We start from the raw sequence: 104,258 nt of genomic DNA, 5'->3' as shown, positions 1-104,258 counted from the left end.
GGAGGGGGTGGGAGATGCGGGCAACTCGCGACAACCAAGCGGGCCGGTAAATGTGGAAACCCGTGCCCTTACGGCACCTGGAGAGGAGCGCTGCACCGCTGCAGGGAATTTCTTCCGGAGCCTCCTTCGGCAGAGGCAGGGTGTGGAATGACGAACAGCTATTCCAGTTGAGCTGCAGAGCGCAGGAGATGTTATCCGGCTCCGCAGCTAGCCCGCCAGAGCAGGCTTCCTCTGATGAAACGCGCTCATCAAAGGGAAAGCTGCACCTAGGAGTGGCGGGTTTCAAAAAGACCACACCTTTGTGCTCGTGGGAGGCTGGAGCAAAACGGGTGGTGCACGTTTCGGCAATCCCCGCTCTGTTTAATTAGGTGCCCCAGCCTAATCCTCCGCGTTTCAGGTAACGAGCTGTGTTTGCTCCCAAGACACGCCATTCCTGCAGGGAGGGGAATGTGGGAAAGCGAAGGCAAAATTCATCCCTGAACACAAACAATGGAGGAGCGCCCAAGAAGCAAGGCACGGATGCAAAAAAACCATGCTGCAACTGCCATCCTTCCCTCCGTAATATGTTACGTGTTGAAGAAAGATGATGTCCCTGCTCTGAGCTCGTGTCAGCTTCCCGCGTTCCCCACACCAAGGCGCGTGCGAGGAGTCACACCGTGCAGCTGCCTGTCGTGGGAAGAGCAGCCCTTTCAACCTGGATCTGCCTCTTGCTGCATTCACTGATGGCCCCTCTTCTTGGACGTCAGGAGAGGCAGCACTGCTCACTTTGCCACCCACTATTTTATACTTTCTACCCTATTCAGCCTTTTTTTCCAGAACAGAGTCCTACTCTTTACTCTTTTCTTCCTGAGAAGCTTTTCCATACCTCTCATCACCTTTGTCACCTTTTCCCATGTTTTCCCCATTTTTCTGGTCCCTCGGCATGTCTCCTGTAGCTGGGAATTGCAAGAGGGCAAGGGTAGGTGCTCTTTTTAGAGGCCAGTGAGAAATGCAGGCTCTCTGGCAGTGGAAAGAAGGCATCATGTGGCTTGGGAAAAGTCCCAACCAAAATTTAATCATAGCCTGGGATCCAAATGGGCAGTTGTCACTGGCTTTGCTAAAGATCCCTGAAGCTTTTGCCACTCCCTCTCCACAGCCTGTCCAGAGCTGCCTGATGGCAGAGGAGGCACAGCCACAGGGAAGAGCAGGATGCTCGTAGTTGCAGCCAGGGTTTTGGTTTCACACAAGTATGGAGAAAAGCCAATACCAAACCGCTGAAACTTTTATGAATCTCTAACATTTTTGAAGACAAAGAAACTCTGAAGACTCTGAGCACAGATACGTAACAAATTAACCCCTCCTAAAATGATCAATAACAGACTTTCATGCATGGGCATGCCCTGACCTGCCTCAGATGCACTTAAACTGTGGTATCTCAGCACCTACTCAGGGATCAGGCAGGGTGCACTCATGTCCTGTTAGGACATCTGCCTAATCTGCCAGGGATTGATTAGCATGAGACTTACTCCTGCTGAGAGAGGAATCTGCATTAAATGGGTTTGAAACGGTGTCCTTACCTACCCCCAAAATTTTGTTAGCTACTGAAGACCAAATTAAAAAATAAATAAAAGCTGAACCATAAGTGTTTCTTGACAACAACTGTCTAAATTCTCAACACCTGAACTGTTTTTGGATGATTTTTCCCTTCCCTGCTCCCATAGTCTCACCCCTCTTTGCATCAGCTTCCCTTGCTTCCTGTCCCTTTGCCTCTGGGACAGCAGTGGCAGCTTTTGGGGGGGGCTGTTGGGACACAGCTCATTGCTGGGTTGTGGCAGTGGTAGGGCTCCAGCTTCTCCACCAGATTAAAGCCCTTGCACCCCCTCAGAGGGATGCTCTGAGGCTGAGTATGCAGAGGAAGGGGTCCCACCCGCAGACCATGGCTGATTCCTGGCTCCCCACCAGCCCCGTGGCCACAGGTTGTGCCGCTCGGGCTCCCAGCTGCACAGGGCATGGGCTCCGAGCCCACATCTGGAGATGGGAAGAGAAAGACCCAGTTCCTGCAGTCTCAGGTTTCTCATTTATAAGATCTGCAATCTCTTTAAAAATAAAAGAGGTAAGAGAGCTGAGGGGGCACAGCATTTGGGACACATTCTGGGGCACACAGAACAGCCCGAGTGGGTCCTGGGGTGCGTGTTGGAGACAGAGGGCTCATCCCACTGGCACTGGGCACTTCTGAGGGCACATGACAGAGGCACAGGGTGCATCCCGAGGGAGCATCCCAGGGATACGGGGCACATCTAGGGGCACATCCCAGAGGTGCATGCATGTTCTGTGTGCATCAGAACTGCTCTATATTCTACCAGCTTTCTGCTACTTACAAAGATGAGCATTCCCACAAAATCATGTTCACATCTTTCAAAAAACCACACCATTTCTTTTTTGCGGTGTAGCAGTTTCCCAGCCCTAACCTCATTCGGGCAGATTTGCCGGAGTACTCTAGGAAAAGAAGAAAAAGTCTCTCATCTCGAGCAGTCTGACTCCAAACCAAACTGTCCTCGGCAGGGAAGAGAAATTACACAATTTCCATGAAAATACTTATTTAGCGGGCACAGCAAGACATAAACTCATGGAAACAGTTTCATCACGTTTGTCTCTGAGCTCTAAGACTATTTTCCAAGCCTGCAATTTCTCTTATGAGAGAAACCTTGAGGATTGTGGCATATTGAGATAACATTAAGTATCTGTCTCACTGAAGAGTTTTGACTGATGGCATGAACGTTAGCCAAGTGAGGGAGGGTTCGGATTTGGGTGGTAAATTGCTGCCCTTCTTTCACGTGGAAATCAGCTCCCTGGCTATGAGATTTGTCAGAGTGCATTATCAGCTTGAGCATATGTAGACTGCTGTAAGTGGATGCATTGTATGTAAATGCCCTATCAACACTGAGGAGTTGTGAGGGTGAGCATCAGAATATCATCTTTACAGATGTGCAAGTCAGGAAAGAGAGACAGGCCGGTGTTACTACCTCAAAGCCTGTAATTCATCGCTGCCTTGCACACTGGAATGCTTCAGCATAGATTAATAAAACACCTATTATTTGATTTGAGAGCTGCCTTGCAGTCTTAGGTTTGAAAATGACCCTGTTATATATAAACCAGTCTCTTAACTAGTAACAACATGGGTGCCAAATAGTTTCTAGGCAAGGAATCAATTGTATCACCTGCAATCTTAATTTTTGGGTTTCTTTGGTTTTTGTTAAACTGGGAGTTAGCGACCATCAAAACCTTCCACGTCTCACACATCCCTGCAGGCTTTGCATTTGGCCTTACCTTAACAAATGATGCCGTACTTTAAAAGACACATTTTACATATTTGGTTCTAATATTTGGATTCCATATAGGAGTGTTTCTCAACTGTGCGTTGCCGCCTGCTGCAGCGGGATATGGCAGTAGTTGCTGCTCTATTAACGAACACTGTTACGCATCAACGTTCCAGTCAGCTGAAACAATACAGTATTCTGAGCAGTACAATAGCTTACGAGAGTTATTTGTAAAACACAGGTGTAGGGTAAGAACACTATCAGTTCGCAACTGCAGCGATGGGAACACCATGACAGGCTGAAAACAAACCAAAAGCCTCAATGCATGAATTAAACAAGAGCTGCACACAATGAACTTGGCTAAATAGCTTCCACACCTTACTGCTCACACGCTATAAAAATTAGAAGTAAATACATGGAATCACGGAATGGTTTTGGTTGGAAGGGACCTTAAAGACCATCCAGTTCCAACCCCCCTACCATGGGCAGGGACACCTTGCACTAGACCAGGTTGCTCAAAGCCTCGTCCAGCCTGGCCTTGAACACTTCCAGGGATGGGGCATCCACAGCTTCTCTGGGCAACCTGTCCCAGTGCCTCACCACACATCACTAGGGAGGAAGAAAAGAGAGATGAACTAAAGCAGCACAAGAAAATTGAGCCCAGTCACTTGTTTTCCTACTAGAGAAGAAAAAACTGCAGCTCTAGGGCAACTGAATTGGGACACACAAAAAAGCCTTAAGGACGTTGTTGTCCTCTTCATCAACTCAAGACCTTCCTGTTTCTGAATGTCACCTGGGAACCTGATCCCACTCTGACCTCTGGAAACCTGCAGTTCCTGGTGCAACTCGCACGTACTCCTGCACATTCAGACCAGGAGAGGTCTGACCTAACAGGGGATACTGGTATAGGGGTGGGAAATAGTTGCCAAAGGAGTTTTAAATACCTGGGGACAACTGAAGCCATGTCAAGCCTGCCCAGCCCCAAGGAGAGAGCTGGGACTAAAAACAAGGGGCTTTATTGCCACTCTCACAGTTTTCACGCCACTTTGCAGGATGATAGAGATGAAATCTCAGCCACAAAGTACTTCCTTAATCCTAACAAACATCAACATGCTGAGTCCAGTGCAGCATCCTCTTTAGTCAGGACAAACGCAGCCTGATGTGGCATTTACTAAATGCCATGACTGAAATATTACATGTTAAAAATAAAAAAATCCAACCAAAAACAAACCAAAAAAGCCACCCTGAACATACTTATTTTCCCAGGTTAAGGGTCCATTATCAATCAACTGTTTCAGAGCTTAAGCTACATCAGAATTGAAAACAACAACAACAACAAAAATTTCTGCCACTTAATTTCACTGTCGGTTATTTCTTCCAAAGTGTTTTGATACTTGACCTTTTTGCCTAATATTTTATGTTTCAGTTACAATAATAAAACGTTTCTCTACTTTATACAAGCACCAGCAAATGGATTATTCCAGGAAACTGGAGGTAATTTGATTAAAAAAATTGGGATTAAGAGATGCAGAAAAAATTAGAGGATTATCAGCAATAGCTCAAAGAATTTTTGAAAGCGTTCTAATTGTAAAGCAGAAATTACTGTTAGCAGAATAGTAAGAAAATTATCTGAAAGGATTAATTTTCAGACAGATGAAATAAAAGCAATAGGCTTAAGTTAAGTATCACTGCAATACAAAAATGCACAAATACCTTCTTCAACATCTGACAAATATTCAGCATCGCTGAGTATTTCAGGGGCATTGGCTTTACGAACTGCATGATTTAAATAAACAAAATAATTAAATAAAAGCATAGACTATCAAGGTGTCAACAAAACAAAGTAAAACAATCAATGCAAAACAATAACGAATGTGAAAAGACTGTATCCAACTACTACTGGTTGATGCTTCTTGTTTTTAAAGAAACATTTACAACAACAAAAGACTGAAAAATAAGCAGGAACGTTTTTTATTTTTTAATACCTTCATCGTCAGACATATCAAGAACTTCATTCATGGTTTCGGGTACATTCATTTTGTGCTTTTCTGTAACAGTCTGTCAAGGGAAAAAAAATCATTTCAGAGCGCAGACACAATTTTTCTTAAAGCCACAGTTATTTTAAAAGTTAAATGCAAGATAGGATATATTTTTATCTGCAGTTAGTAAACCAAGATTCATTTTTTAGCTTGTTATTCACTTTCCTTTTTATAGATACATATAGATACATTAAAAAAGGCTACAGAAATAGGCAGTATTATATCTGTGTTGTAAACTATATTCACATTTTCACAGCAGAAAAAGCATGAGCTGAAAACCTAGAAGAGGATGATATCAAAAGAAGAAACAAGTACACTGAAAAGAGTTTCACGTTATGGGAACTTTAGAGTTGTTAATAACAACTCTAAATAGTCATCTACATTTTGAGCAGGAATATGTCATCTCTCTTTAAACTAAACTTTCTGAGGGAAGTATTTTTCCGTTGTCATTAGAAAAATGCTGCAATCTGGGAGCAGACTTAATCTATGTGATTTTTTTCAGAGGTGCCTCAGCATGAATTTTATGTTTTTCCCACAAATGAGAACAATTGTAACCGCATGCAGGCTAAATGGTACCACTTAAGGAATTTGTGCATGAAAGACACTCAGAAGCGGTTGGTTGATTTTGATGTTTATATTGATTCAGACTCAAAGACCAATATTAAAAAAAAAATATGTAGAAGCAGAAAAAATAAATGTTATGAATGCCTGAAATCTGCTCCCAGAATACCTGTGTGTCCCATGAATGACACACAGAGGCACATTTTACTGTCCAGCACAACAAGCACTGGTAAGGTTTTAGGTCACTCAAGAGACCCAGCAAAGTTACCATTCAAGGAATAACACAGAGTTACCTTCCTGCCACCAAAAAACCAGAAACCCAAACAAAAAACCAAACCCAACACCAAAAGCCACTCCCATCTTTATGGTTTTTTTTAATATTATATTGTTTTTCACCACCCTTACTTCTCATCTTTCATATACAAATAAGAAATCATTAATAAGTTCAGGAGGAGAAAATAGCTTTTATTTACTTTAAAATATTTCAGTTTTTCTGGGGCCTCATGAATACTCATTTGGCAGTTCACGTTTCTTGGGCTACTGCCATCACCTGATATAGGCAGAAGAGCTCCTGCATGCTCAAACATCACAAAACTTATAAAAAGCCTGACACATTTCATTTTGTCAGAATTACTTGCAAAGCTCTTTAGCACATTGCTATTAAACTAGCAAAATCACAGGAGGGTTGTTTGTTGGGTTTTTTTTTTTCAGGCACTACTGGATATTTTTATTGGTGTTTGAGTATAAATTATAGTAAAATTAGCTATCTTCATCCCTCATTTCAATAAATTTACCTTTGGGAGTTGTTTAGCCACAAGCCTCAAAAAATGAGCCAGCAGTGTGAGCAGAAATTAGCCAAAATGAGCCAAAAAATGTGTCAGCAGTCAAACTGAGTTTTTAAGACTCTGGGTTGTAAATCAGTTTTCATGTCTAGACTTCCAAAGTCTGACAATTGCACACTCATGACTGATAGCAGCATATTCTGAGTTTAATGGGAATTATTTCTGGGCTTCTCTTGAGAGTGGGTATTTGGGGTAGTATAGGCCTATCAGCATCCAACACTTCTCACAACACAATTCACAGCCTGACCCACTCGCTCTGCTTTTCTTCATCTACAGGACAGACAGAGTATAAATGGTCTTACAGAGCACAAACTCCCCCAGCATCTTTGTTCTACAGGCTAAGAATGACCTTGTGAGAGGGGGAGTTTTTAGCAGGAATATGTGGGGTTGCTTTTCTTGTAGCTCTCTAGTTATATCCTAGGCAATCATGCAAGTTTGTGCTACCCCATATAATCCTCTCTGTCAAATTTTTCAGGTTGTGGAAGATATTTTGGGATCTTTCTAGAGGAAAATGCATTCCTAAGAAAACCTAGAGACAGGCTGTAAGAAAAAAATTGTCTGGCTTATTCCTTTTTATTTTCTGGCATATTCCTTTATATTTTATTGTTCTGAAATTTGTCTTTTGTTTTGTGGTGGCTCTTCTGTAAGATACTGAATTATGGACCACAGCCAGGAAAGACAGAGGAAGAAGAGGCACAGGCAGTAGCAGAGCTAAAATCTGTCTGTCATCCCAAATCCTCATCGTACTGCAACCACCTGCTTGCACTGGCAGACCACACAAATAGGTGATGACAAAACATGGAACACACAGTAATTCTTTTCCATCTCTGAGATGCCTAAAAATACATATGTGCACATACTCCTCCTTCTTTTTAATCTGAAAAAAATGTTGCAGAAAGGAAAAAGCAGATTTGGAGCCAACGCTATGAACTTAGGTTCTTAAGACCCAGTGTTGGCTTTACTACTACAGTGGTGGCACGGAAGCTCCTCACCTCACGAAACTGGTTTTTTCATAGAGCAATTTGGCAAAAGGTTGGTGAACCAAAGATCTTTCCAAGAAATATTTTGGATTCTGTGAACCACCCTTTTTCTGACAGCAGGGGATACTTGACCACTGCTTGTCCCTTTGATCTCCTCTGGCTAATGCTGCAATAAGCCTTCCTGAGAGGCAAGACCGACAGCTGGAGCTGCTGCATGTGTCAGTGGATGGATATCTGGGGCTGCAGGAGCTGAGCGGGGCTGCATACAGAAGACAGCCTTTCACCATCCAGAAGACAACAGAAACTATGCAATGAGGTGCTTTTTAAGCCAATTCCAGCAACCTTTTAGGTTGGAATAGGTTCTCTTAGGGCAAACACAAGCCATTATACATCAGTCCCTTGGCAAACCCTCTCAAAAGGCAGAAGCAGCTTGTGTTTACAGAATTCTGTAGGAGTGTCTTTTCATCTACAAACCAGCCCGTAATTCATGTGGTTTGTACCCTAAACAAGATGATGTGCAGAAAAACCTGGCAGCAGTGACCAGTCATTCACACTGCTCCTTGGTATTCTTTCTGCATACATCCTATCACTGTCTACTAACTTAAAATTAAATTGCCCATATTTGACAATGTTGCTAATAGGAAATAGGTGGAAATTAAACTGGAATCCCAGTAACTCAACAAAGCCAAACGCACTGGTTTAGGAAAAATCCTTCCGTTCGCTGCTGAAGTAAGCTGTACTCACAATTGTAGTCATGGTCTCTTCTGTCACCACCTTCAGCGTGTCAACGACTGAAATGTAGCCAAGTCGCTTAGCGATGGCGAGGGCAGTGTTTCCATTCTAGCAATTGAAACGTTCGTTAAGAAAAGTTGAATGTTAGCAAGGAAAAGCGTAGCAGCTGCTAATTAACTGCAGAAGAATGCACAATAAGGGCCAAATAAATGTTCACATATTGGTGACTGAAATAAATGTATTTTGGGTAATAGGACATATAACCGTAAGTTTTTAACACTTCACAGAAATGGGATGCAAACGAAAATATTTCCAGATGTTTGCTGTTCTAGTTTTGGAAGAGGTGATGGCACAGAGGATGCGGGGGTGATGGGAACAGGCTTCCTCTGCTCTTTTCCTCTCCCACCAGACATTTTTTCCACATTTCCCTTGCTCCAGTGCTTTAGGCGGGGAGGGGAGAAGCGAGCGGAAGGGGAAAGCGGTGTCCCCTCTGCACTTACCACAGTGAGCTCGTTGGGCGCCGCGCCGTGCTGGAGCAGGACGTTGATGATGTGGGTGTGCCCCTGCTGCGCAGCCTGGTGCAGCGGCGTGTACCCGTTCTGCGGGGACAGGGAAAGGGGACGGCTGCGGCGGGCACGGCGCACGAGCCGCCTCCACAGAACCAGCCAGGCAGAGGTGGAAAACTCACCTTCGTTTTGGCATTAACTTTCGCAGAATGTTGCAGAAGGAAGTTAACAATTTTTATGTTTCCGTAGTGGCAGCCAACATGCAAAGGAGTGTATCCCATCTAGAACAAACGTGAGCAATTAGTACATGTGAATATCCTGCACCTCCCCAGAAAAAAAAACCAGACGTGAGACAGCAAAAATCCTGTTAAGCTTTAGTGCTGTGGCCTATTGTGAAAAATCCTCCAACCTTGGAAAAAACCCACACTTCATACAAATGTCGACGCAAGCCCCACTCTTTGTGAACCTCTGTGAATGCCTCGTATCTGAACTCTTCCACACGTGCCATCTTGATTAAAGGTTTGCCTTCCTCTCCAAAAGTCACACTGCCCAGTCTTCAGGGCAGAGCCCAGCTTTGTAAATAAACGTGTGTATAATGCCTTGCACAGTAAGGTTCACATGCTTGGTGCTCCTGCAGCGTGATAATAAACAAGCAAGCACCTAAGTAAGTATTAACAACTTTCTAAAAACCAGGCGTGCTGCGGGCTGCCTCAGCTACAGTGCAATTTGCAGCCCACCCATTCTGACTGAAACACCCAGAAGGTAAATCTAAAACAATGCAACTAATTTGCCATTTCTGCCAGGACAATCTAGACCTACAGAGACTGGAATGCCAGCTGGTGAACTGAGGCTGTAAGACAGAAAGGTCTAATTTTTCACATGTCTGGCCTTGTGTTCTGCAAACGGGAAGAAATTGCTTTTTCTTGGCAACTGCAAAGATGAGAAAGTTGAATATATCCTTTTTGTTGCTATTACTTATTTTTCATTACTAGGGGAAGGACTAAAAACGTTTGTCAACATTAGGATTCCCCCTCGCAATGCTCTAAACACAACTAAATGGCTTTTTATAGTGAAATGTACACATTTTGGAAATTTTTCTGTAACCATTTAGTACAAGAAGAGTATCACTTAAGATTTTTAAAAACTACTCCTGTTTTTTAAAAACTACTCCTGGTAGCAAAGCAGGAGTCACTAGGCTGACTCTGAACTTGCTCACCTTAAACCCCCACATATTTAAAGTAAGGCAAACAGCACGCTGAAACCTGTTAATTGTAACAGACACTTTAATCAACATTTAACATTTAACACACAATGCAACAAAACAAAGAGGACCAAAGCTTGCAAGAAGCTCTTTTTCTAATCTCTTATTCCATGAGAACACTCTTAGCAGTTTTCAGAAAGTTGGGCTTACTTGAGATGCTTAACCTATTAGAAATGATTAGATTCTCTTTCTTGAAGTAATTATCTTTTCCTGCCTTATCTTCCCTCTAAAACAATGCTCTCTTCTTCCTTAACAAACACAATCAATCTAGAGATGCCCACAGGATAGTTCAGGAGATGGATACCTCTAAACTGGACATGTGCTATTTTTCTCCATAGCATGGAGAGAGGCCACTTTTCCCCAAACCTCTCTCCCCAGTCACACTAATAGCGTGATGGCTTTCCAAGCAGTTGCTTTGCTTGGCTTACAGAGATGCATTAATGGGCTTTCCCCTCTCTGGAGGTTAGTCATCGGGATTCCTTTCCCCTTTAAAGGTCAGGTTTCATGGGCCCACGTGGAGGGCTCTGAGATGCCAGGAGGGTTATCTTAGCCAGTGCTCACATGGGTCTTCACCATTTTGCAAGCAGGGTGAAACTACACTGCCAGTGCAGTATGCCCTTTCACTACACCGTGGGACTTTGAATGCGGTATTGGCCCCGTGCTCCATTATGAGTTTTTATAGAAAAATCAATTGCTAGGCTGTAAAAATCATACCTGATATGAGAAATACAAATACACTAAAGACATAGTAAAATACACTGCAGTTGTTCACTGCTGTTAATCTACAAGAATTCTGCTTTCGGAAAAAGGATGGGAGGCGAGGCTGTCTAAGCCCATTCATTTTGGTGGCAGCAAGGTCAGTTATAACATGTATGGGGAAACATGGCCATGACGCCTTGGCTGCTGGCAGAGCCCAACGTAGCCACACAACCAGAAGGAAAAGACACTACTTGGGATTGAACGATCTGCAACTAGATCCAAACGCCAACCCTGTAGGTAGAAACACTGAAAGGTGGGCTGGTCTTGCATTAACCAGGCTCCTGCTGCTCTCATCGGTGTTTAAAGGGGAAAAGGTGCCTTCGCTTTCCCGCTCTGAGAAGGAAAGCCTGGTGCCCAAGAGACACATAGGGAGTTAAAAGCTGCAGCTTGTCATCTGCATGTCCATGTCAGTGAGGTGTGGCCCCAAAAGCCCTGGGGAGGCAACTCCAAGGTCAGCCCAGGGTTCAGGACCCAGCACACCACCACATGTTCAAGCCAGGAGGTCAAAGCTGCTCAGAAGAAAGGAAGAAAAAACTTCACATGTGAACTATTTCTGCTGGAGGGAAGTTTCAAGTGTCCATGGGTTCAGAAAGACCATTTTCTCCATGTCCCTTTTGCTCTGCTACTACTTCACATGAGGTTACCTAATTCCACTCACATTAACACATGCTAGGAGATGGTAGCTGTGCCAGTTACTTTAAATTAGGGTGTGTATTTTTTCCTCAGTTAATTATATACCCTTTACCATCTAAAAAACCTAATAGCTCTGACAACCAGGACAAGTTAATCATTGCAAGAAACAGCACTGGATCCAAATTCCATTAACATCAGCAGAATGAAACTTTCCATTGACTTATGTGAACACTGGATCAGATGCGAATGGCTACAAGGAACTTCTCCCACAGAATAGTTGCATGCAGTGGTAAGAGCCTGAGTACTAGCTAAAATGTGATCATCGTGAATTGAACACTGGGACCTCGTCTTACAGTTACAGTTAGTTCAGGGTTGGTCTAACAGCTTCCTACCAGTGCCCAGGGTCTGAATCTGACAGGGCACCCTAAGCTGGCCAGACTCTTGAGTCTTCAGCAGAACGCTGAGCGTACTCACAGACCTGTACCTCAAACTCAGCTTCTGTGACCCCTGCTCCTACACATCCAAAGATGAACTCCGATTAAAACATGACCAAACTATCAAAAATCCAGTTTAAAAAAAAAAAAAAAAAAGGTGGTGGAATCTCCTCATATAGGAACTTGATTCCCTTCTCCCCCTTGAAAATACAGGTCTCTCTTAACATGACCTGCAAGGTCAACAAAAATCAGACATTGTAAAACCAACTGGGGAGATGAAATCCAAAGTCAAGGGCCACCTGCTGGGAACCCCCTGCTAATAACCCTGAAACACTGAAATCTGGAGAATATCAGAGAGCCAAGACCAGCTGATCTCAACTTTCCCTTTGAAGTGATCCGTAAAGCTTCTGCTCCCCAACCTGTGACAATGCATGTTGAAGAAGGAGCTATCAAACCCCTGATATTTACTGCCGTACAACATCATTTTCCTTCTACAGATGGTGCATACAAAGACTCACACGTGGTACCTGCGTAAATGGCTACGGGAGTAATTACTGATGCTCTTTGTAACCCCTGACCAGCCTGCTGTTTGAATCAGAGACTAAGAGAAAACTTTTCCTCTTGCCCCTCTAAATGCATGGTAGAAGTCATGACATTCCCATGGTGACAGGGTCACTATTCTCCCTGCTACAGTTCTTGGTGTCCCAGAGCTGAAGGAGGCTCCCTCTGAAGCTCTTGGTGCTGCTGGCCTGGTCAGGTATAGCTGGAGGCACGTGCCCTGAAGGGCAGCTTCTCTGCTACGGGCATCACGCATGCCCTGCGGAGCGATGAGGGCACCTGCTAGCCGGGTGGCAAAGTACCGGTCTCCTCTCTGGACTCCCTGGAGGGGCCTGGGAGCTTTCTTTGAAGTTTGCCATATCCTGTGGTCATCTCACGTCGTGTCATGTTTGATGAGGCTGTGCCTCATGCAGCATACAGTCACTGACAGCAGTGACAGAGGTCTGATGTGGCAGGTCACATCTCACTGGGCATGTTAGACCTCCCCAGGCAGCAGAGGACATCTTCCATGGTGCTGGCCAGCAACCACTGTAGTTAAGGCACTGGCCAAACCAAAGCTAATTAGCAAAATGGCCTTTTAATGCCCAAGACCCAGGAAGGATATCCTTTGCTTCTCAGCTACAGTGCAGATTCTGGCATTCAACTGTTTCTAGCTCAGGAAGGTATAAAATTTATACTTAGATCCCAACATCCTCATTGAAAACAAATACACTGTTAACTGTTCTGAAAAGCTCTGATTGGCAGATTCTGCAACTACACAACTAAATTGACTATAAAAGTAGTAATTCTCATGGTTACTTGAGCTTGCTGATTTCATTCCCTATAGGAACATGTCCCGGAGGCTAAAATATTTTGCTTCAATAGCTATTAATAATTGCAATAAAACCTCCCAAAACAAAACAAATCCCAGCCCCTCAATTATGCACATTTGTGCACAGCAGTTTAGGTTCAGAATTCTATTTCCTGGTATAAGCACTAAGGGACTTAGTAGACATCCTCATATTAAAAAAGTTACTTTCAAGAAAATCGGGCCTTTTGTTTAACAAAGCCGTGACGTGCGTCACCTTCTGGCAGTCCGTTGCCATGCTGCTTCTAGCTCTTTTAAAGAATGAGCAGCAATATGGGAATTAGCAGCTGGGAAGGGCTAATCAAAAGCCACAGGAATGAGTGCCAAAAAAAAAAATCAAATCAGAAATATTGAAATTTTCAGTTCTAATGAAACACACAAACACAAAGCATTCCTTATTCTCTTGTTCTTCAGTATTTTGAGGGAAATAATCCCAAGTCTTGTATATCATGTCAGTGAATTACTTTAATATCCTCCACTTGCAATAACCATAAATCTTAACAGCATGAATTACTGCATCTTTCTAGTCATGCTGACTCTCAAGCTGTTCTGTTTTTGCTGTGGGGTTTGGGTTCTTTTTTTCTGCTGTAAGTGTCAGACAATGGAGCCACAGCATTACTGTTGATAAGGCTAGAAAATGCTCTAGCTCCAAAGATCACAAAGGCATCCAGCCTCGATCAAATGGAACAGGCAAACCTATGCGTACATGGCGCACTTCACTGCTTTGCTGAATCAGGGCCTACCATGTTGCAGTACCTTGCAAAGGTTCGTTATTGCATATTATTAAGTTGGAAATTTCCCCTGAAATGTCTTGATAAGAACTGAGCACGTACCAAGAGCCAAGGAGAGAGAGATAACGTACCATGAAGATACACTGAAGATACCTGGTTTTGAGAGTTCGTTCTGTATGAAAGCAATTCTTCTGATAGCATTTCCTACCCTCCCTGCCTCCTCTCTATTTCTTTCTGCTTTTGAAAATGAGGTATTCCAAAGGAAGAACTGGATTGCTGTTATGAACCACTGCAGTGCTCAGGCTGGTACGGGGCTCCTGTCAGAACAAGGCAAGCAGACCTGAATAAATCTCCCTGAATAAATCTGAAATAAAAGGCCCAGCTCAACCTGCAAAAGAATGCCATGACCTCTCAAATCACCATTATTTCCTACCAATACTACAGTTTTAGGAACAAAAGACAGTTTAATACTGTCTTTGTTATCCAGAGAGTTGTCAGCCAGGGACAGTGAGACCATCAATTCCCCTGTCAGAGGCCCAAAGCCAAGTGCGGTGTAGCAAGTGTTTGACTAAAATGACCTGCACTGAGATGAAAGTTCCAATATCCTGCTCTTCATCCTTGGCTGAACCAGCAGTTCAGTCTCTCTTGCCAGTCTTCCTTTGCCAGTCCACCACGGTAATGCTTTTTCCTGCAATAACACTATCCACTGGGATAAACAGTTGAAAAAATGACATGTGGAGACCTGCTGAGCCATGAAACAATATTTACTCGTGCCAACTCCCAGCACAAAAGCTGTGCAACAAAAGCAACATCACATGTACCACTGTAGCTTTTCCACACTCATCATTCCTTCTCAACCAGAGGAGGACTATCTGCTTGCAGCCACGGCTTCAGGTTGATTTTTAACTCCCAATATTACATGTAAGATGAGCATTCCTTGCATTAAGCATGACACTGCATAAGAGTTTCAGCATCAAAAGCTCTTGAACATACCTAAATTCAGACACACAGATGTGATGGTGGAAGGGACAGAAACAGCTGCCTCTGCAGCAGGGCACTGACGTGCCTTTTGTGAACACTAAACTCGGTTATTAAAGCTTTCTAAATGTGAAGCACTTGGAAGCAGCTCTGAAGCTTCACCACCTGAAGTGTGTTTTAGGGTTGCTGCTTTTCCACCAGTCTATTATTTGCTTCTTGCATATTAAGATCATGTGTTCCCTGTGGCTTATCCATTGGAGCTCAACCTAACGTGGCTAGGCTTAAAACCACGTAACAAAATCCCATCTTCAAGTAGCAGGAGCAGCCTTGTGGCCTCTCGAGCACTCGTTCTGGCAGCAGTGTTGTTTACTCTTCAGCACTGACTGCGACAGGCTCCTGCAGCCCTGGGATTAGAGGCTATTTAGTTAATTGATGCAGCAGAACCAGAGGGATCCCATAACACCATCAATAAATGGACTTCAAACCCAGCAGCTATTCTTCCTTTCATGCCTTTTTCTACAGCAAAGTTCAGGACAAAAGTTTCTTGGGAGGGAAACCACCCCAAGAGAGAACAACAGTTGCAATGGTTCAGATCTGAGAGAAACTCTGAAAATGCTCCTAAGTCTTAGAGCCAGAAGAGAACTTCTTCACACAGACCAATCTCCCACATAAGAGATTTTCTGTAGTATTACATTTTTTTTCTTCCCTGTTATAGCTTCAAGATACAAAATATGTTTCTGCCCAATCTTCTTCTCTAATCACCTGAAAAAAACCAATCGTGTGTGTGGCCCTTGGAACCTGAACAGCAATAAGAACTCCTGTTTGTCAGAACTGCAAACTAGATGTTTTCACAGGGAGTGTAAGTTATATATAAATGGTGATTAAAGAACATGTGCCAGAGGTGGAAGATGATAGCTCATTGGTCCCTACCCAAGAAGTTGAATGACCTGCTAGGATATTAAGTGTTCTCCCTCTATTGTGAGATGTGTGCTGGAGCGACATAACGGGTGCTTACTGAACCTGGGAAAATGAGAAATAACGGGAGAATCTAAACAAAATAAAAAACCAAGAGAAAAAGACTATTGCGTAGGCATCTAGACTACAATAACTGTGGTAACAGAAGCTTATGGATGTGAAATGGAGGGAAGAAAACAGAAGGTTCATGGTGACGCTGCTGGTAGCAGAACTCCCCGATATAATGTCACTCAAAGCAGTGTGGCTTCACTGACTTTTAAGGCATGGATGCCCACATCTCTGCCACCGCACATCTGAAGTAGTGACTCTGAACTGGACATGCTGGATGGTATCGTGCAAACACGGAAGCATAGCAGCAGTGCTTCTGAAGCCAACCCAGCTGTTGCTGGATCTTGCTTCCCAGTGCTTCTAGTTTTAGAGGCAGCATGCACAGACCTTTTATTCCCACGGAGCAGTGAATCTGTCTAAAGAGCAGAGCTTCTAACTACAGGTGGGCTATTTTACAAGCCAATCATGTAAACTTCACCTGCATAGAACGAGGTCAAGGTATGATAGCTCTTACAGCATAACACTTGTCTTTCACTGTAGAAGTTCAGACCCTGTCAGCTCTTTCCTTCGGAAGCCAAGATGATCATCAGTTTATCTAGAAACTATTCCATGCTAAAATACATGGCACTGCATTGGCATTTCTCGTATGTCACAGGCAACAGCGAGTGGATATCTGGCAGGCGACGTCCACGTGGCTGGCTGTGTGGAGCCTGGAGCACTCGCTGCTGCACAAACCCAGCAGATGGGACTCTGCGGAAGCCAGTGAATAAGCATCAACCTCACTCCGCTCTAACGCAATCCTGCAAGGCACGTGGGCACTCTCTCCCTAAGGAGCAGACAGTCCCCTACAGCAGAGAGGGCAAATTAGCATGGTGGCCAGGAGGACAAGCCATTCTTCACCAGAGGCCTACAGAATTAATAATGCACATTTGCCCAGACGGGTGATTTGTTGCACCACAAAGTCATTCTGCTTAAATACACCCTGACTTTGCCTGACCTATGAGCTCCTGCCCCACTTTCTGACAACTACGGGGCAGCCCCATGGAAGCAAATGTATACTGGGAAACTATTCTTTGCTTGCAGTAGTTACATATATAACCAAGGAATGAGTGTGAACAACAAGGGACTTAATGTTGGCTTCTTTAAACTCTATGACTGCTACTGGTGGCAGGATGTATGCTGCAGGCAGTCAAATATGACTGCATTTTTTCCCCGTGTATGGTTTTACCTACTGATTTGTTCAGTTTTCAGAGATGCAGTTAAGAAGTTCAGCTCCACCCAGAGAGATCTCTGAATGGTGAACTGAAGCCCCTTTTCTGTGTGTGTGTAGAGTCACGTGCTCACTCCACCACACCGCCAGGCTTGAAGTTCAGTAGAGAGCTTGTGCAACTGCGCCAGGCTGGCCCCGAGACCCAACGAAATGCCCTGCCTCCCAGCTGTGACACTATCTCAGGCATTTCCACCATGCCAAGGGAACTAAAAGGCCAGTAGTCCAGAACTGGATCCTATTTGGACACTGGAGAGCAGGCAAAGGGGACACATGACTGCCTGCACCTGTCAATGTCAATGTCTCCTTAGAGTACGTGCTATTTGTGGGACAGGAAGAGTGGAAGAAAGGCAAGCACTCACAGACAAGTTGTACAGGCTAGGAGGCGATTCAGCTCTGACCAAGTTAAAAGAGCAGGTTCTGCAGCGTCTTGCTACGGAGGCCAAAACCAGGTAGGAATTAACTCCAGAAAGGCAACGGCATTGATCTGAGGAAATCATGCAAAGAATGAACTGGGGAAGATCTCATCTGCTGCTGGATGATTTAGCAGATGATAAGAACCCAGGCTGATTCATCTGTAAGATACAGGCTGAGGACAGAAAGCTGGAGAAGCTCCTGCGATTTTCAGCAGAACTACTTCAGTTTCTTGTCAGAATAATGTCACTGATTTCAGTAGCTGGTACACTTGGCATTACACAGTCGACAAATCACAAAACAAGGACTTTTCCCTCTGCCACGGATTATAATGAGCTGAGCTGCAGCCAGAGATGATGGATTCAGCCCTTTCTGAGATGTTAGTGTGATGACAGAATGATAATATTGCTGGACAGTCTGACATACCTGGACATTTCTGGGATGCAAACACAGCTCCTAACTTGTGGCACACACCTAGCAGAGAGTTGTGAAAGCTGCTACTCTGCACAAAGGGTGCAGGTTAGACTGTGAGATGATTAATTTAGCTGATTTGATCAGCTATGGTCCACGTATTTGATTGCAACTGGTTTCTTATCCAGCTAAAGGAATGACCCTGAGATCTAAACAATGCATGAAGAATGGAAACGTAATCAACTCCGAGATCATCATCGTTAAATTCTGAACACCATACACACCATTAGTGAGCGTAAAACCATTTGTACACAGGCTCCTGGAATCTACTCGCTACATCACCCTTAAAACCAACACCATGAAGTGGGAGGCATCATTGCCTGGGGTCTCAAAAAGCCACCCCCAAGCACCTTGGAAAGTCAGGTCTCTTATTTAGGAGTCAAAATATTTACTTTAGGCAAAACTGTTTTTAGGCAAGTAAATCTGAAATAGAGCACCACTGCAAATACGTATTTTCTATTAGATAGCGCTAACAAAGAATTTCAAACTTGTCCTCAAGAGTTAAATGTTTCGTCTCTAAAATACTATTTTTGAATGTAGAGTAGAAGAATATTTACTGACAACTTGTCAATGTTTACCATCAGGAGAACAATGGTCTAGTCTGAACTTGGGACTGCAGAAAGAGTCAGTTCCCTAGCACATACCCGTATGATGAAACAGCTCACCTCACTATGCTTTGCGAAACAAAGGGGCTTGGAAATTCAGAGGCATCTAGTCATGAAGGCTGAGTCAGGCTGTAGGAGTAGGGGGTAATCTCTACAACTGAAAAATGGGTTTACTTGTAGAATCATGTTTATGGGTGGCTATTTAGTATCAACTCAGGGAAGGGAGACTATTTCGTTTCATAAAGTCTCTTAAGTCATGGGGAAAAGTATTAACTGCTGAATAGACAGGAATGACCACCTGCATACACAATGTTTCCCTTGCTGTAAATACAGATGTTTTAAGTAACAGTTCTCCTGCATTTTGTTTCTACTGTCAGCTGAATGGAAAGCACGTGCGACGTGTAAAAAATACCAAAAGCAGATGAGAGTACGCCTATGGCAGAAGATTATATGACTCGCTGTAGAGAGAGCTCTAGCTTTTCTGAAAGTTTCCTTACGTAGAAACCAGATCAGTCCCACTCACCTTCGGTGGCACTCAATAGTAGGATACGATCCAAATCTATATTGCTCTAAATATTTGGCAAGAAATAAGCTTATTGCTCAAAAGCTGAGCATAACACTCAACATTCAAGTTTACATACAAGTTTACAGATTCAAGTTTTCAGAATATATGCTATAATCATTTGTGACAAGGAATGTTACTCTGCTGTTGTTTCAGTGTCACCCTGAAATCGATGACTAGTGCAGTCTGTAGGCTCATGCCCCCCTGCAGGGAAACAATACATGCTGACAGTGGGGTTCGTACCTTGGTCTGTGCATCAACAGCAGCTCCTTGGTTGACAAGAACCTCTGCTACGTTGACGCGATCCTCTTGAGCGGCCAGGTGGAGTGGGGTCAGTCCACTCTAAACGAGAAGCAACAAGTGACAAGCTTCAGAGGAGGCAGACAAATACCAAAATGCAAATTCAGGTTCTCGTAAGACTCAAAACAACCTACTGGATTTAAAGAAAAGGTAAATTCCACTGTCGCTGTGTAACGTGATTCCTAATCACATGTGTTGATTTGCAAGAGAGCACAGTTTGAAAGCTGGGGAGATAACGCATGGAATTCACGCGTGGAACATTTCTGCATGCAGCGTTCAATAGCAAATTACAGCACTTGAAGAAAAAGTCACACGGTATTTTTTAACTCTGACTAACTGACTGCCTTAGAACGAGTAAGACCTTAAATATTGAATTATTATTTACACTTCTGTAAGTTTTCCAGCAGTAACATTTACCTGGATTTAGCCTTACCTTTTACTCCTCTACTTAATAATTTTCAGACACAAACAGAAAAGATAAAACTACATTTCTCTGAAATGGGGGTCCATTTCTCTCCTCCCAGGGAGTATACAGACTTGCTAGATGACATGTACTGACACCCTAACTTTTTGGATAGCTCATTATTTTTCTCATCTGAAACTTGAGATCTAAGATCCTTACAACCTCAGAAAGCTACGCAACTTTCTGTCACATAAAAGATCTCAGGTAAAGGGGTAGAAGAGAGAATCTGCTGAGGGGATGTCAGGAATAGGAAAGAATATCCTTTACTTGCAAAATACAGTTCTTTTTCTCTCCCTCTGTTCTAGTGCCTTTAGCAGCGGTGACAAGAGTGGGTGGCAGCAGTTGGCACATCAGACAGAAACACTTGCCAAGTTTCCTACCCTTGAACCGAAATTTATATCCACAGCGGACTCACTACCGAAGGCAGTAACTGCTGAGAGTATCCTCCTGTACTGCACTCGACCATGCAGTCCTGGTGACAGTGCAGCTTAGCTGGGTCACATTACACAAATATATGAGTAACCAACCGTAAATTACCTAATGGAGCCTGGATATCATGGGCCAAACCTTCTAAAAAGATTTAATAAGTGCTCAGTGCCCACACTGGGGGTCTGAGTATCCAGCTCCCAACCATTCCGCGTATCCTGAAGAAAACAAATAAACAAAGGCACTTCCCCCCCCCGCCCCTGCAAAACTCAAAAGTTAGTGTGCTTTAAATATCTGGCTTCAAATATAGGTGCTGAGCTCAGAGGAAACGTGCATCCCTAAGGGAGCACAGGGGAACTATTTTCAAAAGGTGGTGCTATCAGTATAATGAGAAACTAGAGATTACAACTGAACAGTAACAGATCGAAGGATGTTGCAGGTAATTAACCTCTGATGGGACTGAATCAAAATGCCAAGCAGCTGCAATCCTGCTCTCTGTATCAGCCTTAGCAGCAAAACCGTGATAGCCAATGTGATGCAGAATGTGTACATGGCAAATTGCCCTGTGGGGATATACAAAGTACATTCTGCACTGCATAAGCCCACACACTTGATTGAGACTGAGCAGGGGAAAAAAAAAAAAAAATCAACATCTGCAGGAGAATCTTCCTGAAGGAGGGCCCAAAAATAACCAGACTGTAGAGTCAGAAACAGGATAACACAGCAGCCCTGTACAGGATCACCCTCAGCCTCAGAGGACACCGAGTCTTTCTACCTGCTGAGAATAAGAAATACTTTCAATGAAAACTCTGCCTCTTGCCTTCCTACTTTAGCCACATAAATCTATACTAAAACTGCACTTTACAACATTTCTGATGTCTAGCGGGGCATTTAAAGAATTAAGCCTCCACATTTGCTAGAAATATTACTATAGAGAGACTTAATAGCCTATAAATTCATACATATAGAAACTAAAATCCACCAACTTCCCTTTCCTGCTCCCAGGAGAAATTACACCGCAAGTCACTGTGCCCTGAGGAACACCCCCTGGGAGGAAGAATCACTTATATTAATGAAGAAAATCTCAGACAACCTTGCTGGTGTTACCCCATTAAAAAAAAATCACCTTCCCTTAACAAGTTAGTTGTTACCTTTGCTTACTGGGCAGGCATGTATCTAGAGGCTCATAAAGGACACGCGCCAGCCCCACTAAGCGCTGAAAGGAGACACACATGTTCTCTCTGGGCGTGTTTTGTCAGACTAGCATTACATGGGAGAAAGGGAGATGGATTGATATGTTCCTCTGCAGCGTGTGCTGTCATCAAAACTCGGGCACTACAAACTGCAGTTCATTCAATGTGACCTGACGTGCTGCAAGCTGCTCTCTTTGCTGGAAGAAATGAAGATGTGTATTCAAATACCCACAGCGGTTTTCAAACCCTGCAAGTCACAGCGGACAAAATCTACTTTCAGGCCCCTGTCCTTCTCACCACCATGTTTGTTTATTGCCTCAGGACCAAGCAGGGGGAATGCTCACCTTGTTGCTGAGATTCACATTGGCGTTTCTAGTAAGAAGCAACGACACCATGTCCACGTGGCCGTCCTGAGAGGCAAGATGTACAGGGGTGATACCCTGTCTGGTCACAGCATTGGCATCAGCACCGTATTCCAGCAGCGTAGTTGCTATGTCCATCTGATTTTTCTTGGCAGCTATGTGCAGTGGCGTATAGCCGTTCTGTCAACAGAAAGCACTTCATTGCACCCTACTCGTTAAACAATGTGATAAATCACTTTCCCATACCTAATCAGTTCTATGAAAGTAAGTCATTAGTTGTAAAAGTTCTGTCAAACTCAGTCAAGTACAATATCAACTAGTTGTACAAATGAATGTATCAGACCTTTAAGCAATCTGGTTTTGAAAGTACTGCTACAGATAGGAGGATTCTGAAAGAAACTTCAAAATTTAGGAAAAAAATAGCTGATCAGAAAAGCACAACCTATAGCTGTAGGAATTTGAGTTTCATTTCACAGACATCTACTACTTCTCCTTAAATGTGCATAAAATCTTTAACAAACAGAAGAGCAGGATGTGTGTTCATAACTCACAACAGCTGTTTTGGGGTTTTTTTTCCCCATTTCCCAGTGTGAATGAAAGCATTACGTACATGAAATATGGCCTTTCTTGCAGCATTTACCCTAACCTTACTTGCAGACTCTTTTTGTTCAGATCAAGGGAAAATTAAAGCATATAACTTCAGAATCTTGCATTCTTCATTTTTTGTTCCTTCCAATACATATACCCAACAAGCTCAGTACTAAAAATAAAAATGCAGTTATCTATTGCATGGTAAAACTTTATGATTCTAAAAAAGAATAGATTTGGCAGAAAATAGATAGAAATAATTGCTGATGAGCATGCAAATACCAAAACACTAAGGTATGACCAACTTTTGGTACAGATGGTGATGTCTGTTTAATCAAGAACTTTGTCTTTCCGAGACGTATGAGCCCTCACTTTAAAGCAAATGGAAAATGTAGGCATGTGACCGAGGAATAATGTCAAGTCAGGGGGAGACCCTAGCTGCATAAACCTTTCGTATGCTATCACAAGTACCACGTACATCTCAGATTACACAGCCCAATAAAATCTAAGGGCATAAAGCGTTCACCTGGCTCAGCTCCTCCCTGCACCCCACCGGGCAGCAGAGCTGGACTGTAAGGGGAGGCAGGTCACAACAGAGAGATGCAGGGTGATGCAGGCAGGAGCAAAGAATACATCCACAGGGGCACAGAAATGATTACAAGAGAGCTTTAATAGTAATCTGGAAGCGAGAGAGATGGACCGCACTAAATCCATGTGGAAAAGGTTCTGTAACCTTCAAAATGCAATTCAGATTCAGTTCAGGCCTTATATACTAAGATAGTTCAAAATGACACCCAGGAAACACAGTGCCACAACTAATAAGGGACATATAAGGCCACTGAATTCTCACTTTGAAGATCAAAAACTTCAGGAAATACAAACACAATCCTCTCCCTGAGACTTCTTGCATGAGCCTGGTGTGTAAAACAATCATCACCACATGAGTACCTATGAAATCCTAAATACTATGTGCTAAATCCTGCATATGTGCTAAACTGTGTATTTCACATGGAGCTCACGTATATTTTGTAAAATAACAAATGCAGTTTTCAAGGGTTTTCCTCAGAACTGGGTATACATTGCTTTCAGTGGAAAGGAAAGCAGCAGGTGGCCAAGAGAAGGCAAACAGAGCTGAAAAATAAAAGCTGAAAATCAGCTCAGTCTCAGTCTGCATCTCCTCATAAGGGCTGTGCTGTGTCACTACGCAGAGATGTGGAAGGGAATGGAGAAGTTTGGAAGGAAGTGTACTGAGTTATTCAGGCTGCTAGGGAAAAGAGGTAAAAGGGAAAAACGCTTAAAAATGAAGGGACAAGGGAAAACTGAAGCTTTGGGAGTGGGGTGAGAGGAAGAGAAGCATTATGAAGTGGATGCCAAATTAAAACTAGGCAAAAGCCTTATTTTCGCCTATAAAAAAAAGAAGAATGGTTCATCAGAATAACTGTATGGCAATGCTGTACTCTGACATGGCCAGTTCCTACACCCTTTCATCAATCACTCTGCAAAGCAAACGCTGCCGGGCCAGGCTAATGAGCCACTCTCAAGATCAGTGTTGAAGAAAGGAGTGTCACCAAAGAAACAACTGCTGCTGAAACTAACCGTGGAGTCAGTGATGAGATATGACATAACACGTTCATTTATTAGACCACATTTACAGAAGAAATGGGAAATCATCTGCTGTTACCAACATCACCTTTCAGATGACTGCACAGCGGGTGCCTAAAGCAACAAACATGCTACCATTAATTTTATGTAGTGCTGACGCTCTACTGAGTGTTGCTGTGGCTCACTTGCTGCAGAATACTAACAAATGCTTTCTTTCAGGAAGACTTACAGCCGGCACTTGAAGGCCTGAAGTGGCAGCTGCAAAACTGTGCTGCTACAGATGGGGAGGCTAAGGTGACCTGGCAGAGGAGTTTGTGTAATATTATACCATAGTCTGTAGTGCTTCCACCTTGGTTTGGGCTTCCCAAGCCCTTGGCAGTGGCTGCTGCAATCCCTGTCCCTACAGGATGCACAGCTTCCACTGGCAGTTTCTTTCCATGAAAACTGGGTCAGTGTCTTCTCATCGCCTTCAGGAGGCCCCTTCTTCCTCGCAGTGGCATTTAAGAGTGCTGTGTTGCAGTAGTAAAGGATCAGAGATCACTCCAGTTCACCTCCCAGGGCACTGCTCTGGCAGATTGCCACTATCGACATTATTGATTTTAGACTGTGCCGTTGCTCCTGGCCATCCGTGTTTATTTAACTTTCCTCTCTTTTGCACTATCAGCTCCGGGACCTACCATGTATGACGGATTCCATCCTCTTCTTTAGCCGTGCAGAAGGCCCCTAGTGTTATGGCTGTATTCAGTCATGTGAGAGGAAGGCAGTCACGGAGAGATGTCTGTCTATCTACGACACTGCCTTTTCCACTAGCTATCCCTTTTCCAGTGTTTTGCTGGGAGTTTTTTACAGTGATTTTAGGAATGTATCTGCATTGTTTCAGATGAGGTATTTACACTGCACTTACCCAACTTGACCCTACCTATGATTCCACCCTGTTTTCCTTACTGTAGCTGTCCAACCACTGATTATAGATCCACAGTTAAAACTGGGATCCACAAAAGGTATAGACACTTTAAGCTTCTCTAAATTCTTTATTCTACTCAGAACTAGAATACATTTAAATGTTCATTCTTTCACATCCCCTGAAATCTTACACTATGTGTTGTCTTGCCTACAGTAAACTGCAACCAAAGCAGGGCTGTGACTACTTTTATTTTCTCGCCAGTCCATTTACGCTGCAGTAGGAGGATTGTGAAGCACATTAAGTAGTTATGTACATTGTACCGAGAAACATATCACACCTCGGAAGTCATCCTGTGGCACAATACAGAAGAACTAGCTGTGTGTAGCAAGGCGTTAGCTCCACGCGTGCCCTGCACAGATGTTAAGATGCAATGATATCAAGTTGGCTGGCTTGGAGAAGGTACTAAGGAGGCCAGACAAATGAAAGCATTGCTGAGGATTTTCCAGGACAGAACTTTATTTAAACTAGAGATTTTAAATGTTTCTACAGCTATATTTGCTTTTTACTGCTATTTTATTCACCTGCAGAGTTATTCTAACAGCTTTATGTGGTTGTAAGACATTAATAAACAAGGTCACTGGTCCCCCCTGTAATTGCAGACATATACAGCCTAGAAAGAACAGAGAGAAGCAGGAAATAAAGTGACAGAAAAAGCCTGGGTATTATTCCCCCAGAGTGATCGGTACTTGTACCTTGGCAGAGGCGTGAGGTGAAGCTCCCTGGTCCAACAGTAGGAGTGCCACTTTTTGATTATCGTAGTGTGCAGCTACATGCAGTGGTGTTAAACCGCTCTAAAAACACATGCAGAACAAACAAGTGCTGTTACAGACCCTCTCCAGGGAAAACTTAAGAGTTTGGAAAATGGGAGTAGATAAGGTGAAAAAACACATTTGTTATTCATTCGTGTATCTAGAGTCTCTGATAACTACAGAAAACAAAACCAAAACAGATACTTGAAAATCCTTACTGAGCTGTGAAAGCCCTTTTCACTTTTCCCAGGAAAGACTAACAGAGAAGCACATATCTGTGCTGCCCCCAGGATGGAGCAGGTAAGGAATTTTGACCCTGAGGTCAAACCCTTGGCAATGTTTTTCTTTTACTGCAGTGGATAAGTAAACTGTCCCTTGGATCTGTAAAAATCCAAGATGGGCTGGTTTAAAAAGCTTTGAGGTCCTACTGGGCTTTGGCCCCTGTCATGAGACCTGGGGGAGCAGAGGCAGCCGCCTGAATTCTCTGATAAGGACTGTAAACAGTCTGGGCAGGAAGGTGGGGGAATTGTTTGTCTCCATTCCCCTGGCTGAGTACAGAGAGGACAGAATTTTGTTTCAATTAATGACAATAAAAGTCACTTTTGTCGAGAGTTTGCTGGCTCTTGGCAGCCCCTAGAGGGACTGGAATATTACATAATACCCATCCCAGTCACTCCCAGGCTGTGGATACTAGTGTGATGGTAAGTAGGTAGAAGGATATTATTAGAATATAATGTGCATTTAGATATTTGCTGTGAAAGTGGCAGTGGCTTCTTCTGTCCTACCTTTCCGGAAGCATCAGGAGATGCACTCTTCTGAAGCAGGAGGTTGGCTACCTCAATCTTCCCGTATTTTGCAGCCACATGTAGGGGCGTAAATCCTTTCTGTAAGAGAAAGCAGTTATATAGCAGCCTTGTGCACTTCTTTCCAGGGTTTGTCTCTGATCTACAAGGATACTGCTGTTTCCCTCCATCCCCTCACACAGTCCTGAGTACAGGCAGCAGGTCTGCAGATTCCCAACCACCGCAGGTCTGGAGGCCCTCCCTTGCAGGGCAAAGCCCTATCTACTTAAAACAGCTCTAAAAAGGAAAGAGTCAGTTCCTTTCTTCACACCACCAAAGCCCCGGGGACAAGGCTGGGTAACAGCTTATCAACTCTCAGTCAGGAATTTCTGCCCTGCATTCCTTTCATTCCGAGAAAATGCATGTCTGATCACTGGGACATGTTATACATCAGGCTCTGTGGTAAAACTGTGATGCTTTGTACCCTTTCAACAACACGTAGCTCATTCTTACATTATTTGTGTGTGTATATGACTCTTGCAGTGTTTAATTCACAAGTAGCACTTGCTACAGGTATGTTTTACTATTGAAACTATCACTTCTGCAAGTCCCTTACCTTGGTAATGATAGATAAAGATGCACCGTGATCCAAAAGAACAGAAGCTACGTCTTCGTGTCCTTCTCGAGCAGAAAGGTGCAGGGGCGTATAGCCAGACGTCGTAGCTGCGTTTGGAGATGCTCCTTGCTGCAGCAGCTGCTGTACTATATCTGCTTTTCCCAGTCGAGCAGAAATGTGCAGCGGCGTTTGGTCATCCTAAACACAAAGGAAACAACACAGTCCTACGTAAGAAAACTAAGGCTCATATTTCAACAGAAAATCTTTGCTCAGATTCTATTGCTTTTCAAAACTGCAGACAAGCATTAATTCTACTGAGGTCTTAAGCTAGAGAATATTGCATGCTGGCTTTCTCTTTGTCATACAATAAAGATATCTTGTGCTTTTTCAATGCATCACAAAATATCCCATACAGGAACATAATCCATAACAGTAAATAAACAGATCCGTTTCTTCATCTGGGTTCACCTCACTTTGCTTTGCCACTAAGACCCTTTGAGTTTCCCGCTGAATTTGAGATCTTTCTTAAAATGCAGCAAAGGCATAGCTCTGTTCATCACATCTCGATCTCTTCTATGATTCCCAACAACATTTAATTCAGTTGTTTGGGATGACCTGAGGTGCTTAGCATATTATTGCCCAGTAACATGTATTAAGTATCATATTTTGTGCTTTTTTACTGGTGACCGACCTGTTTGGTATTTTGCAAATAACTGTACAGGGGATGTAACTGAAGATAAAGCACGGTGCTGAAATTCACTGTTGTTTTGTCACTGCTCATTTGCAACACACTAATCCTAATAGTTTTAGGTAGTCTTAAATCCCAATAGTTTTGTCATGAGTCTCGTTGTTAATTTTCCTTCCGTGAAAATATTGTGGGTATTTGTGACTTTGTTCTGAGTGTCTAATAGATAATTTCCTCCTTATTCATTACTTCGGTTTGTATTTTTGTCCTCCCCATTCTCAGCTGTGCAATCTTTGCATTAAGCACACTATTGCAACAGTATGGCCAAAAAAGCCTGTGACTTTATTTTTTCCTGTTTCTCATAAATCTATTCATACATCTTCCTCTCCCCATTTTTACCTGCTGAATCTCCTACCTTTTGAGCACTGCTACGCCATGTCCTGCAGCAGAATTGTTCTGGGGGTGTTCCCTGCTAGGGACACTTCTGCCCATGCCCATCCTACAACAGCGATTTTACACCCTTGGGATTTAGGATGTGAGTGCCTTTATGGTTCTTACATACTTCCAGGTTATGCCTGTTTCCCACAAATTTCTCACAGTTGGTATTAGCACAGGTGCCTAATCTATTACTTGTATTTAGTTGTTATTTATGATACCAAATATTTATGATATAGGCAACATCAGTTTGCACAAATTAATTACTTAGAAAAAATTTGCATGACACTGCTGCTGAGGATGAGCTGTTCTCGTTCAAGGCTGTCTTTGCAGATTTACAGACCACATGATTCACTTCCATTGTCAGACTGCTTACAGATACAAAGTGTGTCTGCTACAAATATTTAGTCAGAGTTTTTATAGATAGATATTCTTACTAGTAACTTTATTTGTGAGCCAATTCACAGATGATGATTTCACAGTGAAAATTTGATTTCTTTGAAAATATATTCATCTAATCACTATTGGGGGGGGAAAAAAAAAGAGTTTTCCTGGTTTTACTTATTAAGACTGCTATTTATTGCACACATTTATATCCTTCCCCTGTCTGTTTCCTGGAAGTCTTTCATTTCCATGATTTTGTGTGTTTCTTCAGTGGCTATTCACCATCTCTTTTTCCTTCCCCCTTATTCTCCTCAATTGCAATTGTCTCTACAGGGTCTGTTCCTTCTTTTCCAGCCATAATGGTACATCCTCTTACTGTGTCTCCATACTTTAGGAGGTGTTCTTTAGCAGTATAACCATTTCTGAATGCACACAGGCTGATGCTTTAGGGACGTGACAGGAGACACCAACAGCCTAGGGCTTACAGTTTTGCAGAAATAAAAGCAGATTTGAGGCATTCCTCACCCCTCATTGCTTCCCACCCCAAAACAGAACTCTTCAAACACATAATGGTTTATTTTAAAAGCTGACAAAAAACCAGACATGGTATCAACTTGACCTCTCCTGCTTTCTCTCTCATACAGATCACTCATGACTAGTAAGAGAGTACGTAACAAAGCATCAGTTGTCATTATGCCAAGGCCCTTGGCTTCATCTCCCTTTCTCTTCCTGAAAGACACATTCAAGATGAATGTGATTCCTTTCTTTGTTAAATATAACTAATCCAGGGTTATTATACCTGGACCGTCACCTTACCTTGGCTTTAGCCTCCACCTGGGCTCCGTTTTGTACCAGGTATCGAACCACTTCTGTCTGGCCAGCTCTGGCAGCCATGTGCAGTGCTGTTTCTCCTCTCTAGCAGGCAGCAGCAAAATAAAACATCATTAAAACACACTGTAGGAAAAACAAACCCCAACATGTTTCATAATCACAAAAATAGTGGTGACCCAGTTCAGAATGATCTCCAGTAGAGTATTTTGTAGCAGTTGCCTGTGAGCAAGACAGGAGATTAAGGCAGTATAGGACCTCTTAGCTCTACATTACAGAGCAGTTTCTTTCAAGGTCAGTTTCCCAACATAATAGTGCCTTTTGCTGAAAAGAGACAGTGCAACTTTCGTATTTACTAGCATTTTACTAACAGCGTTTAAAATTACATCCACTTAAATAGAACCTAATTGGTCAAACAAAAAAAAAGTATTTCAAATTCTGTGTATTCAGATACACACATATTTGGCTCTCCTCCTGCTATGCCCTGTGCCCCTACGATCGTTTATTATCTGACAAGCACTGTGATGAGTGAACAAGAGGGAAAAAAAATCGGTACTGAGTACATTAATCCAAGGCTTCATGGACTTAATGACAGACAAATCCAAGGAAACTAGAATAAAATCAGGAGAGAAACTGCTTTCTACATTTTTGGACATCAGTATGTCTTCAGCTACAAACACCTGCTAATTTATAAATGGTGTTGTATTTTTATATAATCTAATAGAATTAACAGTAAAAGACTGTCTTCTAACTGCACCTGTGTATGGAAGGCGAAAGGGAGATTTTGAAGTCAAATTGCTAAAAAGAATCAACAAGTCTCTCTCTTCCTCTCATTGCCCGACTTTCGAACATCCATCTAACAACGACTGCAGTTTTTACACATGCGCTGGGAGCCCTGGGGCACACAGGGCACAGCCAGCAGAAAAGCGCACTCGTACGGCTGTACGGACACAGGCAATATGTCCCGACAATCTGCTCCAATCTGTTGGTAACAGCAGAACTTTCCTTAAATGGTAGGGCCCCCGGGGTCCTGGGAAAACAATGCTTAACAGTCCAAGTGCACATCTCAAAAATTACATATGAGAAGCTGCAGCATGTTCTCATTCTTTATTTCAGAAAATAAAGAGAACAGAGTCTGCTTCGGGTCAGCCTTTTCTGAGGTTTCCTCAACCTGTCAAGGATCTCCCAAGTAGGAGTCAGCGGGCTGCCCTTCTCCCTGACTCCAGCAGGAGCCACGACTGCCATGGAGGTGAGTGGCGAACACCAGACTCCGGCACTTCCCGGCTCCCAGGTATTATCAGGCACTCACGGTTCCGCCATGCTGAAAGGAAACCTGTTACTCACCACATTGGTAGTGTTGGGCGATGCTCCGTGATGCATTAGCTGCGATACAATATTTACATGTCCCATGAAGGCAGCAACATGGATTGGAGTTAGGCCCGACTGAAAACCAAACCAAAATCAAACTTAAATACCTGCTTCCACACTCCTCTACAAGAACGCCATGGGGAAAAAAATGTTATTCTAAAGTAAGTAAACCCAAGTGCTTGCTCTTCTGAGGGGATCTGATCTTCTTAAAAACATATACATGTGCTTAAACCAAAAGGCACATAGAATTGGAAACACCTATGAGCACGATTCATCAGCAAGCATAAAAACATTCTAGGAATTCAATAATTCTTCATCAACTAGAATCAGCAATAGCTAAGCAAGATTCTTCCTTAAGTTTTTGCTAAATATCATTTTGGACCAGAAAAAAAAAAAAGGTGGAAGCATTCCCAGTACAAAGATAACATTTTCTGGAACATTCAGCTAATGCAAAAAAGATGGAGTGTCCATGGTTGCTTTAAGATGAACAAAAAGGTCTATTGAACTTAGTGGTGAGCTCCATCCTCACTGTTTCTCCAGGAGAAAGGGAATTCAAAACAGTGGCATCCAGCCCGAGAGGCACAGGCACAAATGACACGGGCTAAAGAGAATTCCCCCTTCCCTCAGGACCTTATGGCACCATCACCATCAGAAATCTGCACCACTGCTCTTACACAAGATATAAAAGACCAGCTGGAGAGAGAGAGAGGGAAGCGAAAAAAGGGAGCAGTCATTTAGCAGGGCATGACCTCAAGGATTTGGCTTTAGAAATCCAATCAATAGTTAATATTTCTCCAAGTAGAATTACCCTAAAGCCTCTTCACAGCTGCTTCTGCACAGCTGTAGCAACAGTCAGCCAGAGGCTGCAGAAGGGAGTTTTGCTACTAGGAGGAGAAAGCTCAGTGGATCTCTGGAAATCCCCTGATTTAGGCAGCTTCCCCATAGATGTAACTCAAGTCCCAGGAGGGTAGAGGCGAGGAAAACATACTTTTGTTCCTTTCTCATGCAGAACAGCAAACATGAGCAGGAAGGCAGAAGAACCGGTTGAGTATGTTATTTCTTTTCCCTGTTCCACAAAATTTAGAAAATGTTTTTAAAATAATATAAAATAATAGACTGCAGGAAATACAATGCTTGTGTGTCGTATTTGACCATAAACACTAACTCATACTGCAGAGATTCAAGCCTGCAGCTGAAAAAAACAAAAGGTCCAGTAACTACAAATGGAAGTATGGCATCTACCTGGAGGGAAGATTCTTCTGTAGAAAAGGTAATAAGGATTACCTTTAATAAACAGTTTATATGCAACGATGATTATTTGTGACATTTGCTACTGCTTCCTCATGTTCTATTTGCATTGTTTATCCACATCTCACAACCAACACGCTTGCTCTCAGATTTCTTTGGGGAGATTTATGGATGCTTTTTTTTGGCCAGATACAGTATTTCTTTCTGACTATGGGGTGGTTTATGTATGGGGTGATGTGTGCCGACTCCTAATTCTGCCTTGAAAGGTTGTTACCATACAGAGAGCCAGTGAAAGAGGCAGTCAGGAAGGTAGAAACCTGCAGCAAAGTACCAGGATGAAATCTCAACAAATGCAGTTAAACGTGGTTTGAGATCATGGTGAGGCAGCAACAGGAAATAAAGGAAGAGCTCTCGCTATTGGAAAGATTTTGCTTGAAAAAGTAATTCAAAAAGTACAGATTAGACTGTTAACCTGGTTCACTCACTTGAGAAAGTATAGTTAAGTGTTGCTGTTGCTTCCATTCTCTTAATTCTTTGTATGTAAAAGGGATGAAATTGAATAGATAGCTTTACTACTCCCGCATTCACTGATTAATAGAGAGGACAAGCATTGCATCTCTTCTGTTAAGGTTCTCTTTGTGCCTCTCACTCATTTGCTAACATGTCTTCAAATTAGACTCTGAAAGCTGCATCTACAAGCCCTACAGTTTCTAAAAACTAATCTGGAGATATGTGAACTGCAGCAAGGGCAGGGTCCGTCCTCTCTCAAGAAAGCCAGGAAGGGAGTTGTATAGCTATCTACTGATTTAAGAGAACAAAAACCCATGCAACAAATGAAACTCCATTTTGAGGAGGTGAACTGCTCCCAGCTTTACCTTGTTTAATCAATGGAACTGTTTATTGTTCTCTAACTTGACCACAGTGATCACACATTCATACATGTGACCTTTCCTCATAACTTAGTAGAATATGCATATGCACAGACAAACCACATTTTCCATAGGTACTTAATTAATCTCTAAATTGTGCCAATAACTGGGTGTAGACTATCTCACGCTGATTGAAGTAATAGCATATTGATTTCTGTCTAGCTGATTTGTGATGACCTGTGATGGTGGGTGAATAAAACTTCTGTGTGGAAAGCTAAAACAAGGCCTGTGAATTAAACCACCCTTCAAAAACAGAACTTGCGGGAAGCACAGTCTTCACCATGATCAGACGAAGGTGAATTTGTTCTTCATTAAATTACAGGCAAAAACTAGCAGAAATGATAGATTTCTTTTCCCCAAATTTTAACCTGTTATGTCTCACATGTTCTCCCCACTGCATTCCCAAGGTATAGCAATTTGTTGGGCATTGCAATCCATTAGGGCAGCTAACTTTATTATTTGGTAATATCTAGTTGAAAATAGTTGTTGAGTTGATTGGTACATGTGCTTTCAGAAATATTCAAATATTAATCAATATAATTACAATTAACTTTGTAGGAAAGACAAAGATAAAATGTGAAAAGACCACTTCTACCTCAGTCACAGCTTGAATTGATGCACCATGCTTCAGAAGGAGTTCCATTACTTTTATTCTGTTCTTCTTGCAGGCAATGTGTAGGGGTGTAAAACCGTTCTGTAAATGAGAAAGAACATACATTTAATGACAATGCATATGTCATTAAAAAGTAGAATTTCGTATGGAATTCGCATAAAACATTCCTCTGTCTTAACAAAACCCCTCCCAGATTTGTTTTGCCCTCCCTAAATCATTCATATAAAAGAAAGAAGAAACTTCTAAAGAGAAAAAGACATATTTCATAAAGTCACTTTTAATTATAATATTAACTCTGACAAGTAATTTATTTTAAAAACGTTCTTACTTCACCCTAAAACTATCAGAAACTTAATTTTTGCTTCAGCATATTCATTGTTAACTGGATGAGGATTTTGGTTGGAATTTTGGGGTGGGGTTTTTTTTTTTTTTTTCCCGTTTGGTTTTCTTTTGAATTTTCAGAACTGCTGTTAAAAGAAAAACCACACTTTACCTTCACAAGCTCTGGAATTTGGATCTTCTTCTAAAGTAATCTTACTACTTTTTTTTTTTTTTTTTATTCACTACCTGCCAGTTTACTGTAATTGCAATTATTTTGCCCCCTCCTTTAAAAAAAATCGTGTGTGCAGCAGAGTGAACATTTAAAACTTCCATCTTATTTGGCGTGAGATGATACAACAGAAAACAAGTAAAACAGGAAAATAAGCTGCCCAGAGCATCCACGACTGGTACAATAGTGGACTGAATGCTGCTGACGCTCTGCATATTCATCAAAAAAGCCTTTGCAGGGCAGTTCTGAAAACAGCTGACAGAACTGGTCCCTCAGATCTGATCCAAATTAGCTTTTTTACCTGCCATATAGTAAAGAATATCATATGCTTTTGTAACGCTAGGTCAGTGCAATTGTCTGTTCCAGTTAAGTGTGAGCAGCTCTCGGCTCTCTCCGCAGTGGACAACATCCAGGGTAAGCTCAGATGTGTTTGAGGGAAGAGTGAACTCGAGCTGCAGATATTGCACTGAGGCTCCTTCTGCTTAATCATGCTGAGTGGGGTTCAGGGCCTGAGTGGGGTTCTGGACAGAATAAAAGGAAACTCTAAAAGATTTAGGGGAAAAGGAAATTTGTGGCTAGGTTACCAGATCAATGAGAGGCCACTGCCAACAACTCTGACAAGCTAAACCAGACGATGATTTGATTATTTCAGAAGGCAAAACCAAATATTAGAGGCCTACAAGCCTCCTCACTTGCTGGTTGTAGTGAGCAAAACCCATATATCATAATACCTTGACCAAAGACACCTGAAGACAGGTTGATCTGACACAAAAACCAGTGGGGCTGAGAGAAGGGACTCTATGGAGCTTGTGCTGTTCTCAGGAAAGTCAATCCCTCCTGGCTTGTGAGGGTTTCAGGAGCTCACTAGCGTTTCAGGAACTGAATGACTTTCACAGCATCAGGCTGTAAAACCAACAGTCAACCCAATTAATGTCATAATGTAAATTTGTTTGGAATAGTTCTTGAAGAACAAATCCAAAAGACATTTTAAAAATAACAGATTGCATGTATAATTTTGAACAAAATACATTAATGTACTCAGTTTGTATGCAGTTTAATTACACTAACAGATTTTGTTGCTGTGGTTGTTTTTAAAGTAGAAAGGCATATGACTCCATTGAAATAATTATAAAATACCACAAATAGTCATTATGTAACTCATTCCTACTTTTTACTGTTTCACAACTTTGAGAGCTGATAAGAAATCTCTCAGTTTTAAGTGTTGCTGATTATTTTCTCTTTACAAACATTTTGAAAATGAGAATTCTCTCTATACCAAAAACTACAGCAGTTACGTCTGCAGCTGCTTCATCTATTCAGAAACATAAGAAGCTAGCAGGAGGCAAAAGTGCTCTAGTTACACGAGAAATTTGTAAGTAACTGTTGACCATCCTTAAGCAAAGGTCTGCTGTGATTGCATGCTACGTTATTAACACGCTGAACCTTGAGCATCCTCTCTTGGGCTGCAGCAATACGACACATCCTCACTGTCAGTCAGCAGCAGGCAGAAAATAACTCTGAAACAAGTCTCACTGCAGCTTTGAAGGAACGTTTAGCCGTGAATAGTAACCCGCTGTGTACTCACCAGTGCTTTGGCATTAGGATTAGCTTTCTTGTCCAAGAGAACCTTGGCGACTTTGTAGTGGCCACAGTGGGCGGCAACATGCAGCGCAGTCAGATAGTCATTGGTGACGTCATCTACAGGCACGTTGTGCTGAATCAGAAGCTGAACACAGTTGAGATGATCCCCTTGTGTCGCCATGTGCAATGGAGACAAACCATTCTGTGAACGAAAAGACCCAACACTGCTGGGTTATAAGATGCTCAGAGAAATGAAACTCCTCTGCCAAATGCTTCTTAGAGCATTTGTTGTATGAAGAATTTTACAAGCCCAGAGAGCACCCAAAGTACACATAACATGTTCAGTAACACCAAGAGTTCTTACTCTGGCAAAAGCCACGTGAAATTTGCAGCTTGTTTGGTTAGTGTTTGTAGGAGGCTTTACCTTAAAAAAACCACTCATACCATCCTCCTGGCAATGCTCTAAACATACCTCATTTCAGCCAGCATAGCTCAGATAAATTGCCCGAGTTAAATGAGTTAAACGAAGAACAGAACTTTGTGACTTCTAACACTTGTTATTTCCAAGAGCTGCATTAAAGTCACCATTCTAATGCAGCCTGCATATACCAGGCGTGAGAGAGCAGGTCAGAGCATCACTCAGTAATCACTGCAACCTTCCCGCATCCCCCCGCTAGTGTTTTCCTGAATCTGGGTTGCACACACACCTTACGCCACGTTACACGCCTGAGGAGACCATTCTTCCCAACCAACGCTGGTATGACAGCAAAAGTCTCAGATGCAACCGGGCTAAAAAAATCTGAATGAGGAAACCATGACACGACCTGCCAGCGGCAGTTAGTGCTCTGTTCCCTCAGGGAAACACCCGAGAGAGATTCGTGATTAGGACCAAAACCCGTACCAAGAATTGTTTCTTGCACTGCTTACGATAGTTAATCAACAAGCTGCCAACATTTATTGCATTTTCAGAGGAAAACACAAGAGAAATAACGCTCAGAACTTTAAAGGATTGGCCCTATTAGATAAAAAAAGATTAAAAATCATGCCAGAATGAAAGACGGCTTGTCAGCAGAAGTACATGAGTTCCTCAGAAAAACCTCAAGACACCTTCTTCCATTTGTATTCTTTTTTGGTTTTACTTAGTCCTTCTAATGCCATCATTAGATTCAAGTGCAGGAGCTATTCTGGTACCACATAATAGTACATAATCTACAAATGACTGACAGCACCAGTGTTAGCCATCATGAAGAAACTGAAACTCTTGCTCACAGATGTAGTGCCCTCATGTGACCGCCATTAGCAAAGGCAAAGTAGCAACATGAAACCAGCCGAAATCGCAGGCTTTGTGAAACAGATGATTTCTTTCTTCTCCTTTCCCATGCCCGTATCATAACACTAATGACAAACATTCAAAATAAAGGTGGAAACACGCAGCGAAATGATTTTTAGAAGTGACACGGAAGAAGGAAGGTGAAAGCAAACAGACTAACACTGTCCGAACTTGAAAGCACTTCACAGTCAGTGCTGAGAAGCAGGCATTCTTGGACACAGCTACATCTTTGAAGTAAGATTATCTCATGGGTATCTCACTCGTGATCTACGTTGGTTTGGATAAGCCTCTCTCCCATTCCCAAAGGCTGCTACAGCAATTATCTGTATGGCAGCTTGATACTAGCAACGCATTTTAAATGTTTTCCACTGTCTTCTAGTGTAGTTAAACAATAGAATTAAAAAAGAGAGCAATTTCCCTCCATCACCAAGCCCTCCTGATAGCAGTCTGTAACTGAGGAGGGTTTTAAGTGATAGTAAAAATAACATGAAACTTCATACACTGTTCTGTTCTATTTTTATAAGACAGAACCTTCAGGCAAAAAGTGTCATTCTTAACAACAACAGCCAATAAACTGTATTAATTAATGGAATAAGAAATTGAGAAGATGATATGGGACTCCGTCACAGGAGAGACTTGTATAAAAGTGTACTGTAGGTGACCCTGCTCTGGCAGGGGGGTTGAACTAGATGATCTCTAGAGGTCACTTCCAACCCCTACCACTCTGTGAATCTGTAAAGAGGCTGACGTTGATGGAAAAGAAGGGAAGAAGCAGAGCAACCACACATCAAATTGGGAAAATCGGCAAGATACTTGACAAAAATTTGTTGTGGATGAGAAAAGTGTAGGAACTAGCCAGAATTTACACAAAAGAGCAAGAGACAAGACTGGATGCTATAGAAGTTGATGAAGACAAAATGTCATTGGAATGTTGTCTTTTGTTATGAACTGAACAAGGCTAGATCTTAATTCTGTTGCAGAAGAAGATACTCTGCAAACTTGCACAAGTAATTTAATATTTTAATGCCTTTGTCTTCCCACTTTTAACACAAAAATATAACATATAACAATGTTCTCCTGTCCCATATCCATGCTGTGAGAGATAATCCACAAATGGGTGTAAAAAGTTATTTAGTTCTTCAATGTGGAGGCACTGTACAAACACTGTTGTATTACTGGTTTTATGAAGATTGCCAAGAAAGCATTAAAAGGTGAAGAAGTTCAGGATTAATCAAAGATGTGGATAGTTACATGATACCTTAAAAAAAAATAAATGAGAAGAGGACCACAGAGATGAAATAGAGTATCAAGTGCCTGACTAGGCAAACATAAAAATACCAGTGGTACATAGCTATGTCAAAGGACTTTAATCAAGGAAAGTGTGTGTCTGTGTGTGTGTGTGTAGAAAAAAAGGAAAAGAGCCACACAAACTTAGAAAACCAGTAATTTAAAAAAGATGGAAATTGATAAACAGAGGTGTCATTGCTCACACAGAAAGTTGTTGGCTTACTCAGGACCAGAATTCAGGTTTCCTTTTGCTTGTAGAAAACCCCAGATATCCATTAGATTATTGCCTCCCCCAAAAATACATCTAAGGTTATTCCAGTGTGAAGAAGGAACAGTACTACGCTAAACAAGTGCAAGCAGAACACAGCTATCGAATTGCAGTCCCGTTATTCTCCTGCAAGAGTTTTATACAACGAGAAAACTTTGTGAAGTTCAAATTCTTTCAAAGATGTGTCCTATTTCCAATAGTACGTGACTTAATTTGAAGGGAACGGAACCACTTATTTTTGCAGAGGACAGTACTGTAGTTTAGTGCCAACTGAACGGCTTCATTAATGTCATTCAGAGGTACCGCTACTTCTCAGCTTACCTACCGAAAACAGCAGGATTAACACATCAGAGGGAAACTCAGGAAGCTCTGTGCTTTCTTCTCTTTGCTTTTTAACACATCGCAAAGTTTTCTCTCTTCCAGAGGGGAACTCCCATTTTGCTGGAGGAGTTTACATAAGCCTCCGCAGGTCAATGTCCAAAGTGTGTATGTCAGCCTTGGGCTATTTCAAAACCACCATATCCCATGTTCTCATCTGCCTGATTTTGGCTAGTGAATTCTGGGGGCCAGGCTGTGTGACTCTCCTCAGGAAGAACAACAAACTCAAACCCCACAGGCCTTGAACAGCAGGTTAAGCTTAAGGATAACACCTGACAGTACAAAACCCATGTGGCAAACAAGTACTGCTCCTCAGGAGAGGTTCTCATTTATGATGGTGGAAACCAAAGCAATGGGGCTTACGTTTTTAAGTAATTCATTATCTACCAGAGTGTGGAAGATCCTTACTCCCTGGAGTATGAGCTCTAGGCTCCGAGTGGCAGTGGTGTGGAGACATGTCCTGGGGGACTCCTGGACAGCCTCTGGCTGTCTCCCCCTGCTCATGAAGTTTGCAAGTCAGGGCTGTGGGAGCCCACGGAAACTCCACATGCAAAGGATGGGTGGATCCTGTCTGTCAGATTACCCATGACAGCACTTGCCAGTGACTCACTGAGCGGAGGAAAGCTGGTGCCAACCTCCCCAGACAAATGCTAAATATAATCCAGTAAGTGGGAAAAAAAAAAGAGAGGAGAGGGAGGAGAAAAGCAGAATATAGAAAGGCACTGAGACAGAACAGGACAGGATGACAAAAGAGAAAAGAATAACAGAAGGAAACAAGAAGTGCTGTTGGAAGTATGTGGCTTACAGACTGAGAGGAAAAACATAGCGGAAAGTTATCATGGGCAAGACCTCAACAAACCGCACAGCCCAGAAGTCAAGCCTGCATGGGAAACTCATGGGTTGCAGTGGTGCTACAAAGCAGGCTGCCATTTAAGATCAGCAATAACAGCACAGCAGAGACCACCACGACAAGCGTCCTGGCAAGTGCGTGCTTTGATGCCACCCCTTGGGTCTAAAGCAATCTGTGCGCCCTGGCACAGGTGATTGGAAATTCCCATGAAGGATTTCGCACGATAAACTGTAGAGAGATAGAAAGTGGGGAAACTGGTAATCAGGCTAAGTCCTAAGGAAATATGAGCTGTCTCTGCAAAGAGACATTGCTCTATTTTTATCTCTTATCTCTCTTTACCCTTAGGGTAATTTGGTGCAAGCTGAAGATACATTGTAACCGCCATGTATTTATTCCAGGATAGACACAGAAATTTTCAACTACTGAAATCCTGAGGGATAGGGTTACCATACAGCCTTTTTGGTTGGCACAGAAACCTTTTCTTGTGTATCTCAATTTAACACATTTTACACATGCAGACATGTGCTACATACAGTGTTCACTTTTGAGATCTCCCACACAGTTACTTTAAATAGCTATGAAATAGGAAAGTTATTGTCAAACACTTAAATATATGAGACACGCAGAATTACATAAAAAAAAGAAAAAAAAAGGTTCAGTGGTTATCCCAGCTGAAAACAGTACCAGTTACCTTGGTTTTGGAAAGAATAGGGGCACCACGATCCAGCAGCATTTCTACAACCTGTTCATGGCCACTTCTTGCTCCACAGTGGAGGGGGGTCAACCCATCCTGTGGGACACAAGCATTATAATCGATCAGTTTCAGACACAGTAAAATCTTGTGTGGTTTTATAAAGACCTACCACAGCCCAAGAAACTAATGAATCCCTGCAGGATGCTGCTCTTACACAACTGAACAGCTGAACCTGTCTATTCAAATGGACAGAGTACATTTTGACTGATTCTCTAAACACGTAACCAGCCATATCCAATTGGTGCTCATGCAGTGGGCTACTTCCAGCCCCTCGCCGTACATGCGGTAAAAGTGGTAAATGCACGCAGGAGAACAAGATGAGATTGCACTTCAGGTGCTTTCTGCCTGCACGCCCTTGAGGAAGCTGGGTCTTTCATTCGTCAGTATGCGTCAAACTCGGTGGACAGTCCTTTTGTGTGAGAGAAAAAATACAATAAAAATATTTCCTGTTCAGTTTGATGGTTTTTCTCACACTGGTTTTGACAGGTGTATAGCAGATAACAACACCAATCTTAATCCCACGAGGTAAAAGTCTTGGGTTAACTTCTGTCTCCTATTGCGTACATCATCCTTGTGTGACTTCCAGCTGAATGACTGGTCTAGAGGCAAGGCGTACTCTCAATACCTCTTTTAGAATAGCTTGCTGAGTAACAGACACATCATAGTAGAAATACATTCCTCAAATGAGAGGAAGATTCTTTTTAACTTTAGCAGAGTTAGTGCAAATTGATGTGATTATTCTTTGACCTGTACCTTGTTTACAGTGCTCAAGAAACTGCTGCACACCAGTGCCATGATGACAGGTAGCACACATGGCTTGAGTAATTGTGTAAAGTCACACGGAGTCTTTCAGTGCTGTATGACGCAGTGCTTGTTACGCATAGTAATGTCACCATTTCGAGAACAATGAACCAAAATCAGTAAGAGCAAACATTTGATTTGTTACAAGCAAAACAAATATGCAGGCGATACTGTCACATGGGAACAATACTGTATTTTCACTAAATAAGTCAAAAGAGCAGTCTTTATAAGAAAGATTGAAACTAATGGAGAAGAAATATAAATATTTATTAACTTTCCAAATACAAGTCATAAAGGGCCTTTTTCCAGTGTTTTCCCGCACTCTTAATAACACGTGGTATATTGTTTAAAATACACATGTCACATCATTTTTATGAAAAGGGTTATCTAAAATTCCTCTCGCACATCCTGTGCTCGCTAATTCATGCACATGCACTCCCTCTCTGTCTGTCTCTGTATGGTAGCAAGTACTATTAAGATACCTCCTCAGACATATTTTCCATGCATAATTACAATATTCTTTCTCCTAAACCATCACACACTACTAGAACATCAGCTTAAGGCTTGCAAAATGGAGAGGGCAGCTGTGGAGAGGGAGGTAGTGATTTGGAGAGCTTTACGCTGTCCTGCTTCTACCTTCCCTCTCCTAATAAGCCTATGAAGGATAGCAGACAAATTGTTGTGATTAACTTTTCCTGCTAGTCTCATTTAAAACTTGTATGGTTCCCTTCGTGCATGTTCTTCACTTAAAGTAAGGCATATGTTTTTGATGTAAATGAAAATATTTTGGTTCCGACTTAACTCGATCAGGACTCAGGGAGCCATTTGTTCATGCAAGATGAACATAGTTTGGTTCACGATGATCTTACTGGCATCTGTGGAGCTGATGCCATTGTCATTTCTGCTTCCTTCTCTTATTTCAGCCCCTGAAGTACAGGGAAGGACATCTTGTTAAAATGCTACAGCACAAAATAAAGATGTATTGCTCAAAACACGTGGGTAAAGATAAAAGATACCAAACCCCATGAGTGGTACGTTTATCAGCTGAGTTGCAGATGTTGTGCTGTAGCTTTACAAGTGCTTTAAAAAGTAATGCATATTTCCCATTCCAGTAGTTTTGACAGGCAAAGGTATATCAAGTACTAAGCAGAACACAAACAACTAACATAAAAATATCACCCGCACGGAAAAACCACATGTATGGGAATGAAAATAAAACCCGGCAAGGCCAGCTAACTAGAGACCGGTAGGCAGGAGATGAAGATCATGTACACTAGATTGTTCATTCTTTTTACTCCCTATAATTATCATATTCTCCAGGCACATCAAAGAAAGATACTCAAGGACATCAGGCACAAAACTGAGTTAGGGAACATTTTCCAGATTTCTTGGCCCCCCTGCAACCCACTTCACAAACATCCCATGGACAGTACATACCAAGCTCACAGAGAATGAGCCACACTGGATCATCTGCATGGGCTAGACTGCTTTTAAAAACGCCTGCAGTGCTCCCTGGGGCAGTGTCCCAACCCTCTCAGTGTTGCCCAGGCCTGCTCAGCTCATGCCTGCGGCTGACGAGGTGCCTCAGGAGGCAGAAGGCAGTCGTAGTCTGTAGCTCGCTGTAGTCCACACAGCAGCCACCACAGCCAGGTGCATCACCCAGCGTGATGCAAGGTTACAATGCAGTGCTTGTTGGGAGAGCTGACCTGTAGCTACTGGTAAGATGATGTCATGACTCCCACTGGAAGGAGCAAATTTTCTGTATTCCAAAAAGACACCATCTATTCACCTGGCTTGGTTAATGGCTATATGGCACTAGAAGTCGTGAAGCAATGTGCAGAGGCAATCTGAGACACAGATCACTCAGATTTTGTTTAAAAAAAGAGAATCTGAGGTTAAGAGACTGCTCTGAACTCAGTAAGACTTCACTGATTTTGTCAAGAGACTTTCTAGTTGCTTATTTACTGTCCATATAGACTATACTGTGTGAAGCGTAAAATATATTACATGTATTAGAAGCAAACTTGCCTTAATATGATAGCCTGCAATGGCTCAGAAAAACCATTACAAACGATTATGACAATAATCTGCAGATTAAGGACTCTCTAAGTATGCGCTGACATGGTAAATCATATCATCTGTATTATCTATCCCTCCAGAGAGCCTAAGAGCAGCTCCAGCAAAGCCAGGAAGACAATAGGAAGAGTTCTGCTTGGCACAAGCTTCCCATAAGCACTGCACACCCATCCTGGGGCTGCTGCTCTTTCTTTATTTTTTATTTCAAACAGCACATACACCCCAGCCCAAATAAATGAGATCTGAGCAGTATTTCTGGTCCCTGCTGAGACTCAGGTACCCATGTAGCTCCCTGCTTTTGCTACGCTGGGGTCATTATTGCCTTGAGGTTAGCAGAAGATGGTGCAGACAGTTGAGCCTCCCTGCTGCAGCATGGGTAAGCACAGACCAGCCTTCCTGTGCTCCTCAGCTTCCTCTCTTCTCTGTCAATGCCCATCTCAGGTTTCCCTTGCAGAGTGGGACCCTCTAGGCTGTACCCCAAATACAGGGCAGCCTCAGTACTGTAACTCTCGACCATCAGCTTCTAACCCAGTCTGTGAGTGATGAAATTAAGCACCCAGTAAAAACTGATGCAAATATTCAGCAAAAACTTGTCAGACTTTGAGCCAAATCCCAGAGCCGGTCCATGGCCTCATCAAGAGTGTGCCAGGCATCCCACTCCCTTGAGGCAGAGACAGGAGGTGTGCTTCCCCAGGGGAGCAATTACTGCTGCCTCTAGGGTTTACCATCCCCATCCCTGCCTAGTGAGCCTCTGTGCGGGTGCTTCAGCCTAGCAGGGTGTATCTCACCATCCCTCCATGCTCTAAGTCTCCCGAATTCTTCATTTCATTAGTGCTGCTGCAAACTGCCCCTTCTCTACAACAGGGCAACACATGAGGTTTGCTCTTCCTACACATGTGAAATGCACTTCCAGTGCCAAATCAGTGTTATCCTTGTGGTTACTTTATATCGTAATACATACAGCTTTTCTAGAGCAGCTTATGCATGATCTGATGCATCTTAAAAGAGCATATCCCACATGTTTTCATGCAGATAAGAGTGTTGGCCTGTTACTTAGCTGCAAAATCAGTAGAATCAAGATTATAAACACTTATTGTTAATCCAGGCTAAAACATGCTTGCTGCCTGCTTCAGACACAAATTCATTTTGGCCTATACAGTATTAGACAGCCAAAGCAAATCAAGCTAATTTAATCAACCTCTCTAATTAAACTTTGTTTGTAAGTCTTTTCTGGAAGACAGAGGAAAAAATAATTAGGGCAACATTCCACAAACATGCCATATGAGGCACTAATAGGTCTTTGCTTAGAATGTAAGTTAAAAACCTGAATGATAAAAGCCACCCTGGATGGACAAAAGCAGCACGAAGTTCTTGAGAAGTATCCTTAAGAATTCAGTACAAAGCCCCAAGTACCAGCTGCTAGACATCTCATATAAAAAAAAAGGACAGAGAGAAGATAAACAGCTGGTTAAAATAAACAATGCAACATAAGCATGGACTAAAAGAAAAAAAAAGGCTGAGCCTCAAAATACTTGTAAAATAATTTTTGGAAATAATCTCACATGCCCATATGTTATCTGAACTCCTAACTACAGTTGCAGGTGTGTAACAATATTTACAGTGCTCATCAAATCCCAGCCCTAATGAATATAGAGAAAATGGGAGCCCACGGAGGACTTTTAGAATAATTTAAACAGGATAAGGGTTTAGCCCTTCCCATTAACCTTTTGTGCAGTACTTCAGCACTGCAGTTTCCAGCACCATCTGCCAGCAGCAAAAGCAAATGCTCATGGAAATGACTAAGAAACAAAACTTATTTAATGCTCAGGAAAAACTTCATGTGAATTTATCTATAAAATGAGTATGTTTGTGAAAAATAAAAATAGACATTGCATGGAGCATATTTCTAATACCCCATACAGAGAATGGATAGCAGGAACACATCACAAAAAGACAGCTGAATAGCTAAATCTGTCCCATCTAAGAGTCAGACTAGCAAATCCTGGCCCTGCTAGCGGGTCAACAACACAAAACAGTATCTTCTGCATATCATTCAAAGGTGAATTACAGACCTGATAAAGGCTTAGGAAACAAAGGCTTAGGAATTTCTGCCCCTGAGCGAATGAAACAAGTAATTTTCAAGAATCTTTGTCATTTCATAAGTGTTCAGAACCTTTTGCCATTCACCTTTATGGAGGTATTTTGTGTTCTGTAACAACATTTGCATCAAATGTGTTAAATAATATCTTAGTGTCCAAGAAAAAAACAATTTTAAACAAGCATGACCAGCAGGTTGAAGGAGGTTATTCTCTCCCGCAACTCGTGAGCCCCTACCTGCAGTTTTCCATCCAGCTGTGGAGCCCTCAACATAATAAGGACAGGGACCAGCTGGAACGAGTCCAGAGGAGGCCACGAAGATGCTCCGAGGGCTGGAGCCCCTCTGCTATGGGGACAGGCTGAGAGAGTTGGGCTTGTTCAGCCTGGAGAAGAGAAGGCTCCAGGGAGACCTTATAGCACCTTCCAGTACCTGAAGGGGCTACAAGGAAGCTGGGGGGGACTTTTTACAAGAGCCTGTAGTGACAGGACAAGGGGTAATGGGTTTAAATTGAAAAAAAGTAGATTTATATTGGATATCAGGTAGAAATCCCTCAGGGTGAGAGTGATGAGGCACTGGGACAGGTTGCCCAGGGAAGCTGTGGATGCCCCATCCCTGGAAGTGTTCAAGGCCAGGCTGGATGAGGCTTTGAGCACCCTGGTCTAGTGGAAGGTGTCCCTGCCCATGGCAGGGGGGGTGGAACTAGATGAGCTTTAAGGTCCCTTCCAACCCAAACCATTCCATGATTCTACAATAAACAAACAAACAAACAAAAATTATGCTCATCTCTTTAAAAACTCCGTTTAAAAAAAAAAAAGGAAAGAAGAAAAGAAAAAGAGGCCACTCACATTTATAAATCTGGCAATAGGAGCCTCACTTATTTTCACATGCAAGTCCCATCTGTTTATCAAGTTGGGTGTACATTCAGCACTTGCCCCTCCCACATCACAAAGCTGGGCTCTGGGCATCCAGCTGATAGGCATGACTTAATACATGTATCAGAAAAGACAGCCTTGGCTGCTATTTGCCTTTCAATACATTCAGGAGTGCTGATGCTGTTACAAAAGGACATGACTGAAGCTTTTGTCCTCCTGTATTTGCGTAAGGCCATTCTATGTCTGCGACATTTAAAAAAGAATAGCGCTTTAAAAAAATGCAATGAATGCAAACTTGACATATCTCAGTTGTTCTACCTTGGAAAACAACATTAGGTCAGGTAGAAATGACAAAGATGTTTAGCAGGAACATATGTTATAACAGCTCACAGCAATTAATCTTTGCTATTGGATATGAGAACTAGGCAGACACTCCTGGAACAATGTCCTTTTTTCCTCTAGCACATTACTCCCAGCCTTCTATTGCTTCTCCTGTTGATTTGTACATCTTTTCGGATGTACTCCAGTGCTGCTTTTCCCTTTTCTTGACCACGCAGCTGTCTGCTCAGTTCAGGGAGCCTCCTTGGCAGAGGCACACACCACCCAGGCCACAGGCTGGTAAATCCTTGCCAGGATGAGTCAGTGCAGCCAGGAGCAAAACTTCCACTTAGTCACTAACTGCCAGAAAACGATGCCTCTGGTAATGCCGGAGAAGCGCAATGATGAGTGACACACGTACAAGCACAACAAGCAGGAGAAGTTATGCAAATCCCTTCTGATTTATGGAGAGGATGGCTGTTTGGGGAAACAGGCATTCTCTGGGGGAAGCCAGAAAAAACAAACCACCACTTCGTGAACCACACTCATCCCTTGCCTTTTGCCTCACTGGGAAGCTCTGTCAGACTCACAAGCTGTTAATGCTTCTGCCTTTTTCCTGGATTCTGTTTCCGTCCCAGCCTGTACTTTTAGTTACATAAATTATCCTAATGTCTGACCCTGGAGCCTGTGATACAGAAAATGAAGCAGATCATGCATTTTCTTAACAAAAAGAAAAAGACCAAGCTGTATTCCAACCATTTAAAGTGGTGATCCCTAACGTTTTGGCTGCCATAGGCCAGATAAATACTTGCAGAGAGGAAGCAAAAAGTCCCTTGCCACTTCCTTTCCTCCCTGCTCTGACCAAATGCACATCTGCCACATCACCAAAATGTGGCTCTCCCCATCACATGGTAGGCCCACGCCTCTCAGCCTGGCAGCCCGCATGCAGCATGTAGGAGGCTGGTATTTTAGTCCAGAAGTTATACCCACTGTTCATGTTCCCCATGAAAAGTCCTCTCTTTCATATTCCCCAATTAGAAAAAAAATAGAAACATTTTCAAAGAAATTATGAGTGACTTCTAAAGGTAAAATGGAAGAAGAGCTAAAGAAGAACATGTGGAGAGAGTGAAGAGATGAGAAAATAAATTGACCCAGTTTCTGAATTTGCTACAGAAATAAAAAAATACAAATGTGCCTCAACAAGCACTGCAGGAAATCTCAGAGACTGCTGAAACATTGGAAACCTGGAAAAACAGAAACCTCTAGATACAATAACCACTGCAGAAAAAAAAGATTCTTGGGTTATACCTTAGCTTTGTTTAGAATGTTTCTGGTGGAAATTTTAGAGAATAATTAAAAACGGTGGAAGTTTTTGAGAATAATTAAAAATGGAAGATGGATAGGTGATATTTCAAGAAAATGGCAATTAACAAAAAGTTACAGTCACAGCTCCTGAAGGTTACTTCACGTGCACAAGGGCTTGAGGCAAGGACTGCCATGGGAGCTCACAGCACCACTAGTTCTAGGTTTAATTCCAAACATTGCAACTTTTTCCTTCTCTTTTTGCTACTGTGTAAGCACACCTATATGTCTAAACCGGTTTAACTAGGTTTTAACTGCAGCACTCCAAAGGTCAATGCATATGGTTACATCTAAGTCACTCAGCAACTCAAGTCAGGTGTCCACCTGATGGAAACCATCCCTGTGCCCGACACATTTCCTGACAAATCCAAGCCCGCAGCTAAGCACCCAGCCAGACAGGGGCTGAGCTGCATGAGACTCAGCAGCAGCAGCGGGCTCTGTGACACTGCCCTGTGGATAATGAAAGGCAAACACGCTGAGGTTCAAAGTTACTCTTTTAGCATCCAAATTCAGAAATATCTGAATTGAATTCTTGCCTTTTAGTATTTTCCTGTAGGTTCACCTGTACCCCCAAGTAGCTAGAAGCAGCTCCTAATTAAATGCTCCACAGAGAACATGGAAGATTGCTGGTTCTGAGCTTTGCCATACACTGTGTTTCACACACTGCTTCAAGAGATGGAAATCGTTAGCATCCTACTGCAACCGTTTCGTAAAAAAGAAATGCAGTGCAGCTCTGGTAGCCTGCCAGGAAAGTGAATGATTTAAGCTGTACAGCAACTAACAGGTCAGAGTCAAGAATTCCACACAGTCACAGACAGCATTCACATTTAAGCTTACCCTTGTTTTGGCATCAATTTTAGCTCCTCGATCAAGTAGGAGTTTGACCATATTTGCATTTCCCCTCTTCGATGCAACATGTAATGGCGTGATATCATTCTGTGGAAGAAAAAAACCATGAAAGTAAATATCCATGTATCTCTTTCATGAACTCCATGATCAGTTTGCTCACAGAATAAATTACATCTAATTAGCTAAAGCATAACACCGTTTTGTTTCCCTGGGAGCATGAAGGCAAAGGGAAGCTGTGTTTATCCACACATGTGAATTACTGGCCTGATACTTCGACATATATATATTATGAAGACACCTGTTCAGACTGTGGTTGGAGTTATAAGTTGTGTTTGTGCCTCAGTTCTTGGCTTTTGCATAAGAGTTAAATTTATGCAACTTTACATGATTAAACCCTCTCAATTTAATTCATCTTTGGTTGTTTCTCAGCATGTGATGATAAGGATTCAAACCTCGCAGCTTCACCTGCCCTGTAGGAGCCATGGAAATTAAATAAAGCCATTACATCTGTAGGTCTCATTCAAAAGCAACACGATGCCAATGCCAGTTATTTCTGAACGTTATCATCCACCTCTGAAGGCCCTGTAAGCACCTTTGTTACAGCTACATCACTAATTCCGTCGACCGAATTTGTTCCTTGGATGGATGTAACCCTGTGCTCCAAGTGAGGCCGTAAACAGGGTGTAAACCTGGCTGTGTCAGTGGCGGCTGGCAGGCCAGCAGCATGCAGCGACGCCGCGCATCGGGGACAGTTACGCAACCGAGGCATGCGCGCACACACGCTGTTTTAACAAGATGCGGCTAGGAAGGTTCTTCACGCTCTGATGAATCCTTTATCTTGTGGTGTATGAAGGCCACATCCTGTATCTATTTGATCATATGGAGCCAAGTGAAAATAAAAGGATTTAAATAGAGCATGCAGCTTCTGTATGGAGACAAATAGAATTTTAAAGAACATGTTTCTGTGTATTCAGGGGCAGCGCCAACAGCTGGCTGCGTATTCCCTGCGACCGAGCAGAAAGCGGTAAATTGTCGTGAGCATGTGTCCTATGGCTGACTGAATCAGCCCTGAATAGCTGCAGAGCGGTACAAGTGTCTTGCCTGACCAACAGACCGTTTAATAGTGCGTCCTCAAAACTGCAGGTGAGTGGAGTGATAGGAAACCAGCGCTGAAAAAAGATCCTCCCTCAGATGTGACAAGATGACTCACAGCTTAATAGTAATGCTGCGCACCTAATCCAGTAGGCTACATTTTCGTTTACACACAATTTCACTCGGAAGCTAAGCCACAGCTAGTAGAAAGTACTAATTAATATTATCACAGAGGTAAAATACATTTTAGCAAGATCACAGAATCATAGAATCCTAGAATGGTTAGGGTTGGAAGGGACCTTAAAGCTCATCCAGTTCCAACCCCCCTGCCATGGGCAGGGACACCTTCCACTAGACCAGGTTGCTCAAAGCCTCGTCCAGCCTGGCCCTGAAGATGAAGTGACACAGGTTCTTTCTCCAATATTAACGATCATTAGAGCACCAAAGTGACTACTATTCCAAGGTGGCTTCTCATTTATTTAAAAAAGGAAGTAAAAGAAAAACTATTCTTAACACAGTAAACAAAAAGCATGCTATTCCTAGTCCTCCCTGGGATGTAAAGCTGCGTGATGGCTTAACTTGCAATCTGTGAGTCGATTTTGTAAGAAAGAATTAATGCTATGTGACTGAGAGTTGACACGGGATATAACACAGGGTTAGTATATTACTGTATCATCCACAGAGAGGACACAAAAAGAGGGAAAACACAACTATGAGGAGAAACTTTCTGCTTTTTCTCTCTTCCCAGGAGCAAAGACGTTACCGAGGTCAGAGGGAAAAAGAGATGAATTCTACTTTCCTGAGAAAAAAAACCAGTAAAGGAAGTAACTTTCATGTCCTCAAGTAAAGGGTGCTGCAGGTAATTTAGACTGAAGAACTACCCTTTTCCGCTTGCTGCGGTTGATAGGCAAAGAGGTTAACTCGGTCTAACAGACCTTAGTGCCCTGCTAATACATTACTACTAATAATTTACTGTATCATACACAGACTAGAAGAAATGTCTTTTCTAAGAATCAGTGAAGAAATGGAGGAGGAAGGTACAGCAATACAAAAGGTAGGACAAACACCTATTAGAAGTCTGGTTCTCATTCATCTTGACACCGATCTGAATCAATCTAGTGCTGCACAGGGGAGGGTATAATCACATTAGGATGTGCACTGTGGAGCTAACTCTTTGCCAGTCTGATTGTTCAAAGCTCCTGTTGCCTTAAATGAAGGAGAGTTGATTCTAGAGTGAGTGAATGAGCACCGGCAGATCCACACCTCAGCTCCAAAAGATGAATTCCACTTAGTAGTTAATGTTTAGGCCACATTGTTTGCTTGCAACAAGTGGGGAAAAAAATAAATCTCCGTTATCATGGTCAAAAAGGAGTGCCATTCAAATGACCTTCATACTTCTGGTTAGTACTGAATCTATCAGGACCTGTATCCTGTGCAGTTGTCGCAGCTTCTGACAGGGGCAAGCGCACCGGGTGGGAGCGTGGGGAAATTCTCCAGCACCTAATAAGGACTGAGCTCCCTTCTGCCAGCTGGAGAGCCAGCAGTCCATCTTTCCTGCATTTGATCATCTGTCACTATGAAAAACATATAAATTCAATGCCTCCAGGATCTTGAAGCCTTGAGTCACATTTGGTTGAAAATACGAAGTTCCCATTAGGAAGAGGTGGATGAATAAAGAACATGATCATTTCAGACACAGTTTGTCAGGAAAACCAACTACACACAGGTACCCTGAAAAAAGAATTGAGCAGGAGGAATCAAGCAAACGAAGCCCTAATTGCCCAGTGAAATATCTGTCCTTATGGATGATCAAACTCAGCTCCTCTTTCCTGGGGAAAGAGCACTGCAGCACTCACTCTCTGGCAAGGAGGATGCAGTTTTTGTCATACACCAATAAGCTATTTGGGCAGTTCTCAAAAGAGACAAAGGAAAAAAAAGTGTTTAAGCCTTATTCAGCTCTAACAGCCTAGAGAAACACTGTGGAGAAATGAAGGGGAAAAAAGAGAGGGGGCAGGTCCCTGTTCAGAAGTTAATTTTGCAATTTAGCTATTTGAACCTTTACTGGTAGAAAACAATATGAAGTAATAATTCTACTGGCTGAGAGTTCTGACTCCTGAACAAATGAAGAGATGCATTATGTGAATGCTTGGATAATTGCACACTGAAGTTCAGGGCAAGCAACATGTCTTTGGTTAATAATGTGCTGTGCCAAGGCTTAAAGAATTATACTGAGATGTATCATGCATATGACCCCTTCCCATCTCTCATCTGATAAGAAAGTGAACCAAGAGGTGAATAAACCTCAGACTTCACCATTAATGTTTCTGATGACAAAACGTAAAGCAAGCAACTCAAAATTGAGCTGTTTGTACTTGTCACAAGAAACTAGATAAAAATAGCTTCATAATATGTGTAGGTTATTAACACTAAAACTGTGGCATCAGCAAACAATATAGCCACTAAATGTAAGGTTCTGAATTCTTCAGTAAATCAACAGCATCTGCTGTCTTTTCTTTCTATTTTTATCTGTTTGATCTTCTATAAATGTCTCCCTTTGTTCTTAAGATAGAATAGTAAATCAGGAAACTTTTGAAGATGTTTTCCTGCAGTAATAAAGCTGAAATGCCTTCAGAAAATTGCCATGAAAAGTCATGGTTCAGATCTGGAATGTCTTCTTGCCCTGACTGCTGAAATATCAAATACTGGAAAATGCCTCAGGTAGACCCCTTGACACTGAGACCCAACTTGCCATTCAACTTCAGAGTTAACAAATTCTATGGGGAATATAAAGCATAACTTGTGAGAATAGCACCCTAAAACTATGCAACAAATCCTCATAGGATTATGTACTCCCACATAGCCTTTCCTCCCCCTCCTTGGCAGACTTCCTGGGGTATGTGACGTGAAGTACTCTGAAACTCTGTAGAACTCAGTGTGACAGATGAGATGCATGCAGTGTTTTCCTGTACCTCACAACACTGTGGATGACTCTTTTCCCTTTATCTAGCCACTGTCTGCTGCAGCCAGCACTGTCTCACATGGGGCCTGCGCCTTCCTTCGGAGTCTCACAACATCCAGAAATGAGATGGGTGAAGAGGGTCACACTTTTCCATTCAGTGGTTTCTGCTTGTGCCTGATCAGAGGAAGCACTAAGCCCCTGCAGCTGCATCTCTCTATCTACAGCTTCACAGAAAAATTCAAAAAACTTCGAGTTATGCTGTGCTGAGCAATAAGCTGCCTACGTTTCCCCATCTGAAATGGGATCAGCTCCCCTCTGACACGTGGCATTATCCATCACAGTTCACCATAGTAGTCAGGATTCCTCCATACTTTACGAATTAGAAAAAAATGGTTAGGAAGTCAGAAAAAAAAAAGGGGAAAAAATAAAATTGACAGAGTGCAAAAATGATACATCTTGTATTCTTACTGCATGTTGAAAATGAAGAATTCCCCCTGGTTTCTGGTATGATATGCTGTCCTATGGGATTGCCTCTTTCTCCCATCAGACAGTCTGAGTTTACAAGCATAAGGACACTAATAATAAACAAGAAAAGTAAATATTTGCCCTTAAAGTATCATTTTAGCCTCTGAAGTGTAACTTTAAAAAAAAGGCGGGCAAAGAAGTGTAAACCCTTCCTAGTCATGTGCTGCATTGTTTTAAATGCTGACTGACTGGCAGATCACGTAGGGACTGTGAAGACCCATTGCCAGTGTCATGGGGACTTGACACTTCTCCTCGCTATGAACAAGAGAGCTTACCTCCACCCTGAGCTCTCCTCCCAGCCTCTCAGTGGAGTGCTGTTTTAATCACTAACATTTCATTTCTTTATCTCTGATTTTAAAAACAAACCCAACCAACCAACCAAAAAAAAAAAACCCCAACCAAAAGCCACACACCACAGTTTCTTACCACAATGTTCAGACTAATTTGGAACTTAGTAAGATTGTCCTCCTCAGTTCTCTAGTGAGAGCAGACTCTGGTAAGAGCTAATACTGACAAAGAATGTGTGAATAAAACAGAAGCTGAAAATAGCCAGACTGCTAAAGCAGAAATTTCCTATACAGTCTGGAAAAGCCCTCCATCATTAAGGGTTCTTCAGGAAAAAAGCATAATGTTGGTTGGTGGTTGTCGTATACTGGAATCGTCATCAACAACACTGCATGCATATTGCCCCTATTACCAGTTCCTGAAGGAATGGGAAGAATGTGCTGTGTATGTGAAGACTGTAAGACATATGCAACCATGCAGCTACATCAGCATGTTGTATATGAAAACACCTAATGTTCCCTCCTTCTGTGTTGTTTCCGCAATGCAGACTGGAGCTACAGCACAGCAGAACCCCTCCAATGCCAAGTCTTCTATTCCAGTAGCAGTTACGGGTTTCACTGAGGTTTGCATGGAACTTTAATTTCTGAAAGAAATTGTAGGTACAAACACAAACACACAAACAGAGACTTTCCAGGAAACCTTAACAACAGTGCATAATTTTTCAGTCTTTTTCTTCTCTTCCTAATAAAAGTCTTAAATTGTGCTAATTTAGTTCTTGAATGCTTATATATTTATCTTCCTTCAGGCTTGAGATATACAGAAAGAATCCTGGAAGAAAAGGAGGAGGAGTATAGCAGGGAGCTGTTATGGCAAACTACCACTAGGGAAATAAAAAATGTTTTTTCTCTTGTGTTACTGTCACTTACATATTGCCTTCTCTTTTTGATGGGCTAATGGCGTTCTGCTCCTCAGCCTCAGGGTCATCATTAATGCATGTTGTCCTCACACCACCCTCTCAAAATTACCAAATCCTTTCTCAACCTTTCAGTAAGCAAACTTTCTGCAGGCAAAGCCCAATCCCAGTGGAGGAGCTCTCCTCTAGAATAAGGAGTGCTGTGTATCAGGAAGGCTGTTGACAGGGTTGGATGCAGTTTTATGGCCCAGTGACTACCTCTTGTTTGCTCTGGCAAGAAAGATACGGGCAGAGGTCATCTTCACAGAGAGGGTTCCATTGCTACCCGTGTCTTCTGACTTGCTCAAATATGGCGTGGAGGTTGGGGATCACAGAGGTTTCTTTCAGCTATTGCTCTGGAAGCTGCAGAGGACAATTTCTTTCTTCCTTTCTAACCACTGTGCCCCTCAGAGACAGGGGGAGCTTCAGAGGCATTTCCTCACCTGGGCTAGACAGATCTTTCCACTGGAAGACAATCTCAGACAGAAGAATGATATCTGAAGACTCTGTGAACCCCCTAAAAGACAACTTTTTCCTTAACTACAGTTCCCAGAAAACACGGTTTATCCAAAACACCTTCCTCACCTCCATGGTCTGCATAGGAGCCCTGGGGAAACACTGATTTGCACTTTCTTGATGCTGGATTAGGGCAAGGCAGTCTGGACACACACCTCCATCCCAGCAGGCTGGGAGCTGCAGCAGGTAAAACTGCCTGCCCTCCCTGCACACTGCTGCTGCTGGGGATGCCCGAGTAAGCTCTGAAGGGGAAGGGGCAGGCACTCTGCAGGGGGCTGATCGATAGCAAAAGAGCTTCCTTGCACAGGATACCATAGGTATAATCAGACTGCTCAGGAAACTGGTTTCTCATTCCTTCCAATGGCTTTTACTTGCTTTAGCATGTATCTGGATACACCTTTCCAAATCCTAGATATCAAAGTTAAAGGCAGTCTAGAGCAAACCTGAAGGGAGCAGTAAAGATAAAGAAGAAGAAAGCCCTCTGTGACCTGTCCTTTTTCTCCAGCACCCCACCCACCCTCAGGCTGAAGATGACCAATTCTGGAAAGGAAGTCAAGCTCCTGCCATGAAGCCCCTGCAACAGCACCAAGCTCTGGAAGAAGCACTAGGATGGGAGCACAGCAGTTTTTACTATGCATGTGGTCGCTGTATGCCAACAACAGATCTCCTGAATCAGAAGCCTGGAACAGGAGAGCCCACTTGGTGGATTTCACTTCTCCATGCTAATCACTGGGCTGGTAGTTCCAGATGATGAGAAGCAGATATCAAATTTATCAAAATTATTAAAACTCTAGGTAACACACCAGACGGTTTGATTCAAAGACCCAGCAATTACTTTTTCCTGTAGAAAAATTTGATAAAACAGATTGACTTAAAGGTCTTCAGCCTTTTTTCAGTTTGTAACTAGGATGTATCCACACCTCTCCAATATCAGGTGCCACTGCCAGCTAGAAGAATAGCGCCTGGAATTGCTTCAATCCTTCAAAGCCCAAGTAGCAACCGCACTTACCTGTTAATCTCACTAAGAAAGGGGATTGGTTTCACCGTCAGTTACCCTTTCCTCTCTTCCTCCACTTCTTTAGCCCATACACAATTGCCTTCCAGTTAAACAAGAGGGAAACACGGTGATGCAATGAAGGGATTTCTTTAGCTTTGAAGGGTTTTAGAGAAGCAATAGCCACACTCATGTAAATGTACTACAGAAAAAGGATGATGAATAGATATAAAATGCCTGTTACTTCTACAATGCATACCCTGCCAGTAATTGTGACAGGTTTATTGTGGAGTTTGAGCCCAAGAAGTCAAGAAATTTAGAACGAGTATTTTTCCTTCATTACAAAATGGCAAACATCCAGCCCAGTAAGGAGATCCTGCTTCACATGGACTGAGGTTATGAAGGTTCTTGGAGCTGCCTCCCTGTAAATAGGCAGAATCAGGGGCTTCACAAGCTGATTTACTGAAATGATCTCCATCCATCCCACAGGGAACTTTCCATGTGGTGCCACTTGGAGCAAGGCTAGAGAAGAAAGCACCAACACAGAAAGGCTAATGCAGTTCAGTGAAAGAGCTGACATGAAATCAGTCAGTGGGCTGGAAGAATGCAAACCGAAAGCAGGTGCGTTTCCAACCCTCCCAGCCTCTACTGTCAGCAGGTACATAGGCTGGCAGGCACTGTGCCACCTGTAGGAGATCCTGGAGATATGCCTGTTTTTCTTAGATGCAGGGAAAGAAGGGAACAAGGGAGTATATGACAGCTGAGAGGCAGGCAGGTGTATGCCAGCGGGGGTGAGGGGAGCAGCTGCTACTGCGTATCGCTAGGGACATCATTTACAGCACCACTGCTCACCTCCTGCCCGCGCACCAAGAGCCATCATCAAGCTCATGTCTTTCCCTGCCTTCATTGCTGGAACCTCTTTCCTCCCTTGGGCCTCCCAGAAATGCACTGAAAACACAGCAGCTGAAGAGACCTCCTTTGCCACAGGTCTGACCTCCTTTTTCTTACATCCTTTCTTTTCACCACACTTGCCCCTGTCCTTAGGTCTCAGAGGTCTGCCTTCATCCTACATGTCCATTCACATTTTCTCCACCCTTCCCCACCTCCACTACACTGACAGGGGGAGCAGGCTATTTATCCGGCCCTCACACACCTGTCTGCATGTTGTCCCTCCACACAAGCATCTCCTGTTACCACAGACCTCTGCTCTTGTTCAAATCTCTCCCCAGAACTGATACTTGCCTAAATAGTTTAAACGTAAATTGAGAGAGAGACAAATAGTTTTGATTCGTATTTATTTAATAGGAACAAAGGAAAAATGGTTGGTGTTTTGCAAAAGCACGAAGCGCACATGACGCCCATTTCCTGCAGTTCACTCTCTGTGCTTCCGAAAGGTACGGTACATGCGCACGGTACGATTTCAGTGGGGTCACAGCCCTTCCGTATCTTTGCTCTGTTGCTTGTCTACGACTGTCAGCAACTCAAACACCGGCCCTTGCTCCAGAGGGCAGACAGCACATCATGGATATTGTTTCCAGAAATTACACCAAGAAGAGGCATTGAGGTGGCAGTGGACGGGCTTTACCTGTGGGTCATTTTTAGTACCTGTTCTAGTAGTACCTCTACCTTTTTTGCAATTTGGGTAATCACGGATCAAGCAAGTGCTCTGTTACTTGGTGCTGATATTGTACTCCACACTCAACTGATACTGGTGCTCTGTTTGCTACAAATTCATTGCTCTGCCAGAATCTAACTCATCTTCCTGTGAAGCGCTTTCATTACCCGCAGTCTGATAAGCACTAAAGAACAAAATTCAACTCCATATTACTGTTGTTTATGCTATGATTCCTTCTGTCACAGCCACTTTATCTAGATTTGCAACCACCATACAGTAGAGATGTGCTCTGCGGATGCCCCCCCCAGCCATCGCAAGCGCAAACAAGCCGTTCAGTGCTCTGAGTCACAGCGTCAGCCCACTGCTCTTTCGGGCTGATGGCACTGCATCTGTGCTTCCCCGGCTATCCGAGCAGTCTGCCTCCCTCTGAGGATGACAGCTAATGGAGGGAGAAACTGGAGTTTCCCGATCTTGAAGAGAAGTGGAGGATGGCCCTGTTACTTTGGATGTGCTCTCCATCGGTGCCCCTAATCCAGAAGAGAGCTGCTGCAGGCTAAGATTTATTATTTTATTAAAACAAGCATACCCAGATGATATTTAGTGGTGCTGCTAATTGCTAATGTAGCAGCATTGCTAATCCCTAATCTTGTTTCTGAGTGGGAAATGGTTGACCCTAGACCCCATTTATCTTCCTTGTTCCTGCGATTAGAGCCTATCAAATACTGAATGCCAAAGTTTATGACTGTTTGAAATGCTCTAATGCTCTAATTTGCCCAGTTTGAGGGCTTGGGAATGAGAGGTCAATGTTATCAGTGAAAGCAAAGCACGCATAAGTTAGAAGCTTCCGAGAAACTCTTAACCCCAAATCCACTCCTAGCTTGTGAACTTCATGTGGATTGAATCTGGGACACCTCTCTCATCAAGAAGATGAAATAAATTCAGTAATGAATGTGATTTGGAAAACATCATTTGTGGGGGCTACATGAGAGTTGACCTTACCTTTGACACTCAACCGTCAGCTTCATCCAATATCTGCTAGTACTCCTCACCAGCCTCAGTAGGTACTAGATGCCTTACAACAGTGTCTTTTAGCCTTGGGGTTTTATCTTCCTTGATAGCATGTTGAATGAATAGTGGCCAGCACCAACACCTTTCACCTGCACTCCTACTTACAGTTTAAGGCAAACATTCTGGGTCTCTCTTTGTTGGAAATGTGTATTCCCACTCTATCATACCCTCCTCAAGCTCCACTTATTAATCACAAACACTGTCTAAAAAATAACTGTTCCAGGTTTTTCTGAGTGGTGGGGTTAAATGTGAGAAGTCCCATAAGTAAAATAGTAGTTTCTATGCTAGACAAACATGATACTACTTCGTTGTTTACATGGGTTTGCAATGTTTGTCATAAACACTTTGCTGCATGTAAATATGTTCCTTAACTCAGAAGCATTCAAGTTTTTAGATATGCCAACCATCTAAAGCAAAAGAAAATACTACAGTTTGCTTTTTGCTAAGTGGCAAATGCTCTAAACAGTAGTAGAGTACTTCTCTTGTACAACTAGTAAACACAGCACACGATCAAAATGTCTGAACAGAAGCTGCTGAATTACTCATGCCACATAATTCCCCTCATAAGTATCGTCTGGATTACATGCTTTTCTACTTCAATAGAAAGGTTGTGCCAGAATCTCATTACTTATATTTAATACCAATTATTAAACAATTGTTGATTAAATAATACTAATTATTAATACTTAAATATCTAAATTTCTAGACAATATATTTATTCACGCCCAGTTTATACCTATTTACTCTTACATCAGCATTTACCTTCAGGTTGAATGCCTATTGCTCCCTTTATCTTCCTAATGTCCTAGGGACCACTACAACGTCTCCTCCCTGACTTTGTTTTGGTAAGGTTTGGTGACCCAGATTCTTGCACAGCCTCAGTTTGGTTTGTTTTGGTGTTTTTTTGGTTGGCTTTTTTTGTTTGGTTGTTATTGATGGTGGTGGTTAGTTGGTTTGTTTTGTTTGGGTTTGTTTGTTTATTTTGTGTTTTTCCTCTCTCTTTTTTTTTTTCCTTTTTTTTTTTGTGTATCAGAAATACCTTGGAACAACCTGAAATCATATTTGCTTTTTTTTTTGCCATTTTTTTAAAAACATATCGCACACACCACCCAGTGAACAACTAATACAGACACATCCTCCTTCTTCCTGCTTGGTAGACTGCTGAAGAAACCAACAGGAGAACAACGTGTATTCTTTAGCCAAGAGTTTAATTGCTTTCCACTATGAATTTCAACACATTTCCATGTTGTGTTGCACACTTCTTGTAATGACAACCATTCTTGGCTGTGTGTCAGCAGAAATTCCAGAGGCACCCTCTTATTCATACAGGCCAAGTCACTGTTGAAGAAGCTAATGAGCAAACTATTTTTTAGGAACTTCAGTAGGAAGATCTAGCTCCAGCATTTTCCAGTATTAACCTGTTCTGATTGTTAGCTCCTTCTCTATTTATCTGTACGTCCCTAATCACTCTCCCTGCTTTTCCCTCCTTAAAGCCTTGCCCGCTCTCATGGTGCCTACTCAGCTTTCTGCCCACGTCCTCTCTACCCTACTGTTCCCTAGCCCTCCGTCCTGGCACGTAAATTTTTGTGTTGCCTCTGCACTTGCCTTTCTTTTGTTTCTGGTCTTATACCTGCACAATCTCTTTCCTTGCCCTTTACACTGCTGTATCCCTGTCCATATACATTTCTATATATAACTATATATAAACTTCCCTCTGTCATTTTCTGTCCTTTACACTTCTCCTGCTTATATTCTGTTCTTCCCACATCCTCCCTACCCTGACCACAGTCCTTCACTCTAATATTCCTCTTTGGTCCTCTGACAGACTGACCCCTGACAGCAGGTACGTTCACTTTGGGTCAGACTGTAAGATGAGGCGCTGCTGGCACCAGGCTCGCAGAGAAGTCCCACTGCCTGTGGGCGGATGGACCCACTCCCCAGGCAAGAAGGTGCAGCTGAAGCCACCAGTCACCTGCTCTCCTCCCAGCCCCCAGAGTGAACTATGGGGACACTGGGAAAGCCCACAGAGTCTTCCTCTTGGTTGCCAATCCTTTTTCATACATCTGAGGAACTACCCTGTCACTCGTCGGGATGTGTTGTGACGTTGGTGCACAGCGTATGGGGTCAGGAGGGCCAGTTCTCCCACTCCACCGTGCCATCTGCCCTACAGCTCCCATTATCGACTCCCCCCTGTTTCCATACCTCATTTCATTTTCAACATCTCCCGTTTCTCAGATCTCCTTTACGTATCATTGACTCACATATGCAGCGAGGGCACAGCTGCTTTATTCACTCGTATAAAGCACAAGTGTAAGCCTGCATGTTCACTGGAAACAACGGCATACTGAGGGCAGCGCAACCGGGACAGCACTCCTGCCAATGTTACAGCTACAGGTGGAAGCATTCACCTCACTGAATCCCAGCCTACCTTCTGCAACACTGGAACTATGCAAATACCTTTGTGGAAAAAGTGTGTCAAAGGGATGACGAAGCCAACAAAGCGTAACTAAGATTTCACACTCACCCTTGCCGTGAAGTCCACAGCAGCACCCCGATTTAACAGCAACGTAGCTACATTGATATTTCCATAGTGAGCAGCTATGTGGAGAGGAGTGAATCCACTCTGGAAAAACAAAACAAAACCAAACCAAACGATACTTATTTTTTATCTCTCACTGACACTCCAAAATTTTTATCGCATCACTGACAAAAGCTTGTAACAGGAGTCTGCTGCAAGTCACCATTCCAACTCTGTACTAGTTTTCACTTACTGATGTTTATTTATAGAGAGTCTAGATAAATTCATATTACTATACAGGAGGTAAAAAATTAACGTAATTGTTCTAGAAGTCCAGAAATGGGATAAAACTTTCAGTTATTCCAGAAAAACAACAGCAAAACATTTGAGTGTATTAAAGCAATGACCTGTCTTTTATAAGAAATTAATTTCTAACTAGAAATATCTAGTTGTTATTGGTATTATGTCAGTCTTGCAAGTTAAATCTCTCAGAGATGTTTTGCAGAAGTTCATATACAAGTCATTTAATGATACTTGCTAACTGTTTTTTAAAATTTCAAAGTAGATGCAAATGAAAACAACATCAAAGACGATTTTAAATTATTAATACGAATTTTTTTTCTTTCCAAGGGTTAGTACCATAAAAATCAGTCTCCCACTGTGGGCAATCACACCGGGTTATGTTCAGACACCACGAGTTACCACCCTAATTAGAAGATGCCTTACTGATAAAATTACTTCAGCAACTTATTTTCATATTTAAGTAGCTTTACTTCTTTTTAATATAATGCTAAAACATGCAGCAATTCCATCAGTCCTGCAAAGTATGAAACCTTATGGGAACTAGATGCATTTCTAAATTGTTAGCAAGCCATGCTAGCTGCCACTGCCTTGCTTTGGGAGTTTTGCAGATATAAAACCACTCTCAGATCATTCTATTTGCTGACACCATCAAGGTAAGTGTCATGCAGAAGCCTAAAATCAGATCTGGATGCACAACATGACAGGGTTGTCTGCAGCTCTTAACACATCTGATAAACATATGCTCCACAAGAATCCCTGAAAACTCCATCTTACATAATATGGCTCTTTTATGATGGCAGTTAGTTCCCAAGAATGCTTACTCTTACTTTTAAACCCTAGTTGCAGCTGCAGAAAGCCCTGGTATCTAATCTACAGTCTTCTCTAGCACATGCTACTTCATTTCATCTAAAGCAGGTATCTATCCTATAAGAGGCGATGCAAAAAGAAGAGGAAGAAATGATGCAGCAGCACTAAGTCATGGAGGAGTGATGATGCATATATATATGTATATATACCTCTGTTGTTCTATTCACCATCATCTAGGTTAACACATTTGGAAGCAAAGAGGGGGAAAAAATGAACGGTTAGTTCACCACTGGTGATATGGATGCGAAAAGCTTCATGATTGCTACATGGCATGGCAGCTCAGATGACAGCACAAACAGCACACAAAGGAAGCTCGACTGAATGGAAGCTGAATGATCGAGTATTTTATAAGTTAATTCTTATATGTTTACCAAAGTTCTTAAAGTAGCAACTGCTCAAAGAACTCATCAAATGACTTAACTGCACAATACCTATCACACACCACTGCAGGAGTGGCTTTCATTCCCAAGACAATAATTCTAATAATATTTTGCTTATTATTTTCCATTTGCAAAGTTTCCAGAGGAGAAATTAACCCTGATTTAAACAAAAAGGGAATGGGGTAAAAAGAAGCAAAGGAAGGAAATGAAACGTTATTCTTAATCACACACTGCAGGAGAAAGTTACGTGTAACTGCGGCAAAACACTTCACACGAAGGGAGATCTTCACGATACGTGTGCTCAGCACTTAATAGCGCCAAACCTTTGTTCGTTTTACAACTGACCTTTGACTCCACATCAGCGTTGTGGTCGTTCTGCAGGAGCAGAGCCGCTGCCTTCGTATCATCCTTGCGAGCGGCGATGTGAAGGGCAGGAAGACGGACTTTTCCCTTCGTATCGTTTTCAAGCAGCAGCGAAACCACCTGGTCGTGACCTTGCTGCAAAGCTACTGCCAAAGGCGTGAAACCATCCTGCAACATACAACGAGGACTCTCAACGCATGTTCCAAGCGTTCCAGGGGGCGGAAATGGGAAGGGAAGAGATCTCTGCGTTAGTAACAGCACTGGCTCAAATTCAAACGTAAAGTGCAAATGAAAAATACCCTGCAATGACGCTGAAATCGGAGTAAAGTGTTGATGGACTAGGACCCAAATGCTCAAAACATCTTTCTGGCTCTCCAGACTTCAACATAAAATTATAAGACACAAGCAAACAAAAACGACTGAGACTTGAGAAAAAAACGGTGTGAAATTACTCACAAATTAACAGTTACATAAATAACTATGTGTATAATAAAATGTACAATTATATAAAAAAGACATAAAAAGCTGAAATATTAAAATTACAATTGTTAATGATGTCTCCACAGCAAGTTATCATCTGTTCTCCCACAGCTACACGTTATAATCTACATTTTTCAAGAAAAAAACACCAAAATGTCAGTTCTATTCTCTGATATATATTTTAGTTTTGGATTTAAAATCTATTAATATTTGAATATGAATAATGCAATCTCCCCATATACCAATTATTTTACTACAACTTCCATTTACGAAAGTTTATATAGATGTGATGGACAATCCTCTGACAAACAGAAATTATTTCCCTTCAGACTAGCAAGTAGCCAACCAAAGTAGTGCAGAATAAGAAACCTGAAAAATAGAAGAGTTTTGTTTAGCAGATTTTAAAGTGGATTCCTCAAACACATAAAAACCACAGTCTGAGATGTTTTTATAATTTTATTTTTATGGTTTCTTAGAAAACTAGAGAATGAAAGAGTTGTCATTTAGATTCCACTCCTTCCCAGACATTTAAGTGGCATTCCAATCTCGGGACACATTCATCTTTACCCATAAATCACTCAAAAAATCACAAATGTAAATCACTCTGCTTGGGATATCTATATAGATTTGACTCTTGATCAACATATCCAAAGCTTGTATTACCAAAATTCATTACAGTGTAGCAAGTAAACACCTTCTTTCACTTTTCAACTACTTCTGTCCTGGTGATACAGTGTGTGACAGAAAAGTGCAGCAATGACACGGAGAATGTAGATCCTCACCTTGTGTCAAAAGTGCCGAGTTCACTTGTTAGCTTTTTAACTTTTGGAACCAAAAGTAATGTTTTCAATAAGGCATTTCTGTCTCTGGTTTACCAAAGAGTGCCTCAGTTTAGGAGGAGAAAGAGTTATGAAAAAGAGTAATTTTTCAAAATTTTGGAGAAGAAAAAAAAAAAAAAGAAAAATCACTGAAATTCCTTGAGTCCTAAGAAGCCTGGGGTTTTTTTCCTCATTAATTTTTTAAAACTCACATAATGACAGCTTTTCCCTTTGCCTCCCGGGGCCAGGCAGGGCTCCGGGCTGTGGTCCTGGGCGGTGAGCAGCTCCTGGGTTGACACAACCACCCAGCCTCCGACTGCGGGCAGAGTGCAGCACAGGGCGTGGGAAACGCTGCGTAGCTCTGAAGGCCAAAGAACTCCACGAGCATCCCCACAAGAGGGCTCTGGCAATATAGCTACGCTGTACCTGCAGCAATGGAGGCTCTTCCCTGGAGAAACCCGGCGTACGCCCATTCGCGCCTTAGCGACTTTGGCTTCCTGCTCTCTTTATACAGCTGATGGCAGCAGCACCGTCAGCTGCTTCATAATGAAAAGTGGTTTAGCTATCTACAAGGTCTTTTCTCTCTGGGCTTTCTCTTGTGCTAAAAAGGCTCGTAACATTAATGTTAAAAAAAATAAAAATCCCAGGCACATATTTTCTACGTTGCTTAGGGAAAAGGGAGTGGGCAAATGAGAGGGAGCACTTCATTCCAGAACAGCTGCCATCCCCTATGCCCCCAGTTTCCTAACTCTGCTGAGAATTCCCAATCTTGTCACTGTGAGCAGAGATCACTGTACCAAGGCCAAGCAAAATGCGACCGAGAAGACCAGCACCGACAAGAACGCATTTCCACCACGTGCTCTCTGAAGATGCCAGCTCACAAAAAGCAATTGCAAGCACCGTGATGTCAGTAATATAATTACCAACGGCACTTTACAACATAAGGCCAAGCCCACTCTGGAAAAAAACAACCAAAACCCAAAAAACTAAACCCATTTAAATAAAGTAGTTGGCTCTATTATTATATTTAGATTGAAAGATCTGTACTAAAGAATTTTATTTTTAATTAATATTTAACTAAGTGGCAACAGTTGTTCTTTCTTTATGGTTGCCCTCCACATTAGTCAGTATTTTTAATGAAAGCACAGAGAACTCTTATATTATGCACACAGCTTCCCTGTTTGAGCACTTAACCCAAAAGATTACCAGTTATGACTAAGAACACATCTATTTTTAGAACCACTTCTAGTTAAAGTCGCCTTTTATTTTAGAAATGGCAAGAGGGTTTGAATTGCTGAAAAGCCAATAACTCAGTCTTCATTAGCACACTTCGCAGAGAGAGCTTTTTATTGGTCTTCAATTTTGTATTAAAAAGACTAAATCGATATAAGTTGGCAAGAATCACTGCTGAAGCACATTTTATTTTGTTCATAAAGTGTGAAATTCAAACTTTTACCTCTGTGGCAAGGCTTTGACTGGCACCGTTGTCAAGAAGAAACTTAACAACCTCCAGGTGGTTTTCTTGGGCTGCCATATACAGCGGAGTGAAACCATTCTGAAATAGGAAAACAAGAGTGTAAACACTCCACAAACATTCCATACATACCACAGATCTGCCAAACTCAGCTAGATTAGGAGGGAAGCAAATAAACTGCGTGTTTGAGTGCCAGTTAATGGCATTGATCTCCCTTGATTTAAGTGAAGATAGAAGGATAGTAGTATTTGAAGCACACAGTGGAATCTCTCAGCTGACCAGATACAATTCCCACAGCTAAGCGAGGATACTTACTTTTACACCTCTTGTGAAGTCAAACTACAAACCCTGCTGGACAGACCATTTGGTAGAAATGAGTAACGATTCCTGATAAATGCAGCCACAGCAGTGGAAATGCAAAATGGGACAGGCAAATACAACAGAGTCTGTCGTGAAAGTAAGAGCAATGCCTTCTACTTCCCAATTTTTCCTCTTCTTTCCATTAACTCTGACTTCTCTTTCACTGGTGCCAGCTACTTATGCTTTTTGTCTCCTCAAAGAGCTGCCCTCCAAGCACAGCCTGCTTGTGGTCACTGAGCTACTGCATATTCCAGCCATCAGGAGATCTGAGGATCATTGGTTCTCAGTAGTATGAGACAGAGGTTTATCAGTGTTTCCGACCACATTAGGACATTTCTCAAATTATGCTTGAGTGAGTGATTTAAATCAATGCAATACAAGCATTAGAGACTGCAGAGCTTAACTCATTCTTTGGCAAGTGCTTTCCCCTTACAGTCAATGCTTTTGTCTTTGCCTTAACTGCAGACAGGTCACAGCCTTTCAGGAATTGAATTTTTTGGAGACTAACAGTAAGGCAATGCGTTTTTCCCCATTGTTCTATGCATTTCTGAAATTCTCAGCTTTGATGTCACTCACAAAACCAAAACAGCAAAATGAAGTCATGAAACATGGCCTAGATCTCTAAAGGAATTTATAGCACTGCTGATTTGTACCTGAAATTTCTTCCATATAGCACTGCACGTCCTTCAGTCCAAGAGGACCATGAACCAGTGGTACACACATTTCATAGCAACAAGTTAAAATGTCCATATGCTATTGACTGAGCAGTTTGGTATTGCTGAAGCAACCACAGCAGCATCAGCAATAAGAACAACAATCCCTTTCGCTTCGGATCTACCATGATAAAGGTTTTTACCCTTCATACTCCAGCATTACTGTCAGACATAGCACTGCTACATTTTGCCTGTTTCTTTCCTTGCGTGGGTGATGATGCCACTAAACGTTTTGGCCAGGAGGTCACTGAGGGTTAAGTGGGCTCTGTTAGGGCCCTGTCTTTCTTCTCACTATCTTCCAGATCTCATGCCATTGGGATTTCTGTGAATCTCAGACTTAAGTAAACTTCACACAGAGTCAGCTGCTATGGGGGCAGCAGCTTCCCTCTTCAACTGCTTCCTCCTAAGATCCCTGCAGAACTCTCACTACCACACACTATTACTCTAGAGCATGGGGAGGACAAGGAGGGAAGGAAATACAGAATAAAATAGGAAGTAAGGGCTAGTTAAAAATAAAAGGTAAAACAGAAGAGAGATTTCATCTGGCTTAAATAACAGAAGTTCAGGAAGTGCTTCCATATGACTGGATTTGGCTGAGAGTATCAGCACTCTCACATCTGCAACACAGCCAGGGTGGACATTTCGGCAGCCTGGAAGGTGCAGGGGAAGCAGCTCAATAATTCAGCTTGAACAGCTACAAAGGACGCTGACCCAGATTTTGTAGGAAAGCAGTGGAGCCAAACAGAGATGAACCGAGAAGAGTTTGGCCATATATTTGCATCCAAGATAAAAATCAACATTCTGGGCTCTGGAGAGATGAGAGCAAACCGTAGCCTAAGACCTATAGAGGTGAATTTTGACCGAGTTATAGTAGCTGCGGCAAAACCAGCTGAGAGGCATCTGACTGTCACAGCAACGGGGCAGAGTTGCAGGGCACACATCCAACACCGAGCACGCAGGCGAGCGCAGGTGACCTGAGGCCGAACACGCAGGCTTTGCTGGCAGCAGAGACAAACAGGAGGTCAGAAGGACGGACGGTTGGAGAGGAAATGGCGTGAACTGGATGTTTGATCCAAGAGGAACTTTAACATTAACAACGCACTGAGCAGCTGTGAAGTCCCATGTTTACAAGGCTTGCACAGGCTGCAAGGTCTGTTGCTGTTCCAGTATTTGGACAATTTGGTCTCTATTCAGGAAGGCATCGCTAAAAGCATAAATCAGGCACTGAATTCCTACTGGAGCCAAAGCCTGAAGTTCTCAATGTGTTAATAATGCACTCGCCAGAACGAAGGCCTAACGGTCTAGTTACCGTGTGGTCAAAACTCTGCTTAATGAAAAACAAAGAAGCCAGAAAGTGTTTGCTAAAGTAACTAATATGTCACATTACAGGTTGTTATTACAGTGAGCAGCAGAGTCTGGCATTTTTCCATACCGTTTCATGGCATACTCGATATCTATTTACTAACTCAGCTGGAAACAAAGATTAATATTTTAGCTTCAAACATTTGCATTTTGAAAGGAAGCAGGAAACACTTCCTAATTATTAGTTTCAGTAAATAATTAATAGGCAAAAATTGTCAGAACCAAGGACTATTAACATTTGGAGGCAGAGTAGAACCTTTTCTCCTATGTTAAATTACTGTTGGGTTTTCAACATCTTTTCCCCCCATACTCTGCTTTTTCTTCTCGCTTTAAAAAGGGACTGAAATTGCCAGAGAGCCACAAGCCTAAGGGAAGCATTTTGTCTTCAGTGGTAATAAATTGCCTTAGAATAGGTACAAAATTCAGTGAAAATTAACTTTTTTTTTTTTTTAAGGACAGGAAGATTAAAGGTTAAAGAAGGCCTTCCAGCCCTAACACTGGCGCTGTCAGCAGGGTGGAGCTGCTACCTTCAAGGGAAAAGCCTTCAAGCCTAACACAGAAAACAGGGTCAGCATCAGAAAGAAAAACAAAACAAACCAAAACATCTTTGGGTAGTTTCTCTGTGGGTATGCCCAATTCAGCAGAACTTTATTCTAAGCTTTAGGAAGGGTCAGGTGAGGCTCAGTACCACAGACAAAGCTGGTCCAGGGGCAGTTTGGTAACAGTGAGCTCCAGGGACCTCCTAATCCGAGCTGGGGTGTCTCACTGCCAGATATTGGTGTGGAACGGCCAATATACATCTCTTAAGCAAAAACATCAAAGGCATCCATAATGGGGAGGGGGGCAGAGGGAAACCTTTAATGTGTTAGCAAAATAAGGGTAACGTGGCAAAACCTTAGGGTGTATGGACAATGCAGTTACTTAAGATGTTTACACTCTCAGATTATTTTTAGTTTCAGGGCTGAATACACAAGTTCTCAAACACAAGCAGAAAAGATCCATCTTAATTTCTTTAACAGGAAATCCACTGGAAATATTTCTGCTTTGTTTTACTTCTTAACAATCATGGAAAATTCTGTTTAAACTACTTTTTGTTGTTGTTGCTCTCTTTAAATTCATATTATGTGGTGCCTGGAACCAAATATTGCTGTATTTAGCTAGAATAAAAGAGTAAAAAAGGAGAACTGAAACACCTATTTTCTTTGTCCAGGTGAAGAGAACATGAAATACAGATCACAAATAATGAACATTCTTGAAATAAACTCTATTAAACATTTTCTTCATATTATTTGAGAGACTAATTAAAAAAAAACTTTGTTTGTTTAAAGCGTAATTTTTAAAATTTCCCCTTTTAACAAACATTTTCTATCATGCCCACATCTTTATAATACAGAAGAATGTCAATACTGAGCCAGATGAGAAGACCATCTCTTAATCTGATCCCTTCTCTGACACTGCCTGCCAGCCAGCCCCTGAGCAGGGAGAACAGGAATGGGTAAGGCATGCAGGGACACCTCCATGGCACAGCCACCTGGCTTTCAAAAATCTGTGGTTTATGCATATTTTGAGCCAGGGTTTTTCTCTGTTTCATTTTACTGCTTTGCTTTTAACACCAGCACCATTCTCCTGTTTTCCCTTATTTCAATTTTTCTATAATTGACCTACATATTCATTTAAAGGACTTGACCAAACTTAAAAGCTCTGCATATGCTTGCAGTACTTCCTTGCACAAGGGAAGGGGATGAGCTCGATTAAGCCTGAGACACTGAATTATGTGAAACAGGATCTCTTTCATTTAAACGAGTTCTCTCCTACTCTCCTGTTCCATCAGTATCTGTTCTGACTCTGTAACAATTAGCTCGTAGGACACTGGAGAGCAGACCTAAGGCTGAAGGGTACATGTTTTGCTGTGCTGCCTGTTACACAACCACTTCCAGTATCCTACAAACACACGTGGATGTGCCTCCGCTTTCTTCATCTCCAGGGGTGTGCATCTGTGTGGGGTCCAGCCAACTTAAAACAGAGATGTTATTTCTATGCTTTCTCTGTTGACAAATTAGGTGGGCAACTCAGGGTTAATCCCCATTGATGGCTGACAACCCATGTGAGAGAAGACCTGAACACAACCTGGGATTTCACTGTGCTGTCCGGCCTATGAGGGGGGACAAGACATGCCCATGATGCCTCTTGGTACACTGACCACCCGGTGTGGGGTAGAGCAGAAGGGGGAGAGCTGGAAGCAATCACATTTTTAACGGTACATTGAGTTCCAAGGTGGGAATGAACTCAGCACTACACTCACTAAAATACCTGCTTCAGTAATAAAATAGCAGCTGTGCATTTCAACTTTGGTCTTGCCCTGTTGTTGGTTACCTACATGTATAGAACAGGCAAAAAAGAATGTATTTTGGTTGGTTTGTTGGTGGGTTTTTTTTAAATGCTAGCAGGATTACATTCATCTTACTGACTGTCCAACCCTATCTTCCAGAGACACAATTTAAACAATGAGACCTACTAAATATACTTACCAATATTATAGTTTAAGGGGAGAACGATTTTAATGTCAGCAAACTTCATGACAGTACCAAACAGAAATATTACTTTACCTGAGACTGTGCATTGACATTGGCCCGATTTGTAACCAACACTTTGACTACTTCTGCTTGGCCAGCAAGGGATGCTATGTGCAACGCTGTGTTTCCTTTCTGAAACGAGAGACAGTGATATTTGAAAAAAGGTACAAAACCTGAGCTTGAATACATGGCAGTATTATCCAGAACATATTCCACTTTAAAATATAGTATTTCTTGTAATAAGACACTCTTACTGAATAATTCTAATGGGTATGTTATTCTAGAAGACACAGACAGAAACCAAGACAGGAATTTACAATATGCTCATTAAACCTCACTCCTAGTGGCCTGTGACATTTACTATAATCTAAAAAGTTTTTATTAAACACTTAGTGAGACACTCCACCAGTGGAAAATGGACAATTTCTGCTGTAGTACTGTCTGTAATCAGTTGGCCGACACCTTGTGCCCATGCCATCAGTGTGAACAAGAGAACAATTAGACAGGCCTGACTGACCTTTGTCGCTGCATCCACGCTGGCACCTCGCTGTATCAGTTCAGAGACAACTTCTACATGCCCTTCTTTGGAAGCGAGGTGGAGAGCGTTCAACCCATTCTGATTTATAAGAAAGGAGGAAGAAAAAAAAAAAAGCAATGGGAAAAGATTGGCAAAGGTTTTCCAGCATAGCAAACATATCAGGAGACAAATCATTATATCCCAGTGAGAGAACTGCTTCAAAAACTACTCTTAAGTAAACTTTACAATAACGAGATTACAAGGGAAGAGTATGAATTAAGTCAGTATATACTAGCTCTGGGGTCTCTAGTTTTGTGTGCAGTCCATTGATCTGATGCAATACAAATGGAGCAAAAGACAACATTAAATAGCAAAACATTCTCCAAGTGGAAGTGAAATGGGGTCTTGGTAAGGGGTAAAAAAGAAAGTTTTAATTGGATAAAAGATGTAAACACGGCTCATCAAAATCCACATAAGTCAACGTTGATATGAAGTGTAAATATAGGGAGATTCGAGAAATAGTGAGAAAGGTATTTATCTGGCAAACTTGATCAAAATATTCATCAACCTGATTTGAAATGTTGATGTCCACTCCACTTTTTAAGTAGTCGAGAGCCTTTTCCAAGTTGCCAGCTCGAGCAGCTCTCAGGTAACTCGCATTTGTGTCAGACTACAAGAAAAAAGGAAAAGACCCATTAGAAATGACAGCACAACATAAAAATATATTCCCTTGGCAGAGAAGTTACTAATGATACAACATATTGTATATACGTTTAACTAGACATGAAAGGATCCCAAACAGCCTTTTCAAATATGGGTCAAATCCTGCCCTCCTTGCTTATGCAACCCCCCTCTGGTGTAAACAGGCTGTCCGCCTGACTGGGCAGCACAAGATCTGACCTCATCTATAAATGTGAAGTACGCAGCACCCTCTAACATGCAAGGCTAGTAGCCAGGGACACATCTGGTACCCAGCATGGAAGACAGACGTGGTGAGGCTCAGGATAGGACTCCATGGAAACCACTCTGCTCTTTCCAAAAGTGCCGCACCACCTTTCATGTCCAAGAGGAACACACCGGACCGGTACTGTGAGATCTCGCATGACAGACTTTTAAAAATCCAAAGTACTCAATGTTGAAGAACTGGACTACCTGAAAAAAAACCCCATGGTTCTACAAATGAATTAATTTTAAAATCTCATGTCTGATTACATTTGTTTTTTCCTCCATCCTCCCTCATTTTATGGCACATTTATTTACAGTATCTGTCCACATTCAGTGAAGCAGCCAGAAATCCCAAGGTACAGTGCCGTTACCTAAACCTACAGTGGGTTTTGTTTTGTTTGGTTTTTTTTTTGTTGGTTTTTTTTTTTTTCCAGATCTTGCTTTAAAGAAAACTGTGCAAATTTGCTTTATGATGACATCAGCTTGAATGTAAGGATGACAGTAAGGATGTAAGGATGGTTAAGTCATGAAAGAATCACTGGAAGTAATTCCCATCCCCAGAGGGTTTTAACAACAAGTTATGCAAATATCCACCAAGGACGGTTTAGATAATGCTGATCCTGCCTTGGAGCAAGTGGAATGAACTGGGTTAGCTTTCAAGAGGAACAAATCGTATAATCTCTGATTTGATCTGTGCCATGGCTTTCCCTGGCATGTTGGGCAGTCAACACATTCTTTATGCCCTCTACTACATTGGTACAACAGGGATTGTCTTTTTTTTTTTTTTTTAACCCCCCTCAGTATCATTTCATCACAGGCTTACATCACCACAACTTTAAGGGCTTTATGATCCTCTAGGTTCTAAAGGTTCTAAAAGACTGCAACAATTGTCATTAGAGAAAAAATTAAAGGCAGCAACCACTGAGGGAAATGCAAAACACCCTGGCACCAAAGCTCAGTTACTTATCCAGTGCCCAAATATATATTTTTTTTTGTTTAATTCTCCATTTTCTGGATTTGCTACAGACTTCTCTCTTGCCAATGCAGCTATTGCTTCAAGCCCATTTGGAGTCACCTTCATGAGCAGGATGAAGCAACGTTGGGCCTAATGACAGCAAAATGGTAGGTGGGTATGAAGTATACTTTCTTCTTTGACCAGTACAAGCTACAAGACTATTTTACTGGTACTTTCAATACAACAAGATCTCTCTTCCAAGGAGGGAGCCATTACTCATGGATTTTTCATTCTCTCCCGAGTGTTGCACACATAGCATTAAACTTTGCAAGGCTAAATTACTAGCTTACAACTTCCCCTGCTTTTAATCATTACTTTCCAAGCACACTATGCTGATTGTTACAAATCAACTTCTATGACGTGTTTCCAACAAAACAGCCCCCAAGTACCAATATTGGACTAGGCTTTATCAAGAACAAGGCGCTGCTACAAATGACATGGCCAGAACTGTAAAGACTATGGGCTGCCTTGAGAGGCAAAACACTCCCATTTGGAAGATGATCGGAACCGTGCAACGCAGATTATGACAGGAGACAGGTCATATTCTCAGCACTTAGCAACAGCAGCCACTGGGCTAAAAACCAGGTCAGCATTTTATCAGCATTACTAAAGGTATGAGGGAGGACTTAACAGAGCGGGAGCCGTTTTGGTGACAGTGCAGTGGCCTGTTTGGCCCAGTCAGCAAGGGGACAACAATTAACATCAGCTGTTTACAGCTACTTCTGGGTGGGGAAGGGCTGCACTGGAGGAGCTTGCGATGGAAAATCAGTTCCTGCCAGTCACGTGAATGCACACCAGATGTGAAACGCTGCTCATACTCAGAAACGCTGAAACCTTTCTATTTGCTCAAACAAAAATGGACGGGAGTTGCAGGGGGAAGGCAGGAGTGATAAATAGCTGATATTCACATTAATAGCTAACTCCTGTTTTCACTGTAGAGGGAGAGCAATGCCTGTGTCTTAACGACTTCTCTCGGAAGCACCTACTAACAGGAGGAAGGACAAAGGTTCGGTCACATTTCCAGCCTGGGGATGTATAAAAACATTTCCAATCCAGCTAGCTCAGGTGCTGCGAAGCGATGCACAAATCTACCCTGAAATCCCTCAAGCAAACAGCACGCCCACCTTTGACACTCACCCCTCAAACCCCACTCCTTCTGCTCAGACTGCTGAGGAACACCACTGAGAGCAGCAGCCAGGCTGCCGTGCGGGCAGGGGGGCTGGTGGGATGCGGGGCACAGGGCAACGCTCACCCCTCAGCCCGGGTTCTGGCTGCTCAGGCAGGGACAGGCTCCCAGCACAGCGGGCACCGCACGGAAAAAGCGGGGCTGGCACGTGCAGGACTACAAGGACAACCAGGAGGCACGCAGGGAAGTTGCCATTTCACAGCCTGCCGGGATAACGTAAACTCTCCCACACTTAGCTCATCTGAGTTGGCACCTCCAGTTTCCACCTTACTGGTTTCCAGTTCCATGAACATGATGTGAGCTGGTAGTGTGTGAAACTGCACGGGCTGCCTTAGCAGCCAGCATGGAACACATCCCTGTGCACAGAGAAAGGGAAAAACCTTCTTCTCTGACCTTGGCTAAAGCTCCCAAGCCCTCAGGCTGGCTTAACTCACCTCAGGTTGGTTAACTCAGGCTTTCTGGGCCCCCATGCACCAAGGTTTGAGATTTGCACAGAGGGATAACAGACTGAGGCTGTACAATTGTGCAAAGAGGTCAACAGGTCTGGGGTTCTCTTCATCCATTACAGTCTCTGCCATGAGCAGAAACAAGCAATAGCATTAGAGAGAAAGGAGAGCCAACATCTTTGAAATCCAAAAGCAATTCCAGCATCTCTAAAAGTATCATTGCCAGTTTCCACTTCCCGTGTAACTAAGGCATTACTTCAGACCTGCTCAGATAGACAATGGGCTTACAAGCTTTTTCTACCTTGCAAAATGCCGAGTACCCTAATCTTAAGACATTCCACCTCCTAAACCCAGAACCACCAATGAATGCTATCCAACTTTTACAAAAGCTAAGCATAAGGTTAGTATGATGAAAAGCATCAAACCAAAACTTTCACATTTCTGAACCTAAAATTTTATCAACTTTATGTTTCTACGTTAAGCCTAAACTAATTTTTTCTTGTTCCAAATACCACAACAGAGTAGAAAAACATTCTTTCCAATCGATACTGTTTTGTTTAAAACAAAGTATCCTGGAGTCCCTGGTAGAGCCTATAATTGCCTCTGTATTGCACAGACAGGAGCAGCATCAGAGCCTAGGCTCAAATCACCAAAGGATTTAGAAGATCAAACAGGCATAACAATAATGTTAATAATTATTTATCTGGATTGCCATCATGCCTGGAAGCCCACGTCAAGGACTGAACAAGGATCTGTTACATTAAAAGCATTAGAGAAACACAGTAGGGAGGGTTTTCAGTGACCAACCATCACTCGCGCAGGGAAGCGTTCCCTCTGAGGGGACTACTCTCGATATGCCCACTTCCACCTTCCGCTGGCGTCCGAACAACGAACCCCATACAGACAGCATGTCTACAGGACATTCCCCTAACAGACCTAATACATATTTTCTCCAACACTAATTACTTAAACCTCAATATTCCCGAGAGAGGCACTCTGAATGCTAGCAAGCCGTAGCATTCTTTCTTTCTTCTCTTTTTTTTTTTGGTAATCAGTCCCAACATGAAATGGAGACGAAAACTGGCTTTTGATTTTCCAGTCTTGACAAATATCAGGAGAACAATAGGCATGGGACATACATCAAAGCACCCCGAATCTTAGATGTTCTTGCAGTCAGCCACGAAGATCGCAGCCCTGGCGGCACATTTGCACAGGATTCCTGTCGTCAGGCTATGTCTCAAAAGACTTTCCCTGCTCCCTCTTGGGCTCCCTGGGGATGCCATCTTTTTAATTTCTATAGCCAGACTCAAATTAAAAAAGCAAGATTCTTACAAGTTTTTTTTTTTTATCTTGGAGGGACAGACCTCCGATCCTGTTTAGCACAACGTTTAGCTCTGGAATGGCTATTCAGGCAGTACTGGGTTTATGAGAGTACCGGTACTGATGCGTGCGTAATAGCAAGCTTTTCCTCCACAGATGGCATGACTCCTCCTGTACTTTCCTGGAAGGAAAAGGGACTATTTCTATTTCTGCGTGTTTCCCTTTAATGCACCATGCTATAAAAATTCAACTCTCTAACGTACAGCAGGCTGATGAGCTTGCAGACTGCAGGCTGCTTGCAGCCCACAACAGGTTTCCCAGTCTGGAGCTTGTTTCAACAGCCTTCATCCCAGAGACATCTCTGGGAAGGGCTGCGGCTGAATAAGCCCTGCTGGTAGGAGTATTCAGTTTCCTAATCCTTCTCTACCCTCAAGGTCCTGGCACATGATGGGTATCAGAGCCTGTGACGTGCAGGAGTAAGACCTGAGAACCGTTTCCCCGTTTTGAGGAAAAGCTACATAAGTTCAAACATTCCCGTAACAGGGAAGACTAACTCCTAAGTCACTTGGCTATTACCTTAAGCGTCCGGTTTAACTCAGAAAATGCTGGTGCTGACTCATGCTACCAAATACATATTCACTACCTTCTTCTCCAAGTGCTCCCAGTGAAGTAAGAGACTGTTCAGCATGAGTAAAGACAAAAACTGTTGGGAAATTTGCACTGGTCTGGCCTGGCTTTTCCATAGGACTAGAGAGGGTCCTCTCAGAAAATGAAGAATATGTATTATTTAGTGAACCCCCAAACCTGCAAAGCCACTATTTTCAACGTGCACAGGCCCCCTCCCATACTGATGGTATTTTTATTATGCTCATCTCTCTTTCCTTTGTGTTCTGCTTACAGTGGCTTCTTTTTCAGATTAAAAATCCAGTCTTTTTTTCACATTGGGAGCAGGGTTTTGTTTTCCACTCCATCTTTAACAGTAGCTGTTGTGAAGGGAAACCCCCAGCAGGTTCCAATTGTGCAGGAGCAGGATGCATTCTGGCTTGAGTCCCAACAAAAAGATGCTAACCATGCCTAACATTTGTTGTGGGGGGAGACAGTGACCTCATTTTAAGGGATGAACTTATGTTACTTCCATTTGGAAACGTGCTCAACAAAACTGGTCGCAGCAGCATGAGATGATCTGAGGAAACAGATCACATTTTTGCTTATTTTGATAAGGTTGAGCTTACTGAACTGATGGCTTTTTTTGGTTTTTTTTGCAGTAAGACTCAACTCTGATGTGCACTAAGCACTACGCTGGAAATTGGACGCCCGTGGCATTTCCTAGATTTTGCTCTTATGTTAATTTAGAATTTTCCTCCAAGCAAATATGTTACACTCATTTGGTAAAAGATGAAATTTTATTTCAGTTAAAATACACTGGCCAGTTAACAGCAATGTCTCAACCTTGTGAAATAAACCAGCCTTACCATTTCCTTGGGGAGACTCCTCATCCATCCTCTAAGCAGCTGTATCCTTTGTATCTCCCTACTACCTTGTAAATAAATCTGTATTAAAAAAATTCACTAGTATCTTCTTTACTAGAAAGGGGGCTGGCTGCACTGGATGAGAAGATGATCCTCTTTGTGCAAACAACTACAGCTGTAGTCATGCTTTACATACCATACTACATAACATGTTTTCTTCTGATAAGAATGTGACAGCCTGGGGCCAACTGCTATCTGACGTTCTGCTGTTAATTATCCTTCAGAGAGATGCTTTTGGGATCACACCCCTAAACACAACCACAGGGCAACAGGAAAAGCTCCATTCCTACTGCTTGGCAATTCAAAGGAAACTTCTTTGGCTAGAGAAGGTCAGCTATTTTGAATATGATTGATGAATTAGAAATCATTTTATTACTGGTCAAAACCCAAACAAATACCTCTATTTTTTTGCCCTACCAGCAACTTTGATCAGATTGTTGTGTTGTGCACGATAAAGTAGCCAAAAAATATTATACTATGTGGAATGTCCCCATAAGTGGCCCTATGCCAGCTATGCAACTATGATGTTTTCCACAAGTTAAAAACCTACACTGGTTTCAGGCTGCATGAAACCCCTCTTCTTGATCACACCAGGAGACTAAAACACCTCATATTTCTGCAAAAATTGCACATGAATCTATAATCAACTGTATTTGCAACAACTGAGGCTCCATCCCGGTACAGCAGTCAATTTTAACACGCTTGTAGAGAAAATAATGTATTTCCTGAAAATAATATATTTAAGCAGTTCAAAACAGAGTGGAAAAAGCATTTTAGATTCAACTCCCTCTTTCTGGAAATCCTTGACCACACCAGGAAAACATCCAAGGAAACAAATAAGCCTCTTTGCTTGCTAGACCACAAGTCAAGTCCCTGACGTGCAGGTTTAGTATATACCGTTTTCAAGACCACTTGCACCACTGTACCTGTTAGAGTCTGTCTTGGCAAAACGCTGAATGTGCACTCGCTGTTACCTCGGAAAACAAGCCACCTGTATTGGAGTGGAAGATGGTTGAAAAGGACCCAAAGCCTGAGATGTTAAGGCTGGTACGGGTACAAGAACATTTCACAGCTTCCCTTCAAGAGGTGTTTATCACTGCCTCTAACAGCATCCAGCAGTCTGGAGCGAGCTGTTTGCTTGCAGTGACAAACATCTCCTGTGAAGCCATGACACAGCTTTCCTACTGTATAAGCTATTTCAACTTTATGCAGGCAGTCTTCAGCAGACTATAAATCTAGTCGATCTTGTGACTTACCACACAACCAATCCCGCCCTGCGTGTCTTTAAATGCCTGAACGACTGCTTCCTAAGAAAGTTCAAGGGCAAGATAGAAATGGAAAGTAGCTGTTGTTCTTTCTATTTTCTACAAAGAGCAAAAGGGGTTGTGATTTCCAGGGCACGAGAGACACACACAGAGCTAGATGGGAAACCCCCACCCAACATCCACATGTTGCATAACATGTTGAACAAAACATCCAAGTTAAAAACACCCCTAAAGCTGTCATCTCCATCTTACTTACTTGTCACCTCAGATATTCAACAAATACAGAATTAATTAACTCCAAGTCTAACAAAATTAACACTTGACAACCCAACAGAAAGCCCCTGAACTGAGATCAAACCCAACCCACAGGGACAATGTTCAAGCAGGAGGCGAGAGTCTATACAACTTCCAATACGGCCAGTTTGCACAGATGAGGTTTTGAGACTCTGAAACACAAGTTTGACGTGTCAGCTTCACCTAAAGACTATGAAAACAATTACCAGAATGAATGTGTTAAATTAGCAACACCAAAAGCAAGATCCTGATTTTCCAGGACTACAAAACCAGTGTACCTCTGCACAACACACCATCTTTCTAAGCATGCATGAACAACAAATCATAAGAATTATTTTCTTTTAACAGGAAAATAAGATTCCTTTAATACTGACTTTTCAGCTATCAGACTGCCCTATGTGTAAAGATACACTTGAATGACTAGGTAAATTGGGATGCACTCTGTTCAAGATCCTAAAACCAGTAAAATTACTGATTTCACCAGTGAATCACTGTGCTCAATGAGGCAAAGAACCGGGCCCTTTGTGACCAACGCACATGTATAATCCACGAAAAGGATCTGCTACCGTTGAAGGCAAAATACTTATGCATCTAAAATTCAAGATTCATTCTCCAGGCTGAGAGCCTCAGCTTCTAGAAGTTTATTTCAAACTCTGGGAAGAAACTCCTGAGCCTGTAATGACTCATCTCTCACTCTCTGAAGTTTTCCTATCATACACTTACAAGTGAAAAATAAATCACTGGCTTTTGCAACTGCTACCAGAGTCACAAAGAGCTGGAGAAGGGCTGGATGTGCTTCGAGGGTTTCTTATGTTTATATTCACCTCTAGATAATAATTCTCATATATGTCAGGCTCGATGAGATGCCATTGATATCCTCCCTGCTATTTTTCTCCCAGAAACTGACTACCCAATGAGCATGGATAACATCTCCGGCTCAAATGTAAAGCCACTTCCATGCCAAAGTCACATTCTTCAGGTCAGTGCATGAATTACGTCACTTGGTCCACCTCCTGTTCTCTGTGTGCATCTGATTTTAGAATCAGGATCCAGAAATCAGTAATCCTCTTCAGAACATTTTTTTAAAGCCTATTTATTTGTCTATAATTTCAGATGTGAAAAAAATTAGTATAAACCTTAATCAGAAGATATTGCTGATTTTAGCGAGAGAGATTTTGTTCACTCCGAACAAGCTCACTACCGAAATGTTATATAAATATGCTTCAATCAGATGTGGTAACTGGTAATCAAGTGGAGAAAACTGCATGTCAGTGGAAATGCAATGCACATAAATATTACCTAAAAATACTGTGGTTAGTAAGCTATAGGAACTACAGACAAATTACATCAAATCATAGAATTATGGAATCATTTGGGTTGGAAGAGACCTTAAAGCTCATCTAGTTCCAACCCCCTGCCATGGGCAGGGACACCTTCCACTAGACCAGGTTGCTCCAAGCCTCATCCAGCCTGGCCTTGAACACATCCAGGGATGGGGCATCCACAGCTTCTCTGGGCAACCTGTCCCAGTGCCTCACCACCCTCTCCGGGAAGAACTTCTTCCTGATATCCAATCTAAACCTCCCCACTTTCAATTTAAACCCATTACCCCTTGTCCTGTCACTACAGGCCCTTGTAAAAAGTGCCCCCCAGCTTCCTTGTAGCCCCTTGAGGTACTGGAAGGTGCTATAAGGTCTCCCTGGAGCCTTCTCTTCTCCCGGCTGCACACCCCCAACTCTCTCAGCCTGTCCCCATAGCAGAGGGGCTCCAGCCCTTGGAGCATCTTCGTGGCCTCCTCTGGACTCGTTCTAACTGGTCTATATCCTTCTGATGTTGAGGGCTCCACAGCTGGACGCAGCACTCCAGGTGGGGTCTCACCAGAGCAGAGCAGAGGGGGAGAATCCCCTCCCTCGACCTGCTGGCCACACTTCTCCTGACACAGCCCAGGAGACATAACCCCTTCTGCAGCTAGACAACCTATTAAGAGCTCTCAGTACCATAAAGTCAGAAGTTTTCTGCTCTCTTTCTGCCCTTCCACTTTATGCCTGCTTTGGAATGCATCTCACTCAAATCCAAAATAATTCTGCCTTGGAAGTTTGAACATCATTAAATTGAAAGATTATTTGAGGTAAACCAGTCAAAGACATTTCTGAGTTGGCAAAAATATACACAGAAACACACCAATTTACACTGGAACTATTGCAAATCCCACACATAATTTAACAATTGTGCTTTTGTAGGCTTAGGCAGCATTTGAAGGACCAGTTTTAAAGCTATCTAGTAGAGTTCTATACTTTTTGACACATTGTTCAGGATTCTTACAGGAATTACAAGCCTTTATCAGTTATCATAATCCTAGCAGGGATTATGACCTCTGTCAGAAGCAAAGAACCTCTTCCATTTTCCACACCTGATTACCATGTTGAAGAGAGTCTTGACCATGTAGTTCACATGGCAGATACGGGATCTGAAGGGTCAGTGGAAATTATCTATAGAGCTTCCAGGTACTAAGAGGATTCCTGGGGCAAGATCTGCAGCACAGCCACAAACCTGGTAACAGTCAGTCCTGCAGAGCTGGGTAGAGACATCACCTGAGCTTTGTCATAGTAGTTTACCTTAGAAGAGCTTGTAACATTTACAGAACAGTCTTGCTGTGAAATATATATGCCCTGGTACAATGAGAAAGAATCGATGGGACCAATAACCCAAAGGATTCAGACATCTCCCCAGAGCCAGAGACTGGCTGAGGTAGTTTGGGTTGCTCAGGAGGAGAAAAGCCTAGCTAGCACTTCCCAAACTCACAAGAGCAGTTGCACACAGGAAAAGTTAACAGTTCTCAAGTGCAGGAGCTGAACAACCTGACAGGAGACAATTTTAAACACGATCCAGAGATGTATGAGACCTATTGGAGAATACCATCAGGGAATACTCTGGGCTGTGTTGGTTTGGTCACGTTGTTCTGCAGGAGCTGAATCTCCCTGCCAACCATAACCTGCCATATCTTGTTTTCCATTTGATTCTACTGTCGTGGAGATGACCCAGTAACTCCAGACCCATTCTGTAATTCACGGCATTACTGTAAACCACAAAGGCAAGGCAGAGCAAGCCAGAGCAGGTGTTACACACGCTGATGTTTGCTACTGCTAGAAGCCTTGAGGAAAACCTGTCTTCTTTCTCCCGGATGTGATGCCATATGGTGTGGGCAACAGCGCTGCGTGGCCCGCACAGAGCAGCGGGGCTGGACACAGGACAGACACCAGCCTCCACATTTCCCAGCACTCCCTTTCTCCGCCTCCCCTGTCATTAAACACTGACATTCACTGCTAGGGATTTGTGAAAGGGCATGGAAAGTTCTGTGATAGCGTTTGTTGGGGCTGTCTAGATAAAATGTATTCAGTGGCATATGCAGCAAATGTAAATTATTTTACAAAGCATTTTGTTCCTCAACTCCACATACTCCAGATTTGGGGATTTGCTCAGATTGCAATGGGAAAATCGCTTTTCCCAGCCTAAGCACCAAAATCTGTGAGCAAAAACTACAAATCAGAGCCCTACAATTGTTATCAGGAGTTTTAAACCAGACTCAAGTACTGACTTTAAACACACAATTCTGTTTTGAGACAGGAGGAGAAGTCTAAACCACCATGGGGGAAAGTCTAGGATCAGGATTTACAGGTACAAACAGGATGAAAACAGTGTGAGAACAGACTTAGCTGTATAAGGTCTGGAGATGAAGAGAGAGAGAGGGAAAGAAAACACAACATAGCAAGGTTTTACTCTTAGAGTGAGAAGACATTACCAGATATAAAGATAAATCACTGCAGATTAGATGGTGCCATTTTCGCGCCATCACTGTGCAGTTTCAGAACTGCACTAGTATTTTTCTGGTTTTCAAAGCCAAAGTTTTCAAAGTGCACTAGAGAGTTGGAATTCTGTAGAAGAACCCTGATGATCTGAACATCATGGGAGAGACTTCTAATTTTTTGAGAAAAATAAAACCAACAGAACTATTAGAACAGTTTAGTTCACCTTAATCAGACTTCACAGTTAATTTTCATCTGAGAATTATCACTGGTTTCCTAGCATCAGAATAAAGCATGCTTGGAAAACACATAATGTTTTAATCGAAAAAATAATGATATTTCACTAATGAATTAACGCTTTTCAAACTGGGTAAAAGACTTTACTTTTATTACTTTAATTAACACAGATTTACAATTAGTTTTTAGTTTAACCATTAAAGTGGAGAAGCTTATTATATGCTTATAGAAATAAGCTATGCCCAACCACACTGCCTACCAGCCCTATACAGTGACCTCCTCTAGCATTTGGTGACAGAATAAGCCATTCCTGTACAACGTTAAAGTCTCATTTCCGAATAGCAAAGCTACAGGATAAACACACAGTGAAGCAGAACTTGTTTCTCCTTTACACCTAAAACATACATGGCAATCTACAGGGGACTTAGGTATGGAATGAGAATCACAATTTACCATAAGCAACAACAGCAAGAAAAAACTTGCAAAGCAAATATATACTGTACCCCTTCTCCCTCGCTCAACTCCATTTCAAACAGCTGCTACGCCATCAATAAACAATGTTTACACTAACAGAAAGACCAGTTTCTATGCGACTTCCAACAAAACCCTGTAAAGCAAGAGTAAATACCGTTCCGAAGCAACAGAGAGGGGCAGAGCGTGCGGCAGACCAGCACATTGCCAACACCACGGCTCGACAGCAGCGCGACATTCAGTTTGCCCTACTCCCCACGCTGTTGCACACAGAAACTAGCAGGGCTGCAGTAAGTTCCGTACTACCGGGGCTCATATGAAGCATCAGCAAAGATGTTTATCACCCTGAAGATTAATATTATTGTGCTGAAAAAGCAGGAGTCAATAATATTCTCAGGGCTAAAAAAAAAAAAAAAGAGTTTAATAAAGTACCATAAAACATCTGAATTTAAGAAAACTTTTTCCTGCAAGACATGGCTTCACAAAGAACATTCTCCAAATAAATGTTTTCATAGTTTTGAAATTCCTGGTGGAAATAAATTTTTGAACAGAATAGCATCACCAGAAAACAAACAGTTTCAAAGATTTTTTTTTTTTAAACATGGAACAACAACTCAGTCCTGTGTTGACAGCAAGTAAACAACAACATACATGTTTAGGAGAACTCACTGTAGGAGTTTTTCAGAGCACAAAGCTACTGCTGACATGGAAATTCACTAGTAAACAGCTGGGTGCTACCGTTGCTAATATCTCTAAGCAGAATTACCCACTGCCTTAATTGATGCTTCCACAAAGCTTGGCACTCATCAGTATTAATAACATGATACCGCACTTCCCTGGGAACTCGGTATTTTAATTCTGCAGTAAAGCAGCCTGGAGAACAATTGCTTTAACTTGTGTTGTTTAACAGATGTGACTAACTCCAGCTATGAAGAACCTCCGAGCCTAGTTCAGAGTACAGGCATGTCACTTTGCAGCAGCTTTCTCACTTGAGAAATTTTAAATCACACAGGGAGCACCTTGGAGGTCACTGGGACTATCCCTGAGAGTGAGACGGGTGCCTCCTTACAGGTCCCTACTAGCATAGTAGCAGCAGGCTCCTTTTGAAGTTTAATTGACCTACAGATTGTCAGTAGAAGAGGTATGCTCTTTGATAAATACACCATAAAAGCACAGATTTCAGTTAACTGTTTTCAAAACACGCAAGGTTGGCTAAAATATTTCAGTGAACAGAATTGTTACGTATTATCTGGGTTACTTAAGGCCCTGAGCACAGAATAAAACATTACAAAGTGTTTCTGCAGTGTTAATCAGTGTCTTCTCCAGTGTCCTGAACAGACTGCAGCCAGTGGTAAGGAGAGAGAACAAACCATTCCGTGTGCCATTTGACTGCCGCCTCAGCCTATACCATAATCCAACCGTTAGAACACAAAGTACACCAAACAAGCCGAAACGTACCTCCTCCTACATCCAGCTTTGTCTCACACGATCAAAGACTTAAAGCACTAATACAAGAAACTCGATACGCAGACTTCACTCTTAGTTCAGAATCCACAAATGCTTACTTGTTCTGGAAAGCATTCTCCCTCTTCCACTGCCATTTTCTGTGGCCAGATATGAAACCTGATGACTCAATTAGTTAACACTTTGGACACTGCTCCATTGCCAAAAATAGCGGCCTCGGGAAGTGGTTTTCTTTTTTTGTTGTTGTTACAAAAAACCCAAAGAACTAAGCACAGTCACTTGTTAGACTTCCCTTGGCTATTTAAATGGCAAAGGACAAGTGATTGTAAGACTATTAAGTTAGTAACAGAGCGTGTCCCAGGATTCCTGGCTCACTTACCATATTTGCTGCCTCCAATCATTCCCCGTGGATGTAATCATGATCTGTGGAATACCCAAAATAGCTGCAGCATCAGCTGATCAGAAAACCACCGCTGCTTGGAATCACTCATGAAACAAGCTTTTGTCATTCTGCTTATCAGCTCTTTCTAATGCAGACTACTTTGAACTATTTCTAAAGGCAACAATAACATCATTTTACACTCTGTGTGTTTTGAATACCACATATGCCTGCCTCCCACTCCACGGTAATTTTATATTTATTCAGATTTTCTGATGACTAATTATGATAGATTTGTGTCGTTTGTTCTAGAGGCTATTTTCCTGAACTAAAAGGCTGCTCTCTATATACTTCAAGTTCCTAAACTAGAGAGATTAAACGCAGTACCAAGAGCAAATCATTTTGCTTCAGAGGGCAACTCAGAGAGAGATTCATGATTTACGTTAAGCAGATCTCTTCCTTTTCAATGGACAACAGTGCCAGCAGCAGCAGTTTTCTACACACTTCCCTGCAGTGTTAGGAAGGGTTTAAAGAATGTCCACCTTCTGAGAAAGGGAATACTAAAATCTCTTCAATTCATAAGCACCTGCACAGCATCCACTGCGCTTGTCTGTTCCACATCTCACCTCACACCCACGAGCTGCACGCAGGCACTCGCAGAACAACAACAAAGGGTAAGAGGAGGGGGGAAAAAACCCAACCCAAGATCTAATATTTTTGACAGACAAGGTATGCCCAATGTCTCATTTGTCTGTGAAAGGAAATAATCTATATGTAAAATATTATAAGGACAATTTTAAATTTTCAAGAAACATTTCTCCGTGTTTGCAGTGACCAGAGCCCAGTCCCCAGGTAGTAGCTCCATGCTCTTGCGTTATTATGCAGAACTTGTAGTTAAGTATCTATGTAAAATCTTGCAGAAGGTACAAAATTTGGGGCCCCAGTGCACCCCTAAATAAATATTGTAGGCCATGCACCAAGATGATCTAGCTTGAAATGACTTCATTAATGTCACTGTCGATGCACTAACAACTACTCTCTGCTTCTGCACATTTTTGCTTATGGCATTACAGTATCTATGACTAAGACACGCTGACTAAATACAGAGAAGCTAACAGCTGTCTACAGGGGTGGAGGAGCCCTCCACCTCGATTTAAATACAAGACTACGACCAAGTCAGTTCAAATGAATTTACCTCAGTGACAAATCTGTGCAGAGCATCCCACAGCAGAGTTTTCAATCATCTGCACCACTTCAGCAAGGTCGATACTGTGAGCTGCCACACCACCATGTAGTATCCTGAAATACTCAATTTCTAAAGCTGAATTTTGATTTAGTGTTACTATTGGTTTTGAGGATGGAGAACTCTCATTTCAAAACAATAAAAGGAAACATCCCAGTTCTAGAACTCCAAGAGCACAAGGTTACTATCCAGTGACTGAATTCTTGTTTCTAACTGAAGAAGGGTTGGCTCTGAATAAGAACCAGGTGCCTAAATACCCTTTTCTGCCTTTGAAATGGTGCCTGAGAACAAAGAGAAAGGAAATATGATGATTTCTGTAATGAGATTCAAGGGAATCACATGACATGTAAAACTTGCAGAATAGTTAATTTGCAGATAAAAGGACTAAATTAGGCAGTTTTATAGACACTCACAAGAGCACATCCAGAAGACCAAACCCATTGTGGGGTGATGTCCCCTCCCCACACCAATGGGTGCCACTGAACCCCAGCCTCCTGGTTGGGGGGTAGTGACTGGTGACACAGAGCTGGTAATCCAACAGCTCTCCTAAAGCTGAATTACTGCTGGTTTGAAAAGGAGGGACAAAGCTTTCAGAGAAGAGGATTCAACAGTCTCTGCGTGTGTCTGTTTTACGGGTGGGCTGTGGTGCTCGTTCCCTAGGCAGCCCAGGTCCTGTAGATGGTGCCAGCACGGTCTGGGTGACAGCCCACTCCTTCCATGAGCTCCTCTGAGACCGCTCTCCCCTACCCATCGCCTGCTCATTTATTCTGCCAGAGCTACTTTGCTTTGCTAGTCACTGGCGCTTGGCTTTTCGAGTTCACATTAGTATGATTAGCCAGGTGGATGACTGACCCAGACCACTGCCTATTAACCTCCACAAAATTGTCCTGGTTTAGGTTGCGAGAGTCCCACAAGAGAAGTTGCCCAATTCTTCCTCCATTAATTTTAAAAGAGCAACGATCAGAATTATAAAAGAAAAGCACAAAGAAAAATTAAAATCTGCCAGCTCCAAAAAGTCATCTCAGCACTCTCACATCCATCAATTCAGCTCTGATTACTGAAAGTTCACGTCATAAATCATAGTGACAATATATTTTTTTTAATCTCGTGGATCAGTTTTACAGCATTCAGGATGAGTTCTCGCATGCATGGTCTTAAAGGGCAAGAAAGGAAAGGCTCAATACTAACGGCAAAACCACCTGTTATAGATTCTGGGTAAAATTTTTGGGATCCTTTTCTTATTTTGCATCCTGAATTATATGAACTGCAAATTCCTGTAGTCTTTCTCAGCTTGGGAAAGAGAAAGGGCCCTGGTTACAATCATGTAATGAGTAGATATGCAAGAGGGAAAAAAAAGAGATTCTCAACAATCAATCAATCTCTTCCCCCTCTTTGAAAAAGAAGAAAACAACAAAACCCTTCACAATCTCGTTAAAATGGCAGATTTGGTACAGATGGAGGATTCTTTTAAACAGAATAGTGGAAATGTCCTTTTACATTATCACTACTCTGCTCCCCAACCAGATGGAGTGCTTATGATTACTGGCTTGGAAGCGACTTGCAAACAAAGCAACACATGGCAGAATTCAGCAGAAAGAAAAACACGGTTTGACATGACATGCAAACAATATAAATATCTTCCCAAGAATGGGAAAGATGAGCTGAAATAGTTTAAATCATAATCTGGAGTTACTGATCCAGACTTTGCAAAGAGAAATAAAAATTCTTTTTCCTGACACTGCAGTGGATGACATTTCAGACCTTTTGGAAAGCTTAAGAGTCAGCTGAAGCCCACCAGAGCAGGGGATTTATAGCTCTGCAGTATTTCAAGCACCCTTTTCAGAGACTAAAAGGTTGACATCAGCACAGATGTGTCTTATGCAACTTAGACCTACGAAGGGTCCTCAACTTCAGAAACAATTTCTATCACAGAAACCAGTGGTAGTATCTGAGATATTTAATATAATTATCTATTGTGTTCTAGTCATTAAAATAATGGCTAATGCATGAGACCTTGAAAAAGCAGCTCAAAAGCAGACATTGCAGAGGCTACATACAGCAACCAGATGTGCACATGACCATTCCCTGGGACCCACAGGCCGTAGGCTGATATGTGAATCCAGGAAAGATGCACATTGCATACAGGGCATTCAGGAAGAGAGGCATAGTGAAGCTCATAAAACAGAGAATCCCTCTTCCTTCCAGCTAAGAGACCCCGTCTCAAACACATCACACTCTTAACCTCTAAGATAACTATGAGGCTTTAACCCAGAGAAAATACACACCCATTTATCCTTTGACTGCTAAAATCGTGGACACTGAGAATATACGGCCACAGGAAAAAACTCTTTTCCTAGTTATAAAATATCAAAATGATCAGCATCATTTATGTATGATTATTTTTTTAATCTGCTGTTCAACCACTATCCATCATGAAAATATTACGTTGCTATACTACCATTCAAATGCTGCCAGCTCAGCTCATCTGCTAAAACATGCACAGAATCTATAGTCAGAAGCATACACTCTCTTTCAATAATACAAAAAAATTAAATATACTTAATAAAATAAGGATGGCAAAACAATCCTTCAAACATTAAGTTCAGGTCACACAGAAAGACGAAGACAGACACACAATTTTTTCCCCAGAAAATCTGCTTCATGCTCTTCCATAATCTATTGCTCCTGAATAGAAAGTAACTACAAAATCCTTTATAAAAAAAATAAATTCTTTACTTTGACAAGAATATCTATCTGCCATCACACCAAATAATCTGAAGGTCTGCAGAACTTAAAAAAAAAAAAAAAAAAAAAAGGAAATCCTGTAACTTGTGCTACAAGATAGTTAAAATTTCTCTTCAAAGGCTTTCCAAATGAGTGAACAGGAAGCCCGTGGTCTCATCCTATTCCTCCTCAGCAGTAGCTAGGATCAAGCCTCAAAGACTGAAATGCGATCACTTTTAAAAGATAGCTGGCAGTATTTTTTCAGAGGTCTCCAAGTGCTTCGAAACAGCACGCCTCGAAGCCGGCCCTGCTGTGAGCTGTGAAATTCAGCACGTTACAGATACCCAAAATGCCCATGAAAGACACAGAGCGAAGTGCTGCAGTGTTTATTCCGTCAAGATCCGTAACAGCTCCTGTTACCTCACCGTCAGCACTTCGCCTCCCCAGTATATGTTGCTTTCAATAGCAGGGCAAGGGGCTCTCGGGATTACGGGCTAAAATAAGCGACACATGTGTGGTATGAGATTCAGCACGTTACAGATACCCAAAATGCCCATGAAAGACACAGAGCGAAGTGCTGCAGTGTTTATTCCGTCAAGATCCGTAACAGCTCCTGTTACCTCACCGTCAGCACTTCGCCTCCCCAGTATATGTTGCTTTCAATAGCAGGGCAAGGGGCTCTCGGGATTACGGGCTAAAATAAGCGACACATGTGTGGTATGAGCGGTATGCTCCAAGCATCTGAACCTAACCGCTATCTACAAAAACACTTCAAGTTCCATTTTTTAACCCTCTATTGTTCCCTTCGGCTATCAGAGCAGATTACATATTTCCAGTCTGCCTTGCTAATCATCCCTAGCTTTCTGAAAGAGCACTTTTTTGTTTCATTTTCATCTATCAGCTGTGGTTTTCATGCCCAACCTCTAAAGCTCCTTTAACTTCCAGCTACCCCAGGGCTAAAACACCACTGAACTCTCCCCCAAAATAACCCTGTCCCCTGGGAATAGGAACACTGTAACCAAGTGGAATGCAAACTGTTAGATTAATCCAAACTTCCTGTCCAAAACAGATCATACATCACTCGAGGCTTCCACCACAGAGACCTCAGCAATTTCTCCTCCTCCTCCTTCAATACATTGCCTCTATATGGCAAAAGGTACATCTTCCACCTGTATCCTAGGGAAAGGTAATTTTGCAAAACCTCTGCCACAATATCACAGAAATCCCACAATCATCTACTCTGTAAGAAAGGAGCTTAAGATAATACTTATCAAGGCAACTTCTTGCTTGTCAAGACCACTCTACACTCTTCAGATCATGAAGAACTAAAGAGAGGAACAGTTTCATTATACTGTCCCGTAAGCACCAAGAAAAGCAGCCTCTGTCAAGCCAGCTAAAAGTCCTTGGCTTTATTAAGATTTCCTTCTCTCCCACTGATCACCTAGAAGACACCCATGTCATTGGTTTGCTATGGAGAGCACTTCAATAAGCCTTTGGAAAAAACTGGGCTAATAAAGCTGTAAGCTGGAAGAAACGTTTACATAAGCATCATGATGAAAATCACATGATCGACTCCTGAGCAAATTGACTTGACACCATCATGCTTGAAAAATAACTAGTAAAGGCCAATTAGGAAGGGAAAAACCAAAAGCCAGAGACTCCAGGCAGACCTATGTTTAGTTAAACCCCAGACCTCGCATGAACTCTCATGGAGATGAGAAGAGCAAGGGTAAAGAATTATATATGGAAGGCACAAGGAGACACGGTCTCAGATCTTCCTGTATCATCTTGAAGCATTGCTGATGTTTGCAAATTCTCTTCTGATTCATCAGGCGGCTTGTTGCATGCCACGCATCTTGTTCCAAGTCATGCTGAAAATTGGGATTTTGTACAAATTGAAAGCAGCAACTGCCTTACTCCTTCTTTGACATACTTCACTGGAGTAGAGGATTCCCGAAAGTAGAGATTCCTTGGATCTGAACAGCGGTGCTCAGCATTTTCACTAGATATGGAACTTCTCTTTGTTAGCAGAAAATAATGCTAGCAGGCGAGTAAAATCTGTGGCTGTTGATGGTCTCCATAGGTGCACAGGTACACAAACATACATGGGGAAAAAAACCCACATTCAGCCTCATTATTGTTACCATGGCACAGGAAAATAATGAACAGCTCAGAGATTACTTTCTTAGTTTAAGAATATACCAAAAAACTATTTGAAAGTATCAGAGGAATGTTACCTAAAGTATACTGTCCACATGTATGTGGTATACCTGTGACAAAAAGTTGGCGCTCCATTAGTCTGAATCCTATTCCTAGCAATAATCCAGGGTTGCCAGGTGAAAAGAGTTAATCACTAAGATTTAAGGTGACAGCAGCTAAGTATTTCTGTTGTGTTTGTGTGGTGGAGTTTTGGTAGTGGCCAGGGGTGGAGGGCACAAGTGTAGCCCCTGTGAGAACCTGCTAGAAGCTTCCCTGGCTCCTGGTTGGACCCACCTCTGGTCAAGTCTGAGCCCGTGAGTGATGGTAGTAACACCTCTGGGATAACATAGCTAAAGAAAGAGAAAACGAAGAGGACCTGCAGCAGAGGAGTGGGATGTGGGAGAGACAAGGCAGACCCCAGGTCAGTGCAGAAAGGTGGGAGGAGGTGCCCGGAGCAGAGTTTCCCTGGTGAGAGGGCAGGCTGTGCCCTGCAGCCATGGAGGGTCACGGGGGAGCAGAGACCAGGAAAAAGGGAGGAGTGGGGGGAAGGTGTTTTAAAAATCTTGTTTTGTCTCTCATTGCCCTACTCTGATTTGATTGGTAACTAATTAAATTTATTTTTCTTCCCCAAGTCAAGTCTGTCTTGTTGGTAACCGTAACTGGTGAGTGATCCCTCCTTGTCCTGGTCTCGACCCACAAGCCTTTCCTTACACTTGCTCCTCCCCATCCCACGGCAGGGAGGAGTGAGCAAGCAGCCACACGGGGTTTTGTTGCCGGCTGGGCCCAAACCACGACACATCCTAAAGCTGACCTAAGCACCAGTAATGTGACTGCTAGCAAATAAGTCATTCCAAACACTCCCTCTCTCTGTTCTGTCTCTTTTAGGCTTATTGTGAACATAACTGCGATACGAAGCCACAGAACTGCCAAACGGTTTCAAAATGCTCAGGCATGGCTTCTGCTCAGAAGAAGAAATTTCTATCATGTAATACATTCCAAGAGGAATACTGCAAAAGCAGTAGTTGTCCAGGATACCTGATAATTGACTGTATCTGCAAGAAAGACCTGGGCCAAAAAAACCCCACACTATTAACAAAATATTTGACTTTACATCTTGACTTTGCTCATTCCTCAAGACCATCTAAAGGAGCAATTCAAATGAGACTAGGAATAGGTTTAACTTACCTAATACCAAATCAAATTACAGACAATTCAATGAAGCAGCATTATGACCAAGGCTACTAACACCAGTTGCCCTGTTACTCACTTCAGTGTATAGACTACGGCCACATTATTGCACTGTAAAAATGTGTGCAGACACAAGGTAAAAATTTCACAAGAAAACTAACACGAAAATAGCTTGCCTAAGGAGTCTTGGGATTTCTTACACGTGCAGAGTTCTAGAACACTGGATAGGAAATAGAATAAAAATAAGAAATAGCCAGGAAGAGATCAGCAAAAAGAGTATTATGGACAGCGGTAGACAAAGGGTGCTCTTGAAATCACACCCAACCCTGTTTCTAACGATTCTGTCAGATACAGGAGCATTAGAGCTCCCCTGCAGGCATCAGTCAGTCAAGACCAGATGCCATTGAACACAAGCCCCCAGCCACACGTAAAGGCAGTCTGAGTCCTCCCTACAGATGCAGTATGGGAGAACATGCTGCTCATATGGGGCCGCAGCCTGCTCTTCTCCAAGGCACTGTCAGGACTGCTGGACCTTTTGTCCATGAACAGTTAGCATTTCAAAGTACCCTAACATTTCTTCAAATGACACTTTGGAAAGACTTCCAAGGAAAACGGCAAGTTTAAAATTTCTCATAATCATTATTAGAAATAAGATGCTGCAATGCAATAAACCCAATCAAAGACAAATAAGTGGCTGTAACTATGATTGATTTCAGCAACACGCAAAAGCGGTCCCCAGTCTCAGCACTTACATAGCCCGAGTGCTAGGACACACACAAACTAGCAGTAGTGAAAAGACAACTACACAGTAACCATTCACAGTTATAGGGTGTTCCCAATGAAAATATTAACCTGTATTTGTCGTGGAAAATGACCAAAACCTAGCTTCAACCTCCAGTAAGTGCTCTATCCTCCTATCAACTTCCTTTTGAAGCTGATTTTCAAAGAAAACATGCATTGAATGGAAGGACCATGAGCTACTCAATCTTAAGTGCACTGTCCCTGTTCAACGTAGTCACAGCAAAATCCAATGATTACTCTTACTCAGCCTTCACTCTGAGCTATTCGATGGCATAAAAATCAAAGTGTGGACAAATTATAAAATAGTACGTACAATTCACTGAATTTCCAGCTGCTTAGAAATGAGTGCTCTGTTCAGGTGCAAAACCCTCTCTCAGCTTTAGCTCCACACTGAAATGTCTGGGTAGCAAATACAAGACACTTCCACAACCTCTTCCTCCTCAAATTTTAGGTAGGGCAGTAACACCAGAGTCACGTTGCCTCAACTTTGTTATTGCAACAGTGCTGAGCCTGTGAATAACGCTTTCCAAGAGCACGGAGAACATTCAGATGTTTAGATTTACTAACCACAAGATGTATTACACCAGGAAGAGGTAAGCATTCTTCTGCATTGGGTTTATGCAGGAATTTCCCCTAAACAGAGGAAAATGAATAAAATGAATAAAAAATGATCTCATCAAGATCATTTCTGACATGCTGCTGGGGTATGAGGACAGCTGTGCAAACTGCATTCCAAACAGGACTTCCATTTGTCAGCACAGATGTATAAAAATGTCTCTCAGCTCTCACGGTAGTGCTGGCAGCTTGGCTAAATAGGAACGCTGTCCCTGAAGCACTGCTGCCAATTTTGTGTCCCTTTATGTGTATTACACGTGTGAGATGCTGGCCACGTTTAAGATGGATGCTTTCTGAAGCTGCATTAGAACTACAAAGGAAAAGGGCAGCTTCAGGGACTGCATCAGTGCTCACACGGCTCCCTAGGAATTACGGACAGGAGAGCAGGAGGAAACTGTAGGATGCATAATTCCTAAAGACAGAGCTGAGCTTTCAAGTTGTACAGCAATTTGAGAGTGGATTACACTGGGTTGGAGTGCAATACTTGCAAGCTATACCGCAGGTATTTTAACTTGCAACGAGAGAACTTTCATTGTACAGTGAAGCAGCTCTGCTAAAACCTGTTGAAAAATCTGGAAGGCCTTTTCCTGTCTTTACAGGCAAAATTCAAGAAATACAACTATTAAAGGTCTTTACGAAGGAGCTCTGTCCCTCCCTTTGCACTGCTTTAACTCATATGCATCCCACTTTGTACCTGGTAGTCATGCTATACTTCTCAAAACGTCTTTCAAACTCTATGAGGTTAGAATACTACTGGGTTTTGCTCTGGCTTGCATAGCTGTAATCCGTGCTACATCAGTGAAATAGGCTCATGAAGCTTCTGATATCTGATTTCATACCAAACATTTTGAGCGTACGCACAAGGACACTTTGGAATGACTGGATGAATAATGCAGTCATTACAACAGCACACATGGCCATATTCTGGTTTTTTTTTTTCTAACCTGCTTAGTTAGCATTGCATTTGTTTTCCTTGGGACAACCTTCAAGTCTGTAGCTAATATTGTAGCCAGCGCTCGCATTTCCTTTCTCTCTGGGAACTCTCATTTCTTATCCGATGTTAAATAGCTTTCACAGGGCTTCTAAAATTACTGTGTAGTGTAGTATTTCTCATATCTGTATTACCTACACGATGCTTCATGAAAAAGCAGTCCCTTGGCAGGACAAACTAGCTACTGTTCACACTGCATTATGGAGGAGGCAGCAGCTGCTATATTTAGGGTATTGAACATCTTCCATTATAAATCTGGTCGTTTTACAGATCTCAAAACACAACAATACAGATATGCCTTTTCTGATGGATGAAAACCCTACTTAACTTTAATTGGCAACCCAATCACTAAGAAGCAGACATTTTCCCTTAGTAATATATCTCCCTTTGTAAAATAAGTGTCATACAAAATCACCCAAAGGAGCTGGTGCTCGACTGCAGCAGCATCACTGGCTGCCGGCGCTGGGGATTCAAGAGGAGCCATCACAGGGAAGGGCGGCACCTTGCACACCGCCTGCAACGCCCGCAGAGGTGGGGACCCTCCCAAGACCAGTCCCAACCACACTGAGGCAGGAACCCCAGGGATGTGCAACCTGGCTGCATTCATCGTTAGGAGCAGAAATGTGTGCTCTGGTTTTGGGACTTCAAGTTGTGCTGGCAATACATGGCTGAATATCCCTAAAACAGAATACTTATCTTTTAAAAACAACCCCTAGAATATTACATTTTAAAATGCTACAAGAAGATAAAATCAAGCATTTAAGATGTGGTCTCAGCAACCTCAATTAAATTTTCCTTTGGTGAGTACATTACAGTTTCACAGACAAGAGCTTCCTCTTTTTCCATAAAACTTTTTCAATTTCTGAGCAAGACTCCAACAATTAGAACTCCACAAATAACACAGACATGGCACTTCCTAAAATTCTCCCCATCCCGCACAGCAGACATTGGTAGTTAACATAATTTTGGTATGCAGTATTTTGTATTGCAGCCCAGAGCTTTCTCCAAACTGAGATTATTGGGATTATTGTATCCCAACAGCATGCTGGATTTTACTAACTGCAAATGGAACCATCTCCCATGAACTGCTAGGACAAAACATCCATCCTGTATCTACTCTTTCTGTGAATAATGCCAGAGTCCAACAGTTTTTCTGCGTCTCCCAATTCTTCTCTCCAGGGTGGTGGCTAAGAAGTTCTAGTCATATTGAGGCCATCTCGGATGAGCCAAGGCTTTAATGTGGTTTTTAGGAGGCATCTAAAATACATTCTAAATGTATCACTGATCCAATTTTTGGTTTTGATAAAGTCATCTCTCCAATAATTTACCTATGTTTTTTGTAATGGTGGAAAATTGTAACAGATCTTTTCAAAGACTTATTTCCATGTTTAGACAAACAACTCTCTGCACGTGTACACGCACACACAGAGTTCGTGTTTCTTAGATATTGATAAATATATTCACCAGTCCAGTACATTTGAACATGCAGACAGATAGCTGCTGGTCTGAAAACGGCAGAGAATGGGTTTGATCCTGAATTTAAAACAAAAGGAAGCCATGGAGCTCCTCGACTGGGTTTTGCTGGCTTCAGCCAGGAGGAATAGGGAAGTAACAGACTCCTGGGACACAAAGCAGTATAACCGTCAAGTCAAAGATGTCTTTTCCCCATCAATAAACAAAGACTGCTTAGCTTTGCACATGGTACCACTCCTGCCCAAAGTTACAGCAAAGCTCTTACGAATCTGAATACAAAATTTGACCTAACTCCCACATAATTTATTAAGAAATCTCATTTTTAATTACCAGGCATTATAAATTATTTGACTGCATAAATTTAAGCAACAAAAAGAATCAAAAGGGAAAACGAAGGCATCAGAAACTGTGTTTTACTAATGTACTTTAGTAGCTGTAGTTTAAGTTCAATTGGATTTTTCATGCTGTCTAACTAATATCTTGTCGTTTGCAGCACACAAGTACCCTCTGCAGCAACACTGGATCTCATTTGAGATTTAACAGCAGAGAATTTAAGAGGAGGGGAAATACTTCCATTTTGATTTGAGCTGTAAGCACCATCTTGTGGAACTACAAAGCCTACAAATTAGAAAATATATGGGTTTACAAGCTCCTCTCACAAACGGACTGGGAATCCCACCTGGACATAAACCAAAGAACAAACAAGAATAAAACTATTTCTCACTCCTCTTCCAGACCCACAATAAAAATGAAAAGCAGCTTTTCTCCTACCCAAAGCATTAAGGCAATCTTGTCCCTGCCTACCTACATACAAAGCCTTACGGGCAGCAGTGCTCGTATGTTCACTGGCAAAGAACTGTAGATCCGGATTCCTGGCGCTGTAAGGAGAAACTACAGTCCCTCCATAATGCAGAGTTCAGCTCCTTTTCCCCCTCCTCTCCTCCTCTCTCACAGTCCTATTATATACTGTCATTTCTGATTTACAGAGCAAATGTCTTTCTCCCTGGAAGAGGGTACTTCTCACAAAAGCTCAGCTGAGGCACTTAATAAAATATTAGCCTGGCAAAAGGAACCTGCATTGTGGGTGCATAATGCTAACCTTCACCAGGGGATGCGTGGTGTTTCGGTAACGGACGGTGCCATTCAACGCACTGGATGGGAAGGCATTCTCCTTTCAGATTAAAATAGCAATAAACATGCTGTAAATGAAAGAAAAATACACAGCTACAGGATTTTAGAGAATAAGGCAGATGCAAACTTCTGCGATCTATTTTTTTCCTAAGTACTGCTAATGATATTATTATTAATATTACTGTATTCATCAGCATTCAGCAGACAGTTCTCCTGCTCCCACACAATTCCATGGTATTATTTGAAATGTAAATAGAAAAAGCAGAAAAGCTCTTCTACAAGGGCTAGTTCATCCATGAATGTTAAACTAAACTGAACCCTCCTGGGAGCTCTGACAGACTGCTCCAGGATGGAAAACCATGTCACTACTGACACGAATCATATTTCCTAAAATTAGTGGCAAGAGAGTGCTCTTTTAAATAAGCACCTTCCACATGTCTAATATCAAACCAGTACGCATGACCCAAGTGAAAATTCATCACCTTTGTCCTTATTGTTAGGATTATAGATACAAATAGAATGTATGTAACTAGCATTCTGTATTTTTGTTATCAACTACTTCAGCGCTTTGATATAGTCTTACCATATTCATATAGGGCTGAAAAATCCCTTAAAAGCTTACAGGAGACACAAAAGAGGTGGGCAGCAGCTTTGCCTCTTATGACAATAGTGCAGGTGGATGTGCTGCCCTTCTGCTTCATTTAGCCCATCACGTAAATCCATACTGTATGAGAGTATTAACCGTGGTATCAGGAAAGTCACTGGACTTTAAAAACTATTAAAACGCGAAGAGGCTGGGGCTACTGAGATGATACATACAGCCTTCGAATATAAGCAAGATTGGGGAGTTAAGCTGGTATTTATTCGCAAAAAGATTGTGCAAGTGCAATTACCACTTAAAAACTCACTGGACTTTAATAGAGTACACGCCTCTCACTCTACAGGCAAACGCATCTATACGACTGTGTAAATTCGCAACACAGAGCTCCCTAATGTTTTTATGCTGTTATATTTCATTTATTTATTACCAGTAAGAGCTTGGATGAAGCACAATACTCCTTAGCACCTTATCGTCTCCAAAGATCCCAGCTTGGCTTTTGCAAACTTAGAGGTAAATGGATGCCATGGCCAAATTCCAGCTCAGGGAATTAAGTTCTCCCTAACCCCGTCCCCGAAACAGTGGCAATTACCTATAGTAGTATTACCTGCTGGCCTCAGCTATTAGCTACATTTGCTGCTAAACATTTGGCATTCTCAGTGCCAATATTAGAGGTTTCTGACCTTTTTTTTTTTTCTTTTACTTTTCATGCACAGAAAAATACTGGATATACATAACATGGATTATATCATTCAGTTAGCAAAGTCCTTCAGGATTCTTCAAATGAAAATAAACACTTTTCTTCATTAAAAATACAGTGAATTAATGGATAATGATAGAAATCATAAAGGAAGGATGTAAATAATGGCAACAGGTCAGTGCTACAGTACAATATTAATCCCAGGTCTGCCTGCAAAATTAATGCCAAAAGCCTCACATGTTTGACTCCCATTTTCCATTGCTTATCAACTTGCAGGGCACTCAGCCTACCTTGAATACATCCAGTATGATCAGAAATCATAGCTGTGTCGTTTCACTTGTAACAATTAGCCAATAACTAGATACTAACCCTAAATGGCTTAGATTTCTAGCAATAGGGAAGGACATACTTAATATTTTTTGAAAGACACCTTTAAAGCTATGTAACATATAGAAGTCAAGGGATAACATGGAAAGCCTGTGAGGATTAAATGCAAAAATAGCATTTCTTCAGTTTTATTAATGAGGTCTCAAGAACTGCAGAATGAAACACAAGTTAGTGAGAGATGCAGTTTCCTCACACATACTCTGCAGGAAATGCAAACTGGAATTTCCAGGTGTTTTTTTTTTTTTTAAATACAGTTAGCTGAGGGTGTTTAAAGAGCATCCTTGCCAATGAGAGCTTAGAGCCCTCCTACGCAGGCGTTTACTTCCGTTACAGCGAACAACAAACGCCTAGACATAAATCACAGTATTCTGATGAACTGCCTCTCAGGCCGGCACAGCCGTAAGACACCCGCTGGGAGGACAGGATTTGACCGCGTGGGTATGAGCTGTCACAGCTCGCACACGGCGAAGCCAAATACCAACACACACAAAAGTGAAGTCTGGCACAGGCAGGCTGGCCTAAGTTTATCCTGGGTGACTTCAGGCATTCAGCTGAGGTCCCTCAGGAAGGTCAGTAACGGCACACAGGCAAGGAGAGAGGTTGGCTGGACTCTGAGAAGGTGTCCAAGTCACTTTCTGGAGATGTTTTCCATGGATTACTGAGGATCATGACGGTCCTAATTCAGGTGCCATGAATCTCATCCTAGCTAGGTGAAAGCTAGGTTAACCTCCCCACTTCCAACAGCAAAGATGTTCAAACACAGTCCCTTTACTCCTATTTTGTGTGCTGAGATGGATGTCTGACCTGAGAAAGTACCCAGCCTTCTCCATTTATGTTTTACTGGCATCCTAACAGCAGCAAATAGCGAGCGTTGAATGGAAATACCTCATAGGGATTTACAGATTTCATTTAGCAGTCACTTTTAACTGTTAAATGACTAATGGGTTAATTCCCTCTTTGGCACAAAGCCTTTATTCGGAGAGTATGTGAGACTTCGCAAGCTGTTTTCAACAAAAACATATGGGAAATTGTAAACTTGTCCAGGTTTACATTTAAAATAGGATATTCTGTTGGAGTAATATTTTAGACAGTTCCCTTAGAAAACAAAAATCAATCATGACGGGTTTTAATGTTCCATTTTGGACAGCAGCTGAACAAATATAATAATATTCTCTTTCCTTCCCACTTAATCCTGCTGCCTTCCCAAGCACTGAATCATTGCTCTCCTTCATTCCTAAAATGCACAACTGAGATGCTGATTAGCGTCCCAGATGCTTGATACCAGGGACGGTAATCAATACGTCTTCTTTAATCTGTCTGTGGAGGACATTTCATCCCTTTGGTTTCGGATACAAGCTCTGCGACTGTGATCCACGGCTTTAATATCGCCTCTAGATGAGACTAGTGCAGAGCAGTCTTCTTTAGTTACTCCTTATCTTCTCTTAATACATGGCATCACTCTGCCACCGCTGTTGCTGATTTGCTGAGTTTGAGAGCACCGGTTTAAAAAACTAAAGCTCTAAACAGTTTTGGGTCACGCTGCCCGAGAGAGCCTTCTGCAGCCATCCCAAAGCAGCGCAGGGAGTGACCGGATCTGCTGCCCCATCTACGGAGCGCATGTGCAGGAATTGCTGCCACTCCGCTTGCCCAATTGCTCTGGGGTTCTGGTGAGGTTTTATGGTATTTATTTGTTTGTATATTTTAAGAGCCACAGTAGAAAACTACTTGCTCTCAGCAAGTGAAGAGTCACAAAAGAGACTTCCCTTCGGGCAACTGCAATAGGGAAGGCTTAGATTTTGGCCTGAGCTTTGCACATAACGCCACACACATGCTTAGCTTTAGAGCCTGGAGCCATCTCCCTAAAGCTTAACAACAGGCAGGTGCAGAGGCACTTCAGCCAAGCCCTCCTATTTACTTCCCAGATCTGAAATTTATAAACATATTCTTTTGTATTTCTGCTCTGTAAAACAAAACAAGTAGCTTTAAAAATCTGTTTTGTGTAACTTCTTAAAAAGAATACTGCACAGTAGTATCACAGTGTGACTACAGCTAAATATATCATCTACACTGCAGCTTTTACTGCATTATAAGGCAGCCAATTTTAAGACAACATCAATAATTTAAAAGCTCAGCTATGTGCAGCAGCCTAATTAGATTATCTTTACTTGGCAATATTTTCAGTAAGATATTAGCTTCTTCACTTTTATAGGAATGCATCGATGGGGAATCTTTCAGTAAACCCTTGTAACACACAATCAATAGACATAAAATCACGTGCAATTATGAAACATTTTTTCAGCAATTACTTTTCTTCTTCTCACTGCTTTGGTAAAAGGAGTGCGCTGCTCAAAATTGAGCCAACATAGTAAATCAGGTTTTCACACAAAATATCTCTGGAGGCTGAGATTGAGTGAGCCTTCTCTAGAGAACGGCACAGCAGCTGCCAGAGCCACCACAGAGCTGCTGGGATGCAGCCCCCCGTTTCTGTGACGGACCTTCCTCGTGCTGCTTGCCCCCAGGAAAGGGCACTTGTCCTGGCTTAAGTCCCTTTTCACTAGGCAACTAGGCAAGAGCAGAGGAACATCACCTTTTCTCCTATGCTACATTTTTATGTGGTATAAGGAATAAAAGCAAGATGACTTTGGACTGCGATCTCTTGGTGACTGCAAAAAAGGCAGAAGAGGCAGCAAGTCCCTAGACATCATGCATCAGCTTGGAGCCAGCCATAGCAAAGCCAGCCAGCAGCAAACACTAAGATCAGAGATTTAGGTGGGATACAGCCTGCCCGAACACAACACAAAGCAGCTGAGAGCATCTTTTGCCCACAGAAAAGTGAGAGGTGCTTTGGATTTTGGTTGGTTGGTTGGTTTGGTTTTTTTCTGATTTAAAACTGTGACTATGACTCAAGTGCCTCTGAAAAACTCAGTTCAACCAGTCAGAGCGTTTTAGAGCCAGGTTGTCTACACTGGAGTCTAAAACAAAACCAACCAACCAACCTCCAAATCCAAAACACATAAAAAATCATAACTTAAAACCAAATCTAGCTGGCACAAGGAGGCCGCCCTTTCTTAGTTTGCAGAAATGGATAGAAACAAGGCTGAGATGGTTACTTGTGTGCAGGATTCTCTCGTTGCTCCTGACATTTTCATCCAGTGCAAAGAGGCATCCCACAGAAACCATCACCAGCATCACAGGTGAGTACCCAGTCTCCATCTACTCCATTTCTTCTTCAGGTGGAAGGTGACTAACATGCCTGTGTGTTCCCCGATTCAAAACTGAAAACTGTTGTGCCCAAGGATTATGCCACCGGGGCCCGAAAGGCCTTGACTTGCCACATCGATTGTCTCCAGACTCAAGGCTGCTCACGTGGGCTGCAAGCCCAAATTGCTTGCCAAACCAGGGGGATGAAGCTGTGTCTTTCTGGGGGCTGACGTTCTCTTCAGCACAGACCTGGGAAATGTAGAAAGTCCCTTTGTTGTCTGAATCCAGAAGGGATTATTTGGGCCAAAGATGTTCATTACAACTGACAGCGCAGGCGTCCTGCTGATGGCAGCCATTTTACCAACGTGGCATCATCCCTAGTGACACTGGCAGTACGGCATAGCTGCCAGATGACCCACATTTCTGTAGGTGGGACCTACTGACCTGAGGGAGACTGCTCGAGCCCAGCAGCAACCCAACCAGGTGACTGCCATTATGGAGCAAGAGCCTT

General features: G+C 42.3%; 1 protein-coding gene across 1 annotated transcript; it reads right to left on the bottom strand.

Annotated features, from left to right (window-relative positions):
• Positions 1–2,729: 2,729 nt before the first annotated feature.
• LOC104515047 (ankyrin-3-like) lies at positions 2,730–72,812 on the bottom strand (the record flags this gene model as incomplete). Its single annotated transcript, XM_010158881.1, has 24 exons — positions 2,730–2,919; positions 4,114–4,183; positions 5,010–5,072; positions 5,282–5,354; positions 8,463–8,558; positions 8,951–9,049; positions 9,139–9,237; positions 19,743–19,841; positions 22,226–22,423; positions 26,090–26,188; positions 26,932–27,030; positions 27,545–27,742; positions 29,865–29,963; positions 31,221–31,319; positions 34,017–34,115; positions 36,170–36,367; positions 40,970–41,068; positions 49,397–49,495; positions 61,939–62,037; positions 63,828–64,013; positions 66,600–66,698; positions 71,659–71,757; positions 72,143–72,241; positions 72,711–72,812. Coding segments are annotated over 24 exons (2,760 nt in total), but the record flags the coding sequence as incomplete, so codon positions are not given.
• Between the last annotated feature and the right edge of the window lie 31,446 nt (positions 72,813–104,258).

The sequence above is a fragment of the Eurypyga helias genome, unplaced genomic scaffold, assembly GCF_000690775.1.
Source record: "Eurypyga helias isolate BGI_N326 unplaced genomic scaffold, ASM69077v1 scaffold18739, whole genome shotgun sequence".
NCBI classification, from domain to species: Eukaryota; Metazoa; Chordata; class Aves; order Eurypygiformes; family Eurypygidae; genus Eurypyga; species Eurypyga helias.
The sequence above is the reverse complement of the archived record's forward strand: the minus strand, read 5'-3'. Positions and strand labels throughout refer to the sequence as shown.